A 144,179-nucleotide genomic window follows, 5' to 3' on the forward strand; every position below is an offset into this window, starting at 1 on the left:
AGTAATGAGTGTAATGAGTTATAGTGAATGCAATTTGAATGTAACATTGTTTTTTCACTAAAATCCTTATTATTGTATTATTGATTTTGTAGTATAGTGATATTTTGAGAACAGAGGAGAGTGATCGCGGGAGTTGAGAGAGCAATCATGTAGTTGGGAGTGTGTTAATAATGGTGGTGGGCATAAATAAAAAAAAATTAATCTAGATTACTCTCACTGTACTCTCACTTGGAATTAATCTAGATTAATCGAGATATAAATGGCTCACCTGAATTCTGCCAAAGGCATTCAGAATATGTGTGCTTCCCAAATAAAATAATGACTAAAAGTTTTGAGAACGGGTTTCTCAAGACAGGTGGTGCATTAGACCAGGGACTCATCTCCTGTTTCCAAAATGCATCACAAAGTGCTTGAGAAAGCTGTAAACTAATTCCTCATTGCACAAGGTGCAAACAACCTTACACTTGTTTCACACATACTCTGTCTGCAGTGCGTATGCGTTTCGTATTATTTTACGCAACCATGTTAATGGATTCCAGCGTTCACACGGTTGCGGTCCGTCAGTGCGTTCCTGGAGGGGTGCATCTGCAGCAGTGCAGCGATCGTTCATGACCGAGTAGCGGACTGCAAACGCGTCCTGTGTGAAAGCACAATGAGTATGACTCCATGCTGCTTCAGCACCACATACGTAACGCACACAGACTGCAGACGGATTATGTGTGAAACAGGCGTGAGTCTTGTCGAGGTTTCCATTGGGAAGCTTCTTAAAAAAAAAATTCCCTGAAGCAACCCCCGGCGGCTTCAGCTGCATCCATGTTAGCACGTCACGTTTGATGTGGTATTTTCACAGTAGGCATACACACAGGTGCGAAGATTCGTTCTCCTCCCCTACAGATTCGGCTAGGTATACATCCGTGCAAAAATATCAAGGTGAAAGTCATCACAGCTGCCTTGTACAGACCCAGCTCTCAACCCAACTTTGAGAAAAGATTAACAGCGATATTTTTTTATCGCCCGATAAGAGTCTCCCTTTAACGCAGTACGTTAACGCTGATAATGGCCCACCACTAGTTAATAATGTTGAAATAACAATGATACAGACTGGTCATTGAGACAAACACAACATAAATTGCGACGAGGATGAACACATAAAAGAATGATCAGGATTGCCATTCAACTGTCGCTGGAAATGACATCTGGATCTTAAAGACTGACGGAGCTTGCATGGAGGGCGAAGACACCATAGCATGGGCACCGCCGATACATGTCGCACAGGCTCAGTTATCGCGGTCTCTTCCATGGAACCTTGGAGTTTTGGATTTGTAAGCAGAATACTGTCATGATCCGGGTTCCTCCTTTCTCTGTCCCCCTCTTGTGGTCATCCTACAAACTCTTTCTCTACTCCATCACTTTAACTTCATTAGTCCCAGCTGTTCCCACTTACACTTATCTCACCCAATTCTCTCACCTGTTTCCCCTTTTCCCTGATTCTTCCTGCTATTTCTACCTCCGCTTTCTCTGCCCCTTTTGTCAGTTTATTCCTAGCTATCAATGCCGAAAACGCATCTCCTAACTGCTGAGTCAAGTCCCGTCCGGTCTTGTCTTATCTGGTCCTGTGCGGTTTGTCTGGAAGCCTTTCTCCTTCATGCTCCGTACTCTGCTCTACCAACTCAGATGCTGTGGTCCTGAACAAACGCGATATCCAGCCTATGGTACCCACTCTCTGCGGGCTTCGCCTCTCGCCGTATCCTCTATTGGGATCTTCCACTGCACCTGGCTCGGCTACCGCACATCCCGAATCTCAGTAATTAGTTTCTCTGCTACTTTATGTTAATGCTCAGGGTTTACAAGCGAATAATTTTGTTTTGACTGATACCTCTGTTTCCGGAGTGGATTTATGTTTCCTGTTGATTCTATGACTGTTTCTCATTTTCATTAAAAAGACTGTGATTGAGAATCTCGCCTTTTGGTCCTCTATCTCCCACCTAACAAATACAAAACATGGAAAGATTCTTACGGTTTCTTTGAGTTGGCCAGTGGAACTATCAATGCTGCTTATGTGGTAAGACATGCTACTTTTTTGCATTGTATTGGTGCTCCATTGCAGAGGATTTTCGTGAATCTCTCGGGTCCCAAAGATTCATATACAGAGACTGTAAATGCACTGGATGCTTACTTTACTCCACAGAAAAATGTTGTGCTGTAAAGACACAAATTCCGACTGAGATCTCAACTACAAAATGAAACGATTGACGCATTTGTGAACACATTAAGGGAACTGGCCAAATCTTGTGAGTTCGGAGCTTTAGAAGGTGGTATCACACAAGATTAACTCGTAGAGAAATGTACACATAGACGATTAAGAGATAAACTCTTGCAGGAAGAAGGGCTTACGTTGGAAAGAGCATTAATTCAATTCAATTTAAGTTTATTTGTATAGTGCTTTTTACAATACAAACTATTGCAAAGCAACTTTACAGAAAATTAAGATTCTACAATATTAAGTAGTAGCTTATAAGTGGTCATCAGTTTTTGTGCAAATGACAGGAATTTTCAGAAAAATTAATACAAGACAGTCAACCAGACGATGAACATTATTAACAGCAATTATAATGTGATTGCATAGTAAGTAGCAATATTTGTTAGTTCTGTATGTTGTTACAGGGTTAGCATCATCTGAGGTCATTTGAGGGGTCAGCACCATCTCTTCTCAGGTGTTCTGGATCCAGACTGGACCTTGTGTAAATCCTAGTTACCACGGGATGTAAATCCTGTGGCAAAACATAGAAACAAATAGAGACATCGTTAGCATAGCTGGTGTTCCAGCAAAGTAAAATTAATTCGTTTAACCCAAGCTAAAGAATAAGAATGTGCATTTGATCAGATACAACTGCAGTCACAATTTATGAGATGCATTATTCGAATGCTTGGCGAAAGAGATACGTTTTTAACCTGTTAGCCAGCACCCCGACGCGGGCGTCCTGACGCCCCTTAACTCGCACGTGTCAGTGTTTACGAAGAGATTAAATGAAACGGGACAAATTTAATCTTGACAAACTATATATCATTATAAAGATATAAGCCTCAAGCATCGACGACAGATCGCTGTTTTTCAATGGAAAACTTTTAAAGACTGTATTTGCTACATTTGTGTAAGCAGTACACATCAAAACATGTGTTACGGTTAACTGGTTACCGTGTTATCTGGTGACCAACTTCCCTGTTCAGGTCTCTGCTGCAGATGTGCTGGAATAGATGTGCTATTATTTCATAATAGGTAAACACAGGTCACAAGTTAACACGGTCACAATTCAGTTAAGCAGCTGCACAATGTGATGCAGAGAGTCCTGTGTTAAATCCAGTGATCTGGAGCTGATTCGGTTTAGATCGGTAGCTCGTTGTTTCGTTACCTTTGTCTCGCGGCGTGCGTGTTCGAAACCCGCGCCAACACAGACTTACTTTATTTTTATTTTTTGTTTATCCTACTTACTTCAGCCGCAACGGGCGATCATACCAATAACTTGTAATCTTTACAAGAATATCAGAATCATGCAATGAGCAAGTCTGCGTTTATTAGACACATAATATCACGTCGGTTTGTGCTTTCAGAATAGCCGAATCTGCTGTCGTCGTTCCAGCACATCTGCAGACCTGAACCAGGAAGTTGGTCACCAGATAACACGGTAACCAGTTAAACCTTAATACATGGACCAATGGAAACGCAGTACATACCAGATTTGTCGTAATAACGAGTCATAAACACATCCACAGCTGTAAATCCTGGTTTAGTTAGGAAGGTAAGGGTCCACTGACTGAACGACATCTCATGGAGCACGTTTGGTCCAACAAAGCAGTAACATTGTAATATGGATCATAATTCCTTTGTTTACATTTTAGTTCTTCAGCGACAGAACTTTTTGTGTCCGTTATGGAATAACTCACGCTCAGAAACTGATTAATAACTCACGCTCAGAAACTGAGAGAAAACAGCGAGATTCAGGAAGTGTCCGACTTCAAAGGTCTTTTTTGGCCCCTCCCCTTACTGGGTAACACCATGCCAAAATCGAACGTCAAACCAAACGTCTATCCGAACATCTTGAGCTTTGAGCGTCTTAAGCCCCCTTTCCACTGCACACGACATTCGGACACGATTGTCGCATTTCTCCCTCTAGCAGCAGTCGCGCAGAACTTTCAAACTGGTTGTGCAGCAACCGTTACCTCGGCCTATTCACTATGGTAAAATTAATAATTTTAATGAATATAATTAATGTTTAAATGCATCGTCACAAATCAGATGACCCCCAAAATAAAAACAGCAGGTTTTATGGGGCTAATCAACGTAAATAATGGTGCTAATTATTACATAATTATTTCTGCCATAATTATTATAAACCACCACTATTTTTACAGAAATAGTGTTTAAAGAGTAATGTTAAAGTTAACAAAATATTGGTAATTCTGACCTCACACCGATAGTTTTGATTAGAATACATCACATGCGGTCGGGCGTTCGCATACGGTTTAGTCGCAGAAGTTCAAATATTTGAACGTATCCGATGCTCAAATCGGATCCGAAATTTCCGCATACTCATGTGATCGGAACTCCACGCAGCTCCCGCACTACTTTCCATTGGAAATGAATGACTTCCGGTCTGTCGCTTGTCTATCGTCGGAGACAGTGGAAAGGAGGCTTTACTCTGCGGGTGACCCACGTGATGACCAGACGTGACGTCAGTGTCTTGATATTAGCTGTTTTTTAAGCTAATTAGAGTTAAAGATCTTTAAACCAGGCGGGTCTAGCCTCTTCCTCAGGCCAGTCAATGAAATTGTTTTCCTTCTACCTCCAGAAGCACAGTAAATTGACTGTTTAGTAAATTTAAAAAAAATTAAGCCACAACACAAAGACATTAACCCACAACACAACGAAATTCTCACAACACAACGAGATTAAGCCACAACACAACGGAAATTCTCCCGACCAGTAGGGGGCAGTTGGTCTGCAGAAACTTGCAATAGACTACGTATTTCCTGTGAAATCTCAGGGCGAATAAAAGGTTCCTGTCTTTATTCTGTGTAAGTGCATTACCAGCTGCAAACTTTTATCCATAAACAATGAATATTAAATAATATTTATACATTTTGCTATAATACAACAAATTAAGTATACCACAGCATTATAATTATTTAATGAAGAGTTCCATAAACATCTGTGAGGGTGGTTTACACAGCTATTGCTGTGACCCGTTTTGTGAGGCTCCTCAAAGGTTTTTCACACTTCTCCACTGGATGTAGAAACTTGAAATAAGTGGATTCAAATTAGTAATGTAAGATTTAAAGGCCATGTTGCAGGTTAACCACCACTTTCGATTAATGGGTACATAAATCACTCAAGATATGTATATAATTTTTAAAATGTCTCAAAAATGGTCTTAAAGACCTATTTTTTAAGTTTGTGGTATTAACGGTTTTTCTACCCAACACGGTGATGACGTTACGTAGGGGAGAAGTCGAGGAAAGGTAGCCTCAGTCTAGTATGATGCCGCGTTCCAGGCAACCCGTAACCCATGTTTTTCCAACCTTAAACCCGTGAAAGTGCACTGGAAAGGCAATCAAACCCGTGACTTCCCACCCATGAACTTGTGTCTCATACTAGATCGATGTACTCATAGGATGTACTCCGAGTTCCGAGGTCACACAGCACGCGAAACAACGATGGAAGCCCCTACGGATAATACTGCCTACGGATGCAGTGATTATGCAAGTGGTACACGTTGAAAAAACGATTTTAGTTCAATGCAACGTTGCAATAAAATAAATAATCTAGTTACAATTCCTTGCGCTCAGAAAGTTTGGCGTAACTTGCCTGGAATGGTAACGTACACAGTCGTTAGTAGTTAGTGATTACGAGCTCAAAAACCTGCCTGGAACGCAGCGAAGAGGTGGCAAGAGCCAACATGATCTAGAAAAAATCTTATCGTAATTAAACCAGAAAAATGTAAAGTAAATGAACAAAAACAATTTTTAAAGTTTGGGCTCATAAATATTAGATCACTCACACCCAAAGCAGTTATTGTAAATGAAATGATCACAGAAAATAGTTTTGATGTACTCTGCTTGACTGAAACCTGGCTAAAACCAAATGATTATTTTGGTCTAAATGAGTCTACTCCACCAAACTACTGTTATAAGCATGAGCCCCGTCAGACTGGTCGTGGAGGAGGTGTTGCAACAATATATAGTGATATTCTCAATGTTACCCAGAAAACAGGATACAGGTTTAACTCTTTTGAAATACTTTTGCTAAATGTTACACTGTCAGACATGCAAAAGAAATCTAATGTATCTCTTGCTCTGGCTACTGTGTATAGACCACCAGGGCCGTATACAGAATTCCTAAAAGAATTTGCAGATTTCCTCTCAGATCTTCTAGTTACAGTTGATAAGGCGCTAATCATGGGAGATTTTAATATTCACGTTGAAAATGCAAATGATACATTAGGACTTGCGTTTACTGACCTAATAAACTCCTTTGGAGTCAAGCAAAATGTCACCGGGCCCACTCATCGTTTTAATCATACACTAGATCTAATTATATCGCATGGAATCGATCTTACTGCTATAGATATTGTACCCCAATGTGATGATATTACAGACCATTTCCTTGTATCGTGCATGCTGCGTATAACTGATATTAACTATATGTCTCAGCGTTACCGTCTGGGCAGAACTATTGTTCCAGCCACCAAAGACAGATTCGCAAATAACCTGCCTGATCTATCTCAACTGCTATTTGTACCCAAAAATACACATGAATTAGACGAAATTACTGACAACATGGGCACTATTTTCTCTAATACATTAGAAGCTGTTGCCCCCATCAAATTGAAAAAGGTTAGAGAAAAACGTACTGTGCCATGGTATAACAGTAATACTCACTCTCTCAAGAAAGTAACTCGTAGTCTTGAACGCAAATGGAGAAAAACTAACTTGGAAGTTTTTAAAATTGCATGGAAAAACAGTATGTCCAGCTATAGACAGGCTCTAAAAACTGCTAGGGCAGAGCATATCCACAAACTCATTGAAAATAACCAAAACAATCCAAGGTTTTTATTTAGCACAGTGGCTAAATTAACAAATTACCAGACGCCACCTGATTCAAATATTCCACCAACGTTAAATAGTAATGACTTTATGAATTTCTTCACTGATAAAATAGATAACATTAGAAATACAATAGCGAATGTAGATTCTACAGCGTCTAACACTTCAGTTTCATCCATCGCACCCAAAGATAAACTGCAGTGCTTTACAAATATAGGACAGGAAGAGCTAAATAAACTTATCACTGTATCTAAACCAACAACATGTTTATTAGATCCTGTACCCACTAAATTACTAAAAGAGCTGTTACCTGTAGCCGAAGAACCGCTTCTCAATATCATTAACTCGTCGTTATCTTTAGGTCACGTCCCAAAACCATTCAAGCTGGCGGTTATCAAGCCTCTTATTAAGAAACCAAAACTAGATCCTAGTGTAATGGCAAATTATAGGCCTATTTCAAATCTTCCATTTATGTCTAAAATTTTAGAAAAAGTTGTGTCTGCTCAATTGAGCACCTTCCTGCATAAAAATGATCTGTATGAAGAATTTCAGTCAGGTTTTAGGCCCCACCATAGCACAGAAACTGCACTTGTTAAAATTACAAATGACCTGCTTCTTGCGTCAGATCAAGGCTGCATCTCATTTCTAGTCTTACTTGATCTTAGTGCTGCGTTCGACACCATAGATCATGACATACTCATAGATCGATTACAAAACTATACAGGTATTCAAGGGCAGGCTCTAAGATGGTTTAGATCCTACCTGTCCGATCGCTACCATTTTGTTTACTTAAATGGGGTGTCATCTCATTTATCATCAGTAAAATATGGAGTGCCACAAGGATCCGTCCTAGGTCCCCTTCTATTTTCAATATACATGTTGCCCCTTGGTAATATTATTAGAAAATACGGAATAAGCTTCCACTGTTATGCTGATGATACTCAGCTATATATTTCAACGAGACCAGATGAAACTTCCCAATTATCTAAGCTAACAGAGTGTGTTAAAAATGTAAAAGATTGGATGACAAATAATTTTCTCCAATTAAATTCAGATAAGACAGAGATATTAATTATTGGACCAAAAAACACCACACAGAATCTTGTAGATTACAATCTGCAACTAGACGGATGTACTGTTACTTCCTCTACAGTCAGAAATCTGGGTGTTATATTAGACAGCAATTTGTCTTTTGAAAATCATATTTCCAATGTTACAAAAACTGCATTCTTCCATCTTAGAAACATTGCCAAGCTACGAAACATGTTATCTGTTTCTGATGCAGAAAAGCTAGTTCATGCATTCATGACCTCTAGACTGGACTATTGTAATGCACTTCTAGGTGGTTGTCCTGCTTCGTCAATAAACAAGCTACAGGTAGTCCAAAATGCAGCAGCTAGAGTCCTTACCAGGTCAAGAAAATATGATCATATTACCCCAATTTTACAGTCTCTGCACTGGCTACCTATTAAGTTCCGTATCTGTTACAAATTATCATTACTTACCTATAAGGCCCTAAATGGTTTAGCTCCTGCGTACCTAACTAGCCTTCTACCACGCTACAACCCATCACGCACCCTAAGGTCACAAAACGCTGGACTTTTGGTAGTTCCTAGGATAGCAAAGTCCACTAAAGGAGGTAGAGCTTTTTCACATTTGGCTCCCAAACTCTGGAATAGCCTTCCTGATAATGTTCGGGGTTCAGACACACTCTCTCTGTTTAAATCTAGATTAAAAACGCATCTCTTTCGCCAAGCATTCGAATAATGTATCTCTTAAATTGTGAGTGTAGTTGCATCTGCATTTTTATTCTTTAGCTTGGGTTAAACTAATTTTACTTTGTTGGATCAGCAGCTATGCTAATGATGTCTCTATCTTGTTTCTATGTTTTGCCACGGGATTTACATCCCGTGGTAACTAGGATTTACACAAGCTCCAGTCTGGATCCAGAACACCTGAGAAGAGATGATGCTGACCCTCAGAGGACCCCAGATGATCCTAACCTGGAATCAACAAACAGAACTAACAATTATTGCTACATGTGTGACTGCATCATATAATTACTATTAATTAATAATATTGATAGTTCATCATCTAGCTGACTAAGTCTTGTATTATTATTATTATTTTTAATTTTCTGTAAAGTTGCTTTGTAACGATTTGTATTGTAAAAAGCGCTATACAAATAAACTTGAATTGAATTGAATTGAACATGTATGATCCGCAGCCGTGTAATTTCGATCGAGCCAGTAGTTAGAGGGCAAATGAGGAATTGCCAAGAACTGATGTCCGTCAAAGCCTATGCATGGTCCGAGGAGAATTAGTGGAGAGTTGGTGAAGTGTCCTGGTGAGTTGCTATCATTTAGCATTGCAGGAATGAGCCATAGAGGAATGAGCACTGGAGCTACTCTACGAGCAGCAGTGCACAATAACAACACACACACACACATATATATCTACACATATATATTTTATTTATTTTTTACTGTCATTGAGTAGCACCGAGTAAAAAAAAATCTACGTTTTCTTTATATCTAGTGGCAGTGATCATGACGTTAGTTCAGATAAGTACCGGTAACCTTTTTCATAATGTCGTAGTACTGGTAAACTTTGTCTTTGTCATCTAGAAATAGAAGGCATCATGTTTGCTATATGGACGTTTCTAAGCGTTTATTTCGTCCTCCGGTGAAAATGTTGTTGCAAACGTAGCCGCGTGTGTCGCTGTGTTTGGCAGGTGCTTGTGTGGCCGGTGTCGTCCCATGGAAACTGCGCTGAAAAGCTTGTGCTGTAGGGAAGTGGGTGTGTTTAGGTCGCTGTTGGTCGATATCTCTCTATCTATCTGTCTGTTTATCTATCTATATATGTAGTCTATCTATCTATATATATCTATGTATTTATCTGTTTATCTATAATCTGCGCTATCTGAATACTCTCGTCTACTACTCGTCTCTCTAGTCACTCTCAATGCTCTCAAGGCGGCTTTGGTAAATTCTCTCCCCAACGTGACGTGATGCAATGCATTGTGGGGGAAAGGAGACCGCTGTAAGATAGTACCTACTTTTTCGTATTATTTTCCGTTTTGTGATACCCAACAACATAAAATACAATGGATAACAGTTTAAATGTTTATTACCAACAAGCAAATTGCACAAATTTGTTAAAAAATTCACCTTGCAACACGGCCTTTAAGGATTTCAACATCACTTCTGATACTAGTCTGCAGGCACCTCTTCAAGAATGACAACAGCATGCGAATCTACACTAGGTAAGATCTAAACCTTTATTACTATATTAACGAGCACAATGTAGGCCTATTGTGAATTTTGTAATTTTCATTATTTATTTTTTTTCGCTGTGGTTGCCTGTTTGTTTAAAAACCTCTTCCGAGGATCAAGGCAATACGTGTTGATAGATGATTAACCCAAAAATAAAAAAATAAAGCTGTCATCATATACTCAACATTGTCGCTGTAAACCCATATGGCTTGCTTTCTTCATTGGCATACAGAAATGTTGTAAATAATACCGTCAGTCAGCCATCTAGATAGACCCCACAGAATAAATTCAGAACAGTTTAGAATGACACGAGGGAGAATAAGCTAAAACCCCAGCTAAAATATTTTTACAGACCTACCTTTTTTCCACTTGTATGTCAATACATTATACATTTTTAAGTATCCTTCAGGTTCAGTGTAGGCAAACAAACTTTTTACATTGTTTGGTGTGTATTTTCAGAAAACATGTCTCATCCAATCTAGATTTGAAAAGTAGATCCATTTAATGGCCATTTGGAGAGTTATTGAACCTGCATTCCACATGGTTCGTGTGACCAGAGCAAGGACAGCTACAGCGAGGAGAGAAGTTGGAATAACAAGCAATGCAATGGTAAATATTGATATTGTATTGTTTGTGACAGAGAAAGAAGATGTTATATTTATTTTCACTTTTTAATGCACACGTTACATGCATGTATCATAATTATTTAACATTTATGTTGACAGTGTCAATGAGTTCCCCCTCTTCATGGTCCACCTTTCAGCCGATCTTCCACAGAGAGATCTGGCCTTACACAAAAAACTTGGGATGGATTCATTTGGTTTTATTTGTACAGACTACAATATAAAATGTAAATTAAATATTATGTAAGTGCAAATATATGTAACTTTAATATGTTTTCTTGCTCACCAGTGTAGTGTAAACATGTAAATATCCACACTTAATTTTTTTTCAACTTTTATACAGTTTTAATAGTTATGTAAAATACAAATACTAATAATTATGACAGTGTAATGGTGTGTTACTATATTTTTATAACCACTACTATATTTATAACACTTCTGCCACTTGGAGGACTGATAGGTCAGGCAGATCACTGGTGACATCACTGTAAACATTCTCCTGAGATGAAAAACAAAGGTATAGTGTAAATTGACCATTAAGAAAAAAAACATTTCCACCATCATTACAAGTTGCATGCATAATGAATAGAGCCATAATCATCATGATTGTGTTTTTGTCTTTTTTATGTTAGGGCTAATCAAATAGGCATGTTATACATTATGAATAAAAGCAAGATATGAAAAGATGATCAATATCAATATTAGACACTTTCCTCCTACCTTAACCACTCAGCGAGTTTCCTCTCTTGCAAACAGGACCACCATCCCACTGACAGGACCTGGCTTGACTCTTTAGGCATACCAATGGGGCGTGTTAATATTATTAATCAAAGTTTATTAATTATGTCATACATTAAAGAATTTGATAATTCTCTTACTTCCCATTGTTGTAGGTTTGTGCCAGCTCTGCTCCCTTCAGTGCAGCTCTGTACAGGAGGAACTGCACTGATTCTCTCTTCTGAATAGTGTGCTGTCTGCTACAGTGCTGCAACAGTATGGATGGGAGTCCGTTAAAACAATCTGTGAAGATAATAACATTGGTTTACATATTTAATTGATTTCAGATACATTTTCAGATACATTTTAAATTATTACATTGTAAATTACTCTATATTTAAAATATATTATGACAAATGATTAATATTTTATATATTGTTACAAACATGCCAATAGACTGTAAAGAGAACAGTAATATTTCAAAGGATGTCCCTATCTCTCTTAACCATTTCTGATCTTGTTTGCTTTTTACTGAATAGCTTTATCATTCTTGTGTTGGGGATCCCTGGAAAACTGCTATATAAATGTGAACAATTAATTCAAGCTTCAGTTTACAGATAATACAATTTGAAAATATAACAATAACTGTCAGACTAAAGCCCCGTTCACACAATGAATGATAACTATTAAGATAACGATAGAGTCCACAGCAGCGAACGATATAATCTGTTTAGTCTAAGCGCGCACACGCTCGTCCGCTGCTTTAGATTCTCGAGCTCGTTATAGCAGGATTCTGATTGGCTGTCAATGTTTTTAATCGTTCATCAGCTGGAAAAAAAAATAGTTCTTAAAGTGATTCCAATGATATTGTTTCTCTGTCTTTATCATTCTAGCTGTGGTGTGGACTCTTTTTTTTAAATAGTGAGAACGATTTTTAAAACTAAATATATTTATCGTTTTCTTTATAGTTTGGTGTGAACTGTCCTTTAAGATTTATTACGATACATGGCAATCTAAAAATGGCAACAGTATTTAAAATACTTTATATCAAGTGAAGAAGTTCCTATCACACCAAACACCTATCAACGTGGATTACCGGGAGTCCTGCTGTTATTTCTACTATCTCTTACGAGTTATAAAAAGATGAAGTGGATGGAGTTTAAAGCTAAACTCTAACTTAGCCCTGCTATTTTTGAGCTGATCAAGTCAGTGCAGCAGCGTTATCCAGCCTTATTAGCTAGATTTGCTAGAAGACGATAGAACAATACTCACCCTAAAGTTGTTGATGTAACGTTAACTTGAAACGTTTAATGCCCTTCTCCGCGCGATGAAATTCATTTACAGTCATCAGGGGAAGTTCTTGTAAGATGAAAAATCTTCTCCTCTTGTCAATTTGAAAGCTCTACGGAAAGAGAAATGGATTCCCGCACAGCACCGGATTTAAATAAGCCCCCTGAGGAAAAACATTGTGTAAGAGCAGAGCTAAACGGTCCAAATTGAAAATATTATCAATTAATTTTTTGCTCGATTCATGAATCGATACATTAAGATTGACCAGGATATCAAAACATTTAATAAAAACACTTGTTTCATTTAAAAATCGATTACATATATTAAGTTACACATACGTCTCGATGAAATATCGGTGCTTGACTTTCAACACTGCCCCCTAGTGGTCGGGAGCACTTCCGTTGTGTTGTGGCTTAATTTCGTTTTGTTGTGAGCTTATGTTTGCTTTTTTAATGTCGTTGTGTTGTGCACTACTGTGCCACTGTAAAAAACAGTTTTGAGAATAATTGTTTTACATTTTTTTTATTGCAAGATATAATTCATAATTATGAGTGAAAAATGTCAAAATTACAAGATAAAAATTTTCAATTGCATATTAGTTCTGAGAAAAAAAAATATACGTAAAGTCAAAATTGCTAAATAATTGGATTGTGGAATATATGCAATTCTGAAAAAAAGGTGGAAGATGAAAATGTTAAATGGCAAAATATAAAACCTTCTAAGCTGTACACCTGCTATTATGAGTTATGAGTATAAAACATAAACTCACATTTCTGAGAAAGAACATCTAAATTGTAAAACTTTTTTTCTTTTTTGTGACAGAAAAAAAAACTGAATTATGAGAAACTCGTTTTCTAATTATTATTTTATTTAGTTTTTAATTTCATGGCAGAAACATCTTCCTTTGCATTCAGCCAATTTTTGGTAAATAAGTCTTGAATGTTTGGATGTGGGTCGAGCACATTGCATTGTGGGATACTGCAGAAATACTGATGTGTTTGTAAGCAGGACTGTTATTAGTCAAATTCACATTCACACTCCGAATTCAGCTTCACTTTGCATAATTGAACCTGTGATATTGCAAACAAAAATACAATGTTATCACTGTCCCAAAAATGCATGAATTAATACACAATTACAAAACATGACTGATTTCGGAAATCATATTTTGCATGAAGCCTTCAAATGCACATTAATTTAATGCCAATGGATGGGTGTTTTGTAATTCTCATCGTTGTAATTCTCAAGTTGTAATTATGCAATAATTTGTAACGAATCTTACCATGTACACTTGTTTGTGTTAATTAGATTTGGAGGGTTGTGTTTTATTGTATTTTACTCAATTTTGTTTGCAGTAAATGCTGTAAAGCGTAACATACTGCAGCTGCTTATCTCTGGGCTTTTGTCATTATTCTTCATTATTATTATATCATCTGTTTTTATTTTTTAATAGTACATTTGATATACATCAGTGTGAACGTGAACTCTGACCAGAAATAATAATACTAATACTTTTTTTCTGTTTTTTTGGGAGGAATACAAACAACAACAAAATGTTTAAATTGTAAATACTGACAGAATGCCTCTGTTTTCACACTAAAACTAAAGTGTTTGCAGGACATTTGTATTGACATTTAGTCCACGTGTGTTTGATGTAATTCACATTTGAATTCTGTATTATACTATTTTTGACATGTAGTCTGCAAATATTTTTAATTCATTTTAGGGGAGTCCCTCTAAATCTTTACTATATATATATATATATATATATGTTTTGATGAATTCTGTATGTTTTCGAATGCTTGTTCAATCTTGGGATTCACTCAGTTGAGTGTGAAGCTAAAAATAGAATAATCTCCTCTTGTCTCCTGTTTTCTGATGCTTCTTTAGTTGTGTTCATTAATACAACAACAATCCCACATAATCAACTGATTATTACTGTTTTAAAGAACCAGAAACCTGCCAGGAGCAGCTGCAGCTCAAGATCTCATTACAGAAATTGTATTACACTTAAATAATGAACAAGTTTTAAAGATCATATATATGTATAGAGAGAGAGAGAGAGAGATGAAAAAATATATTAATTAAAAAAGTGATTCAATAACAAACACAATAATGGTACTAAATATATAGACTACAATTTTAATAGTTTAAGATCAAATTAATTAAATACCACAAATAATATACTGTATTGCAGTAATCACAATTAGAATCAACAATAATAATAAAGATAATAAATAAATACATAGAGTATAGATATATTTAAAATTTAATTAAAATAAAATGAATATATATATATATATATATATATATATATATATATATATATATATATATATATATATCCTGAAATATATTTAAAGACAAATTAAAATAAAATATAGAAATATTCAGAAGAATTGTCCGTTCTAATGGTGAACATGCTTTCATGTAGTCTACCTACTTGATATACTTAAGTAAAACTGAAATCAAATTAATAAAAATTATATAGACATATATCCAAAAAAATATGACTAAAAATGACATATATAAAAAAAATTATATATATATATGAACTCTCGGTCACAAAAATGTCAAAAGTCAAACATTTTAATAAGTACGTAAAAATAAATAAATAAAATGATCCTAGAATATATTTTAAAAACTTAAATAGAATAGAAATCGTGCTGATATAATGTTGGCCTGTACCTGCTCCTTCAGTTTGTCCTGCATCAGCTTCATCAGGTAAATTAAATATGTAAAATAAATATATTTAAAAAGAAAAACTTTATTTCTGCTTATTTCATTTTGTATTTCGGTTTAGTTTAGATTGAGGTGCTGAAATAACTGAAAACTAAAACTTAAGAACTATTTAAAAAAATAAATAAAAACTACATAGATATTTAATAAAAGACATAATTAATAAAAATGACAAAAAACACAACAAAATTACTAAATCTTTAACTAAAATTAAAATGAAATATGACAATATATATATATATATATATATATATATATATATATATATATATATATATATATATATATAAAATAAACCATCTAGCTGATATAAAATGTTACTTGAAAGTGAAATGAACATTAACAAAAATAAAGAAACAATTGAAAATAAGAAACTGCCTTTTGCAGCTGAATTATTAAAATAACTAAAATAACAAACTAAAATCAAAAAACAAAATAGAAATTATTACACAAGTAATTAACTTATTTTAGCTAGACGAGGAATCAAAGGATATAATCAAGAGCTTCTTTAATGATATTTATGATCTGTACACCAAGGTAAATCATATGTTATTCTGTAGTGATATTTCAGTACTGTACGAATGCCTTGCATTTATTTGAAAACGTTGTGTTTTTACCCAGTTTGCAATGAATCCCTTCTCTGAAGCCAACGCAGCGATTCGCTCCACAGCTCTCGAGAGGAAAGAAGCATCTGCTCAGGCGATTCATTTCATACATGTACTCTTTTGTTTTTGCATTCCTGTTTTAATGCATAAATATACAGGTGTGTTGTTTGTACTGTCAGATACATATTTCACATTTCAGTTCATTCTCACCTGCTACTGTACGACAGATGTCTGTGAATAAAGATTATTCTTAAAGACGTGTTTAAAGCATCACACAGGAATGCTTTCTGCAGAAATTACACACTAAACCATTAAAATGCATCGTCTATAACCTGTGGTCAACATTAATGTTGTCCAATAATAACCTTAAATCAAATAAACTATTTTATTGTTCAATACTTCTTTCATTTTAATTGAACAATCTACAATATTTAGACTTTAGTGCTTCTTTTCAAAATAGTGCTTAAACGCTTCACCTCATCCATAATTTTAGTACAAGTACAGTGTATATATTTGGCACTCTCTACATAATCATGTTAACATATATTAGAAATTAAATTAAAGTTAATCACAATTACAGGAAAAGAAAATCAAACACACACAAAACAGTGACAAAAATCAGCATTTGTCTTGTTTTCCAGTAAAAACATCTAAACATCCTTAAAACAAGATGCAATTACAGTAAGACTCAAACAGCATGTGATAGACCCGTTTCCACATAATGCATTTATTTTTTATTTTGACTTAAAACAAAATGATTTGAGGTACGGAAAATAAATAAAAAATATGTTAGTGGAAAATAAGTGCTATTTTCTTACACAGCTGCACTTCTCAAATAAAATCCTATTGTTTTAAGGACGCTTAGATATTTTTAATAAAAAAGCATGTTTTTGCAGTGCATTGCAGTGCTCTTCACTATTTAACTGCCATGCAAGACAAAATGATATCCGTCCATGCATTAACCCGGCTCAAATCCCACAACACACACACACACACACAAGACGCCTGAATGCACAGAATTGTTCAAATTCAGGCAGTTCAGATACAAGAAAGCCACCCAGTGAAAGCAACCCAGTGTTTAGGAGTAAGTGCATGTTCAAATATAACGTTTAAAGATCATAAATTAACTAATGGAGGTGGTTCTGGTCTGTTAACAGCACCTCGTGTTGCTGCGAGGCTTTCTGTGCAGGTTAACGATGTCTGTTGGAATCAAATGCTCGTGTCGTTCCTCCAAAGCCAAAACTCTTCTGATGGCTTCCTCGAACGCAACCGTGACATTAGTCGCGTCTTTAGCGCTGGTTTCGAAGTACGGGTATCCCCCGCTTTCCCTGCACCACTCCTGCACCTCCTCACGGGTCACCTGCCTCTCTGTCACGTCCACCTTGTTTCCCAAAAGCACGAACGGGAAGCTGTCGGGCTCCTTGACGTCGGCGTAGTAGATGAACTCCTTCCTCCAGTTGTTGAGGTTGTGGAAGCTCTGGCTGTCGTCCACGCTGAAGGTGAGCAGGCAGCAGTCGGAGCCGCGGTAGAAGGGCGTCCGCAGGCTCCGGAATCGCTCCTGACCCGCCGTGTCCCAGATCTGCAGCTTGACCGAGTGGCCGTCCACCTCCAGGTCTTTATTGAGGAACTCCACGCCGATGGTGTGAAAGAGATGGGCGTCGAACTTGTTGGTGACGTAGCGGTTCATGAGCGAGCTCTTTCCCACTCCACCGTCGCCCAGGAGAATGACTTTAAGAAGAGATGATTTAGATGACATGGTGTTTGTGTTCCTCGTCCTGTGAACTGAAGTCCAGGGACATATTTCTGAAAGAAGTCACGATTCTCGGGAAAAAAAAAAAAAAAAAAACTCTGCTCACCAGAGCTGCATTTATTAATTCATTCAAAAATACAGTAGAAAATGAGAAAAAATACTACAATTTAAAATAACTATTTTCTGTGTGAATATCTGTTAAATCACAGAAATAAATTACACTTTAACAGAGATTCACACAGAAAATCATTATCTCAAATTCCAATAATATTACACAAATTTGACTGCTTTGATCAAATAAATGTGGCCTTGCTGAACAGAAGAGACTTTAATATATTATATAATTCAAATTAATATACACATGTGGCTCTTAGGATGGTACAAAAGGGCAAAACTAGCAGTGAAAGGTGGAGAAGGAATTATAAATCAGTATGTGTAACTCAGTTTATGTTTATTTAAATGAACTGATTTAGAAATTAAAATTGGACAAAGTAAAAAAAAAAAGCCATTTTTTGGAGCTTTAGTATTATGAATGTGAGTTATTGCAACATTTAAGAAAGCTATGGAGAACTTGGCTTTCCTTTACTGACAAACGTAATTCATCGTTCAAAATCTGAAACCAAAAAAAACAAAAAAAAACAAAAACTGCTAAATCTGAAATATTATCCCAACATAGTATACTAGACCAGTCAAATTAAGATTTGTGCACTATAGACTTAGTACGGTAATGTATTGTTTGAATAAATTCTTCAACTATTTACAGTTTTTCATGCTGAAGTGAGATACAGAAATACTTTACAAAGAGCACATTATTTCTGTCATTATTATTCATACACGTTTCTATATGCAATATAGTGATTATGTATTTTTTATTTTCTAAAAAACAAAAATAAAACCATTAAAAGTACATCAGTGATATTTACAAATAATTTTAAGTTTAAACATCCAATAACTGATATAATTTTAATGGTATATTTCATTGTTTAATGTAAGTCAATCATTTACTACACTAGACACAAATCAAGCTAACATTATTTGTTAATCTGTACAATGATGCTGGACATAAGACGACGTTATGCACTAAATGAAGGCATGAGCGCGGTCCATTGAGACTCACAGTAGTTTTCTCTCAGCTGCTGGCGGTCATTCGGTCGTGTGCTCCTGTCTGTCCTGCATCACATGCAACAGTGTGCATTACAATTCAGACAACATGCACCACAGCCAGAGTTTAAACAACACAGAGAATGACTTCATTACACTTACACAAGTCTGCTGGAGAAAACACTCAGTCAATTCACTGCACAGACCCGCAGAGCTGATCAGAGCTATCAATCTGGTTCAGACTTATTAGTTAGATATACCACATATTAGAAAATTCATCTCTCATCGTCTCTGAGAGCTGTTGGGGATTTATTTGTATTTTTGCATGGAATCCAATGGGGGTTAATTTGATCCGCAAAACAAAAGTCATTTTTAACACAGCAGGAGGGTTAAATGATCAGATTCAAAAATGAATTCAAATGTTCATGTTTATATAGCATCAAATAGTTCATTCTGATTGGTCAATCTGAATATTATACACGCAGAGGGTGTTCCCTCAAGGAACCATGGTTACATACATAACCTGAGACATTTCTGGACATTCACACAAAGATCAGGTGGCTACAGCATTTGAGCACTGGATTTACAAAAAAACATTTCAATTTAAGAAGCGTTTTCTCTACATTTCAACACTGCATCAACTACTGATGAACATTAATTTTTCTTTGACTTATCACTTAGAAAGTTCTTCGACCATGTATTACTGTGTCTTGGGAGGCTTTTGACTTTTAAATACATTAAAATGCACTAATTCATATTATTTATTATTTAGTTTTAATGCAGACAGTCCCAAATTTTTTTGTCCTCTGATATATATATATATATATATATATATATAAAAATATAATAATTGAATAATTAATCATCAAATTTGCATATTCACAGTTCTCTGTTAGTTAAGACTCACATGACATGCAGGTAAACAAATATAAAAAATTGTAATTGTTTTATTTTGATTGATGTTATTTTAAAGAGATTTATCTTCATTTTACATTTTTGAGATTGAATTAATTATTAGCTTTTCATTAGACCACAAACCACTTCAGTTCCTTTATGAGGAAACCTTGATGTAATATAATGTTTAATGCACTTCCTGTTGTTCATTCCAACGAATGGAATATATTTTATTACTCTTTTGTATTTTTATATCAATGTGGTACAAACAAATTTGGTCGAAAGTTATCTAAAGGTATTTGTAAGTAATCTACCCAGATCTGTGTGTGTGTGTGTGTGTTTGTATATATATATATATATATATATATATATATATATATATATATATATATATATATATATATATACACACACACACAAATATACACACACACACACACACTGTACATGACAGAAGGAAAGCAAAGTATATAAATATAACAAACAGTCATAAATTATAATTATTACAACATCATATTACTGTTACAATATTGCTATTATAAATAATATATTATAATTTGTACACATATATAATATGTAATTATTTCAAATTACCACTACCGTAATAAGTTACAAATTTTTATGATATTCGCTGCTTATTTACGGAACTGCACGCAAATTAAAGATTTTATGAGATATTTTATGACACGGAAAAAATGTAACAAACAACGAGGACGTCATTTATAATACCGAAATTAAAAGGAAACCCCACCTAAGCCATGAATGACGCTGAGTTGATTAACTTGAGACGAAACCGATACAAAGTGAATCAGTCAGAAGGAAATAAACAGATATGTGTTTGAAATGCTGAGAACTGGAGCTTTAAAACCGAAGATTTGAGCTGAAAGCAGCTCTGTCTCACCTGCAGCTGCTTCTCAACACATCGGGCTTCAGCGACCGGAAATCTCGATTCGATAAAGAGAAACAAAACAAGCAATAAAGCGAAACATGACGAGTTTCGAGGATCTTCCGATGATCTTTGATGGAGCCGCACTCCTGCAATCCTATTGGCTGATGAGTGTCATGTGACCCCGCTGGCTGATAGTCGATCACATGACGTGTTGCTACATAAACAGAAGAGTTCAGGTCCTTGAAGCTGATTCATATTCGTTCTGTTAAAGTTAAAGACACTTTGAGGTAAGATGAATCCCTGAGAATCGGGACAGAAGGCTGCTGTCATTATTTAAATTAATTATAATTCATTAAGTTATTAAATAATTCCATTAATTAAAAGCACATATCAAACTTGTTCATTTTAGCCTATGTGCCTCTATTATTAAATTTCTTAAATTAAAAATAGAGGCCTGTATATAAATCATAGTGTAATTTAGATGGAATATATATTTTAGTATTTGACATTAATGAAACCTTTTTCAGATAAATAAATGAATCCTCCTCATGAGAAACATCTGAATGCTGAGTAAATCCTTTTCTAATCAGATTGTTTCTTATTTTTATGACTGTCGTGTTGTAATGAAGTTTCCTGACAGAGACACGACTGATTTAAACAAGCAAGTCAATTACATTCATTTATTCATTTATTGAGAAACAGAAATAATAACTTCTCAGGATTCCCACTCAATGCATTTCCATGATTAAACCCTAATTATCATGACCAAACATTTAACCCTTCATTACTAAAATCATATTATCACATTTTCAATTAATCAAATTATCAAACTTTGTTCAGAATCTGAGTCAAACTTTTAAGGAGTTTTCAGTGAGTCCCAGAGACTTTGTTCTGAGAATCAGATTTTTATAAACCGTTTTAATCAAGTATTTCTATAGTATTTATATTTAATTCAGCACTGATGTGGATTAAACATTTACATCAATGAACAAATGTACATTTAACTAAAATAAACATTTATTCTTTTAGTTTAATGCTGAACAAATATTGAAATTGTGATATGAATCAAATATTGGAAACATGATGAGTGTAAAACATGAAAGCAGATCGATCCAGAACTACAGGAGTAACATTTACTGACTATTGAACGATAAGATCCTCAGAGAGACACCACTGAAGAAAGGAAAGAGTGTGTGAGTGAAGGTGGTTGTGAATGTGTGTAGATGTGTGTTAGTTACAGGATCAGAGAATGACACTGTTCCTCTCTCATAGTCCAGATCAACTCTCACACGCTCGAGATCCTGTTTAACACGAAAACCAAAACGATCAGAACATCCTCGCTGCACAAACCAGACATCAGTGTTAAAGAAAACACGTCCCTTCCTCTGGTTTGATTCTGTAGTTACTCCAAGACTCCACCATGGACTCTCTTTAACCTCCACATCCCAGCAGTGTGTTCCTGAGTTAAAACCCTCTGAACCCAGAACACAGGAATAATAGTTAAATCTCTCTGGATTATCAGGAAGAGGTTGTCTGTTCCAGCTGTTTCTCACACTGGTCAGATCATCAGACAGGACGAGAAGTGGATGTGCAGTGTTTGGATCCAGAATCACAGGAGCTGATGAGACACAATCAACAGCTGCTTTTATTCTGATGTTAATATAATGATCAAGAGTGAACCACACACAGATTATTATGAATTATGACCAGTGTTCATTTTGACACGCATTTCTGATTTAGTCTTAGTCTTTATCTTGAGTCTTAGTCACATTTTAGTCATTTGAGTCTTTCATAGTTTTAGTCGATGAAAAGTCATTGCATTTTCGGTAGCTTTAAGTCATTATATGTAGTTCATATGTAGTTTTCAAACAAAACTAGTCATTAATTCTTCTCTCTTATAATGTGTTATTACAAATGCCTGCAAAGCGAGCCAAAGTGTAATTGCTGCTGTTACAGGAAAATCAAATCCTTTTTTTAGACTATTGGCCAAACATTTAATTCAAATATTTACTTACATTTTGACCACCTTTTTTTTTTATATAGATGACACAGCCTCTCTAATTTCTTCAACAAAAAACATGTTAACATCACAACCCTTAAAAAAAAATAAACCATTGTTTTATTATAGTAAAACTACTTAATTTTCTTTTGCATGATTTCTGAATGCTTGAGAGTATAAAATAGATTAGAGTCATAATAAAGTCACAGCCATAGAGCTACACTTGTAATTTGTAAATAATACAATTGATTTGTTTAAAAAAAAAATATTATGAAAGTTCTATTTTGACCCCTATTGTAGGATTTTTTTTTCATGATATTTGAGGAAGGGGGTCACAATAATACAATCCTGCTTAGGGCACTCATTAGTCAAGCAGCGGGCCTGAATAAAACACATGCGCAGTAACGTGGTGATGTCATGTTCATGTATTTACCGTAAATACACATACACGTCATACTGACTGGCATTAATGTGCATGTCCAGGTTCATTCACTTCTGGATGTTCGTAAGGTATGGTGGATTTGAGATTTGCTGGCAGTAAAGTAATAAAAAATAAATAATAATAATAGAATTGTTTTCTTAAAAATGTGAGTTTGTGTTAATGGATTTTAATTTTAAGGATGCTTTGTTCATAATCATAGAGTGTCATTGCAAATGTGTGCGATTTCAAACATTTATGACATGTTTTATGATATAGTATTCAAAGTGACAGGGATTCTGCTGATCTTTAAAGGGTCTTTAAAAGTCCTATTTAACCAAAAGTAGCTTTTAAAGATGTCTTAAAATAGAGCAGAAAGACTTTATTAATATAAGTAATGCCATTGATGGTTGCATGCATTGCAAAAATAAATAAATAAATTAATTAAATAAATTAATAAAAAAAATTATCATATTTGTAATCTTTTTCATTAACTAGCATTATCAAATATTAGTAGATACTGTAACACATGTATTGTTCATTGTTAGTTCATGTTAATTAATACATTAACTCATTGTAAAGTGTTACATGTTATATTTAGCTTCATATGACTTCATATGACTTTTTAGAGACATTGTCAGTGAGAAGAAATTCAGAGAAGAGGCCCACTTCATGTGTCTAGATAGTTCTTAACTCCTTAACATGTAGTGAGGACTGTCTTTTTTCATCTTTCGGTCTCCTCTCAACTATCTGTTTTTTTTCTTCTCTCTGATGGACTGTATTGCCCTCAACTGTAACATTTTCAAATTGAAAAAACTTCACACTTTCTCTGACCCAGTGCTTATGGTGCAGTCAGATATTTAAAGACTGTCCACCTGGGTGTGTGAGGAATGGCAGGAGGGGAGTCCTGTATGAGCTTCATTCATTCAAAGAATTTGAGGGCTTCTGCTCGACTGATTGTTTTATCAGTGATTGAGGTGAATTTCAGAATAAGTAGATTTTTTTTTCTTGTGTCATGTCTATAATCTTAATCTATATTTGTATATACAATTATATTTTCTGTTTTGTTCTTTGAAAAAAAAAATCACTGTTATCAGTTTGGTTTTTTGGAGGCACCATGCATAAAATGGGATGCAGACACTGAAAATATACTATATGTAGTCCACTGAACTTAAAACTACTTTATCGGTTGAAATATTTCACATGCAGAATTTCCAAAGGAAAATAAAAATGTCCAAAATTATAGTAAATAATTAAATAAACAAGAACCATGGCACAGGAAAGATTAAAATAAGAAAGCCAGTGGCTCATGGGCGGATCTACAGGGGGGCAAGGGGGGGCAGGTGCCCCCCCACTCTAAAGCCTTGCCCCCCCCCAGCTGCCCCCCTAACTTTAATGATCCAAAAACTGTACTTACAAAAACAACCCACCACTATGTCCAATACATTTACCAAAAGTGAACAATTTAATTTTTAATTTTAAATGTATTATTCGCCCTTCCCCCCTGCCCCTCAAATACTTAGTTACGTCCCTGATTCAAACGTGCAGAGCGGCGTTCGCTCAGTCTGGCTCATACACACAGCGAGTCTGCTTCGGTGCGGTGGCCCTGCAACCAGAGACTGAACTGCCCCGGACAGATCCTCTGAAGGTGAAGTGAGTTTCCCCAGGTGTAGTTTAAACACACGTTTAACTTAAAGTTACATTTGTAATGAATGCATTGTATGCTAAAGACGATTCAGCATCAGCAAAAACAGCGAGTCTATTACGTTAGGCAAAATCAGCGGTCAAATCGCTCCCTCGTGATTTGTAAGAGCACTCTTCTCTTTGATTAGCCTGATTTTAGTAAAGACAAGAACAGCTTAATAAAAAATATAAAATATTGAGGGGCAGCGCTAGGGCTGGGCCATGGGCGAGGCTAGCCCCTTTTTAGGGGTGCTGAAGCACCCCTAAAAAGGAGCTCAGCACCCCTAAAACTTGGAGTGAGAAATGTTGTTATTCTAAAAGTTTTGTTCGTCTTTTACACGGTCAAATAATGTCCAAAACATACTCCGTAGTTTGTGGGTGTTAATGAGGAAAATGAAAACATCCCCGCATAGCAAATGGTGTCATCCTCTTCTCTTCTTCTACTTCTCCTCTGTACCTGCACCGCTCAGCACGACCGTCATCCAGCGCGAAACACACGCAGAGTGAGAACCCGTGATGTAGTGTTGTGATCGGTTATGATGCAACTAAGTTCCGAAACCATATCGGTGAATACTGGAGTCAGTATCCTGAACCACCATGGTGGTTCTATACATCTATAATCTATGGTACATCTATAATAAGTGTTTATTTTCGGACTATTTTAGTCCGGCGGGTCCCCGCCGCTGTGGAGTAGCACAGGACCTGGGTGACTCGTCCATAGTCATAAACGGAGAGAAGTGACGCCGGTTACAATGTTCTTCCGCAAGACGCATGCAGTTCTGTTATTAACTGCTAGAGCGTGAAACAAAAACAGAAGCGCAACAAATAAACTGCGTACCTGTGTAGTGCGTACGTGTGTCTCTGTTGTTAAAGTTTATCGTTAATTTAATACTCGGGAGTCATGTAAACATGACGTCACGTGCGTCTTTTCTCGTCAGTCGTCATGGAAACATGAAGCCCTGGCGTTTTGAGTGAAAACAAACGACGTATCACTGAAAACACTCACTGTGGCTTTTTAAAAGAATTGTTATTAATTCCTAGATTTATATCTGTTATTTTTCAGTTGTGGCTGACTATCAAACTAGACAATAAAAGAAAGTTTCATGTTTTTCTTTTGCTGTATTTATTCATTCATCACACACAGGATTTAACCTGAACCAGGCTTAACTCCTGAACTCCTAGCATTACTCTCTCTCTCTCTCTCTCTCTCTGTGTGTGTGTGTGTGTGGCAGTGAGCAATGGACATACGACAATTCTTTAAAAGAAAAAAGACCTCTGTCTTGTTTTTTTTTTTCTGCTGAAAAGAGTTAAGTTAAAGTAACAGATAATGCAAACCCGCTGCTTTTGTATCAAATTACTTATCTAGTCAATGGTCCCCTGCTTTTATTTTTTATTTATTTATTTCAAACTCACAAGCTTCTCTTGTGAAAGGAATTTGTCATTTAAAAAAGTTTCTAAGCCCAATAATAATAATAAAAAAAGACATTTAAAATGACTCTTGATATGAAGCTTGTTTTTTATTATTATTTATTGATGACATATTGGTTTATGAAAGTTCAGACAGGCGTGCATCCAGATATGTTAGAGATGGCCATTTGTAAATAATTTACAGAAGATGAATTACATTTTGTTGTCCAAGTACCTGTTACTTTGTTCAATGACAATAAAGTTGAATCTAATGTAACCAATCTGATGACTGTTGATACAAAAGGAGGCACATGGAGTTAACGGTCAGGAAAACCAGCTGAGTGAAGAAGGTTTTGTGTTTGTTACAGGGGGCTGTCTGTGTGAACTCTCACAATTAAGCTGTTGTTTTGAAAAGGTCTCAAAAAAAGAAAATTTTTTGGAGTTAGTTGAATCAATGTTAAAATTATAAAGTTATTTTTCAATAGACATATTTTTTGTTTCCGTATGAAAAGAGGGTGGGTGGAGGCATTGGGGCTCATTGGGTGCTCAGCACCCCTAAAGCTCTGACCCTAGAATCGCCCCTGGGCTGGGCTAATGGGGCTTAAGCCCCGAAAGTTTTTAGTAAAGCCCCGAATATTTTGTTAACTTGTCTTTCTCACAGAGCAAAACAATTAATCAGAAAAACAAATGTGAATAAGATTACAGCGGCCGCGATTAACTAATCATGAACAGTGCATATTACATTTTTATTTATATTTCTCCCTTTGCATTAAAGGTACTTTTGACGTGCTTTTGCAACGTTGAGCATTGTAGCCAATCACAGACATGTCTGTTGATCACATCGGCCAATCAGAGGCGTTTAAATGAGTCGCTGTGCTGAAGATGCGTTTTCCGCGAGCTCACCGAGTTCACATTCGCAAACCTGTCATTATTATTGGCAATAAACTTAAGATGCAGATAAGAGATTCACTTGATATTATTATTGATGCTGCTCTGATGCACTACATTACGCAACACTCTGTTTGTTGTTAGGAAGACTAGAAGTTCAGCGGTCTAGCTCATCAATGTCAAAATTATTAAATAAGTTAACAAATGCCTGGTAAAATGTAAGTAGATAATTTAATACTTGACTGTTTTACAATAGAAAAGTTCAACTTTTTTTATTTATTTATAAAATTTTGCCTTTTTGAATTGAAAATATGCTATAATTTCCTTGATTCATTTATGTAAATTAAAAATAAAATATTAGTTGCAAATAGTTACAATTATTTCACTAATACAACAAGCCTTTCTTTTTCTTTATTCCCTTAAATCGCTTTAATAATTAATTAATTACTTTAAATAAAAATACCCAATTTTAGTTTGGGCTGTTACGTTACAACACACAGTGCCAGTTAGGAGATCGATCATTTGATTAGCTAAGCCTAAGCAGTCCTATTAAATCCAATTCCTCTCAGATATCACAGCAATGAAACCAGGTTACAACTGGGGAAATAACAAATACAATAGAATTAAGTAGTCTAAACATAACTGGTGTGTGTGTTGTGATTTAAAAAACATTGTAGTGTGTAAGGGCATGATTAAACAATGACTACTGTAGTTTAAAAGTGTTTTTGTGTTTTTTTTTTAAAGCAATTCATATATAGGGATTCCATGTACCCCTGCCACCCTGCCAAGACCTCTTGCCACCCCTTTGCCCCCCCATGCAAAATTTTCTAGATCCGCCACTGCAGTGGCTTTTTGCAATAAGTGCAAATAGCTATAGTTTCTATATACACTGTGTTAAAATAGCAGGATTGTGTGCTATTTATATTACTTATTGCAAATAGTGGCAATTATCTGCACCTCAGTATTGTAGTACATTATGAAACAGTATGCGATAAAACTTATTGAGTGTAAATTATAATTTAAATTCAAATTATTAAATGGATGCCACCTTATTGGGATAATAAAGCCCTCCCTCACAACTTTTATTATTGCTTTTCTAATGTGATTCGAAATGTGAAAAGGGAGAAAAACGGTTTTACATCTGCACCACTAGAGTGCAGTTTTTACATCTGTTCACTTTTATTTTATATCCATGAGTGCAGTACACCTGCAAAGCGTTAGCACTCGTTGGCTTGTCATTAGCGTTTTCATTCGAACCTATCGCTGTATTCTTTTCTCCTCTCCCTCGCTCCAGTTTTTCACAAGTTCATCAAACAACCGCAGTAAGAATTTTCATCAAGCACGGTGAGTAATGGCTTCTCCTATCATTGTTTCTTGCACCTCTTGCCACATGTACAGTTTATCTATCTCTGTCGCTGATGAGGGATTCACATGTGATAAATGCAGGGAAATAGTTAGGCTGACAGAGAAGATTTCAGAATTAGAGACACGCATCCAAACTTTAATTGAGGACAGTAAGAATGTTAGGGCTCTAGATACGGCTTTGGATGCGTCTAGCTCAGGGATTCCTGTACATGGTTCGGTTCCGGAAACAGAGCCCTTGCAGCAGGGCAATTGGGTGACGGTGAGGCAGCGTAGTCGTGGGTCAAAACACCGCTCTTCTGTTCCGATCAAAACATTAAACAGGTTCTCCCCACTCAGTGATGCACCCATTGAGAGACCTGATGAAAGTTCTCTAGTTATTGGTGATTCTATTGTACGGAACGTGAATATAGAGACACCAGCCACCATAGTCAAATGTTTACAGGGAGCCAGAGCGCCTGACATCTTGGCAAATTTAAAAGTGCTGGCTAATGCTAAACGTAAATACAGTAAGATTGTTATTCATGCCGGCGCTAATGATGTTCGACTTCGCCAGTCGGAGATCACTAAAAATAACATTAAAGAGGTGTGTGAACTTGCAAGCACGATGTCAGACACTGTAATATGCTCTGGTCCCCTCCCTGCTTACCGTGGTGATGAGATGCATAGCAGATTGTCATCACTCAATGGCTGGATGTCTAAGTGGTGCCCACAGAATAACATAGGTTTCATAGACAATTGGACAAGCTTTTGGGGCAGACCTGACCTGCTTAAAAGAGATGGTCTTCATCCCTCCTGGGGTGGCGCCACTCTTCTCTCTAGAAATTTGGCAAATAGTCTTAGTGTTTATACTTGACTAACTGGGGCCCAGGTCAGGAAGCAGACAGACTGGCTAAACCGACCGTCTGCTAGCCGCCTCCCGTCACAGAGGTCAGTTAATTCTCAGCACATAGAGACTTTTTCACCTAGATATCACACTATAGAGACTGTGTCTGTTCCCCGAACTAGAAAAAACAAAAAACGTCCAAACCAAGTTAAGATTAACAATTTAATTGAGGTTCAACAAATAAAAAACAGAAGCAATATGGATAAACAAATGATGAAGCTTGGCTTATTGAATATCAGATCCCTTTCTACGAAAACACTTTTTGTAAATAATATGATCACTGATCATAATATAGATGTACTCTGTCTGACAGAAACCTGGCTAAAACCTGATGATTACATTATTTCAAATGAGTCCACCCCCCAAGATTACTGTTATAAAAATGAGCCGCGTCTAAAAGGCAAAGGGGGAGGTGTTGCTTCAATTTATAGCAACGTTTTCAGGATTTCTCAGAGAGCAGGCTTCAAGTATAACTCGTTTGAAGTAATGGTGCTTCATATAACATTATCCAGAGAAACAAATGTTAATGATAAATCCCCTGTTATGTTTGTACTGGCTACTGTATACAGGCCACCAGGGCACCATACAGACTTTATTAAAGAGTTTGGTGATTTTACAGAACCGAGTTAGTTCTGGCTGCAGATAAAGTTTTAATAGTTGGTGATTTTAATATCCATGTTGATAATGAAAACGATGCATTGGGAACAGCATTTATAGACATTCTGAACTCTATTGGTGTTAGACAACACGTTTCAGGACCTACTCATTGTCGAAATCATACTCTAGATTTAATACTGTCACATGGAATTGATGTTGATGGTGTTGAAATTATTCAGCCAAGTGATGATATCTCAGATCATGATTTAGTTCTGTGCAAACTTCATATAGCCAAAATTGTAAATCCTACTTCTTGTTACAAGTATGGAAGAACCATCACTTCTAACACAAAAGACTGCTTTTTAAGTTATCTTCCTGATGTATCCAAATTCCTTAGCATATCCAAAACCTCAGAACAACTTGATGATGTAACAGAAACTATGGACTCTCTCTTTTCTAGCACTTTAAATAAAGTTGCTCCTTTACGCTTAAGGAAGGTTAAGGAAAATAGTTTGACACCATGGTATAATGAGCATACTCGCACCCTAAAGAGAGCAGCCCGAAAAATGGAGCGCAGCTGGAGGAAAACAAAACTAGAGGTATTTCGTATTGCTTGGCGGGAAAGTAACATATCCTACAGAAAAGCATTAAAAACTGCTAGATCCGATTACTTTTCTTCTCTTTTAGAAGAAAACAAACATAACCCCAGGTATTTATTCAATACAGTGGCTAAATTAACGAAAAATAAAGCCTCAACAAGTGTTGACATTTCCCAACATCACAGCAGTAATGACTTTATGAACTACTTTACTTCTAAAATCGATACTATTAGAGATAAAATTGCAACCATTCAGCCATCAGCTACAGTATCACATCAGACAGTGCACTATAGACCCCCTGAGGAACAGTTCCACTCATTCTCTACTATAGGAGAGGAAGAATTGTATAAACTTGTTAAATCATCTAAACCAACAACATGTATGTTAGACCCTATACCATCTAAGCTCCTGAAAGAGGTGCTTCCAGAAGTCATAGATCCTCTTCTGACTATTATTAATTCCTCATTGTCATTAGGATATGTCCCCAAAACCTTCAAACTGGCTGTTATTAAGCCTCTCATCAAAAAACCACAACTTGACCCCAAAGAACTAGTTAATTAAAGACCAATCTCAAATCTCCCTTTTCTGTCCAAGATACTAGAAAAGGTGATATCCTCACAATTATATTCCTTCTTAGAGAAAAATGGTATATGTGAGGATTTCCAGTCAGGATTTAGACCGTATCATAGTACTGAGACTGCTCTTCTTAGAGTTACAAATGATCTGCTCTTATCATCTGATCGTGGGTGTATCTCTCTATTAGTTTTATTGGATCTTAGTGCTGCGTTTGACACAATTGACCACAACATTCTTTTGCATAGTCTTGAACACTTTGTTGGCATCAGTGGAAGTGCATTAGCATGGTTTAAATCGTACTTATATGACCGCCATCAGTTCGTAGCAGTGAATGAAGATGTATCCTATCGATCACAAGTGCAGTATGGAGTACCTCAAGGCTCAGTACATATCATCAGGAAACATGGTGTTAGCTTTCACTGTTATGCTGATGATACTCAGCTCTATATTTCTTCGCAGCCCGGTGAAACACACCAATTTGAAAAACTAATAGATTGCTTAGTCGATATAAAAAACTGGATGACAAGTAATTTCTTACTGCTAAATTCTGAAAAAACAGAGGTGTTAATTATAGGACCTAAAAACTCCGCTTGTAATAACCTAGAACACTGTCTAAGACTTGATGGTTGCTCTGTCAATTCTTCGTCATCAGTTAGGAACCCAGGTGTGCTATTTGATCGCAATCTTTCATTAGAAAGCCACGTTTCTAGCATTTGTAAAACTGCATTTTTCCATCTCAAAAATATATCTAAATTACGGCCTATGCTCTCAATGTCAAATGCAGAAATGTTAATCCATGCTTTTATGACCTCAAGGTTAGATTATTGTAATGCTTTATTGGGTGGTTGTTCTGCACGCTTAGTAAACAAACTACAGCTAGTCCAAAATGCAGCAGCAAGAGTTCTTACTAGAACCAGGAAGTATGACCATATTAGCCCGGTCCTGTCAACACTGCACTGGCTCCCTATCAAGCATCGTATAGATTTTAAAATATTGCTTATTACCTATAAAGCCCTGAATGGTTTAGCACCTCAGTATTTGAATGAGCTCCTTTTACATTATAATCCTCTACGTCCACTACGTTCTCAAAACTCAGGCAATTTGATAATACCTAGAATATCAAAATCAACTGCAGGCGGCAGATCCTTTTCCTATTTGGCGCCTAAACTCTGGAATAACCTACCTAACATTGTTCGGGAGGCAGACACACTCTTGCAGTTTAAATCTAGATTAAAGACCCATCTCTTTAACCTGGGATACACATAACATACTAATATGCTTTTATTAGCCAAATCCGTTAAAGGATTTTTAGGCTGCATTAATTAGGTAAACCGGAACCGGAAACACTTCCCATAACACCCTATGTACTTGCTACATCATTAGAAGAATGGCATCTACGCTAATATTAGTCTGTTTCTCTTTTGTTCCGAGGTCACCGTGGCCACCAGATCCAGTCTGTGTCCAGATCAGAGGGTCACTGCAGTCACCCGGTCCAGTACGTATCCAGACCAGATGGTGGATCAGCACCTAGAAAGGACCTCTACTGCCCTGAAAGACAGCGGAGACCAGGACAACTAGAGCCCCAGATACAGATCCCCTGTAAAGACCTTGTCTCAAAGGAGCACCAGGACAAGACCACAGGAAACAGATGATTCTTCTGCACAATCTGACTTTGCTGCAGCCTGGAATTGAACTACTGGTTTCGTCTGGTCAGAGGAGAACTGACCCCCAACTGAGCCTGGTTTCTCCCAAGGTTTTTTTTCTCCATTCTGTCACCGATGGAGTTTCGGTTCCTTGCCGCTGTCGCCTCTGGTTTGCTTAGTTGGGTTCACTTCATCTACAGCGATATCGTTGACTTGATTGCAAATAAATGCACAGACACTATTTAATTGAACAGAGATGACATAACTGAATTCAATAATGAACTGCCTTTAACTATCATTTTTTCATTATTGACACTGTTTTCCTAATGAATGTTGTTCAGTTGCTTTGACGCAATGTATTTTGTTTAAAGCGCTATATAAATAAAGGTGACTTTGACTTTGACCACGATAATGCGCATGCATGTTATAGGCATGCCATACGTCACTTTGCGCATGCACGGTGAACATATACCTGACGTAGGTACGTGTCGTCACCGCGCTACAGTCTGCAGCGAGGGGTGTCTCCCTTTACACGCCTCTCAGGAGCAACGTCACGCAACCCCATCATTTCACAAATCAAAGAGAAGTTATCAGAAAACTAATAAGAAATAAGTCACTGAAAGTAGTGCGATCACAAAAAGAACATGATAAAAGTGGCCAGTTGTTCGAATGCTTTGTTAAATATTTCAATCCAAAAGCTTCAGTGTTTTACTATAATAAGTGGTACATTAGTAGTAATTATGATGCTGCTTATGTCATGATGACTTATGACTTTGACCTTTGACCTTTTGACAGGTTGAACTTCCGGTGACCTTATGATGGATGGGTTGAACTTCCGGAATGAGTTCATGGGCTAACCTATGACCGTTTCCCACGCATCAATCATGTGGTTTTGACAGAAAGTTTTACCCTATTGACCTAGTTAGTACTAAATTATAGTTTTTGATGGCTAGTTTAAACGGTAAAGGAAACACTCCCCACGCATCGATCAAGTGGTTTTGACAGAAAGTTTTACCCTATTGACCTAGTTAGTTCTAAATCATGGTTTTAGGAAACCCTCCCGATGCATCGATCATGTGGTTTTGACAGAAGCTGTTTGAAGTTTGTGTCAGTTAGCTTGTTTGAAGTTTATCCCAGTTATACGGTTATGTGTGTGTGTGTGTGTGTGTGTGTGTGTGTGTGTGTGTGTGTGATTATATGGCTTCTCCACCCTCCCATTACATTCCTGAGCAGTGTATAAATGGGATCGGTGTGTTCTACGTTTATATATAAAACGTCCTATAATTTATATAATATTTATATAATTTATATAATATAATTAATTATCATGCTAAGGTTGAAAAACATTTCAGTTATTTCACATTCATATATAAAAACATTATATCATTTATATAATATAGTAATTATCATGCTAAATTTGAAAACATTTTAGTTATTTTACATTTATATATATATATATATATATATATATATATATATATATATATATATATATATATATATATATAAAACATTATATAATTTATATATAAAACATTATAGAATTTACTAAAACAATTAAAGGTTTAAAACACACTTTAGTTATTTCATATATGTGACATTCAGTTATCTCACATTTATATATAAAACATTCTATAATTTATATAATATAATCTATATAATATAATTATCATGCTAAAGTTGAAAAACATTTTATTTATTTCATATATGTGACATTCAGTTATTACACATTTATATATATATATATATATATATATATATATATATATATATATATATATATATATATATAACATAATTTGTATGATATAATTAATTATCATGCTAAGGTTGAAAAACATTTCAGTTATTTCACATTTATATATAAAACAGTCTATAATTTATATAATATAATAATCATCATGCTAAAGTTGAAAACATTTTAGTTATTTCACATTTATATATAAAACATTCTATAATTTATATAATATTTATATAATTTATATAATATAATTAATTATCATGCTAAAGTTGAAAAACATGCCGTTCTTTATATTCTATCTTTTATATAATATACATAATCTAAAAGCAATTTAACTAAGGTTGAAAAAACATTGTGTTCTTTTAAAAAGGTTATAAATGAAACGTTTCTAAAAAATATACCGAAACCGACTGTTTCAAATAAAACAAGATCCATTTTTTTAGGGGGCAGAAGAAGCTGTTTTCACATCAGCTTTGATCCTGACCCTCTGTGTCCCACTGTCTATGTCTGCACGCTACAGTGCACACTCGTCCGAATTTACTACAAAATCACAATATCTTCAAAGCCATTGCTAATTAAAACTAACGTATCTCACGCAGGAGTACCGTGTTTTGACAGTTTTCTGACGGTTCACCTATGAATTACGGTTGGTGCGCGGCTAGCATCTCTTGTACCCCTCTCTCTCTCCCTCTCATACATTCATTCGTCTCCAAGTCTTATTTTCTTCTTTTAATGAATATAAACACATTATACATTCGCAAACAATATAAAACAAAACATTTACATTCGTTTTAGTCATCACTAAAAATATACATTTTACCAGGATCGGGGAAAAAATATATAATTGAACACAATGAAGAATATGGTCTATTGAGGAACCCGGATGTGTCGTTGACACAATTCAGTTAAATTCATTTCACATTAATCGTTGCAAAACATTTTCTATATTATATTTAAAACCTTTTATATCCATCTTTATATCATATCTTTTTCAAAAAGCTGTTTAATTATTTATTTTAACCGTACACCTACAGTACCACCACACACTAAAATGCTGCATGCACGTGCATTTTTTTTAATTAAATTTCGTTTTTAAGCGATCTGAATTATGACTACCCTATACATTTAATCATAAACCACACGTACCCTGTTATATCACTATAATATCCATTCCACTATATATATGTATTCTGATAAACCAAATAAACAAGCGGACATACGCATGAACATATCAAGTTAAAAAGAGACTTATCTCTATTTTAAAAAATATGAAAAAATAAATAAATACAATTATATATAACAACGTGTTACTAAACCAGAACACACGTTTTAAACAAGTATTCATCATGTTTATAAAACACATCGCAGTAACAGACATGTTACTAAACCAAACCAAATCATTTATCATACATTTTTAATCATGTATTCAACATATACTTATAACACCAATGTCTGGGGGAGGCCAAAATACCTCCAGTCACCCCAAAACCCACTCAGACTCCAGGGGTTAAAGAATATGGAAATAAATAATTATATAATGACATCATCATCCTAAAGCAATTCATTAAACAAAAAAAAGTATAACTTAAAAAAAAGATCACTTATTTTAAATGTGATAGCATAGTATATAAAATAAACATTTCTGATGATACATATAAAAAAAATATCCCTTACATTTTTTTAGACCGGGGAGAGATGTCCAAACATGAATGAAATATCCCAAAATAAAATAATACGACTTAAAAAAATAAAAGTAAAATGTTTAAATCATAAACAGAATCTCACAGGTCCAAGTTGGGGTATTCTCCTGTATGTGAGACCTGAGGGGGGTGCTTCACACACCCCGCGCGCGGCGAGGGTGGAGTTCCAGACCGCATGATCTAAGCCAGAGGGGTACATTATTTCAAAGTTAACATTAATGTAATGTTTGAATAATCAGTACCCTCACTACATCTGATGTAATTCATTACATCTGTTTAAATGTTTCTTAATTCAACAAAATGATGATATATATTACCTAAAATATTTAGATTTTTATATAATATTATATAATAATTATTTATATCATATCATATATATATAATTATATTATATTAGATGCGTTATGCATTAATCACTTTAGATTCTTTAAAGTTCTTATTTTTTGCATGATCTTCAAAGTTTTTAATACCATCTTTCTGTCTCCCTCTCCCTCTCTCACACGGACACACTGACACACACACACACACACACACACACACACACACACACACACACACACACACACACACACAGACAATGAAACATGATGCCAAAGTCTTTCTGTATGTTTTAAAAATGAAGCTAAAAATATTGATTTTGCTTTAAATGTATGCTAAATTTGTTTGTCGCAGCATAGACTGTGAAGTTTAGATGAAGTTGATTGATCTTTTAGAAGAATTCTTTCAGAGAAAGACCCTCGATCGTATTCACCCATTAAAGATGGTTCAGGAGAGATGGGTTTCTGGACCCACGCATCCTAGAGATGTAATTTATGTGCGTTGCTACGGTCGTAAACCTTTCACATATCTACGGTACTTTCAGACACAGAGCAGGAAAGACATTTGCAGGGCCTCTGTTTAACCGTTCCAAAATACCTCCATTTAAAAGCAAAATTAAAATATAAAAGTGACCGCCTGTACAGCTGTAGTTCTATTTTATATTAAAAGTATCCTTACTATCCATATTATATTCTTTATTTAAAACGATATATTTAACCGACAGTATCCCCCCAACGTGTTTTCCATCAGTTGTTTGGCCTTCGGGCTTTTTACGTAGTGCTTTTCAGTTACTGTAAGATCGCTTTACACTAGTGTAATGAAAGTTAACTTTTCTTAAAGTTTATAGTTGTATTTTACTGTATCCGCATCCTTCTATCCTGTAGATTGTATGCGTACTGTAAAATAACAAATATACATTTTGCTTAAAGTCAGTAAAATAATTACACCTACAATTTGAAACGTGTTTAAACACATTGTGTGTCACTAAAGCAAGGCACGCCGTCTATCGTCTTATTTTTTTAAATAACCTGATGACCAGCATTGTTTCTTCATATAATTTATGCCCCCGAGTGCTTTTCTCACACGAGTAGAAAACTCTTTCTCTTTGGATGTGTTTGGCAGAAACATAATTTCTACATCAGAAAATTTTTTAAATGTACGACTGAACTTTTCTCATTCGACAGAAATACTATTTTCAAATTATTTACCCGGCCTATGACACTAGGTGTAAATGTTCTTACCTAGAACAGAAAACATACGCTTTGATTATTTTGTAGGCATCGTGTAATGTTAAATGGTTTACTAAAAAAATTAAAGCACCGGCAGCTGTGATTTTCAAAATGAAAGACATGTACGAGCTAAGGATGTGTCAACTATTATCGTCATTTCCTTTTGACCCGGATAATACGGTAATTAATTTTCTATGCGAGTGACACAATATACAGTTCTCATACTATTGGTGTAAATAGCCGTGCTAAAACATTTATGACTATTTTTGCAAGCCAGCAGATCATGTCAAGGGTGTTTCACATCTAAGAATCACAATGTTTTGTAAATGACATTTTTCTTACACCTCGAGATTTAACCGTATCAAGATTTTGGGCGACCGTTCGCAATTTCATCATTTCGTCATCGTGATAGGAATAAATGAAAATTAAGAAATTAAGTTACAGTTTTTCTCTTCAAGATATTTCTTTTAGCGCAACTTCGTGTCTGTCCAAAAAGTGTGATCGCATGAAGCATCGACGCAAAAATGAAGTCTAGCTGTTTTACACTTAAAACTATTACAACATCAAACGTTACACTCGTTTAAGTTTCCACACTCTTGTTGAGACTAGATTACTACTTGTTTTTTTATCCATAACCTTTCGTGTATTCGAGCGGCCAAATCACTAAGAAAGACAGTATAGCAAGAAAACTAACGTTTACAACGCATATAGAATTTATTTATTTTTTTTTGATTTGTAAATGATATTTTTATTACTCCGTTAGATTTAGTCATCGTGTTCGGATAGCCGATGACACAATTCACATTCTGTTTTAAGACTCCTGTAAGTTCATGCTAACTCTCGCGTGGGAAAGAGAGCGGGGTGAGCGCATTCTATTCATTTAAGAACAATTATTAAACATTTGCCCAAACTTTTTTATTATTTTGACAAAACACAACACGACGACATTAAAGATTGTTATCAGTTCCTACGGCCATCTTCTTTGATTCAAATAAAGCAACATCTCTGGTGTACGTGTGTATGTGCTAAACATCTTTGCTTTTCCACTTCTGACAGATTTGTTAGATGGGCTACCGTTGTAATACAAACACATTTGAGAACTACGATGTTCTCACTTTTGTAACGGTTATAGAAAAATGCCATACACACTTTTGCATTTCATAATTCAGTGATTTTAGCTGTAATGAGCACATGAGACAAAAATTGTCAATGTGTGACTCGTAAACATGAATAATTTTATTTATTTATTTATTTTTACCAGAGATAGTCGACCGATCTGTTGACACGTTGTTTTGCAGTTTTCTGATGAAGAGTTTTCTCTGACCGCGGTCAAACATACACTGCCTGTTCATAGGAATTTTACAGCATAAAAATATCACCCCTACATCTAGAGCTCTTGTTCATATAGCCGATGACGACGTTCACATTTTACTCGTCGTACTCGTTTCAACATTTCCGCTTGACATTAAAGAGTAGGCCTATGCCCCTTCGGTCGTAAGCATTATCATCTACCGCGTGCTGAGATTTTTCTGCTTTGTCCACTTTTGACGGATTTGCTAGAGGGACTATGTCACCTCGTTGTAACGTGATTACGTTTAAGATCCATAAGATTGCACTACATTCACCTGAAAAGGTTATAGACTTACTCTTTTATACAGGAAACGCGTATCAGAATAACAAATACCTAATAGTGAAATCCAGTATTCTAAACTATTGTGAAAGTTTTAATGCAACTCTGTAAATAGCTTTTTTTTTCTACTACTGTATACATTATTGTTTGGTTGTCTTTGTACGGTATTTCAATCAATAAACCACTGTTGATAAGTCGTTCATTTAAGTGAGAGACGGGATGATTTTGACTGTTTCAGTCATTCATCGTGTTTAAGGTCTGATCCAGAAACTGCGCTACGACTGGAACTGCGCTCTGTCACGTCTAAATAACCCGTTGTTCTTTAAGAAAACACGAGGCGAGCAGTTTCTGACATCTATTAATTCACTTCATTTTTTCACAACCGCAAATGTTTTGTTTAGCATACATATTAGTTTTAGTCAGTTACATAGGCGTCACGCATGAAGTTTATAGTTATTTTAAATAATTATGATAGAGTTACAGGTTTAAGTTAGTGTGGCGCCTGTAAGCGGTGAAAACTTCAAGCATCGTCGACGACGGTGTTACTCAAACAGCCCATAGCGTTATCTTTTAACAAACTATTGTATTGCGCGTTACTAAGACAAAATCTGTAACAGCGTTCATTAATATGTTGAAATGAAAATAAACATACAAAACTTTATAATGACCGCGAGTTTAGTATAGCCTAACACCGCATAGACAAATGTTTGTTCTAACTCTTTCGCCCTAAAATTGCGAGATTTCTTGACTTTGCCGTGTTTAACGGACTCTAGATCTCATCGCGCCGTAGCGAACTGTAAACCACACACTTTCTCATCGCATTACGCTAAGAAAACATCACATGGTTAAAGCCTTTACACCATAAACTGTCTAAAGTTGTTAATGTACAAGCACAGTAAACTATTTCTACAAAAAATATCATCGCACTACAGTTTTTTTTTTTTTTTTTTGCGTATGATACATCGTTCAACAATACTTTTGCACACTCATTCGACTGTATTTATTACCACCGTTCTCACGTTCCTGCTGTTCATAATGTATATATAATCCTTCATTGCATTCATATTTATATTCTGGATATACTCCGATCGATATTGTACGTATATAGCAACTACACTGTACTTTCTGTATGTCATAGCTTTACTTACTCTGCACTTTTATGAATATAAAACACTATATTCTCGCGCTTCTGGTTCGATGCTAACTGCATTTCATTAGCTCTGTACTTGTACTCTGCATAATGACAATAAAGTCGAATCTAATCTAAACAAGTACAATCGTACGCTTCCAGGACTTTGCTCATTCTTTCTGTTTAAATTTGTTTAAACGGACTTTCACATTCTTATTTTCACCAACTAAGTGTAATTTCCTAGGCCTTGCGGATTGTTTTTCTAGTTTTGCCGTCAACCCCTTTGTTCATACGCCGCGATATCTCTGTGAATCTGCTTGATTTCATAAAATATTTTATCTCTTACGTTATATCATTATACTATCCTAGTTTATATCAGATACAAGTTTGTTTCTTCATATTTCTCTTACATCTACTCCCGTCCATTCTACCCCGTTAGAGTATCCACGACTGTGTACTCATTTGTAAGTCTCTTCGGACGTATGCTAAATCATAAAAATCCAAAAAATGAACTCGGTGAAAGAATATCCAGTGAAGGGATTCAAACTTTTATTTCAACAATACAGTGTTGAATTTACATGCATACAATGAAGTAATGAAGAAAGTGATCAAATTGTTATTACAAATAATAGTGATGACATCACAAGTTATCTAGCCAGAAAAGAAAATCTCGGCAGGCCCTCAAGTTTTGTTCTATTATGAAATTGACGACGGTTTCAATAATTTCATGTATCGCGAACCCATAATGTTTAGCGACTAACATCACACACAAATCCGTTATGCACGTACACAGTCAGAGAGTCTCGTTAATGTACATCTCGTCGCTACATTCGGCCGTCACATACAGAATCTTTCTGGTCGTTACACAAATCGGCGCCTTGCTGGTCGTATACAAGCTCGACAAATCGGGCCATGGATTATTTTTCAGGCTTCTTACAACGTCCATTTCTTTCTTGAGATTTGTTACGCGCTTGGAATCCGTCGTACAATCATGATTCGGATCAGACGCATCGTCTATGATTTTACGCATCAGATCGATCATTTGCTCTCTGTAACATTGTTTAAACATAGAGTCTATGTTGGCTTTTACAGGACACATCTTTCCTTCGGCACAGCCGCACTCCACTTGCTCATCCGCACCAGCGCTGGTAGTGGCAGACATCCTTTTCAGAATTTATTCCAAGACGTAAACCGAGTGTTTTTAAAATCCACGACTATCCAGGCCTTGTGCAATTTTTTGATCGTTTTGATCGCTGAAGCCGATTCTGTCAGTCCACGTAGATAATGTTTTGATTGACAAGATGTTGCAGTTTGATTGACAAGATGTTCGCGGATCATAAAAAATCCTGTGATAACTGCAGAGTTTATGAGGTCAGCCGCTCACAAGGAATAAAGACTAGCCGTAGTCACGAGGAAGTAGTGGCGGATCTTCTGTACATTCGAACAAAAAATAAAAATGAGCGGTCTTGTTTCTACGTATCAAATGTTGCTTGGTTGGTTGTTGAAATGGGGGTGTTGCACACAAAAGCGGAGTAGGGTGAAGGGGGCTTGGTTAGGGTTTGACTCGCGAGAAATATGAAGAAACAAACTTGTATCTGATATAAACTAGGATAGTATAATGATATAACGTAAGAGATAAAATATTTTATGAAATCAAGCAGATTCACAGAGATATCGCGGCGTATGAACAAAGGGGTTGACGGCAAAACTAGAAAAACAATCCGCGAGGCCTAGGAAATTACACTTAGTTGGTGAAAATAAGAATGTGAAAGTCCGTTTAAACAAATTTAAACAGAAAGAATGAGCAAAGTCCTGGAAGCGTACGATTGTACTTGTTTAGATTAGATTCGACTTTATTGTCATTATGCAGATTACAAGTACAGAGCTAATGAAATGCAGTTAGCATCGAACCAGAAGCGCGAGAATATAGTGTTTTATATTCATAAAAGTGCAGAGTAAGTAAAGCTATGACATACAGAAAGTACAGTGTAGTTGCTATATACGTACAATATCGATCGGAGTATATCCAGAATATAAATATGAATGCAATGAAGGATTATATATACATTATGAACAGCAGGAACGTGAGAACGGTGGTAATAAATACAGTCGAATGAGTGTGCAAAAGTATTGTTGAACGATGTATCATACGCAAAAAAAAAAAAAAAAAACTGTAGTGCGATGATATTTTTTGTAGAAATAGTTTACTGTGCTTGTACATTAACAACTTTAGACAGTTTATGGTGTAAAGGCTTTAACCATGTGATGTTTTCTTAGCGTAATGCGATGAGAAAGTGTGTGGTTTACAGTTCGCTACGGCGCGATGAGATCTAGAGTCCGTTAAACACGGCAAAGTCAAGAAATCTCGCAATTTTAGGGCGAAAGAGTTAGAACAAACATTTGTCTATGCGGTGTTAGGCTATACTAAACTCGCGGTCATTATAAAGTTTTGTATGTTTATTTTCATTTCAACATATTAATGAACGCTGTTACAGATTTTGTCTTAGTAACGCGCAATACAATAGTTTGTTAAAAGATAACGCTATGGGCTGTTTGAGTAACACCGTCGTCGACGATGCTTGAAGTTTTCACCGCTTACAGGCGCCACACTAACTTAAACCTGTAACTCTATCATAATTATTTAAAATAACTATAAACTTCATGCGTGACGCCTATGTAACTGACTAAAACTAATATGTATGCTAAACAAAACATTTGCGGTTGTGAAAAAATTAAGTGAATTAATAGATGTCAGAAACTGCTCGCCTCGTGTTTTCTTAAAGAACAACGGGTTATTTAGACGTGACAGAGCGCAGTTCCAGTCGTAGCGCAGTTTCCGGATCAGACCTTAAACACGATGAATGACTGAAACAGTCAAAATCATCCCGTCTCTCACTTAAATGAACGACTTATCAACAGTGGTTTATTGATTGAAATACCGTACAAAGACAACCAAACAATAATGTATACAGTAGTAGAAAAAAAAAGCTATTTACAGAGTTGCATTAAAACTTTCACAATAGTTTAGAATACTGGATTTCACTATTAGGTATTTGTTATTCTGATACGCGTTTCCTGTATAAAAGAGTAAGTCTATAACCTTTTCAGGTGAATGTAGTGCAATCTTATGGATCTTAAACGTAATCACGTTACAACGAGGTGACATAGTCCCTCTAGCAAATCCGTCAAAAGTGGACAAAGCAGAAAAATCTCAGCACGCGGTAGATGATAATGCTTACGACCGAAGGGGCATAGGCCTACTCTTTAATGTCAAGCGGAAATGTTGAAACGAGTACGACGAGTAAAATGTGAACGTCGTCATCGGCTATATGAACAAGAGCTCTAGATGTAGGGGTGATATTTTTATGCTGTAAAATTCCTATGAACAGGCAGTGTATGTTTGACCGCGGTCAGAGAAAACTCTTCATCAGAAAACTGCAAAACAACGTGTCAACAGATCGGTCGACTATCTCTGGTAAAAATAAATAAATAAATAAAATTATTCATGTTTACGAGTCACACATTGACAATTTTTGTCTCATGTGCTCATTACAGCTAAAATCACTGAATTATGAAATGCAAAAGTGTGTATGGCATTTTTCTATAACCGTTACAAAAGTGAGAACATCGTAGTTCTCAAATGTGTTTGTATTACAACGGTAGCCCATCTAACAAATCTGTCAGAAGTGGAAAAGCAAAGATGTTTAGCACATACACACGTACACCAGAGATGTTGCTTTATTTGAATCAAAGAAGATGGCCGTAGGAACTGATAACAATCTTTAATGTCGTCGTGTTGTGTTTTGTCAAAATAATAAAAAAGTTTGGGCAAATGTTTAATAATTGTTCTTAAATGAATAGAATGCGCTCACCCCGCTCTCTTTCCCACGCGAGAGTTAGCATGAACTTACAGGAGTCTTAAAACAGAATGTGAATTGTGTCATCGGCTATCCGAACACGATGACTAAATCTAACGGAGTAATAAAAATATCATTTACAAATCAAAAAAAAATAAATAAATTCTATATGCGTTGTAAACGTTAGTTTTCTTGCTATACTGTCTTTCTTAGTGATTTGGCCGCTCGAATACACGAAAGGTTATGGATAAAAAAACAAGTAGTAATCTAGTCTCAACAAGAGTGTGGAAACTTAAACGAGTGTAACGTTTGATGTTGTAATAGTTTTAAGTGTAAAACAGCTAGACTTCATTTTTGCGTCGATGCTTCATGCGATCACACTTTTTGGACAGACACGAAGTTGCGCTAAAAGAAATATCTTGAAGAGAAAAACTGTAACTTAATTTCTTAATTTTCATTTATTCCTATCACGATGACGAAATGATGAAATTGCGAACGGTCGCCCAAAATCTTGATACGGTTAAATCTCGAGGTGTAAGAAAAATGTCATTTACAAAACATTGTGATTCTTAGATGTGAAACACCCTTGACATGATCTGCTGGCCTGCAAAAATAGTCATAAATGTTTTAGCACGGCTATTTACACCAATAGTATGAGAACTGTATATTGTGTCACTCGCATAGAAAATTAATTACCGTATTATCCGGGTCAAAAGGAAATGACGATAATAGTTGACACATCCTTAGCTCGTACATGTCTTTCATTTTGAAAATCACAGCTGCCGGTGCTTTAATTTTTTTAGTAAACCATTTAACATTACACGATGCCTACAAAATAATCAAAGCGTATGTTTTCTGTTCTAGGTAAGAACATTTACACCTAGTGTCATAGGCCGGGTAAATAATTTGAAAATAGTATTTCTGTCGAATGAGAAAAGTTCAGTCGTACATTTAAAAAATTTTCTGATGTAGAAATTATGTTTCTGCCAAACACATCCAAAGAGAAAGAGTTTTCTACTCGTGTGAGAAAAGCACTCGGGGGCATAAATTATATGAAGAAACAATGCTGGTCATCAGGTTATTTAAAAAAATAAGACGATAGACGGCGTGCCTTGCTTTAGTGACACACAATGTGTTTAAACACGTTTCAAATTGTAGGTGTAATTATTTTACTGACTTTAAGCAAAATGTATATTTGTTATTTTACAGTACGCATACAATCTACAGGATAGAAGGATGCGGATACAGTAAAATACAACTATAAACTTTAAGAAAAGTTAACTTTCATTACACTAGTGTAAAGCGATCTTACAGTAACTGAAAAGCACTACGTAAAAAGCCCGAAGGCCAAACAACTGATGGAAAACACGTTGGGGGGATACTGTCGGTTAAATATATCGTTTTAAATAAAGAATATAATATGGATAGTAAGGATACTTTTAATATAAAATAGAACTACAGCTGTACAGGCGGTCATTTTTATATTTTAATTTTGCTTTTAAATGGAGGTATTTTGGAACGGTTAAACAGAGGCCCTGCAAATGTCTTTCCTGCTCTGTGTCTGAAAGTACCGTAGATATGTGAAAGGTTTACGACCGTAGCAACGCACATAAATTACATCTCTAGGATGCGTGGGTCCAGAAACCCATCTCTCCTGAACCATCTTTAATGGGTGAATACGATCGAGGGTCTTTCTCTGAAAGAATTCTTCTAAAAGATCAATCAACTTCATCTAAACTTCACAGTCTATGCTGCGACAAACAAATTTAGCATACATTTAAAGCAAAATCAATATTTTTAGCTTCATTTTTAAAACATACAGAAAGACTTTGGCATCATGTTTCATTGTCTGTGTGTGTGTGTGTGTGTGTGTGTGTGTGTGTGTGTGTGTGTGTGTGTGTGTGTGTGTGTGTGTGTGTGTGTGTGTGTGTGTGTCAGTGTGTCCGTGTGAGAGAGGGAGAGGGAGACAGAAAGATGGTATTAAAAACTTTGAAGATCATGCAAAAAATAAGAACTTTAAAGAATCTAAAGTGATTAATGCATAACGCATCTAATATAATATAATTATATATATATGATATGATATAAATAATTATTATATAATATTATATAAAAATCTAAATATTTTAGGTAATATATATCATCATTTTGTTGAATTAAGAAACATTTAAACAGATGTAATGAATTACATCAGATGTAGTGAGGGTACTGATTATTCAAACATTACATTAATGTTAACTTTGAAATAATGTACCCCTCTGGCTTAGATCATGCGGTCTGGAACTCCACCCTCGCCGCGCGCGGGGTGTGTGAAGCACCCCCCTCAGGTCTCACATACAGGAGAATACCCCAACTTGGACCTGTGAGATTCTGTTTATGATTTAAACATTTTACTTTTATTTTTTTAAGTCGTATTATTTTATTTTGGGATATTTCATTCATGTTTGGACATCTCTCCCCGGTCTAAAAAAATGTAAGGGATATTTTTTTTATATGTATCATCAGAAATGTTTATTTTATATACTATGCTATCACATTTAAAATAAGTGATCTTTTTTTTAAGTTATACTTTTTTTTGTTTAATGAATTGCTTTAGGATGATGATGTCATTATATAATTATTTATTTCCATATTCTTTAACCCCTGGAGTCTGAGTGGGTTTTGGGGTGACTGGAGGTATTTTGGCCTCCCCCAGACATTGGTGTTATAAGTATATGTTGAATACATGATTAAAAATGTATGATAAATGATTTGGTTTGGTTTAGTAACATGTCTGTTACTGCGATGTGTTTTATAAACATGATGAATACTTGTTTAAAACGTGTGTTCTGGTTTAGTAACACGTTGTTATATATAATTGTATTTATTTATTTTTTCATATTTTTTAAAATAGAGATAAGTCTCTTTTTAACTTGATATGTTCATGCGTATGTCCGCTTGTTTATTTGGTTTATCAGAATACATATATATAGTGGAATGGATATTATAGTGATATAACAGGGTACGTGTGGTTTATGATTAAATGTATAGGGTAGTCATAATTCAGATCGCTTAAAAACGAAATTTAATTAAAAAAAATGCACGTGCATGCAGCATTTTAGTGTGTGGTGGTACTGTAGGTGTACGGTTAAAATAAATAATTAAACAGCTTTTTGAAAAAGATATGATATAAAGATGGATATAAAAGGTTTTAAATATAATATAGAAAATGTTTTGCAACGATTAATGTGAAATGAATTTAACTGAATTGTGTCAACGACACATCCGGGTTCCTCAATAGACCATATTCTTCATTGTGTTCAATTATATATTTTTTCCCCGATCCTGGTAAAATGTATATTTTTAGTGATGACTAAAACGAATGTAAATGTTTTGTTTTATATTGTTTGCGAATGTATAATGTGTTTATATTCATTAAAAGAAGAAAATAAGACTTGGAGACGAATGAATGTATGAGAGGGAGAGAGAGAGGGGTACAAGAGATGCTAGCCGCGCACCAACCGTAATTCATAGGTGAACCGTCAGAAAACTGTCAAAACACGGTACTCCTGCGTGAGATACGTTAGTTTTAATTAGCAATGGCTTTGAAGATATTGTGATTTTGTAGTAAATTCGGACGAGTGTGCACTGTAGCGTGCAGACATAGACAGTGGGACACAGAGGGTCAGGATCAAAGCTGATGTGAAAACAGCTTCTTCTGCCCCCTAAAAAAATGGATCTTGTTTTATTTGAAACAGTCGGTTTCGGTATATTTTTTAGAAACGTTTCATTTATAACCTTTTTAAAAGAACACAATGTTTTTCAACCTTAGTTAAATTGCTTTTAGATTATGTATATTATATAAAAGATAGAATATAAAGAACGGCATGTTTTTCAACTTTAGCATGATAATTAATTATATTATATAAATTATATAAATATTATATAAATTATAGAATGTTTTATATATAAATGTGAAATAACTAAAATGTTTTCAACTTTAGCATGATGATTATTATATTATATAAATTATAGACTGTTTTATATATAAATGTGAAATAACTGAAATGTTTTTCAACCTTAGCATGATAATTAATTATATCATACAAATTATGTTATATATATATATATATATATATATATATATATATATATATATATATATATATATATATATATATATATATATATAAATGTGTAATAACTGAATGTCACATATATGAAATAAATAAAATGTTTTTCAACTTTAGCATGATAATTATTATATTATATAGATTATATTATATAAATTATAGAATGTTTTATATATAAATGTGAGATAACTGAATGTCACATATATGAAATAACTAAAGTGTGTTTTAAACCTTTAATTGTTTTAGTAAATTCTATAATGTTTTATATATAAATTATATAATGTTTTATATATATATATATATATATATATATATAAATGTAAAATAACTAAAATGTTTTCAAATTTAGCATGATAATTACTATATTATATAAATGATATAATGTTTTTATATATGAATGTGAAATAACTGAAATGTTTTTCAACCTTAGCATGATAATTAATTATATTATATAAATTATATAAATATTATATAAATTATAGGACGTTTTATATATAAACGTAGAACACACCGATCCCATTTATACACTGCTCAGGAATGTAATGGGAGGGTGGAGAAGCCATATAATCACACACACACACACACACACACACATAACCGTATAACTGGGATAAAGTTCAAACAAGCTAACTGACACAAACTTCAAACAGCTTCTGTCAAAACCACATGATCGATGCATCGGGAGGGTTTCCTAAAACCATGATTTAGAACTAACTAGGTCAATAGGGTAAAACTTTCTGTCAAAACCACTTGATCGATGCGTGGGGAGTGTTTCCTTTACCGTTTAAACTAGCCGTCAAAAACTATAATTTAGTACTAACTAGGTCAATAGGGTAAAACTTTCTGTCAAAACCACATGATCGATGCGTGGGGAGTGTTTCCTTTACCGTTTAAACTAGCCGTCAAAAACTATAATTTAGTACTAACTAGGTCAATAGGGTAAAACTTTCTGTCAAAACCACATGATAGATGCGTGGGAAACGGTCATAGGTTAGCCCATGAACTCATTCCGGAAGTTCAACCCATCCATCATAAGGTCACCGGAAGTTCAACCTGTCAAAAGGTCAAAGGTCAAAGTCATAAATCATCATGACATAAGCAGCATCATAATTACTACTACTTACATTGATCATAATGAATTAATTTATCAGGATTGAAAATTGGACACAGAGATATAGAGGTATGAACATAGCCTGCTTATTCAGTCTAGTCTGTTTCTGTTTATTTGAAGTCACAATAGCCTATATACATCACATTTAAAAATAATTAGAATTTCTATATTTTTATAAAAGCTCCCGAAAATAAACATAGTTATATTTTTATGGCATAGGCAATGCGGAGCTAAACTCTCGTGACGAGACTTATGACAGATAAAATGTTACAAAATAAAATACATGATTGTGAAGGAGAATAAGAAGCTGACGTCTGATTTTTTTTTGAGTATTCACATTTACCATGTTTACTGTGGTAACATTAACACCTAGCGTGCTTAGTCTTTTGCACCGGATATAAATATTTCTGTATGGTCATTATAATCCACATCGGACCAAGTTATTTCAAACAGTTTTTTGAGCTCAACTTATTTTAAAAAGTTTTTAATGCTGGTTTTTATAGCTTTTAGCTTTATGAAATGATCCGCAACGACGATGATCTCCAGACGCACAGAAACTTGTTGATGAATATAGACGAGCCGCGCCTGATCATATATTAGTTTTAGCTAATCTCATCTTCATTGACAAAATGAACACTGATTATGACACTAGTGCAATTGATCAAACACATCAGACATGCTCCTCTGATCACTGTCATTGTTTGTTACAGTAAATATTTTAGATTTGCCGATCAATCAAACTGAACTGAGATCTGCTGTATCACTGTAACTAAATATCATGTGGACCAAAGTTGTTCTTCTCTTGTTTTCGGCTCATTTTGGTGTAGCAGCTCATCTAGTTATTCACATAATGCTGAAATCTGTCAATATTCCCTCATGTGTCATTCCCAGTGTGTGTGTAACAGCACAGATCTTCTCCAGACTCACTGTTTTGGACGATGTCCTGCATCTTCTTCCAGACTCTGAAGGGCAGGTTGCCCAAGTAACGCGGCACATGAATCAAAGCTCCAGAAGGCGTCTGTGGATCCGGCTGTGATGAGATCTGGACTCTGGAAAAACATTCAGGATCAGAACTGCAGTGGCTTTGGATCAGAAGCAGAGAGAGCAGAGACACCAGCAGATCACTCACCTTTCCATCGTGACTGGAAACTCCTGCAGAACAAACACACCATTGATCATCAAGAACTCAATCAATCATCAATCAATCAATCAATGGATGATCTGAAATCAGACCTTCAGAAAGCAGACGTCACTGGCTTTCATCATCTCCTCCGAGTCTTTGATTGTGTGTGAAAGAGCTGAGATGTGTGTGTTCATCTCCTCCAGCTTCTCCTTCATCATCTGCTCCTCTTCCTCTCTCAGTGCAGTGCAGAGGTGGGTAGTAACGAGTTACATTTACTTCGTTACATTTACTTGAGTAATTTTTTGGGGTAACTAATACTTTTCGGAGTATATTTAAAGATGGGTACTTTATACTCTTACTTGAGTAAAGTTTTGGGGAAAAATCTGTACTTTTACTTCGTTACTGTGGGCGACGCTCCTCTCGTTACTTTATCTTAATGCAATAAATGTTATAAATGCTTCAGTTTATTCCAAACGCGCCGTCTACTTTTCTCTGGGCAATGAGCGATGCCCATTAGTGAATGATTCATTCTTTTGAGTCAATTCTGTTCAAAGGCTTGATCAAACCAATTGGCAAAAGAGTGAATTGGTTCATGAATCAGTTTGAATGAGTCGTTCAGTTCCCTGCCGCACGCGCTGAGCGTCTGAAGCGCTTCACTCAGAGTTGTAACGTTTAAGAACAGAAAAAGCGTTGAAAACGTGACTGGAACTGCACTGAATTGAAATCTGCAAAGGTTATTATTTGCTAGCGATGGAGATCCTTATTAGATGAACACCGCGTGTGCCGTCTACTGTTTAACAGGTAATAACTTGGGCTACATTCGATTACAGTACACGATACCACTGTGACATTAGTTTGTTGTACGTGTGTGGCTTATAACAGAGGGGAGTCAAGTTAAATGCAGCTTCCAAAAGACAAAAAACAGCCGATTAAGATTTTATTAATTTTAATACAATCACACTGGTGCAAGTACGTTCAGCGAGTCATATTATCAGCTGCTAAATTCAGATCTGTGATTGCTTGCTGGCGCTTAGCCAAAGATAGATGCGTTTATACAGCGCTGCGCATTATAACAAATCACACATGATTCTTTTGAGCTTATTAAAGCATTGGCCAATCAGATGAGTCATCGCTAAAATGCCGGTGCTTCCTTCACTCGCTCACTGACTGAATACCTCTTTCTGGCGAATTCTCTCGCAGGAACAACAAAGTGCAGATGTGTGTACGAATCTTTAATTAAGATATTGATTTCACAGTGTTAACAGTTTCAGTGATTTTAATGGGAGTTTCTGAGAGTGATTGAAATCTAGACTGTCAGTGAAAATTATCTTTAATAATGTAAATGTTATTTGCTCTCTTTCTGAACAATGAAAGATTAGTAGCAATATTTATATCACATTAACTTTCAATGTTAAATTCACATTTAATATAAAGTCAGTCGTATTAAAAATATGTTATGGCATGACACCTATATCTGTTACTTAAGTAAACAGACAGGGTTTTATAATAAATTACATAAATTGGAGTAAAGGCTGATGAAATATATACATTTATACAAGCACACATACATTACCTACATTTTATCTATATATCTAAATAAAAATAGGCTCAGTATATATGACCCAAAGTAACTAGTAACTAACTACTTGAGTAGATTTTTTATCCGATACTCTTTTACTCTTACTCAAGTAACTATTCAAGACTAGAACTTTTACTTGAGTAAATATTTCTAGAAGTACTTTTACTTTTACTTGAGTATAGTTTTTGGGTACTCTACCCACCTCTGCTCGATTTTAGCCGGGTTGTGGGAATCTGAAGGAGGAGCTTATCTTTGGATCTAAGGCCTCTAGTGGGAAGGTAGGGATGAAGTAGATCGGACAAATAAGAAGGTGCTAAATCATTTAATGATTTTAAAACCAGTAGTAAAATTTTGAAATCAATTCTAAAATTAATCGGAAGCCAGTGAAGGGATCTTAGGAGGGGGGTGGCATGATCAAATTTCCTCTTTCCCTTCAGAAATCTCGCCGCTGCGTTTTGAACGACCTGTAGGCGTGACGTTTGGGACTTAGATATACCAAAGTATAGGAAATTGCTATAGTCCAGGCGAGAGGTAATAAGAGCATGGATAGCAGTCTCCATGGAGCGCTTAGGGAGAAAAGATTTGATTTTTGTTAAAGAGCGAAGAGAGAAGAAGCTGGACCCAATGACTGTGCTTATCTGCTTGTCAAATTTGAGGCACCTATCTACCATCACACCTTGATTCCTTACTTGGGGAGGGATGAACTGATTTAGAGATTCAAGGTCAGGGTGATTACTTAGCCTGGATTCTGAGGAGTTAAAAACAATGACTTCTGTTTTGTCTGAGTTCAGAAAAAGAAAATTATTGGCAAGCCAATCTTTTTCACATCCTCAAGACATGCTGTTAAGTTGCCTAGAGAACTGTTATTTTTCCTAGACACAGGCATATGTTTTGTGTTAACAATTTAATACTTTATATGTTCTATGTTTAACATTTTAAATTGTTAACACAAAACATGTTACAAAGCGAGCAATATAAGTGCAAGTTAAAGGAGTACGCTGACTTTTTGGGGCTTTAGCTTATTCACCGTATCCACTACAGTTAGGGTGAGGCTCCTTTGTCTGTTCCGTGTTGGCGCGCTGCATTTCACATGCGCCAATTTCATGGTCGTTACAGTGCTCATGCTCCAACCTCCAACCCAACTTGTATGCTTGTTAACTTGAATTTACAAATTGAATTTACAATCAATTCTAGGTTGGTCCAACGATTGTTGAACCAACGTCTTTTCACTAGTTATGCCAACATTTTTGCATTTAATTGTCCAGTTAACTAAAATATAATCATTAGTCTAACTTTTTGTGAGTTGGATTTTTTACAGTGTAGAAAGCTGTGAATACTTATGAATACTGTGAATTCAGATACACTAATGTAGCGTATTGTTTTTGTTTGTTCGTCTGTCTAATACACAGTAGTGAAGTGAACACATTCAGACATGGAGACTGGCACCATTCAAATATATAACACCCACTTTTCATTCCCCAATCAGTTCCTTTCCACTACAATAAGAAAAATAAAATACTGCATGATTTAATTCCCTATTTAACTGATTTCTTGTTTGACTCTTATTATTAGATGTCCGATCAGCATCTCTGTTCTTTTGTCTGAAGGACTGAAGTGTATAAACTGATGCGGTCTCCTGTAAACTCCCATCCCTTCATGCCAAAAGCAGACGGGGAGTGAGACAGTACAGCTGAAGAAGAGTTTGTCACATCTCCATCTTTTGACAGATTTTACACTTTCAGAATAATGTCTTGAGTAAGATCTTGAGAAATCAGTTCAACTAAATGGTACAGTTTCTCTACATGTCAATGATGATTCTGAAAGAAAACACACCTGGAACGTGATGTTGCCTTAAAAACACACAATCTCCACACGCATCTAGATGAAAGATAAGTGTAATAACGTTCTTATTTTAGCAGAAAATTTGCTTAGTAAAGTAGGTTCAACAGCATTAAATTAAAGTTCACACATTTTATCATTAATTGAACTGTGCACATTCGTTTTAGACACCCTTTGTTACGCTATTACACCTGTAAGGTTGAAAATGATCAACAACTGTATTTTCTAGCGTCTGCTGATGTCAGTGATGCGACTCACTTCAGGAGAGGCCAAAATGAAAATTCTAAATCAGTGCTTTAGACATGAACCTTCAAATTTACAAGTAATGCTTTGCATTAAGCTGCAGTAAAAAGAAATGTTTACACGGATAGAGTTTCAATCGACTTACCCACACGAGTGCTTGAGTGTCAGGACAGGAGCACTTCAGGAGCCAATCAGATTTCAGCTAGGGTCAGTTTCCCTCTGGCTCCGCCCCTAGATCCACCAGTGCCCTCACACAAATCTGTTTGGTGTTTCTCTGTCATTTTTAATGTTTTATTAAGTGCACAGTGCTCCAGCTTTAACCTTGTCAACATAATTGTCCCTCTTTTGTTTCTACTACCAACCCTAGTTACGCTGATACTCTTTTAAATATGATATAGATGTCTCTCTTTCACCTCTCTTTCTCACCTTTCTTCACCTTTTTACCCCCAGACTAGTATATCTTGTTGACACTTTGAGACTCTTCCTCTGATTTCTGATGGAGCCACACTCCTGCAATCCTATTGGCTGGTGAGTGTCATGTGACCCTGTAATATTCCCCAGTGACTCTGGATCTGTTCAATCCTGATATTCACTCAGTTCTGGATTGTGAAGCTGAAAAACTGCCCAAAACTGATGATTTGATGTCAGAGAAGTTGAACGTGTGTTCAGTCCTTGAATCCAGTGACTGTATTTTATACAAAAATTAAACAAAATAAAAGCCTTCATGTGTCTCAATGAGTCATCTTTTTAATAAATCAGCAGCCTTAGTTATTTTGTGTCATTATTTTCAGTATTTGTGTAAATTATGATGTTCTCAGTCATTGAAAAAACACAAAAGCAGAACATTACCATATCAAATGTAATCAAGGCAAAGTTAATTAAAAAAAAAAATCTCATTTCTATTTCTTTATATTAAAGAATATTCTGTATATAAAAATACCCACAACCAGACTAAAGTTACTTTCCTTATTGATTAAATGATTACATATTATTTGCACAATAGCAATAAATTATGAATCAATTATTGATTCTTCCTAATTCCTCTTTTTCATCTTTTAAATATTCCCTTCAAAAATATCCTACTGCTTATATACACTCAGAAAGTCCAGTTTTCTGGACATTCACACAAAGATCAGGTGGCTACAGCATTTGAGCACTGGATTTACAAAAACCTTTTCAATTTAAAAGCGTTTTCTCTACATTTCAACACTGCATCAACTACTGATGAACATTCATTTTTATTTGAATTATCACTCAGAAAGTTATTTAAACCATGTATTGCTATGTCTTGGAAGGCTTTTGTGTTTTAAACACATTAAAATGCACATTATTTACTTGTAATGCAGACATTCCCAATCTTTTTTTGTCCTCTGAACCTCTTTCACCCAATATTCTGACATCAAGTACCCCTGAGATTTAAAAATAAATATTTCAATAATTAAGCATCACATTTGCATATTCACAGTTCTCTGTTGGTTAATAGTTATGACATGCAGGTAAACAAATAAAACATAACTTTTTTTTAGTAATTGTCTTATTTTGAATGATGTTATTTTAAAGATATTTACTTTAATTGTACATTTTTAGGATTTAATTAATTATTAGCTTTTCATTAGACTCACAAACCCCTTCAGTTCCTTTACGAGGAAACCTTGATGTAATATAATGTTCAATGCACTTTCTGTTGTTCATTCCAACAAATGGAATATATTTTCTTACTCTTTGTATTTTTATATCAATATGGTACAAGATCATTCTATTTAAATCAATGTGATAAACAAATGTGGTCGAAAGATATCTAAAGGTAATCTAACAGTAGTTTAATGATATTGTAATGTAATTGATTACGTTACTTACTACATTTTTTGTCATGTAATTTGGAATCAGTAACAGATAAAAATTTGTAAGTAATCTATCCAGCTCTATATATATACAGTCATGGCCAAAAATATCAGCACCCTTGGTAAATATGATCAAAGGAAGCTGTGAAAATGAATCTGCATTGTAAATCCTTTGGATCTTTTATTAAAATTTTTTTTTAAAAAATCACAAAAATCGAAACTTCCATTGGATATTAAAGGCGCAATATGTAATTTTTCTGCTTTAAAAATAGCAGATATCACTATATCTATGTTATATATATTTTTTAGTTGTGTACTTACATTATCCCGAAAGTTTCCACGAACTTTAAAATCCAGAGGAAATTATAGTTTAATTAGAAGACACGGCACGTTTCTTTATTTCCGTTTTGTCGCCCATCTATGGCGTCATATAAACGTTGACCCCTCTAGTTTATCTAACTTCCTGCGGAACTGCCAAATACAAAGGTGAACAGAAGCAAAGACGAGACGAAGAAGAAAAAGTAGTAGCTAGCCTTGATCGAGACTATTATATTTATATTTATATTGTTTATATTCGTATTTATACCTCAATCAATAACTTAGTTATGGATCATGATTATGCTTTGCCTGCACGTTCTGTGAAGCGCAGTCAAACGTACGGGTGAAATAAATGACCTGAGAAGGTTTTGGGACAAGAGAACAAACAAGACACGGGTAAATATTGGAGTTGCATTTCCAAGATAGAGAGAGCTTCGTGACAAGCTGAAACTACAGAGAGATGCTTGCATTCTAATAAACAGGTATGCATCCATTCAGCTAACTGTATCTATCCGTATATTTTGTGAAACGATGATGTCTTGTGTGAAACGCAGACGGACTAGCTCTCATGTAGAGTATAATGTAAATCTACATGTGTTCTATATCTAGCTGGATAAAGTAGCTTCAAATGCAGTTCACTATCTTGTTCGATATCATAGTATAAACGTAATTATAATTATTAATGAAATGCAACCTTTTTTTTAACATATATTACTACTAGCTAGATGGAATATTGATTTGATAGGGGTCTGATAATTCATATATCTCTCCGTTCGAAAAGACATGATTGTCAAAATACTAGGCTGCTGCTGCTGTAGGTGAAGGGAGACCGCTAACAGACCAGGCTCTTGTCTTCATGACAACAATATCTATACTTCATGTTGAACATAAATATAAAGCCTACTGATAAAGAACACCGTCAACAGTATTGACGGCAAAATAGACTATGTTTGACAGGTGCAATATTTGAAAATCGATAATTATTTATTTATTTTTTAAATTACATTTATATCTGAATTTATGTCAACCTATAGACTTTCAAACATCAAAATGTCATGAATTAATATGTATTTGTGTACAAAATTACATATAAACATATTTTCCTATTATATTTTGCCTGGAAACGCTTCCAACACGCACGCGTGTCGCGTGAAAAATAGGCGTCGGTTCTATTTCTAGCAAGCACGCGTTTTCCGCGCGCCTTGAGCCGCGCCTGAGACGCGCGGCTCACACAGGCAGTCTGCAAGCTCTAACCTATTAACATGGGAGTTTAATTAAAAACTGACACTCAATTACTTTATTTCCAGTTCAGCACTACAGCACTTTAAACTTTACTTGTACATAATGTAGTCATCAAATCTCTTTGGCAAACCTCTTGCCCTAGCTGGGCGCTCACAAACTGACACTGGCGGCTGTGATGATGCCTTGGAGAACCCAATATTTGTAGGGGACTCTAGTGTCTCCTTCTGCTCTGTAGGTGTGCAGTCTGGGTCAGCAATGTCCGGTGTCACTTGAACTGCTGATTTGTCAGGATCCACAGACAAGTGAATTCTGTTGCGATGGTAAGTGGCTCAATTTTCTGTCATGACTGTGTATGATCGAGGGGTGGTATGAGGTTGTACCACAACTGCTTGGTTCCATACACGGCCTTGTCTAATACGGCAGCTTTCACCTGGTTGGAGGGAAGGCAGTTCTCTTTTTCCCCGGTTGTAGTAGCGTGCCATCTGTTGTTGTCGAGCCACCAACTCATCTCTACCCTGCACTGTAGGTTGAGGCATAAGTTTATTTGAGGTTACAGGCAAGATAGACTTGAGACGGCGACCCATAAGCAATTGTGCTGGAGTGACTTGGAGTCCGCTGATAGGGCTGTCTCGGAAATCAAGCAGACACTTGTAAATGTCCTTGCCATCCTCTGCTGCTTTTCTCATCAGTTGTTTTATTGTTTGCACAAACCTCTCACTTTGTCCATTGGACTGTGGATATGTGGGACTAGACGTCACCAGGTTAAAGTTCCAATCTGCGGCAAACTGACGAAAAACATGATTGGCATACGGCATATTGTCACTCACCAGCGTGTCCGGCACTCCGTGCCTGGCAAGAAGGGACTTTAGCTTGTTGATGATTTCTTGTGCTGTCTTGGTTTTCAGACTCACCACTTCAGGGTACTTAGAGAAGTAATCAACGACGAGTAGGTGATGTGTTCCATTAAAAGTGAATATGTCAGAGCCCAGCTTAGCCCCTGGATGGTCTGGCACTTCATGTGGCAACATTGGCTCCTGGGTGTTGTTTCTTTGAAATTTTGCACATACACTGCAACGAGCAATTGCATCTTGAATGTCCCTAGACATCCCTGGCCAATACATGATAGCTCTGGCTCTGTTTTTGCACTTCTCAATGCCTATATGAGTGTCATGTAAGGCAGAAATGATCTCCTGTCGCAAAGATTCTGGAATTACTAATCTGTCTCCTACAAAAACAAGTCCATGCTCGCTATATACTTCATCTCTCAGTTTGCCAAAACGGTTGTGCTAGGGGAGTTACGCTTGCCTTGTGAGACGGCCAACCTTTCTGACTCACTGATCTTACTGCCTGGAGAGTCGGATTCCTGGCTGATGCTTGCTGTATCTTCTCAATTTCTTTGGCTACTCATTGGAAGTACTTCCGTGACGCTGTGTCAGATGGAACATTGCAGGTTTGATACTTAAAGTATCAAAGTATCCGCAATGTACATATGTTTTCCAGGGTGGTACTTCACATGTATGTTGAATTTTAACAGACATAACAGCATTTGCTGGAGCTTTGGTGAAGCCTTGTGCAGTGGCTTTTTGGTGATAATTTCGAGCGGGCAGTGGTTGGACTGTGCTGTCACAGGTCTGCCACACACATACTGGATGAACTTTTCAGTTGCGAAACAGATCGCCAGCAACTCCTTTTCAATTTGAGAGTAATTTTGTTCTGCTGTGGTCAGAGAACGAGATGCATATGCAATGGGATGATTATCCTGCAGCAAACAGGCTCCTAAACCGGTCGATGACGCGTCACATTGTATCACAGTGTCTTTGGTTATATCAAAAAACTTAAGCAATGGCTTGCTGCTGATAAGTGTCTTCAACGTCTTAAGAGCTGCGGCATGCTGCGGTTCCCACGTCCATGCTGTGTCTTTTTTGAGTAGGCTCCGTAATGGCGTTGTCGTTGTGGACAGATTAGGTATGAACTGTGACCAGTCATTGATCATGCCCATGATCCTTAGCAGATCCTCTCTTGACATTGGGTCTGGCATGTCAGTTATGGCTGTCACTTTTGACTTGTCAGGCTTCAGACCTTCCTTGCTGATCACTTGACCCATGTACACGAGTTCAGACCTCTTGAATTTGATCTTTTCTTTGTTGAACTTACAGCCCATGTATTTAGCTCGCTGCATCACCTCATGTAATGTCTTGTCATGTTGATTCTCATCTAATGAGGCTACAATCAAATCAACTGCTATAGTATGCACATCTGGGATGTCCCCAAAAACCATCTGGTTTCTCCGCTGAAAAACTTTGCTTGCACTTGATATTCCAAATGGCATCCACTGAAAGGAATATCTCCCAAAGGGAGTATTGAATGTGCAAAGGTCAGCACTGGCTTCAGTGAGTGGAACTTGCCAGTACGAACTTGTCTGATCAAGCACAGTAAACACTGTTTTCCCTGATATCTGCCTGATCACATCAGAGCTGGTTGGGATCATGAAGTGGTCTCTTCTAATGGCCCGATTCAGATCTTTAGGGTCAAGGCATAAATTAAGTGAGCCGTCTTTCTTTTCCACTACAACAAGACTATTGACCCAGTCTGTGGGTTTCAACATTTTACGGATAATGCCAGCTGCTTCCATATCATCAAGCTTTTCTTTAAGATGAGTATGAAGACTCAAAGGCACTCTGCGCGGCGGGTGAATTACTGGCGTCACGTTGGGCTTCAATTTAATGTCATATGGTTCTTTGAATTTTCCTAGAGCACTAAACACATCAGGGTACTGAGCAATCAGATCTTCTTGAGTTAATGATTTTTCAGTGTTGTCCATTCTTTGAATGAGTTGTAGACCAGAGCATGCTTGACGACGTAAGATGGTTGGTCTGTCTTCAGTAGTGAGGAAAAAGTCATATAACTCTCTCATAACTGCATATAAAATATTGATACGAGCCATGACTGTTTCCTACACATACAGGTTCTTTTTCAGCAACAGGAAACCGGGATGTTTGGTCACCCTAGTGTATGTGTGTGTGTGTTCCTGTATATGGTTTATAAATATCTGACATGTATTACAATGTAAACATGGCTTATGAGGACTATTCCTGTGCCCTCGTAAACCAAATGGCTTTAAAAAATACTAAACGTTGTTTACTTGAAATTTTAAACCTTGATTGAGGTAGTGTCCCCGTCAACTACATATGCGTGTGTGTGTGTGAGAGCGAATTAAAAAGCCTGGTACACGTCGCTAGAAACATCATACAGCGCTCGCTGTTCCTGTCAGAGTTCAGCTAGTTTATTCTCCTGGTCAATAGTCCACATTCGCCGTGGCGCTGCCGTCTTTGTTTTCTGTGGTTTTTCTAGTTCGTAATTGGTCAACTTCAGATAGATCAACAAATCAGCTCGTTCAACCGCACACTCCACGAATTCAAACCGATAGCTCACAAACTTTTTAGACCTGTTTAAAAATGATGGGGAGGTCGGGAAGTGCTCGTAAGGCCAGGCATACACTGTGGGGTGTTTTTTTTTATTTTCCCCATCCGAATTTGAGCCGAATTCTAACTCGAACGACTCTGTTTCCGGTTGGGCCGATTTTCGTGCTTTGTTTGTCATGCAGTGTACATGGGGAAACGAGAGGCGATTAACCTCTCCCGACCAGCAATCTGTTGGTCGGATGGATTTCTGACATGTCAGAAATTTTGGTCGCCTCTCGTGAGATATCGCACTATTGAAGCAGATACGTCCAGATACGCAGACTCCTTTTTTTGGACATTTCAGCACACAGAATTGCGCATATCACCAAAGCAGTGCGTTTATCCTGGGAAAGCATGTTTATTCTGAAACCGTACAGTGAACGCATAATCGTGAGCTTTGGCTTTACATCGCATGCAATCTACTCGTACAGTGTTTGTTGGTACCTTACTGAAATTGCACAGAAATCGCACCGTGTATGCCTGGGTTAAGCCACTCTGCTCGGCTCGTAATTCCTCGCAAATGGTACGAGCCGCGAGCATACATTATTTCCACCGGATTGAAAAAAATTGCATGCAAACTCGTACTACAGCGAAAATCGCACTGTGTACGCCCGACTTAATAATTTATTCATTACATTTATATAGCGCTTTTTCTAGGCACTCAAATAGCTTTACATAGTCAGGGGGTATCTCCTCATGGACCACCAGTGTGCAGCATGCACCTGGATGATGCGACTGCCGCCATATTGCTCCAGAACGCCCACCACACACCAGCTTATTGGTGGAGAGGAGACAAAGTGATGAAGCCAATCGCTGGATATGGGGATTGTTAGGAGGCCATGATGGTCAGAGGCCAATGGGCGAATTTAGCCAGGATGCCGAGGTCACACCTCTACTCTTTTCTTAAGTGTTCTCTGAGTCCGACATAATTTAAAATAATGAATTTTAAAAAAACTCTGAGTTGATGAACTTGAGATGAAACCAATACAAAGTGAATCAGTCAGAAGGAAATTGTCACAGTGTAAGATTAGGTTAAGGCACTGTGACTAGCCTCATAGCCGGCATATAAATGTATACGCGAGTCTGTGTAATGTTGTAGTATATTGTGCATCTGTGTTTTGAGTATGTTTGCTATTGTGATCACTGTTGCTTTTCAACCATACGGATCCAAGCACCATTTCATATCATCTCCCATAAAACATTGAAATAACTACAGACACAAGTTATTTATCCACGATCATTTATTGGGCAATAAACACACAAAGATTGCAAACACTCACCATTTTCCATTTTCCAGAACCAAACCTGTGCAACATACAACCTGGGACTTTTATACACTTTCCATGCTGAGCAGCCATTTTGTTGTGACATCATATGGGTCACCAGTTCATGCCTGTTTAAAAATGTATTGTTTCTGGTGTTTAAAGTCTTAATGGGTGTTGGATATGTGTGTCTAACTGTTTGTTTGTATTTATTTTCATTACTGTGTATATTTTGTTGACCAGTGATTTTTGTATGTTTCTATACTCAGAGACCCCCCCCCCCCCTACCAATTTCAGAATGGTTCCATCCTGGGGTGGAGCTAAGAGTATAAAATGGCTCCCACACATTCAGTCTGGGTGGGTTGTTTTAGGGGTTCGTGTTGGTAGTTGGTATACAGAGTAAATAGTGTTTTCTGGCTTATGGGGTGCCGATCGATCGATCGATCGATCGATCAATTTAGCTGAACTAGCTTGCAACTACTTTGTATATATTTTGTACAGTTTTATTTGATTGTTTTGTTACTTTTCCACCATGTGTTGGGGTATGTTACTACGTGTGTGTGCCAATAAATCACCCTTCACATGACTCCAAGTAGCTTCTGTGTCACTTTTGCCTCCTATCGCTATGGTCAAATCCTAACAGTTGGTGTCAGAAGTGGGATTTAGTAAGTGACACAGAAGTTCCCACTATGCCGCCGAAGAGGAGAAGTCAGCTAGCAGCTGTCACTGATGTGGAGGAAGAGCAAGGTGACACATGTGGAGATCCAGTACAGCCTGTGGACACCCTTAACCCCACGGGCGATTCAGCCATTGCGGCCCTGGCAGGAATGCTTCATTCAGTCCTGCAATATCAGAAGGACAGGGATGAGAGGCAAGAGAGAGAGTCGGCTAGACGGGAACAGCAGTATAAGGTCCTCACTCATCAAGTCACTCAGATGCAGATGGATCTGGAGCATGCCCGACAAGGAGCTCTCTCTTCTGAACGGTCAGTGGCTCGAGTTTTTGATCACATGCCTCAATTTCCTAAGTTGCAAAACACTGATGATATTGAACATTTTCTTACTACTATTATTCACTACAGAAGTGTACAAGTGTCCAAAGGAAGACTGGGCTATTCATCTGGTTCCCCTGCTCACTGGCAAAGCAAGAAGTGCATTTGTTGCCATGTCACTTGCCTATACGTCTGACTATGAGAAAGTCAAAGAAGACATTCGCAAGAAATATGGAATCCACGCAGAAACCTACAGACTGAGATTTCGAACACTGAACACACCTGCTTATGAGTCACCGATGGAGTTGTATGTCCGCCTGAAGGATCTGTTCTCTAAGTGGGTGAAGTTTAATGAAAGCAGCAAGAGGGACCTGATGGAGACCATGGTGTTGGAGCAGTATATGCACGTGCTGTATCCAGAGGTGAGAACTTGGCTGAAAGAGAGAGATCCTGTTACAGCAGAAGAGGCAGCTATACTGGTTGAAGCCTATGTTGCATCTCGTAAGGGATTCTTTTGAGACCTTCAGATATGCTGGCAGCCTTCAAGCAGCAAGAGGTTAAGTCTGAGGGGTCCGGGGGAGGTTCGTACTTTCATAGCCAAGCCCAGATTTTACATCCCACCCACCCTAAGCCCACACCACCTAAAGCTAAAGCACCAATAGACACCCGTTCAACCCAGCCCAACACTGATGTTATCTGTTATAACTGTGGTAAAGCAGGTCACACTAGCCTACGCTGCACACTTAGAAAGCCCAAATCAGCAAGGTTGTGTTGTGCACCAAGACCCACCCTTACAACTGACGATTGTTCCACCAGAGAGCCCACCATTACAGTTTTATTAAATGGAAAACCACTAACAACCCTGGTAGGCACAGGTTGTACAAGGACCTTAGTACAGGCTCATTATATAGCCAAAGATTTGTGGTCTGAGGACAGTTTCAGTATGTTGTTACTATGGGGACAAGGCAGATTTACCCACTGCTGAAGCTTATATAGAGGTGAACAAGCAGCCATACTTGATGAACTAGGTATTGCAGCTAATTTGCCCTATTTTGCTAGGTACAGATATGCCAGTTCTAGCAGATTTGGTGCAGGAGACAGCGTGGTGTGGAGTAGTCACTAGAGCTCAGGCACAAAATGTAACCCAGTCATCCAAAGAGTCTTTACAGAGCACCCTTAAAGAAATGCCTTTTTCACTGAGGAAAGTGTAGGTGTAAGTGTAGAAATGCATTTTTCACTGAGGAAAGTGTAGGTGAGACCGGGGTCTCGAAGGAATACAGACTGCAGAAAAGAAGCAATTGGATTGCAGGACTGATCGACAGTTAGTATACAGAGTTAATAGTCTTTTCTGGCTAATGGGGTTCAGATCGATCGATTTAGCTGAACTAGCTTGCAAATGCTTTGTATATATTTTGTACAGTTTTACTACGTGTGTGCCAATAAAGCACCCTTCACCTGACTCCAAGCAGCTTCTGTGTCACTTTTGCCTCCTATCCCCCCGGTCAAATCCTAACAGAAATAAACAGATCTGTGTTTGTAATGCTGTGAACTGGAGCTTTATAACCGAGGATCTGAGTTGAAAGCAACTTTGTCTCACTTGCAGCTGCTTCTCAACACATCGGGCTTCAGCGACCCGAAATCTCGATTCGATAAAAATAAACAAAACAAGCAATAAAGCGAAACATGACGAGTTTCAAGGCTCTTCTGATGATCTTTGATGAAGCCGCTCTCCTGCAATCCTAATGGCTGATGAATGTCATGTGACCCCGCTGGCTGAACGTGTTACTACATAAACCGAAGAGTTTAGGTCCTTGAAGCTGATTCATATTCGTTCTGTTGAAGTTAAAGACACTTTGAGGTAAGATGAATCCCTGAGAATCGGGACAGAAAGCTGCTGTCATTATTTAAATTAATTATAATTCATTAAGTTATTAATTCTTTCAACAAATTAACAGCACATTTCAAACTTGTTAATTTTTACCTATATAACTTTTCTTTCTATTATTAAATCTCTTAATTTAAAAATAGAGGCCTGTATATAAATCATAGTGTAATTTAGATGTTATTTCCATAGAATATTTATTTTAGTATTTGACATTAATTAAACCTTTTTCAGATAAATAAAAAAATCCTCCACCCAAGAAACATCTGAATAATGAGTAAATCCTTTTTAATCAGATTGTTTCTTATTTTTATGACTGTCGTGTTGTAATAAAATTTTCACTGCTGACAGAGACACAGCTGATTTAAACAAGCAAGTCAATTACATTCATTTATTGAGAAACATAAATAATCACTTCTCAGGGTTCCCACTCAATGCATTTCCATGATTAAACCCTACTTATCATTGTCACAGTCTTCAGCTGGTATGCCCGGGAGGACCACCAGATTACACTGTCTTTTTGTGGGTGTTGTGTTTTATTTGGTGCCATGTGCTCTATCCTGTCTGTTTTCTGTCCCCACCCATCTAGTTACATCATTATTGTTTTAGTTGCCACACCTGTGTCTCCCTCGTTAGGTTCCCTATTTATTCTCCTGGTGTCTGTAATCCTGTGCTGATCTGTTGTTTTCCATCATGGTGTTATGTCTGTTTGTGGTACAGTTTCTAGCCTGCCTGTTTGTCCCCCCCTGGGGTGGTTTTTGTTAGATTTGTTTCATTTTTGTATTAAAAGGACCATTGTGCCTGCATTTGAGTCTTCGCCTCTTTTGCACCGTGACAGAACAGATCAGCCAACTTGAAGACTCAGCGGCAATGGGAATTTTTTTTATAACTGGCTGCCAGACAACAGAGGATTCAGACCCTGGCCAATGGGCCACATTCCTGCCCACAAGACAATCGCCCCTTTGAGCTGTATACGGAAGATCTCTTTTATACAGGCCAGGGGCTAGGGCTTGAGGAAAGCACCCTCATCCACCTGTTTATGGCAGGCCTGGATGAGCCTGTCAACAGGGAGGAGCTGGATATGTGGTCCTACTGGGAGATGGTCGACCCTATCATCTATTTGAAGGAGGTGGAACTGCTGGATGGTGCCCCCCTCCCAGTCTGGGCTGCAGGTCCAGAACCTCCTCCGGACGTGCTGGCTAGTTCCAGGTTCTTGGGGTCATTCTCTGGGCACCTCAGGCTTAGAAGCAGTGTGAAGGATCCTCCGCTGATGTCTGTGGATCATTCCATTCGGCGGGTTCCGCTCTCAGTTCCCCCGAGGCGTCGGCAGGATCTGCTCTCAGTTCCCCCGAGGTGGAGGCAGGTTCCGCTCTCAGTTCCCCTGAGGCGGCGGTGGCATCTGCTCACAGTTCTTCCGAGTCAGCGCCATCCGCTCTCGGTTCCTCTGGGGCGATCCTTTCTACCTCTTTCTCCAGGCCCTCTACCACTACACGGGCCTGGCCCTCCATCCCTCCCCCTGATCCACCTCCGTTCCGCCTCCCTCCGTGATCTATTATTTTGGAGTGTCTGGAATCCACTCCTTAAGGTAGGGGTTCTGTCACAGTCTTAAGCTGGTGTGCCCGGGAGGGCCATGGATGGTGCCCAGAGTCAGATTTTTATAAACCGTTTTAATAAAGTATTCTATAGTAAGTATTTATATTACATGAATGAACAAATGATCATTTAACTGAAATAAACAATTATTCTTTGAGTCTCATACTGAACAAATATTGAAATTGTGATATTGATTAAATATTACTACAGGAGTAACATTTATTGACCATTGAATGATAAGATCCTCAGAGAGAAACCACACCAGAAGAAAGGAAAGAGTGTGTGAGTGAAGGTGGTTGTGAATGTGTGTAGATGTGTGTTAGTTACAAGATCAGAGAATGACACTGTTCCTCTCTCATAGTCCAGATCAACTCTCACACGCTCAAGATCCTGTTTAACACGAAAACCAAGCCTGTCAGAACATCTGTTCGTCACACTCCATACATCAGTGTTAAAGAAAACACCTCCCTTCCTCTGGTTTGATTCTGTAGTTACTCCAAGTATCCAGACTGGACTCTCTTTAACCTCCACATCCCAGCAGTGTGTTCCTGAGTTAAAACCCTCTGAACCCAGAACACAGGGATAATAGTTAAATCTCTCTGGATTATCAGGAAGAGGTTGATTGTTCATGCTGAGTCTCACACTGGTCAGATCATCAGACAGGATGAGACGTGGATGTGCAGTGTTTGGATCCAGAATCACAGGAGCTGATGAGACACAATCAACAGCTGCTTTTATTCTGATGTTCATATAATGATCAAGAGTGAATTACACACAGATTATTATGAATTATGACCAGTGTTCATTTTGATAGGCATTTCTGATTTAGTCACATTTTATTCATTTGAGTTTTTCATAATTTTAGTCGATGAAAAACTCATTGCATTTTTGTCAACTTTTAGTCATTACTTAAGTCAAACTGCAGTTACCAATATTTATTTTGGTAGCTATTTTATATGTCGTTTTCAAATAAAAAATAGTTATTAATTCTTCTCTGTTAAGACCAAATCAATTAAGCTAATGAGAAATTTGAATCAAGGATTGTATTTGAAAAAACTTAAATAAATGATGACAATTTTCATTTTTGTATGAACTATTCCTTTAACAGTAGTGAAAAAGGAGAAACTAATACAAATTATAGTTGTTCATATATAATCTAGATAAAAAAAATATATAATTTATACATTTTGAAAAAGAAGCTTAAATGGTTAGTTCACCCAATAATCAAAACTATGTAATTAATAACTCACCCTCATGTCGTTCCAAACCCATGAGACCTCCGTTTATCTTCGGAACACAGATATTTTAGATTTAGTCCGAGTGCTCTCAGTCCCTCCATTGAAACTGTTTGTACAGTCTACTGTCCATGTCCAGAAAGGTAAGAAAAACATCATCAAAGTAGTCCATGTGACATCAGAGGGTCAGTTAGAATTTTATGAAGCATCGAAAATACATTTTGGTCCAAAAATAGCAAAACCAATGACTTTATTCAGCATTTTCTTCTCTTCCGTGTCTGTTGTGAGAGACTTCAAAACACAGCAGTTTGTGATATCCGGTTTGCGAACGAATCATTCGATGTAACCGGATCTTTTTGAACCAGTTCACCAAATTGAACTGAATCATTTTAAACGGTTCGCATCTCCAATAAGCATTAATCCACAAATTACTTAAGATGTTAACTTTTTTAATGTGGCTGACACTCCCTCTGAGTTAAAAAAAACCAATATCCCAGAGATATTCATTTACTCAAACAGTACACTGACTGAACTGCTTTGAAGAGAGAACTGAAGATGAACACCGAGCCGAGCCAGATAATGACCAAAACATTGACTCGTTCATGAGTCAAGAACCAATTGCATCGGTTTTCGGATCACCAGTAGTTCTTTCGGACAGTTTGATTCAACAAACCGGTTGAAGAAAAAGGTTCACTGGTTCTTTTGCGCTCGACGTAATGGCGTCATTGGCGATGATTGCCCTTGATTCAAGCCTTCGGTTTACCTGCGCTCATAAGATTAGCACAGAATCAGTTCAGAATCAATCACCAAAAGAATCAGTTCGGTTCAGACACTCTGTGTGTCAGTCTGCTTCACGTTGAATCACACATGCGCAGTATCATCAGCTCCTCGGTTCTCGAATCGAACGAGTCTGACAGAAACAGATCTTGACTCGAGAACGAGTCAGTCTGTTGTTCATTATCTGGCTCGGCTCGGTGTTCATCTTCAGTTCTCTCTTCACAGCAGTTCAGTAAGTGTACTGTTTGAGTAAATGAATTACTCTGGGATATTGGTTTGTTTTAACTCAGAGGGAGTGTCAGCCACTTTAAAAAAGTAAGTCAATTGTGGAATAATGTGTATTGGAGACGCAAACTGTTTAAAACGATTCAGTTCGATTTGGTGAACTGGTTCAAGAAGATCCGGTTACATTGAATGATTCGTTCGCGAACTGGATATCACAAACTACTTTGTTTTGAACTCTCTCACAACAGACACGGAAGAGAAGACAATGCTGAATAAAGTCCTAGTTTTTGCTATTTTTGGACCAAAATGTATTTTCGATGCTTAAAAAAATTCTATCTGACCCTCTGATGTAACATGGAATACTTTGATGATGTTTTTCTTACCTTTTTGGACATGGACAGTATACCATTCACACAGCTTCAATGGAGGGACTGAGAGCTCTTGGACTAAATCTAAAATATCTTAAACTGTGTTCCGAAGATGAACGGAGGTCTCATTGGTTTGGAACGACATGAGGGTGAGTTATTAATTACATAATTTTGATTAGTGGGTGAACTAACCCTTTAATAGGGTAATAAGACAAATATGAAAGAGATACAAATTAAACAAATTTTTCAGATACAGTAGCTTTACTTTTGTACATTTATACATTTATTTAACATCTTTTGTTGGTTAACATCAATGACACGGATAGGTACTTCATTAGGAATACTGTCACTTTAACCACTTCAGCTGTTATTGTGATTTTTTTGAGAATTAGGAATATGCAATATTGGACCCACCGGTGGGTCCCCAGAGTTAGATTTATACTTCTGCATGGAACCTATGCCAGAGCCTGACGTGCACTTTTCCAAAAGTCTAACAGCGCGTCAATTCAAAGCGGACCACAAGCGCTGTGATTGGTCTGCTAGAACCTCTCCTTTCATATGTACTTGAGTTTCTTCTTATATAAAATAAAACAAAGCAAATAATAAGTGTATTTATTACACTACATAGCATTATACATCACTAGCTGTCCTCGACAAACATTGTTGATCTGCCGTTGTACAAGTCCTTGTGGAGATGGAAAGGATGCCATCTTCTCCTGTTCCTGTTACAGACACGCCAGGTTCCACCTCCATTCAATCACAGCGCACGCCCTCACCTGAGTACTGAGCACTTCCACCTGATCCTCATCGACATCCAATCACCTCTGCACTGCAAATACCACACACACACGCACTCAGTCAGCGTCTCGGTCTCGTTCGCAACAAAACTGTCTTTCTGTTATCCTCAGCCTCCTGTGGTATTCCGTAACAGAAGACCGGACCAACACCGATCGGCACAAGCATGAGCCTCACGGACCCCTTCCAAGACCTGGTCGACGCATTACGTCAGACACTCACCACTCTACCCGCATCCCCGACACAAGCGAGCACTTCCTCCAACAACGCCAGCACTTCCTCATCTGCCGTGCACGCCAGTCCCATGGTGCCCTACACTAGTTCGGCGGAGGATTGCAGAGGTTTTCTACTTCAATGCTCGCTGGTCCTGGAGATGCAACCACACTTATACCCAACCGAGAGATCCAAGGTAGCATTCGTAATATCCCAACTGCAAGGTAAAGCACTTCATTGGGCCGATTCAATTTGGACTCAGAATAACCCAGTTATCCAGTCTTATTCCAGCTTCATCGACCATTTCCGAGAAGTTTTTGGCAGACCAGTGGCTCTAACGGCCACCAGTGGATGGAACGAACAGGCCTTGCTGACTACCTACCATCAGGGATTGGAACCTCGAGTGCGGTTGCATCTCACTGGATACGAGGATACCATTGGGCTTGAACTATTCATTCAACTCTCCATCCGCTTCACCACCCGTATGCAGTCGTGCCTAGAAGAGCTCCAGGGCCAGGCATATTCCAACTCACCACTCTGCCGACCAGAGGCCGTCAGCTCCCCAGAACCAGCCAACGAACCTATGCTAGTCGACTCCAATCGACTCACTGTGGCTGAAAGACAAAGACGGCTGGACCAGAATCTATGCCTCTACTGTGCATCCCCGGGGCATATCATCTCTGTATTCCCCGTCTGTCCTCCTCGTCCCATGGTGACTGCCATTCTCCCTTCGAAGTATCAAATGAAACCACTCACCAATATTGTGACACTTACTGCTGCTGACATCTCTCTTCCAGTCTCCGCCCTCCTCGATTCTGGGTCCGCCGGCAACTTCATCTCAGGCGCCCTCTGCCGTCAGCTCAAACTCTCTTGCAGTTTGTACTACCTCTATTGAGAGCCTGGTGGAAAACCAATCCATCTCCATCCCGACATGCTACGCCCCCTTCAGTGACGTATTCTGCCCCAAACGGGCTTCCAAGTTGCCTCCACACTGGCCGTGGGACGGTGCCATCGATCTGCTTCCGGGTGAACCAGTGCCTAAAGGAAGGATCTAGCCCCTTTCCCTTCTGGAGGAGAAGGCCATGGAGGAGTACATCAAGGAGGCGCAGGGTTACATTCATCTATCTACTTCCCCTGTTGCTTCGAGTTTCTTCTTCATAGAAAAGAAGGACGGAGGCTTACGACCGTGTATCGATTATCGAGCTCTTAATAACATAACTGTCAAGTTCCGCTATCCGCTTCCCCTCATCCCAGCTGCCCTGGAACATCTCCATGGTGCCACTTCTTCACCAAGTTGGACCTCCGCAGCGCCTACAACCTCATCCGGATACGTGAGGGGGACGAGTGGAAAACTGCCTTCATCACCCCTACTGGCCACTATGAGTACTGCGTGATGCCGTATGGACATGTTAATGGCCCCTCCATCTTCCAGGATTTCATCCATGAGGTGCTCCGGGAGTTCCTCCATAAGTTCGTCCTCGTCTACATTGATGATATCCTCATTTACTCCCGGAGCCTAGCGGAACATTATTGCCACATTGCGGGGGTCCTGCAACGCCTGAGGGCCTTTCAGCTCTACCTCAAGGCAGAGAAATGCTCCTTCCATCAGCCCTCAGTGCAGTTCCTTGGTTATAACATCAACAGCAGTGGCATCCGGATGGACGAGGGGAAGGTAAATGCTGTGAGGAATTGGCCCATTCCTACCACCATCAAAGAACTCCAACGATTCCTTGGCTTTGCCAATTTCTACAGACGTTTCATCCAAAATTACAGTGCCATCACCAACCCTCTGACTAGCCTCCTCCGAAATAAACCAAAATCACTCTCTTAGACTCCAGCCGCCACAGAGGCCTTCAACTCCCTCAAGAAGGCATTTACGACTGCTCCACTCCTGGTCCATCCTGACCCCAATCGACCCTTCGTCCTAGAAGTCGATGCTTTTAATACCAGAGTGGGAGCGGTCTTATCTCAGCAGCAGGGGAATCCCAGTCGCCTCCACCCATGCGCCTTTTTCTCCCAGAAGCTCAACCCGGCGGAAGTAAATTATGACATCGGCAACCGTGAGCTGTTGGCCATCAAGCTGGCCCTGGAAGAATGGAGGCATTGGCTGGAGGGAGCCAAACACCCCTTTCTGGTTCTCACTGACCACAAGAACCTTGAGTATCTCCGGGTCGCCAAGAGGTTAAATCCGAGACAGGCCCGCTGGGCGCTATTCTTCACCCACTTCCACTTTACCATCTCGTATCGCCCAGGGGCTAAGAACGTGAAGGCTGACGCCCTGTCCCGGTGTCAAGCCCCCGAAGAAAACCTAGAGGAACCAGAGACCATACTCCCAGAAAGAGTCATCATCAGCCCCATTACCTGGTCTGCTGAGACCCTTCCTCCATCCGATCCTGCTACCAACACCCCGCCGGGTTGCCCACCGAGACACCAGTACATGCCAAGGACACAGCGCACTCCACTTATTCACTCCGCTCACACCTCTCTTGGCACTGGTCACCCGGGGGTCAATGAAACCCTGTCATTGCTAAGGGAACACTTTTGGTGGCCCAACATGGCCTCTGATGTCAGAAGGTACGTGAACAGATGTACAGACTGTGCCATCTCTAAAAGCCCACACCATCTACCATCAGGCAAGCTCCATCCTCTGCCCGTCCCTAATCGCCCGTGGTCACACCTAGGGGTGGATTTTATTACTGATCTTCCTCCTTCTGATAATAATACCTGCATTCTTGTCATAGTGGACAGATTTTCTAAGTCATGTCGTCTTCTCCCCCTGAAATGGGCCGAGTTACTATTTAACCATGTCTTCAGGTACTTTGGCATCCCAGAAGACATTGTCTCAGACAGAGGTCCTCAGTTCATCTTCCGGGTATGGAAAGAATTCCATTCGCTCCTAGGTGTGGCCATCAGTCTGTCCTCCAGATACCATCCACAATCTAACGGGCAGACGGAGAGGAAGGTTCAGGAGATTGGACGCTTCCTCTGTACCTTCTGCCGTGGCCACCAGAACTCCTGGAACCAGTTCCTAGGGTGAGCCAAGTACGCACAGAACCCCCTTCGACAACCTACCACTGGACTCACTCCATTCCAGTGCGTGTTCGGCTACCAACCTCCACTCTTCCCCTGGTCAGGAGAACCCTGGTTTCCGGGAGAGAGAGAGGGTCTGGGACGCGGCCCACCATCAACTCCAGCGGGCCCTATGTAGGCGCAGGATGACAGCGACCTTCGCCGATCCGAGGCCCCGGCATGCCAACCCAGTCAGAAGGCCTGGCTATCCACCCGGGACATCCGCTTGCACCTGCCCTGCCGCAAGCTAAGTCCCAGATTCATTGGCCCATTCACCATCCCTGAGCAGATCAATCCGGTCATTTTCAAACTCCAATTACCTCCTTAGTACCGGATTCACCCAACTTTCCATGTGTCCCTCCTTAAACCTCACCATCCCTCTGTTTCTCCTTCCACAGAACCTGGCAAAGCCGACGCCCCCCCTCCACTCCTCCTTGAAGACGATGCTGCCTATGAAGTACGAGACATCCTGGACTCCCGGCGGCGTGGTGGACAACTTGAATACCTAGTGGACTGGGAAGGATATGGTCCAGAGGAACGTTCATGGGTCCCACGCAACGACATCCTGGATCTGAACTTACTAAACACCTTCCACTCCAGTCATCCTATCAGGCCAGCTCCCAGAGGTAGAGGACGTCCACCACGTCGTCGGGGTCCTCGGCCCTCAGGAGCAGGCCGTGGGGAGGGGGGTACTGTTACAGACACGCCAGGTTCCACCTCCATTCAATCACAGCGCACGCCCTCACCTGAGTACTGAGCACTCCCAACTGACCCTCATCGTCATCCAATGACCTCTGCACTACAAATACCACACACACGCACTCAGTCAGTGTCCGGTTTCTTTCCCAACAAGGTCTTACCTTTATGCTAACTCTAAGGACTAACTCTATCTCTACTTACCTCTCTCCAGCGATCTCAAGAAGTTCCCAGTCATCTCCGTGCGTGTGTGTGGTTAACCTCCCTCCTTTGACGTCTCTAACCCTCTACTACGGATCCATTCATCACAGCCTTCCTCCACATCACTTTACCCAGCACTACCCGCTCCTCTGTTTGTGCCTGAATAAAACTGTTTTTCTTTTATCCTCAGCCTCCTGTGGTATTCTGTAAAAGTTCAGTTGTTGTCTCCTTTTGTAAATAAAGTTTTAAATAATGATTTAATGATTTGATATTTATTTGCCGCCATCACGGCTATAATATTTCGCTGACGAGTCACTTCTTCTTCTGACTTATATCATGAATACATGTGCGGGATTTAAATATTTACTGCTTACGAGCCGTGCCTGATCACATATTAGTTTAAGCTTGTCAACATCTTGTCTTCGTTGAAGAAATTAACACTGATTATGACACTCGTTTTATTGATCAAACACATAAGACATTCTCCTCTGATCACTGTCATTGATACAGTAAATATTTTAGATTTGCCAATCGTGGAAAACTAAACTGAGATCTGTAAATCTCATGTGGACCAAAGTTGTTATTCTCTTGTTTTGGGCTCATTTTGGTGTAACAGCTCATTTGGTCATCTGCTCATCACATAATGCTGAAATCTGTAAATATTCCCTCATGCGTAATTTCCAGTGTGTGTGTAACAGCACAGATCTTCTCCAGACTCACTGTTTTGGACGATGTCCTGCATCTTCTTCCAGACTCTGAAGGGCAGGTTGCCTAAGTAACGCGGCACATGAATCAAAGCTCCAGAAGGCTTCTGTGGATCCGGCAGTGATGAGATCTGGACTCTGGAAGAACATTCAGGATCAGAACTGCAGTGGCTTTGGATCAGAAGCCGAGAGAGCAGAGAAATCAGCAGATCACTCACCTTTCCATCGTGACTGGAAACTCCTGCAGAACAAACACACCATTGATCATCAAGAACTCAATTAATCATCAATCAATCAATCAATGGATGATCTGAAATCAGACCTTCAGAAAGCAGACGTCACTGGCTTTCATTATCTCCTCTGTGTCTTTGATTGTGTGTAAAAGAGCTGAGATGTGTCTGTTCATCTCATTCAGCTTCCCCTTCATCATCTGCTTCTTCTGCTCCTCTTCCTCTCTCAGTGCAGTGATTGTAGCTTCTTCTTCATCTCTGAGAAACTGATGAAGCTTCTCAAACTGCTGTTTAATCTGACGCTCTGTGTCTTCAGCTTGAGACTAATATCAAATCACATTCTCTTCAACCAACTCGATCAACACACATCAACATATCACATCATTCAGATCCCAGAGAAACTCAGACACTGACATATAACAGTTTCAGAAGCAGATTGCTGCTCGTCATTTACATAAATAATCAACTGGAATCATTATATTAAATATAACTAGATTAAAAAGTTTGTCAAAACAAACTTTAAGTTGGCTTGAGAAAGCCTGACCAGAAAGTTTGAAAAGTTTAAGAAGTTTAAAAAAACCAAGTGATTAGCATATTACTAGCATTACAAACAAGTGATAAATATGTCAATAGTATGATAAGCAAGTTACTAGCATGTTGCTAGCATGTTTCTAGCATGATTAGCATGTTCCTAGCATGATTAACAAGTGACTAGCATGTCGCTAGCATGATTAACAAGTGACTAGCATGTTCCCAGCATGATTAGCAAGTGACTAGCATGTCACTAGCATTATTAGCTAGTGACTAGCATATTACTAGCATGATTGGCAAGCAACTAGCATGTAGCTAGCATGTTTCTAGCATGATTAGTATGTCACTGGCATGCTCCTAGCAAGATTAGCAAAGTGACTAGCATGTTGCTAGCATTATTAGCAAGTAACTAGCATGTTTCTAACATGATTAGCATGTCACTAACATGTTTCTAGCAATATTAGCATGTTGCTAGCATGTCGTTAACATGATTAGAAAGTTAGATGTTGCTAAGATGTTGCTATAATTTTTCTAGCACGATTGGCATGTTATTAGCACGATTAGCAAGTGACTAGCATGTGACTAGCATCACATCATTAGCATGTTGCTAGGATAGATTTGATTTGATGAGCTTTGATGGGCTCATCTGAACATTCCATGAATTAAAGTCTATGGGATTTTTATGATATTTAATATTTATTTTTCCAACAAATCCAATCAGTTAGAAAAGATATAGCAACTAACTTCAGATCAGTTTGAAGATCTGGGCTGAGTTTGGAGTCTATAGAGTTAAAGCTCTAAGAGGAGTTGTAGTTGATAATTTTAGTCTCAGAAGAAGAATTACTAGAAGCTAAAGTTTGAGGTTCGAAATTAGATGTTGGCTTGGCCTACACTAACAACACTAGTTCTGCAGGAGACTTTGATGGCTAAACACTCACAGTTGCTGTCTGATCTCAAGACTTCTGTCCGTCAGATCTTTGACCGGCTGCCCTCTACCTCAGTTACTGCTTCTACTGCTGCCTCTGTATCCCTTCCAGATTCTAAAGTGCTCTCTCTTCTAAGTGAACCTCGCCTACCTCCACCACAACATTTCTCAGGTGATCCCAGTGCATGTGATGGGTTCCTGACTCAATGCTCTCTCACGTTTGAACTATAACCATCATCCTTCCCCTCAGATTGGGCCAAGATCGCATATGTTATCACCCTCCTTTCTGACAAAGCTCTTTCTTGGGCAACCGCGGTCTGGAAAGCACAGGCCTCCTTCTGTACAAGTTATTCTGCATTCGAAAAGGAGCTCAATTGAGTCTTCGTTCACCCCTTCAGTGGCCGACAAGCCTCAAAGAGACTTCTCACCCTCCGTCAAGGTAATGGCAATGCAGCTGAATATGCCATTCAGTTTCGGACTGTTGCAGCAGGGAGTGGTTGGAACAATGAGGCCCTCATGGTGTGTTTCCTAAATGGTCTGTCAAAGGCAATCAAGGATGATCTGGCTACCAGAGAACCTGCTGTTGATCTGGAAACTCTTATGGATCAAGCAATCCGGCTGGATAATCGCCCGCCCATCTGTTTCCTCATTGTCTGCCAGTCCAGCTCTTGCTCAAAAAGCCACCAGTGCCCCAAGATTCTTCGGAACCCATGCAATTGGGTAGGGCTAGGCTTTCCCCCTCAGAACGAGACCGCTGTATGAGAGAGCACTGTTGTCTATATTGTGGATTGTATGGTCATTTTCGCTCCACCTGCCCCGAGCTTTCGGGAAACGCCCAGTCCCGTACAGGCAAGGAAGAACTGTGATGGGAGTTACACGCACCACTTCACCTTCCAACTCTGGGCTGTTCCTTCCTATCACACTCACTTGGAGAGAAAAAACTTGAGGCATTGATTGATTCTGGCTCTGCCGGGAATTTCATGGATGTTTCTCTTGCCAAGACTCTCCAGATGCCTACTTATTCTCTTCCTGCACCCCTAACTGTGACAGCCTTGGATGGAAGACCATTGACTCCCGGGAATGTAACCCACCTCACCTCTCTCCTTGGTATCACCACTTACCAGCACCAGGAGAGAATGTGCTTTCACCTTATACAGTCTCCAGAGTTTCCTGTTTTCCTGGGTCACCCATGGCTTCTCCAGCATAATCCACACTTTGATTCGTCCACTGGCACTGTTCTCAGTTGGGGTCCAACCTGTCAGACTAAATGCTTGGCACAGAACCCCCCTGATCCTGATCTCGAGTCCCAAGAAACCCAAGATTTTTCTCAAGTCCCTGCTCAGTACCACCACCTCAAAGCAGTGTTCAGTAAAAGGAAGGCCACCTTCTTACCACCTCATCGGCCTTATGACTGCGCCATTGAGTTACTCCCAGGTACCTGTCCCCCCAGAGGTCGTATATTATCTTTGTCTCCCCTTGAACGAACTGCTATGGACAAATACATTAATGAAGCTCTTGTGGCAGGCATCATCGAACCATCCACTTCCTCTGCTTCAGCTGGATTGTTTTTTGTTGGGAAGAAGGATGGTGGACTTCGACCATGTATTGATTACAGGGACCTTAATAAGATAACTATTTGAAACCGCTATCCCTTGCCACTAATGACAACTGCATTTGAAATTCTGCAAGAAGCCTCCATCTTCACTAAGCTTGACTTGCGCAATACCTACCATCTTGTGCGCATTAGGCAAGGAGATGAGTGGAAAACTGCCTTCAACACGCCCACTGGGCTCTATGAATATTTAGTTATGCCCTTTGGCCTCACTAATGCTCCTGCAGTATTTCAAGCTCTCATCAATGATGTTCTCAGAGACATGCTAAACCAATTTGTGTTTGTCTACTTAGACGATATCCTCATCTTCTCGAGTTCCCTCCAAGAGCATGTAAAACACGTCAGTAAGGTTCTGAGATGTCTTCTTGATAACCATCCTTATGTTAAACCTGAGAAATGTGAGTTTCATGTGACCAAGGTTCAGTTCCTGGGGTTCATCATCAAGCCTGGCCAAATACAAATGGATCCTCAAAAGGTTCCAGCTGTTGTGGAGTGGCCTTCCCCCTCATCGGTAAAAGAGGTACAGCATTCCTTGGCTTTGCCAATTTTTATCACAAATTCATCCGGAACTTCAGTACTGTGGCGGCTCCTTTATCTGCCCTCACCAAGGGGATCACAACCAGCTTTTATTGGGAACCTGAAGCAGAGTTGGCTTTCAACAAACTATAGAACTATTTCACCTCTGCACCTATTCTCATTCTCCCTAACCCAGATAGACCATTCATCGTGGAGGTCGATGCTTCAGATGTAGGGGTTGGAGCTGTGTTATCCCAGAGAGGAGAGGACAACAAGCTGCATCCATGTGCATTCCTTTCCCACCGCCTTACACCAACTGAGAGGAACTATCATGTAGGGGATCGAGAGTTACTGGCAGTCAAGTTAGCGCTTGAGTGGAGACATTGGCTTGAGGGGGCCAAACACCCATTCCAAGTACTCACAGATCACAAAAATTTGGAATATATTCAACAGGCAAAGCGACTCAACCCTCGCCAGGCACGTTCGTCCTTATTTTTCAATAGATTCCAGTTCATCTTATACTACCTCCCCGGCTCTAAGAACCTAAAGCCTGATGCCTTGTCCCGAGCATATGTTAAAACTCCACAGGAAGATTGTGTTGCATCAATTATCCCCAGTTCCAAGATATTAGCTCCTATCAGGTGGAATCTGGAAGATACAGTAAAACAAGCCCAAGCCAGAGAACCAGACCCATGAGGGGGGCCAACAAACTGTCTGTTTGTCCCAAAAGCTGTCCGCTCTCAGATCCTCCTGTGGGGACACTCCTCTCGTCTCACATGTCATCCTGCTACACACTCTTGAGTTCCTCCAAAGACGATTTTGGTGGCCTACTATTAAGGAGGATGTGACAAAAATTGTGAACGCATGTCCCACATGCAACCAAAGTAAAATCTCTCACCGCTCTCCTCAAGGGCTATTGCACCCTCTCTCCATACCTCATAGACCTTGGTCCCATCTTTCCATGGATTTTATCACTGGTCTTCCGCTATCACGAGGCAACACCACTATCATGGTCATAGTAGATAGATTTTCCAAGGCCGCCAGATTTATTCCTCTGCCCAAACTACCCACCGCTAAAGAAACTGCTGAATTGGTTATAAACCATGTGTTTAGAGTCTTTGGAATTCTACAAGACATCGTCTCTGATCAAGGACGACACGATGGCACCACAGGATAGCAAATACTTTAAGATCTGTTCAAAATGTTTAATTTATGTGCATAGATATAAAATGCATATGCATGCATTCTATTTTCATAAACTTTAATAAAGCCCAATATTGTCTGAACCGGGGATCAAACTTGGGTCTCTGATGCCAGAGTCTTAATATCTACCGCTGAGCCACAGAAGGCAGATGAACCCAATAGTCAGACGCCTTCTTAACTTAACTCAGAGGAGTTTGACAAAAACAACAAAAGGGAACCAAATGTCCTTTGCTGAGGAAGTTTAACCTGCCACAGGATCTGCTGAAACAGTTCTACTCCGCCATCATCGAATCCATCCTCTGCATTTCAGTAACTGTCTGGTTCAGCTCAGCTTCTAAATCTGACCTCAGAAGACTACAGAGGGTAGTCCGGACTGCTGAGCGCATCATCGGTTCAACTCTCCCATCTATTCAAGAACTGTACTTATCCAGAGTGAGCAAAAGGGCTGTTAAAATCACTCTGGACCCCTCACATCCAGCACACTCCCTCTTTGAACTGTTGCCATCTGGTCGACGCTACAGAGCACTGAGCACCAGAACGGGAACAGTTTCTTCCCTCAGGCAATCCATCTTATGAACAGCTGATACACACTGAACACACTGAACATACTACACTTTATATTTATATACACATACACTTAATTTATCTAACACACATATTTAGTATACACTTAAATTTTGCACATAATATACATGTACATACATAACTGCATTTTTGTAATATACCTGCCTACAATTGTCAATTTGTATATTGTCATTCCTTATCTACTTATTTGTATTTTTTTTTTTTATATATTCTTTTATTATGTGTTTTATGTTCTGTCGCTGTCATTCTGTTGTACTGCGGAGCTTCTGTCATGAAAACAAATTCCTCGTATGTGTAAACATACCTGGCAATAAAGCTCATTCTGATTTTTCCCTTTAAGTGTTCAGAAGTCTCGCGCTGTCAGAAAAACGCTTCCAACACGTGTGCGTGTCGCGTGAAAAATAGCTGTCGGTTCTATTTCTAGCATGCACACGTTTTCATGAGACACGCGTCTCACGCAGGCAGTCTGCAAGCTCTAACCTATTAACATGGGAGCCGAATTAAAAACTGACACGCCACGCAGCTGAGACGCTTACGCCACGCATCCAGTGTGTCGCCGGCCTCAGTTAAAATGAGTGAGGAATGTGGGGAGCGACAGAGCGCGTGTTCCAATGAACAACAACTCCCATGAGCCTACGCTCTTTCCCGACGTCATCAAAGTACGTCTCATGTTATTGTTTTGATTGAGTGACCCCTGGTGGCCAAAAATTCCATACTGCACGTTTAAATGTGATTAATGTGAATACAGTGAGAGCAATGCTGGATTTGACTGAGATGCTAATTTGATGTCACGCAACACTCACTGCCATATTGTTTATGACCGCAGATAATAAACTACATTGTGACAGCCAGTGCCCCTGTGTCTACTTGAGAACAACCCAGAACACAACGCAGACAGACAAGACGGGTTACATTGGTGCCGTGACCTTCTGGATTCTTCGAGTATCGACGCCACTTTGATCGCCGTGGGGACTGCATTGTTTCACCCAAGCGTTGCACAATGGACTCAGTAAATACACCAGTGGGTATGGGTGTTTCTGATTGGGATGTGTATGCTACTGTGGGGTTTGGGAGGGGGAAGTTATTCAAGGATGAGGTTCAGTCGCCTGATGTGGGAGGGTTGAGAACGCCCAGGGCGTGTTCCAGTCGTGTCCAGTTTTTCCCCCAGTCTTTCCCCAAGTGAGCAGCGTACTCCATCAGCCTCTAGTGATGATGTAAGAGCCCTTATTACAGAGTTAGCAAGCCAAATTGGCCAGTCTATTGCAGACCAGCAGCTACGTAATAGGGATGTAACAGCACACGACACCTCTGTAAAAAAGGGGGGTTCACAGCCTGAACAGCAACTGACGGAGTTTAATTTGTCCGGTGTTAGGCTAGTAATGCAATCTGATGCTAAGGAGCCTCCTATTTATAGGGGTGATAGCAGTGATAAGTGTTCTGTCCGGGAGTGGGTGGAAATGGTAGGGGCATATTTTCGTAAGAGTAATGTTCCAGTACAACAGCAGCTACAGGAGATACTAGCTAAGCTAAGGGGGAAGGCTAGAGATGTAGTACGGGTTACCCTACGACATAACTCCACTAATGCGACTCCCGACTTTGTCTTTGACATACTGAAACAACATTTTAGTGAGTTGACCTACTCATCCATACCAATGGCTGACTTTTACAACACCAGGCCACTGCGAGACGAAGGGGTGATGGACTACTGGATCAGGTTGAATAATACCATTGATATCGCTGACGAGTGCCTAAAGAGACAGAGACGAAGCGTTGAAGATCCGGGACGGGAGGTATGCATGATGTTCATCAAGTTTTGCCCAGACCCCATACTCTCTAACAGACTCAGCTTCAAGGCGGTCGAGGAATGGACCACGAGCGAGGTCCAGGAACGCATTGACGCCTACCAGAGGGAACTCAGGATGCGCACGCTGACCAGTTCTCAAACTCCACAGAGACACATAGTCACTCACACCCAGTCAGCCATGTCACGAGAGCCAGAGCTGTCTCAACCAGCACCAGCAGAGCCCCAGTTTCAGCTGCCTTTTTCCCAGGGGCTCGTTCCGCCTCAAGCCACTATGTTTGCTAACGCATCAGTTCAGAGTCCAGTTTCCAGTTCACAGTTCCTGTTCTGCTTGTGCCGGGCCAGCGTGATGAGCTCATCATCGGTTCGAATGTCCTCAAGCACCTCGCACGTACCATGAAGAGGGATGAAAACTACTGGAGACTCATATCAGCTGGAGGCAAGAAAGTACCGTCAGACTGTGACCAGTTCCTTGATATGCTGTCCTGCACCACAAGATGGAAGAGTGAGGATGTCCCAGAAAAGATCGGCCCTTTGAAGCTGCCTCATGCTGTCACATTGGAACCGCAGCACGAACACCTGGTGTGGGGTAGGCTGTCCAGCAAGGTGCCGATGTCTCCAGGCAGCACAGTCATTGTGGAGCCATGTGGTTCCAGGTCAAGTCCACGGGATGTCCTTGTGGGTCGTGTCATTACTGCGATGTGGGCTGACAGGTGGGTGCCCTTGAAGATGACGAACCTTTCGCCAAAGCCAATCACATTGAGACGTAATGCCATCATCGCTGATGTGTTCCCGTGTCTTGCTGTGGAGGACTTCAACGTTCAGCAAGGTCTGTGTGAGATGGAGGGCTTGGAGCCAGAGGGTGTTATAGTTTCAGCTGCTTGGGGCTGTGTTGTCACAATTGCCAGTAGGGGAGGACAAGGCTCGCCCCATTGCTTTTGCCAGTAAGACCCTCAGCAAGTCACAGCAAAGATATCCTGTTTATCGTCTTGAGTTTATGGCACTGAAATGGAGCGTCTCTGGGAAGTTCAGTCACTGGCTGAAGGGACATGACTTTACCGTGTGGACAGACAACAACCCGCTGACCCACATCATGACCAAGCCCAAGCTCGATGCATACAAACAGAGATGGGTAGCCAAACTGTCTTCATACAACTTTGACCTGAAATACATCCCAGGCCCAAAAAGTGTTGTAGCAGACGCACTCAGTCGAGATCCCTTTACCACTTCAGTTAAGAGGCGTCTGATCCAAGAGCCATATGGTAGCCTAGTGCAGGAGGCTGAAGGTGCGGAGGCTGAGGAGGTGCAACAGACATTCAGACTGGGCGTCCAACACCACCAAGCGGTTCAACAGCACGAGCCACCACATGACACTGCAGGCTCCTACAGTGCAGCTGAAGTCAAAGCTGCTCTAGCCTCTCACAGTTCCTGGAGGAGTGGTGTGGAGAACAGGGCTCTTTGTCTTGGCCAATATGTCCAACAGCTGCAACCTGCAGGCCAGTGTACCCTGCCCTCACTCACTCTGCGCGAATTGGAAGATAAGCAGCTTCAGGATCCCACTATATCTTCGGTTCTCCCGTTTGTTGTCCGCAGACGTCGGCCATCCAGACGAGAAAGGCACAGTATGGGCCCCAGTTCGTTGGCATTACTGAAACACTGGGGGAGGCTAGTCATTCGGAATGGTGTCTTGTAGTATAAAAAAAGTAAAAAAAAAAAAAGTATTAAAACTTCCGCTGCCATGGAACTGATCTGCATTGATTTTTGGTCAGCAGAGGATAAGAACAAGAACTCTGTTGATGTGCTGGTGGCAACTGACCACTTTACGAAAATGGCTTTTGCCTTTCCTTGCAGGAACCAGACTGCCAAGCAAGTTGCCAGAAAGTTATGGGATTGTGTCTTTTGTGTCTACGGGTTCCCTGAGCGCATCCACTCTGATCAGGGCCCTAGTTTTGAGAGTGAGCTGGTGTCTGAGTTGCTGCAGCTGTCGGGGGTGGCAAAGTCTCATACAACGGCATATCACCCAATGGGCAACGGGGGCACAGAGCGCTTTAACCACACACTGGGCAACATGATACGGAGTCGTCCTCTGAGAGCCAAGCAAGAATGGCCACAGCAGATCCAGACGCTGACATTTGCATACAATGTGACTGCTCACGAAACAACCGGCTATGCACCCTTCCACTTAATGTTTGGCTGCGTTCCGAGGCTCCCAGTTGATGTTGTCTTTCAGTCTGTTCTGCATGACCTCACTGTGACAGACTTTAGCAGCTACTCGAGGACCCTGCTATCTTACCTGTCTGAGGCAGCCAACATCGCCCAGCAGCATGCCACTAAAGAGCAGGCACAGCAGGCTCGTCAGTACAATAAAAAGGTCAGAGGGGTTTCCTTACATGTTGGAGCCCGAGTGCTACTCGCAAACAAGGGAGAGAAAGGAAAAAAGAAGTTGGCCGATAAGTGGGAACCTGCAGTGTATACGGTAGTGGAGCGGAACCCCAAGACTCACATCTACAAGATCAGTGATGCCTCTGGCCAGAGCAAGGTTGTGCACAGGAACCTTTTGCTTGACGTGAGCTTCCTTCCTATCCAAGACACCCTGGAGAATCAGTCTTTTGTCAGCTCATCAGAAGTTGAAATGTCTGCGGAGATGTGGATAGCCTGAGCAATCTGGAGAGAAAGTCATCCTTGGCACGGACGTCCTCATGGGTTCTGTCAGACCCAGATCGAGCTGCTGAGGCTTCAGCAGACGAAGAAGTTTCTATTTCTGAACTTGAGGATGAGTCTCACACTCATGAAGACATGGCCAGTTCACCTAAAGCGACTCTGTCTGACCCAGACCTTGTTCAGTCAAATGCACCTACTGACGTTGATACGACTCCGACTGACTCAACCCCCACTCAAGCCTGCTCACCTGCTGACTCTACTGTGACTCAGACTGCTGTAGTTGATAACAGAATTCAAGGCAGGGTCGTAACTAGAACTGGGAGGGTGGTTAGGTCTGTCAATAGGCTTATTGAGAGTATGGTTCAGAGACCTGTTAAATGGGGCCTCTCTTTGCCTCAGAAAGTTTGATTTAGAGTGCACACCGTTAAGTTTTTCTCTTTTCAAATGGGGTTTTTGTTTTTTTTCCCTTCCTTGAATGTGAAACCGTACTGTGGGGTTTTTCAAGCCAGGGGACCAGATGTTTAGGGGTGTAGGCTGCACCTTTATGATCCTGAGAGGATGAGGGCCTGATCAACCTTCTTTTTTTCTCTTGATCTGTTTTACGGATAGTTTTTACTGAACTTTGGGATTAGATTTCATTGTTATTTGGTCCGGGTACGAGTGTGTTTACATTAATGCATTTTTGGTGCTATTATAGAATTCAGGGGTGTCGTTATTTTGGTGGAATTCAGGGGGGGTGAATGTAGCAGGTTTATTTGTATACTTATGAATTCCACCAAAAATATTTCTTTTTGTATTACTGGGAGTTTCGTTTTGGGTTCATTCTGCCTGCTCGTCGGGTTAGTGCAGTGTGTGCGTGTGACGTCATCAGACCGGGGACTTGCGCCGCGCAAGGTTGACCTCAGTCAGAGCAATGCTGGATTTGACTGAGGTGAGTTCACGTCAGGTCTCTCCGATAATAAAACGGATATATAAGTTGCTATTATCACTTATTTGTTGACTTATCACTGTGTAAGAGTGTCTATGATGATGAGTGAATCTTGCAGTAGTCTTAATGAACTACGAGCCGCGATATTGTGTCTTTTATATGTTAAATGCAGTTTGGTAGCTGCTTCAGCACGTGGTGAGCTAGCTGTTCGGCAGGCCATTAACATTGTATTGACGTGATGCTATTTTTTTTTAGATGCTAATTTGATGTCACGCAACACACATTGCCATATTGTTTATGACCGCAGGTATGTTTTTTTTGTGTGTTTGTGCATATTTGTTCTAGATGAATGAATATATGTGTAGTTTATCTAATGGAATTAATGAATGACTAAGGGGAATTTACAATGTGTTTTTCTATTGGGAATATCTGTGATATTTTTCTTTGTATTTGTTTTTGATTACAAATGTATGTAGTTTTTCTTTATGAAAAGAGGTTACATGTGATTAATGTGAATACAGTCAGAGCAATGCTGGATTTGACTGAGATGCTAATTTGATGTCACGCAACACTCATTGCCATATTGTTTATGACCGCAGATAATAAACTACATTGTGACAGCCAGTCTACTTGAGAACAACCCAGAACACAACGCAGACAGACAAGACGGGTTACACAAGACCATCGTGACAGTATCCAAAACCACTTTAAAACCATGTTAATAGCCTGTTTCTAGCATGATTAGTAAGTTACTAGCATGTTGATAACATTTCTATGCTAATCCAGCTAAAACCAGGTAAAACAACAGCTAAAAAATGGCTAAAAACCAGCGTGACAGTGGCCAAAAGTTCTTAAAAACCCACCAGCTTGGGAGACCAGCCAAAGCAACCGATCAGCTTAGGCAGGTTTTAGCTGTATTTTCAGTAGGGCTACTATGGCTGCCCACTGCTCCGGGTGTGTGTTCACGGTTTGTGTGTGTTCTCTGCTGTGTGTGTGCACTTTGGATGGGTTAAATGCAGAGCACAAATTCTGAGTATGGGTCACCATACTTGGCTGAATCACGTCACTAAAATACATCATAAGTCTTATTGTATAACGTTTGCATCCCCTCAAAGAAAGTCTATGGGATTTTAGGTGATTTTGGTAGTGTGGTTTACGAAAACCATAATCCGAATCAGTTAAAAGATATAGCAACCTGAGTCAGACCAGTCTGAAGGTCTGACCTGAGTTTGGTGGTTCTAGCTTGAAAGCTCTAGGAGGAGATACATTTTAAAATTTTGTCTCAGAAGAACTTTAAATAGGATTTCAGTAAGTTGGCTTTCTCAAGCCAGCTTAGCTATTCATAATTGTGTTTAGTGATGCTACAGCTGTCCTGAAAATGAATGATTCTGTTGCCTCACCTTGATGCGTTGAACTGTTTTCTCAAACTCTCCTTTCATTTTTGCATTGTGTTGAAGTTTCTCCTGTAAGGACTTCAGTTCTGTATTGAGCTCATCCTAGAATTGAACAAAATAAAAATATATTAAATTATATATATATATATATATATATATATTAGGGGTGTAACGGTTCACAAAATTCCCGGTTCGGTTTGATACAATACACTGGTGTCATGGTTCGGTTCGGTACGGTTCGGTACGTTTTAGATACAGCAAAAAGAAAAAATTTGCAGATAAATTTCCTTGATTTTTATAAAAAAAAATTATTTATTAAAACTAACAAAGTATGTTTTTTTTTTTTACATTGAACAATGATGGAGCTATTCTTTACCCATCTTCTATGGTGTTTTCTTAGCAGCATACTGTATAAAACAAAAACAGCTCCTTATAAAAAAAAATGAAAATGTTATATTAGTTATGAACAAATACAAAGATGTAACTTTTTATATGGAACTCTATAACTCTTTATATTGAGTGTGTTTTTACTCAATTGGTTCTCTATAGGGCTTATGTTTTTTGGAACAAAGCAGGAATTACGGTCTGTCTGAAATGGGCTCGTGAAGTAATATTGTAACGGGGCTCAATTACATTAAGCATGTTCTTAAAACCTATGTTTTCCACTACAGCACAGTTACTCATTGCGTGGCTCGTCAAGCTATAACTGGCGGCTCGCATAGTAGCTTACAGTATCACACTGCCACTTGCCTTCAGAGCATGTGAGGCGGGAGCGAGCGGGGAGCGCGAGCGGGTGGATCTTGGACAGAGCGCAGATTGGCAATTTCAAAAGAACGGTGGACGGAGCGTCGCATTTCCCGATCCAATTTCGCTCTGCTCACACCACGAGTCTGAAGCATGCTCATTCAAGCCTGACCCTGAATCCATTAGTCTTGCACAGTCATCAACAGTAGACTATTTTCAAGCAAAACTCGGCTCAATAATGGGGTTCAAAAAGTAAAATGAGAATTCATACAGGTGTAGCCTATCAATATAAGTCGCACTAAGACTGCTTTAAAACTTTCACTGAGACCTCAAACAGAAAGCACAAAGCCTGTCTTTAAATTTGATTTCATTTTGTATTAATTGTATCTTAATTTTAATCAAGGTTTCATCAACCAATTGTCTGGATTTAATAAGAAGTAAATAGAAAATAGATAACCACGACACGAAGGAGCCGGTGTGAACCTGGAGTTTGTCTCATGAATGAACCGAAACTCAGCGTATAGCCTACTTGCCTCACAGACCCAACAAATAGGCTATATATAAAGCTTGAAATGTCTACTTTAAAAAAAAAAAAAAACTATTCAAAACGAAAGAAAACAGACTGCTCTCCCTCCCGTATGAAATGTGCATTTCTCTCAGGCGCGTTCACTATACTGCGAAGATCACGAGTCTGCATCTTTCTAGCCGACAGACATAAAAAAAAATTAAATGTCTTCTGCTATATTTTACATATTCATAATCATGAATTTTGCCGGTTCGTTGTGACAGCTTTTAGGTGCCCTTAAATGTTACATGAATGCATCAGCACTGAAAACATAGAGATTTTTTTTTTCTTTTGGGGGCATTTTGTTTGACATGCATGCCAGCTTTCGCTCATCCCACTATTAAAGTAAATCTGTTCTTAAACGAAAATTTATTGGCCGTGTTATTTCTTTTTTGTGGGATGTCCAATTTATATGTAGAAATGCACATTTGCAAAGGTGACTTAGTATGTTGTCGTAAAGGTGGCTCGCCTTTTGATTTTGCTCTGCCAATGTGGCTCTTGTGAAAAAAAATAGTGAAAATCACTGCACTACAGAGTAAGGTGCTCGCTCGCTCAGTAGGCCTACGCGCTGAAGGCTCGTTGCAAAATGGCTTATGCGTTTAACAGACCAGAAATAGAAGATCCTCCAATAACCAACAGGTCTGGTGTTTGGGTGCACTTTGGATTCCCTGTTAAACGCATTGGCCATTTTGCAACGTGCCTTCAGCCTGTATTACTGAGTGAGCGAGCGCTTGACTGAGTAGCCTAACATAAACATGTAAGTTGGTGTTTTTTTCTTCTTCGGGGGTGTCAGGGGCGTTGTCTGTTACGTCGTTTGGGTTATTGGGCTACCTTGTTGAACGCATATCATTATATTTCACTTTTTTTTTTATTTTCCAAATTAATTAGTCCAACGAACCGTTCGGTCCATAATGCGTACCGCGTACCGAACCGAAAGCCTCGTACCGAACGGTTCAATACGAATACGCGTATCGTTACACCCCTAATATATATATATATATATACATACAGGTGCTGGTCATATAATTAGAATATCATCAAAAAGTTGATTTATTTCACTATTTCCATTCAAAAAGTCAAACTTGTAGATTATATTCACTCATTACACACTGACTGATATATTTCAAATGTTTAATTCTTTTAATTTTGATTATAACTGACAACTAAGGAAAAATTTCTCAGAAAATTTGAATATAACCTAAGACCAATACAAAGAAAGGATTTTTAGAAATCTTGGCCAACTGAAAAAAGTATGAAAATGAAAAGGATGAGCATGTACAGCACTCAATACTTAGTTGGGGCTCCTTTTGTCTGAATTACTGTAGCAATGCGGTGTGGCATGGAGTCGATCAGTCTGTCGCACTGCTCAGGTGTTATGAAAGCCCAGGTTGCTCTGATCGTGGCCTTCAGCTCTTCTGCATTCTTAGGTCTGGCATATCGCATCTTCCTCTTCCCAATACCCCATAGACTTTCTATGGGGTTAAGGTCAGGCAAGTTTGCTGGCCAATTAAGAACAAGGATACCATGGTCTTTAAACCAGGTACTGGAAGCTTTGGCACTGTAGGTGCCAAGTCCTGTTGGAAAATTAAATCTGCATCTCCATAAAGTTGGTCAGCAGCAGGAAGCATAAAGTGCTCTAAAACTTCCTGGTATACGGCTGTGTTGACCTTGGACCTCCGAAAACAAAGTGGACCAACACCAGCAGATGGCATGGCACCCCAAACCATCACTGACGGTGGAAACTACACTGGACCTCAAGCAACGTGGATTGTGTGCCTCTCCTCTATTCCTCCAGACTCTGGGGCCCTGATATCCAAAGGAAATGCTAAATGTACTTTCACCAGAGAACATAACTTTGGACCACTCAGCATCAGTCCAGTCCTTTTTGAAGCGAGACGCTTCTGACACTGTCTGTTGTTCAAGAGTGGCTTGACACAAGGAATGCGACAGCTGAAACCCATGTCTTGCATATGTCTGTGCATAGTGGTTCTGAAAGCACTGACTCCAGCTGCAGTCCACTCTTTGTGAATCTCCCCCACATTTTTGAATGGGTTTTGTTTCACAATCCTCTCCAGGGTGCGGTTATCCCTATTGCTTGCACACTTTTTTTTTTCTACCAAATCTTTTCCTTCCCTTCGCCTCTCTATTAATGTGCTTGGACACAGCTCTGTGAACATCCAGCCTCTTTTGCAATGACCTTTTGTGTCTTGCCCTCCTTGTGAAAGGGGTCAATGGTCGTCTTTTGGACAACTGTCAAGTCATCAGTCTTCTCCATGATTGTGTAGCCTACAGGACTAGACTGAGAGACCATTTAAAGGCCTTTGCAGGTGTTTTGAGTTAATTAGCTGATTAGAGTGTGGCACCAGGTGTCTTCAATATTGAACCTTTTCACAATATTAAAATTTTCTGAGATACTAAATTTGGGATTTTCCTTAGTTGTCAGTTATAAACATCAAAATGAAAAGAAATAAACATTTGAAATATATCAGTCTGTGTGTAATGAATGAATAAAATATACAAGTTTCACTTTTTTAATGGAATTAGTGAAATAAATCAACTTTTTGATTTTATTCAAATTATATGACCAGCACACACACACATATATATTACATTACAGTGAAGAGAATACAGTGATCATACAGTGCTGTGTTTTGTGTAAATCTCACACTAAATTGATTCTGTAAACATAAAACAAACACAACCTGAGTAAACACAAAATACACTTTAACAGAACAAAGTTTATGTCATATGGAGTTGAATAAAACAGCAGAGAGAAATACTGAGTGCATGAATGTGATGATATCTGTGTTTGACTAATTATTGTTCTTTATAAATTAAACAAGAGACATTTGTCCTACCTTATATGAAGGAACAACTTCACTGATGGGTCTGAATGTGTGACTGACGTGTTTCTCTGAATCTCTGCACACTACACACACCGGCTGTTTGTCCTCCAGACAGAAGAGTTTGAGTTTCTCACTGTGTAAACTGCAGATCTCCTCAGATCCTGATGAACGACTCTCATTTCTCTCCTCCATGAACGACTCACACAAGTTTTGTAATGACCGATTTAATGGAGGACTAGATTTTGAGGATCTTCTCCTGCAGACAGGACACTCCTGAGTTTTCTTGGTTCTCCAGAACTGTTGAAGACACTCTTTACAGACACTGTGACTACATGATAACATAACAGGCGTCTTGAAGAAACCACAGCACACGGTACAATTATATTCATATTCAGCTGATGAAGCCATTTTCACTGTTTGAGCTCCAGCAACCTAAACTTTACTTTCACTTTCTGAACGACGGTTTCAAAAACGAATAACCTCGAGAATCACAAAGATCTGCTGTCTGTTCAGAAACAAACTTCTTCAAAGTCTTTCTCTTCGTCGTCCTCTACTGCGGCCACTCTATCTGCGCTTCAAGTTCATTGCACGTCTACTCGGCGGTGCGTGGTAGATCAACGTGCGAGCGCGTTAAAGGCCCTACCGTCTCCTTTAGCAAATCCTCCTTCGGCTGTCATATTTATTCATATTCATATTCTCGGCCTTCTATTTAAGTTTTCACCATTTATTTTACTATAATTGTGTTTTTATTTGTATTTTAGGGTTCAAAGCTGTATACTTTTTCTTTTTTTAATGTGGAATGCTGCTAAATTAATGCATAATTTGGATTAATTTGTACAACAATTTTCTATTCTATATCAATTAGATCCATGATTTTTTTTTTTTTTAAGTGACTGAATTCATTTTCCAACTTTCATTGTATAATGATGAAGCTATCATTTGTCATAATTTGGCATGCAATTATTAAAGAATGATACAGTAAAATGTGAAAATCAGTCTGGTGGAGTTTTGCAGAAAACAATTAGATTTCTTTTTTTCTTTTCTTTTTTTCGTTCCTGATTTCCTGATCCAATAGCAGATACCGATTGAATGATAACATGCACTTATAACATTTAAAACGTGGATGAATTCCGTCATTCTAAACCAAAAAAAAAAAAAAAATGATCCAATTGATGTAGAATACTGTTAAATGTACGTAGAATAGAAAACTGTTGTACAAAACATGATCCAAATTATGCATTAATTTAGCACCATTCCACATGAAAAAAGGGAAGAAGTATACAGTTTTGAACCCAAAAATATAAAGTAAAAAACAATTATTGTAAAATAAACGGTGAAACTTAAATAGAAGGACGTGAACATTAATATGAATACATATAAGCAAATTATGTTTTTTTTTTCTTTTTGAGTGGCTCTAATTTGATTTGCCAACCGCTGATGAAACATAACTATAGTAAAACAAACTGTTAAAAACATAACTAGAAGGCTGTGAATATAAATATGAATAAATATGACAACCGAAAGGAGGATTTACTTGAAGACTGTAGCGCTCACACGTTAATGTACCACGCACGGCCGAGTAGACGCGCAATAGATTTGAAGCGCAGATGGCGTGACCGCGTTTCGTCCTCTGATGGCTGATTCTTCTTTGCTTTTGTCAAAGATAAGAAAATCAGTGACAGAAAGAAGAAATAACAAGTCCGTCTCTTCCTGGTAAGTGTTGTAAGAGCGTGGAGTTTCTGATCACTCACTGAAAAATGTTGAGTTAAAAATAACCCAGCAAGTAAACCAAATATGGTTAAGCATAGCACCTTCCCAACTGTGTGTTATTTTTAACCCAATGATTGGGTTAAAAGCTATCTGGGTCAAAAATAACCCAACAGCTGCATTAACGGTTTACTTTTATTCATGAGATTATTTTAATGAATAAAATACACTGTTTTCAGATTAAGTAGAAAAACAATTAATCTGTTTAGAAAAAAACGGTTTTAAGTTCTAAATGACAAATATACTCAATATTGGAGAGCTTAGTATTTAATATAAATATGCAAAATTATGTGCATGAATTCAGAATACACCAGTGAACATGTAGAACACATGGCAAATAAATGTTGAATTACAGATATTCAAAATACACATTACTGTACATTTAAAACAAATTTAATTATACAATATACATAAATTAAACTACATGTTAAATTCAAAACACAAATATGCACAAAGAGCACAAATATTCATAAACTGCACATCTGGAATAAAAGATTCAAAACAAATGTGAACATACTTTATACCAAGAAAAGGTGCACTTACAGTATGCTTTACCCATTCAAAACCTACACAGGTGCATATATAATACACATTTAAAACACAGATGTGCACATACAGTACAGAAATATACAACCTAAACATTTGTGCTCATACGGTACACAAATTTAAATCACAAATGTGCACATTTAGTATACCAATTCAAAACTACACGAATGTGTACACCTTTTTAATACTTCAAGAAATAAACATATCCTTAATAAAAAACACTACAGTGTACACCATATGCATTGTGTTGTAAATGCCTTAAAAGGATACTTCACCCAAAAATGAAAGTTCTGTCATTAATTACTCCACCTCCATGTCGTTCCAAACCCATTAAGGCGGGCGTACACGGTGCGATTTTTGCTGTCGTACGAGTTCGCATGTGATTTTTTTCAATCGTGTGGAAATCGTGTATGCTCGTATGGTCACGGCCCGTATCATTTGCGATGAATTACGAGCCGAGCAGAGTGGCTTACGAGCACTTCCCGACCTCCCGATCATTTTTAAACATGTCTAAAAAGTTTGTGAGCTATCGGTTTGAATTCGTGACATGTGTGCGGTTGAACGAGCCGATTTGTTGATTTATCTGTACCATGCTTTTTAGTTCTCTCTCTCGCACGCGCGCTCTCTCTCACACACGCATTATGTAGTTTATAGGGACTCTCCATAGACGTAACAGTATTCTATACTGTATATCCCCATACACTACCTCTATCCATTACGGAAAATGCATGTTTAAAATTTCTATTAAACACCGTATAGTATTTTTTTAAAGCCATTTGGTTTACGAGGGCACAGGAATTGTCCTCACAAACCATGTTTACATTGTAATACCTATTTCAGATATTTATAAACCTACAAGAACACACACACAGGGTGACCAAACGTCCCGGTTTCCTATTGCTGAAAAATAACATGTACGTGTAGGAAACAGTCACGGCTTGTATCAATATTGTATATGCAGTTATGGGAGAGGGAGAGCAGTTATATTAGGCGCGTTCGACTTGAAGCAACGCTGCACAGAATGACATCACCTGTATGGCATCAAAGTACCGCGAGAGCAATTCGAATGCATTGGATATGTGTGCTCTCTTACCGCTCTCGCTGTACTTTAATGTCATACCTTCTGTGCGTGCAGCGGTGCTTCAAGTCGAACGCGTCTATCTACTTCGTGCGATTGCTTCTGGAATTCGCAGGTTGTAAAATCGTGTCGTATATCATCTCGTCCGTACGATTTTCAGATAAACTCATTCGTGCCGTGTGCGTGGACATACGATCTTCCGACCATCCGAATTCGCACCATGTACGCCCGCCTTTAGACCTCCTTTCAGCTTCAGAACACAAATTAAGATATTTTTGATGGAATCTGACCCTCCCATTAAGAAGTCGTGGCCTAATGGTTAGAGAGTCAGACTCACAATCAAAGGGTTGTGAGTTCGAGTCTTGGGCCGGCAGGAATTGTAGGTGGGGGGAGTGCATGTACAGTGCTCTCAATACCACGACTTAGGTGCCCTTGAGCAAGGCATCGAACCCCCAACTGCTCCCTGGGCGCCGCAGCATAAATGGCTGCCCACTGCTCCGGGTGTGTGTGTTCACTGCTCTGTGTGTGTGCACTTCGGATGGGTTAAATGCAGAGCACAAATTCTGAGTATGGGTCACCATACTTGGATGAATGTCACGTCACTTTCACTTTCCATAGACAGCAAGGGTCCTTACGCGATCATCGTTCTGAAACCTAGCAAGAAGATCAGTAAAATAATCCATGTGTCATCAGGGGTTCAACCGAATTATTACGAAGCTATTAAAATACTTTTTTGTGCAAAAAAAAACAACAACAAAAACCTTTATTCATCAAGTCTTCTCCTTTGCGTCACCTTGGCGACATTTGGGAGAGTACCCACTAAATGCAAACCAAGCGTATGATATTCTGTGTCAGCTGTGCCACGCGAAAACGTTTTAAGTATTTTACCAGTCTCCTTGCTACGTTTCTGGATGTTGATCATGGTAGTACCCTTACTGTCTATGGAGGGTCAGAGAGCTGTCAGAATGCATAAAAATTTCATACCGTTTAATGTGCTTTGGCTACAGGATCTACGGATGATCAGCAACACTGAATACAAAGTTTTTTTTAGGAGCAGCAATGTGTAGAAGGAACTATTATAGACTGCATTATGCAAGAATTCCCAAATGGGAGCAGAGGGCGTTGAGTAGTTTATGTCATAGATGTAGAACATTTTGAAGCATTCATTCACTGCTTGAAGTAAGGTCTCCTTTTCAGCTGGCTCTGAATGAAAACTTGAAAAGAATTTTCTTTGTCTACAAGCACATGTGGATCCTGGCTTGTCTCGTTGTTGTGGTAATGCACTATATTAGTACCAATGAAAATAGCATAGCAATATGACAGGGGACAGAAGAAGTTGTTGAATAAAGTGGTTGTTTTTGTGCACAAAATATATTCTCGTCGCTTCATAACATTAAGTTTGAACCACTGTAGTCATGTTGACTATTTTATGGGTTTGGGATGACATGAGGTTGAGTAAGTTACTTAATGACAGAAATTTCATTTTTGGGTTAAAAGACCTTTTAATGCTTTGATCCTTTGAGCGAGTTAGAGGCAACTGTGGTGAAGAACTCATTTTTGGTGGAAGAAGGAGAAAAATGTATTTGCAGAAACCAGGCTACACCAGATGAGGCAGTTCATTAACATTAACAAACTAAAGTCTTAAAATAAAATAAAAAATTGTATACATCACAAAATTTAATAATTACTTTAAATTGCAGAGGTTCTGCTGTTATCTTTTCTTTACAAATGAATCAATTTATCTAAAACATAAGTATAAACGTGTTTAGTATAACACATTTAATATAAATGCAAAATTGCTATAGCTTCATAAGAAAAAATTACTAACATTAATTACAGGCTATTCCATTATTCCTTTTTGTTGTTGTTGGTTTAGTTGTAGGTTTTTTTGTTTTTGTTTTTTGAACTTTACCTTAACACTTTCAAATAATTCTGATACACTAACTTCTAAGCAACTGGCAACTGGCAAGCTAAGCAAAATGTGAGCTCAGCTCGCTCGAGCAGCTTCATTCACTGGTCCGATCCGATAAATGGTCCGTGCGGCTTAATGATTTCGGTGACCTTTCACATTTCAAAAGACATTTTTATTAATGTTAAGTAATACTTCTCTAACCAGTTTTTCAAGTATTTCAGCTAATTTTTGTAATTAATGTTAGCGATCAAATGGGAATAGCATTACAATCAATCGGATTCTCTGTGCAAACAATAATCTGACTAAAGGGAAACAACTTCATTTTTAAATAGTTTTAGGATTTAATTCACGTTTCAGTTACAGTTATATTACAGTTATATACATCATAAAATTATATTAACAGTTATTTACCTTTCATAATCATGCAGGCTGCTGCTGACTTTGCTGACTGGACCGTTAAAATTTGAACAGAGTGAAGCGGGAACCATATTTAACCCAACAGTTGAGTTATAACAAAGTCCTTTTAGGCAAGTCGTGTCACTCGTCCGCCATCTTGGCAACGCCTCCGGGCAGCTATTTCAGACTAACAAGACCAGGTTCCTATCTAAATTAAAGGGCATAGAGTCAGAACTGCACTTTCACTGGTCACCGGGACATAAAAACTGCATGTATAGAAACAGCAGTAAAATATGATAAAAATCGCTGAAAATTTTTGATGACTCAAAATAAGGTTTAAACGCCTTTTTCCCCACAGGTTATACTCTTACTACACATGCGCAAGGTTCCTCAGCTGTGTGCATGCGTCAGTGGAACCAGACGATAGGCTTAAATGTTTCCCGGCTTGACTGTTAAAAGCAGATGATTGGCTTTCCAGCGGGAGGGGCGGGACATGTGCATACAACCACCATCTTTGACATTACGGGTTTTCCTTATATAGTTGTATTGAGGATTGAGGAAGTGGCATATGGAAGCAGATTAGTCTCAAATATAATTCACGCAAAAAACACGATTCACACATGCGTAGACAATTTCACATGCATGAAACCTAATTCACGTACACACAAAAAAATTCACGTGCGTGAAAAAAAAATATATTCACAAAAAGCAATTCACAAGCGCAAAATAAAATTATATATTTATAAAATACATTTCACAAATGCAAAAAACTATTTGTAGATATACAACTGTGCACAAAAACCTTTGAATGTTTAAAATGTACGAGTGTCTGAATGTACGAATCGTCATTTACTACGAATCCACTCGGATTTGTGTGTGTGTGTTTTTGAGACTTTCCTGGCAGAGCTCTCTTCCCACGTGGGTCTGTCATACTCTTTAGCCAATCAGATGCGAGCTTACCATTCAACCAATCATATCATAAGCCACTGAGTGCATTCAAGGAGCACGATTCTGCGCACCTTTAGCGCAATATGGATTAATTAGAACGGAAATTAAGCCTTTACATCAGTAATCCAGCATGGCGAATGAAGATTGAAGAATGAAGATGCTGTCTTCAACGCACTGTTCTTCTTTTATGTACTGCAGGCTAATATGCGTGCCAACTCGTTTCATTCATTCCATAATATATATTATAAATATGCTTAACTGGCTGAAATCAGAGAAACTGTCAAGTCGGACATCTTAAAGTTGTTAGTCAGGAGGAGAGGGGCCAAGAGAGAGTGAGGATTTGGAGGCAACAGAGACGAAGAGAATAGAGAAAGAAAATGAGCAAATAAAAAATCTTGAGGAAATCTCTCTCTCGCTGCAGGCTGAGTGACTTTTGCGCTGCACTCGAAAAGTTCCAGATGCATCCTCTTTCATTTTATTTTATGTTTGAGCCTATGCTCTTTGCAACTTAATTATGTTGTGGATCGTGTGTAGGTTATTTATTGTCGCACTTGAAAAGTTTCAGATTGATCCTCGTTTTTATTTATTTTATATATTTCGGAGCTTATTCTCTTTAATGGTGTGGATCGTTTGTAACTTCATTGCAATTTAATTCAATGTACTGTCGTTCTAATTTCCATAACTGTTATGTTATGCAGCGGTTCCCAAACTTTTTTTCCTGTGCTCCCCCTTCTATGTCCCAACCGGGTTGGTAAAAAAAAACGCAACAAAGCTGTCTTTTATCGCCATATAAAGAGTCATGAACAGAGAACATCAACAAAGTTTCAATATAATGCAACAAAGCACAAGCTTCCACTTTTAAGAGGACGAGTGACAGACACAGGCTAAGTAACAGAAAGCACAGTTATTTTCAGCCGCGTAAAATAAACAATATGCTAGTCCTATTAAATGACCATGGAGCTAGCAGCAGCATCATCTCAACCCGCCGCCCGTCACGAATTCAAATGCGTCCCACCATGCTGAACACAATTAATTTTTTTTTTTCAGTTTTACAATTATTATTATTTTTTACATTAATTTAAACATTTACTTAAGAAATGTAAGCTATAGCCTAATGTTTTTTTATGTTAAATTATTTTGTGTTTCATATATTATTTTCAGACATGATCAGACCTACTCACATAACATTACTCATTTAACGAACACATACAAGCGCCCACTTTGGCAGAATTCAATCAACAGCCATTAGTTCGGTAAAATTGAGCATCATAATGGACAAATTTGTTTTTAAGGGAGAAAAAAAAGAAATGTGAAAAATGCCAGCGAATGAACACGTAGAAAAAATAATAGTCGCAGTATCAGTAGTGAAGGAGAGTGCTGGATTTTCAGTTTGCCCCGCATTTTACTTGAAGTTCAGGCAAATGGGAACACCATATATTACATAGCAATCATCCTTAATTGAAGAAATGTGGCAAAACAACTCTGGAGAGAACCTTATATTATTAAATTCGAATGTGCTTTCCATATTTGGATCAACATACACTGTTAAAAAAAATCCGTAAATTTAGGGGTCACTTTACCGTGGATTTGCTACGGATTCGCTCCGTTTTGTGAAATACGGAAAGTTTGCTGTTGCGCAAGGCAGTATGGGTAGAATTTTCTCCCCCAGCCAGAATTTTCCGACGCCATTACATTCAGTGCGGTCAGTGCCAGCCTGAAGTTCTGCGAGACACATGGAAAGTTGGAAACAGGTTGGTTGTGTGTAATGAGAATAGGAATGGAGTGCCACCTCTCAAACAAAATATATTGAGTTAAACATGTTAAACACATGATAAGCACGTTTTCTGTTCATTTACGTCTGCATGGCGGGCGTTCTGTTCTGGTACCCCTCGCCAGACAGTCGCCTTTCCCCCATGAAATGTAGGACAAATTATTAGTTGGTTAATTTTATCTCGAAGGTTTCTAGGTTTTTAGCAGCATTCCAACCGGAGCTATACAGGGTAGTGTGGCTCGCAGCTGAGCACGGGACCTTTGCTGCTAGCTGCGTTAGCATTAGCATGTCGGCTGCGCTTCCTAAGTACTGGGTACGTCAAAAGCCCATTTTTTGTTCCCCCTCGTACATTAAATTGGTCTCGATAGGCAGTTGATAGTCGTGTGTGTTTCATGTCGACATCTGAATGTGTGCGTTTCGCGTAATTTTGAAGCGTGAGTGGACGTTTGCTGCTAGCTGCGCTAGCATTAGCCCGCCGCCTGCGCTTCGTAAGTACGTCAAAAGCCAATTTTTTGGATACACTCATGCCAATTTTTTGGATACTGAGTGTATCCACTCATTGGATACACTCATGGCTAAACTGGAGGAATTAGGAGTTCTCTCTGTAGATGACCTGAGCCTTGTGGACCCGGAGGACATTAAAGACACTCTGCCATTCATTTAGTGCAAAAGATTCGTCAGAGCTGTCAAAGCATTGGAAGCAGGTGAGTTTTTTCCCCTCTGTTTTAATGCAAGTTTTCTGAGACTACAAAGGCTGATTAAAAAATGCAAAAAAAAAGGTTGCCATCAGCTGTACATGGCAATAACTACTCTATAATTGGTTTTCGTAATTAGGTCCATTTGTATTCCTGGTGGACCCAAACTGGACATTGAGGACCAATGTATTAATTGATTCGTAACAATTGTGATGTGTTTAATTTATGGAGATGTGTGTCATGTCATCCATAGATTCACAAGCTCCACCCCAGTTCACCAGGCCTGGCCCCTCATCAACACCTGAGCCACAGAGGTTTCAGCTGCCCTCAACACCACCTGAGACAACCGACTCCCCATCCCAAGACACATATTCTGTACCATGGCACAAATTTCCCTCAAAAGTCATGGATGAGTTGCGTGAAAAGAAGTACATAATGGGGAAAGACAGACGAGAGATGGTTCGGATCGTCGCTGAAGATTACCTCCACAAACACCCAGGAAGACCTGGTAGACAAAAGCTGAGGGAACTCGCCAGTATGATTGTAGGACAATATCCTGCCTCCTTCAAGCTGACTGAGCCGTTTGGAAACAAACCTTTTGCAAAAGATGGTTCTGAAACTGTCTTTCGTCAGCTGGAACACCGAATTGAAAATATGAAGAGGCACAAAGCTCACTGAAGAGGCGAGCAGGGGGTGAAAATTCAACAAAGAAAAGGCCCAGAAATTAAGATCTGTATGGATGTGTGGCGTGGGATCCAATCATTGAGGGGACTGTGTGTAGAGAAGACCTGCTGTCTAAACGAGATGACTTGAAACGTGCCTTTCAAACCAGGGATCTTCAGGTGGGTCTGCAATCATCCATTATTTTCTTGTGTTGTAAGGACACGTGAAATTGTAGGACACATTGTGAAATTGTAGATCGTCTGACATCACTACGCCCATAGTCTATTGAAATTGATACCCTGTTTTATTATTTTAATTGGTTAGTTTGACTAACTGTTCAACTGTTTGACTAACTGCCTCATATCTTTAGGAGTCATCTGTTCGAAAATTGATGACTGAAACATATCCCATTCAGCGTGAAATCCTCAACGATGCTGATACCGCTATTGGCGTTGTAAAGGACAAGTGGCCGTTCCTGTTTGAAGTTCCTCACCTGTTTGATCATGCATCTAAACTCCTTGGCTTCTCTGTACAAAACAAGCTGGCACAGGTGTGTTGTTACTGTTATTATTATGATTGTGCTGTGCTGCTCCATATGGAGAGAATTTTGTCTTTATTAATCAATCAAAAAAAGAATTGCAACCAAAAAGAGAGTTGAGACCAAAAAAGATAAACTGGCAACCAATCAAATAGAATAAATTGGATGAACAATCAAATAGAATAGATTTGAGACCAAAAATCAGGAAGTGGCAACCAAAAAAGCAGAACATTTGAGATCAAAACAGAACAGGTTGCAAATGAAAATGAAATGATTAGAATTTTTTTTTTTTTCAAAATTCTCTCCATAGCTGCATTTTTTGGAGGCCAAACGAAAATGAGTGTTAGTCTTAGGTACCTGTACAAAATTAACACCTTGAACCTTGAACAGGAACTTTCCAAAAAAGAAAAGGGGATCAATGACTTCCTTGACTCCAAAGGGATGAAGACGGGCGAAGGTCCAATACAGCTCATCTGTGGCATTGCAAAATACTTCAAGGAAGACTCTTATAAACTCTTCGACAAAAAAGAGGTAGATGTTGTAAATTTTAAACTGTGTGCATGATAATTATTTCCATCCAGTGGTGAACCAAGTAACCAATCACAGTATGAAGTATAGATTCCCCTAATTGAGCTGCTGATATTCTCTATAAACTCTCTCTCTATAAACTATTTACATTAATGTCTGTGCTTAATGGCTACCTCTGTCTGATGAAGACACTAGCAGATAGTCAATTTGCCAGCAGGTTTGTGTGCACTGGAAACATTAATTCATGTGTCATGTCTGTCACCAAAACAGATCTCTGCAGATCCTGAAGTCGAACTCCCAGTGACCCCATGCATCCTAGTCAGAGGTTTGTAGTTAAATATTTTTTGTATCTCAGCGAGCTGTTTTATAAGCTGTTGTTTTGTCTTATTAAAGAAATGTTTTGCTTGCCTTAAAATATAGGATTATTTTTTTTTGTACATGATGCTCAGAATTGTTATTTTTTTTTCTTTATCTTTTTTTTATCTGTGTTTAAGGTGACAAGCAATTCAAGATTGCTCTTGATGGGTTACTTGTCAATGACCACATCACCTCTCCCATTGTGGCCTTGAGCTACGTCTTCTCCATGTTTTATGTCTGCAACATCCAATACCCACCGGAGATGGCTTTTACTCTCGAATTCATGCAAAGGTAAGCACTCATTGTTTGGAAATACTTTGTAAATGTGACTTTGCCATGCCTTTCTGCACCCGACCTGCTTTTTGTCAATCTACACCAAACCCCTTTGTCTGAGATGTACAAGCTCAAAATGTGTCGTCACATGCTGTGAGCTTTTAGATCAGCTGTTATTGGCTTATGATCCCCCTGAATATGGATTTGTTCGCAGATTTCGTAGCTCCCTGTTGAAGATTATTGTTGGAATAAATGTGTCATATTTTTTAAAATGGCAGGTAACATGCTTTTTGCTTTACATAGTGTCCCAAGTCAATCAAAAACAAAACAAACATAACATGATTCTAGTTGGGAAATGGAGCAAAAACATATTTTTCTTAGAATGGTTACTTGAAACAAAATTCGTTTGAACTATCTCTTTAAAACCATTAGCACCTGAGACCAGATTATGTCAGTGGTGGTCAAACCTTTTCATGTCAAAGACACACAAACTGAAATGTATTTGGCTGCAGACTCCAACCTCAAAATATGTTGTTCCAGGGACCCCCTCCAGAAGCAAAGACTAAACATATTAATTTAAAAAATAATACATGCTGGATTCATGCCCAAATGTTAATACTTTGATGTGTAACATGCACTGTATGTCACAGTTGCTCCACTCCATGTTTGAGGAACCCCCAGGACAGTCCATGTTTAAATGTGCTGTTTCACCTTTTGATAGTACGATGTCAACTGTGTTTTCTATCCCCTTCTGTGTTCTGTGCATTTATAATATCCCTGCACACATGTTGAGGATGCATGCTGTCATGTGTTGGTGATAAGCAGACTTCTCGCACTTGCAAACAATTCTGTATATGCGCAGTCTTAATGCATGTGTCTTGATAAGCTTAGCCACTGGCACCAGCACCACAACAACATTGGGTACTAGACATATGGTCAACTAGAATGATAGAGAGGTTCATACATAGGGGCATATTGAAGAAAACAAATGTATGATTTTATTGAACTGCTCCACTCCTGTCAAGCCACACTACATGTGCAAACTTTGTCTGCATCTCACTATTATTATTTTTTTTTTCTCAGAGTTTTCTTTGGGATCAATCCTGATCGAGGCTCCAAGGCAGAGAAGAAGGGGAAGAAACGGCACTTCATTCCTCCACAGGTGTGCAAGCTAGTTTCTCAGCTGAAGGAATTTGAATGCAAGCAGAAGGAATCTGAGTGGGCCATTTGAGCTGTTCTCAAAGCTCAGAAAATACCTTTTTGGACTGAATGTACACACACACACAGGCAAATCCAAAAACATGGGGCTTGGGAGTAGAAATACAGATTTTTACAGTATTATGTGAGTTCAGATGTTTTAACTAGATGCCCACAACACACATGCTGCAGTTTCAAATACCCCATGTTAAGGGGGAGGGAAGGTGGGTGATATTTGTCATTCCAGGTAGAGCTTTGCCTGTCAATGTGGAGTTGGAGGTGTAAGTTTTAAGTTTTATTTTTTGCAGAAATCTCTTTATGGCATGTTGCACAGAATCATCCTTCTAAGGTCATGGTTGTTATTGCTGCACTGATGTTTTATAGAAAATTTGTATAATGTAATACTTCTAATGTTCTATTTGTTTTTTGTAGAAAGGTCAGACACTGGTTGCAGAGCTCTGCCTGTCGGTGTGATATGTGGAGTTGGAGGTGTAGGTTTCTGCATCCTCCTGGAGGGGGCTCCTCATTTTGCACTGACAGGTGAGACGGCAACAGCAATGCTGGCAGTTTTATTGTCTTATTTTGTCAATGTCTTTAACAAATCCATTTGTTATTAATGCCTGTCAGCCTGTGGTTGCTAACAAGTTGCTAGATTTGGCAGCTCCCTGTTAAAGGACATGGCTGTAGTTCTTTGAGAGAACAGCTGGTTTATGTATGTAAAATTGCTCTGAATGTGAAGGTGATGTTCTGAATGTTTTAATGGTTGTAATGTAAATATTGCAATTCATTCACCACAAAAAGTGCAATCACTTTAAAGCACTCGCAGCTGTTAAAGGAAATAAATAATTTTTGTGATTCTACATTTGTGCTTTATTGATGATAAACGGTATAGAGAACTGTACGGAATTAAACATTTTAGGATGACTGAAGTGTCCGCAAATGGTACGGATTGAGTACTTTAATAATACGGAATATTCCATTTTAAGTTTGATGGAAGTGTCCGTAAATGGTAAAGAAAAAGTCAGGTAAATCTACGGAAATATCCGTTTTAAGGTTTACGGAAGTGCCCGTACAATAACGCAAAAATTTACGGAAAATACGGAATTTTCCATTTTAGGTTTGACGGAAGTGTCCGTCAATGGTAAAGAAAAACTCGGGTAAATCTACGGAAATATCCGTTTTAAGGTTTACGGAAGTGCCCGTACAATAATGGAAAAAGTGCTGGTAATTAATTACCAGCACTTTTTCCGTTTTTTAACTGAACTTTTTTTAACAGTGTAGGCTACATTTGTGAACACACATTTTCTGCAATGTCGCGTCAAGTCATGCTCCCGTGCGCATCTTACAGACTGCATCTTAAGCCATATGTTAAAATTTCCGCATCCGCGGGGAGTCCGTTATGGACCGCTTGGTAGGCGTGACGTAATCATCGTCATGGGAGAGTGTGTGCGGAGGCTCTGAGAGGACAAACGCGTACCTCCCATTTTTTTTATGACCGCACGGACAGGTGCGCGTGGTCAGTAGGCTTCAAAAGCACAATTGCACATGTAGAGGCAGTGTGAAGAAGCCCATTGCTACTCGAACCTGTGCAATCCGCTTGCACTTGGACTTGGACCATAGTGCGGCCCAGTGGAAAAAAAGGTTGAGAACCACTATAACATATATAGTTACAAATTAAACAACGTTTCTAAATATGTGATGTTGTTTATCTTGATCGAACTACATTGCTTCAACGTAGTGGTTAACAATGACTAGGCTACATGTTTTAAAATGTATTACTGTAAGAAAGTACACACTGACCTAACAGACATCAATTTATAAAACAAGATTATTTAGAATTATAATTTCACAACTCTCAAAATGTTACTTTTGTCTTTACAGGTTTTTCTTTTTACTATCCTGATTGCAGTTTAATTTATAATTACTGGAACTGTCCTGTTACAACTGTATTTGTTTCTAACTAGTTTTCTAACTAGAAAAACTGTCTTGATTGAATGTGTAAACGATAAAATGTGTAAACTCAGACTTTTATGAAATAAACTAAACTCTTACACGTGCTTCCCGTTCTTCATTCGCCATGCTGGATTACTGATGTAAAGGCTTAATTTCTGTTCTAATTAATCCATATTGCGCTAAAGGTGCGCAGAATCATGCTCCTTGAATGCACTCAGTGGCTTATGATATGATTGGTTGAATGGTAAGCTCGCATCTGATTGGCTAAAGAGTACGACAGACCCACGTGGGAAGAGAGCTCTGCCAGGAAAGTCTCAAAAACACACACACACAAATCCGAGTGGATTCGTAGTAAATGACGATTCGTACATTCAGACACTCGTACATTTTAAACATTCAAAGGTTTTTGTGCACAGTTGTATATCTACAAATAGTTTTTTGCATTTGTGAAATGTATTTTATAAATATATAATTTTATTTTGCGCTTGTGAATTGCTTTTTGTGAATATATATTTTTTTCACGCACGTGAATTTTTTTTGTGTGTACGTGAATTAGGTTTCATGCATGTGAAATTGTCTACGCATGTGTGAATCGTGTTTTTTGCGTGAATTAAATTTGAGACTAATCTGCTTCTATAGTGGCATGTCTCTTATAAATTGTCTCTGGTTAAAACTAAAATTAACCCAAAGATGAAAAAAATGACCCTACAAATTTTAAGATACCCAAACACAGTGACCCAATATGTGTAACCCAACGGTTGGGTAAAAAAAAAAAAAAACGTTTTTAACTGTGCAGTTTTGTGTTTAACCCTTTAACATTAACCCCTAAAAGAAGCAAATTATTTATTTATTTATTTATTTATTACATTTTGAATGTAATTTAATGTGAATTAACATCTGTACAGTAGAACACAGAAGATGAAAGTTCAACACTCTTCAGCAATAAAAGAAATGTTTATCTTGTGTAATTTTTGCTTATTAGTATGGTTGAATTGGTCATTGAAGGTCAGCAGCAAATTGGTCGACCCCTCTGCTGTCAATGATCATCAGCGATGCCAGATTGATTCACTTTCAACATCACGCTCTGGACAAACTGTGAAATCAGTTGAAAGATTAAAGACTCTAGTTTCAATAAAACCTTGTTGATAAAACATTGTTGCACTAACAGTAATTTAGTAATTTATGTCAAGAGTGCAAAATATTAAATCAGCATTGTAAAATTTTAAATAGAAATTCACCACGCATTAATATTCAGTCAGCAGCAGTTTATTTGTGTTAACATAGATTCACTGAACAGCATCAATAACATGTTCGTGCTGTGACTCAGAGAAACTCGGATTCATCCTTCTTGTCAGTCTTTAGTGTCTCATAACAAGACAACGTCGCACCGTGTCACATGTTTCCTTCACTCTTCCACGTTGATATCTGACCACAATAACGTTCTGTGTGTTTATGTTTTGATAGTTTGTTTTTACAATTGAAATAAGCAGAATTTCTTTTTTTTTCTTTTTTTTTTTAAAGAAAAACGATACAAGAAAACAGGGTTTTCTTATGGAGCCCGAGTATTCACCTGTAGGAGGAAAAAAAAACAAAAAACAATCCATGTTGACTGTTTTGCAATCAGTCCCCACGATTTATAAACCGACTCACAAATGATTTAACTGTTCCCTCGGTTTAACAAATCGTCCCCACGGAGTTTCACTTTTATGCTCCACTGGCAGACGAGCCACAAACACTTTTTGATATATATGTATATGTTCTACATTTCATACATTTATGACACATATTCCACAAAATACATTAAATGAATAAATAAAAACAGAAAAAAAACATTCCTAACACAGAAAGCCACTTCTTTTTCCAAATTGAGTGGACGACTAGGGGCGCCTGGATTTCTTCCGAGAGTACACACAGAGATTTTTTTTATTTTTTTTACGGGGACCAAATGATAAGTGAGAGCAGAACAAATGTGTGACACATTTTAAACTCAACAAAATGGTAAAATACATAGCTATATAAAGAAAGCATGCAAACAGATGAAAACGGAGAACAAAACAGAGTTGGTTCATTCAGCATTGTTTTTTTTCCCCCTTTTCCCCAAAAAAGCTAATACTACTGTTTCAGCTATATTAAAATAGTTCAGTTTTGTATCTAATGGAAAAGTGTTTATTTCGTTTAGTTTTTTTCATTAATGTAATTTAGAAAAATCTTTGGAGCTTTTTCGCTTCTTAAATGTACGTTTTTTTTCTTTCTTTCTTTTTTTTTTAAATAAGGACCAAGTGGCTAGCTGGCCTATAGTGAATTGATCATATAGCTATATTTGATTAATTGAGCCTTCTAAATTCATCATGACTTTTAACCCATTAAACCCACCGGCAACTATAGTTGCCGCAATTTATAGTTGTAATTTTCCTTTTAGAATTATTTTTTTAGTTGTTATCCGTGTTTTATTTCTCAATGACATGCAAGCAAACGACCAAATAAAGGATTTCAAGAAAAAAAAAAAAAGGTATTCACGTCCTTCCTGTTACATGAGGCCAAGTTCCTACCCCTACTTCCAGGAAGCATGACGAAGGCAAACCCTCCCAAAGAAATGTAATTTTCATATTACTAATATATATCTACAGAAACATGAAGGTATCTGGAATCATCCAAACAAAAAACAAAAAAATCTTTTTTGTATACTTAGTCAAATGTTCAAGCTGCAACTTTAGTTGCCAGTGGGCAAATAACTTGTAAGTACATATCATGTGGAAATGGTGTTTACTGTGTTAACAGGTTAATAAATCAAGGTTATTGTTGTTCTTTAGTGCTTTTTCCTTTAATATCCCACCTAAAAATATATATATTAACCCTTTAACTGACATCTCTCCTGTACAGTAGACCTTCTTTTGATAGGGAATAAATCTATCAAAAGGAGGAGATGAGAGCAATCTTTCTACAGCTCTACTGCCCCTCTTCTGTGTCTGCTTCTGCCATGGGGTGGGGGGGGGGGGGGGGGTGGTTACAGTTTTCAAGTGACAGCAGCAGTATACTAACTTGAGTCAGTCACACAAAAAGGAAGAATGGAAAGATAAAGAGCTAAAACATGGGATTAATTGCTGTAGATTAACTTTTTCTCCCTTTTATGACATTGTCTTGTAAGGGGCAAAAAATTGAGGCCCCTTAATCCAGTTTGGATGCATTTCATTCTAATTGGTCAAGGACCCTAATACATTTTGACTAATATCTTATGATATCATTCTAATGTTGAAATTCAAAAAAGTAATGAGTTTATATTAACATTTTAATATGAAATCACCTATTACAGTCAGCCATTGAATCTATGGGCCTAAAAAAATGCGTAATGTTTTTTCAGGTATACCTTTTTTATTATATAGATGTAATGTTTTCTTCATTCTATTTATTTTTATTGATTTATTTTCATTTAACACATTTCTAAGAATGAGAATACCTGCATGTTCCATGATAAGTAAATAAACAAACAATCATGGGTGTAGCCTACAAATGAGACTTATTTAAATAATCATATATTTTAAAAAGAATATCATTAATTTCATGAATAAAGGACTTTTGTCAGGGTTAATCTATTTGACCTAATCAATATGTGCCTATTCATTAAAAATGATATTTCACATTATGTACATCACAAAGTATAGTTTGCAAATATGTTTATGTAAATGTAAACACAAAAGATATTTTGCAGAATGTTGGTAACCAAACACTTAAATGCATAATTTTCATTCAGGTATACCCTTTTTATTGTATAGATGTAATATTTTTTTTAATTCCATTTATTTTTACTTATTTATTAAACACAATACCCTGTTGGGTCAACTTAATGGCTGCACTTTGTTCTGCACTATGTTCCACCACTTTAAAGCAGTAGTCTGAAAAAGTTTGGATATTTTTTTTTGTATATTTCATCTTGAAGTTTTTCAAGAGCAATCGGTGATGCGATCACACATTTCTCAAGATCCTCTTCAGCTGTCACAAGCCGAGGGTGAATCTAAAGGCTTGCATGCCTAAACTGAATACTATAGGCTATCACACACCACACTCAAGGCCATCACTTCAAAATGTCTTTCCAATTCAGCAAGAAATGACTCAGTCCACCAAGTTTTTATTAGCAGGTTTATAAACAAACAATGAATATTTGTTAACTTGCTAAAGTGGGAAAATCATGAAAATAGTCCTACATCAACATTTTTTAATATATATTTTTTAAATGTTTTTAATATTTTTATTTTTGTTTTTATGTTTGAGCTTATATATCTCTATTATCATAAGAGTCTTGAGTAATTCTGATTCTTGAACATTAAACTTTGAAGTGTCGGCTTTGTGAACATATGTTGATTATGTATCTAAAGACTCATGAGCAGAAAGCTCTTTATTTTGGGTCTTTTTTGTCATTTCTGTCACCATGCCGAAAATGGTGGTATACTGGTAAGGGGTTAATAAAATGGGATTAAATACATGAAGGATATTTGTATTATTTAACATAGTATATTATTGCAGCTTTGCTTCATATTCTGCTTTTAACCATTTTTTTGTTTTTGTTTGTTTGTTTGTTTGTGAGCGAGATGAATCAATGCATGTTCACATTTATTCTTGAACTGAAGTAACATCTTACTCCTGATTTCTCTCAACTTGGGGACAGGAGAGCTTTCAATCAATAAATGGGGAAAAACATAACTGGTGTTACTTATTTGAAAAAGTAAAGTAACTCGGATATTTTCTTGTAAATTAAAATATTTATATAAATATTAAATATAAATTATTACTTGAAAAAAGTAATCTGATTACATAACTCGTGTTACTTGTAGTGCGTTACCCCCAACACTGCCTGCAACATTGTTAGTAGGTCTTAGAAAACCTTCATAATTATCAGGGTCCACATGAAATTAAATTGGTTAAAAAGGATTTAGATATAAATAATACAGAGGCAAGGCAAGTTTATTTATATAGCACATTTCGTACACAATGGTAATTCAAAGTGTTTAACATAAAAGAAAGTAAAATAGTCATGAAGAAAAATAATACAAAAATAAACAAGCAATTTTAAAACTTTGGAAATTATTTAAAAACGGGACTTATTTAAAATGAATTTAAAACGGTTAAAAATAGAAAATGATTTTACATAAAATACAGTGAATACGTAAAATACAGTGCAATTGGTTCGGACACTGCACAGTGCTCATTCAATAAATGCACAGCTAAACAGATGAGTTTTGAGTCTAGATTTAAATGTGACTAGTGTTTTAGCACATCTGATCTCTTCTGGAAGCTGATTCCAACTGCGGGCGGCATAGTAACCAAAGGAGGACTCCCCTTGTTTTGTGTGAACCCTTGGTGTTTCTAACTGACTCGATAATAAATGATCTGAGTGGTATTTTAGGCTTATATAGTGAACATATCTGCAATATATTTCGGTCCTAGGTCATTGAGTGATTTATAGACGAGTAAAAGTAATTTAAAATCAATCCTAAATGTAACTGGAAGCCAGTGTAAGGACCTGAGGACTGGTGTGATATGCTCAGATTTTCTGGTTCTAGTCAGAATCCTGGCAGCAGCATTCTGGATGAGCTGCAGCTGTCTAATGGTCTTTTTGGGAAGAGCCCATTACAATAGTCCACCCTGCTGGTGATAAAGGCATGAACAAGTTTCTCCAAGTCTTGGCTGGAAACAAAATATCTAATTCTTGCAATGTATTTTAGATAATAGTATGCCAATTTAGTTACTGCTTTGACATGACTACTGAAACTAAGGTCTGTCTCCAGAATCACACCAAGATTCCTGACTTGATTTTTAGTTGTTTGACCCCTAGAGTCAAGGTATGCATTCACCTTGAAAACTTCATCTTTGTTTCCAAATGCAATGACTTCAGTTTTTTCCTTGTTTATCTGAAGAAAGTTCTGGCACATCCAGCTATTAATTTCACCGATACATTGGCAGAAGGAGTCAATGGGGCTGTAGTCATTTGGAGATAAGGCTAGGTAAATATGGGTATCATCATCATTATTTGAACAAGAGCGGTGCAAGAATTGACCCTTGTGGGACTCTACATGTCATGGACGTCCACTTAGACTTATGCTCTCCTAGACTCAAATATAGTGTATTTTGGTATATTGTAGACAATATATTGTCCATTTTTAGTTAATTAATATAATATTTCATAAATTCAGCTAATTTCAGTTAATTCAGCAATTAAAAACATTTTAAGCAATATAATATTTTTTTCACAACAGGAATATTGCAAGCTTTTTGAAATATATTGGTTCATTTATCCTCCATGAAATATATTTTAGAAATTGTCCTCCAGAAATCCAGAATGTTTCTACTTGTTGATTTGGCTGACATCTGAGTCAGTGTACTTCATTATAAGAACTTAGTTTGTTACCAATAAAAAAAGTATATGTCCTATAATATGGATTCAGTCCAGTCATGCTGCTTCTGTCATGTTGACATCTCATGTGATCTGCATTGTAACTTGTTTTGCTTCCACTTCATTTATGAATCATCTCCCAGGGCATCATGGGATGGTAAATTGTCCTTTGTATGAGTACTTCAAAATATTGCAGATAGTAGTTTGTCATCCAGGTACTTTTGGGCTACTGTAGAAAACTGTGAATACTTATAAATACTGTGAATTCAGACATACTAATGCAGCGTATTGTTTTTGTTTGTCTAATACACAGTAGTGAAGTGGATACATTCAGACATTGAGACTGGCACTATTCAAATATATAACACCCACTTTTCATTACCCAATTAGTTCCTTTCCACTACAATAAAAAAATAAAATACTACATGATTTAATTCTCTATTTAACTGATTTCTTGTTTGAATCCTTATTATTTGATGTCCGATCAGCATCTCTGTTCTTTTGTCTGAATGACTGAAATGTACAAACGGATGCGGTCTCCTTTAAACTCCGATTCCTTCATGCCAAAAGCAGACTGGGAGTGGGGCAGTACAGCTGGAGAAGGGTTTGTCACAAATCCTTCTTTTTGACAGATTTTACACTTTACCCTATCAAATATTGCATAGATTTTAAAATTTTGCTTATTACTTATAAAGCCCTGAATGGTTTAGCACCTCAGTATTTGAATGAGCTCCTGTTACATTATAATCCTCTACGTCCGCTACGTTCTCAAAACTCAGGCAATTTGATAATACCTACAATATCAAAATCAACTGTGGGCGGCAGATCCTTTTCCTATTTGGCGCCCAAACTCTGGAATAACCTACCTAACATTGTTCGGGAGGCAGACACACTCTTGCAGTTTAAATCTAGATTAAAGACCCATCTCTTTAACCTGGTTTACACATAACATACTAATATGCTTTTAATATCCATATCTGTTAAAGGATTTTTAGGCTGCATTAATTAGGTAAACCGGAACTGGGAACACTTCCCATAACACCCAATGTGCTTGCTACATCATTAGAAGAATGGCATCTACGCTAATATTTGTCTGTTTCTCTCTTATTCCGAGGTCACCGTAGCCACCAGATCCAGTCTGTATCCAGATCAGAGGGTCACTGCAGTCACCCGGAGAACAGGACAACTAGAGCCCCAGATACAGATCCCCTGTAAAGACCTTGTCTCAGACGACCACCAGGATAAGACCACAGGAAACCACAAATTCTTTTGCACAATTTGACTTTGCTGCAGCCTGGAACTGAACTGCTGGTTTCATCTGGTCAGAGGAGAACTGCCCCCCCACCCAACTGAGCAAGGTTTCTCCCAAGGTTTTTTTCTCCATTCTGTCACCGATGGAGTTTTGGTTCCTTGCTCCTGTCCAGTTGTTCAATTCATCTACAGCGATATCGTTGACTTGATTGCAAATAAATCCACAGACACTATTTAAACTGAACAGAGATGACATCACTGAATTCAATGATGAACTCCCTTTAACTGACATTTTGCATTATTGACACACGGTTTTCCTAATGAATGTTGTTCAGTTGCTGTATTTTGTTTAAAACGCCATATAAATTAAGGTGACTTGACTTGAGGTCATTCCACCAGGAGGGAACATTTAATTTAAAGGTCCGTAAAAGTGACTTTGTGCTTCTTTGGGATGGCACAATCAAGCGATGTTCACTTGCAGAATGCAAGCTTCTAGAGGGCACATAAGTCTGAAGTCTGTGGGTGCAGAGCCAGTGGTAGTTTTGTAGGCAAACATCAATGCCTTGATTTTTATGCGAGCAGCTATTTGTAGCCAGTGCAAATTAATAAACAGAGGTGTGACGTGTATTCTTTTTGGCTCATTAAAAATTAATCTTGCTGCCGCGTTCTGGATTAATTGTAAAGGTTTGATAGAACTGGCTGGAAACATTGCAACAGTCAAGCCCGGACAGAACAAGAGCTTGAACAAGGAGTTGTGCAGCATGTTCCGAAAGAAAGGGCTTGATCTTCTTGATGTTGAATAAAGCAAATCTGCAGGATCGGACCGTTTTAGTAATGTGGTCTGAGAAAGTCAGCTGATCATCAATCATAACTCCAAGGCTTCTGGGTATTTTTGAAATATTTATGGTTGATGTGCCTAACTTGATGGTGAAATTGTGATGAAATGATGGGTTTGCTGGAATCACAAGCAGTTCTGTCTTGGCAAGGTTGAGTTGAAGGTGATGGTCCATCATCCAGGAAGAAATGTCTGTGAGACAAGCAGAGATGCGAGTAGCTACCGTAGGATCATCAGGATGGAATGAGAGGTAGAGTTGAGTGTCATCAGCATAGCAGTGGTATGAAAAGCCATGTTTCTGAATGACAGAACCTAATGATGCCATGTAGACCAAGAACTGAGCCCTAAGGCACCCCAGTAGTTAGATGTTGTGACTTTGACACCTCACCTCTCCAAGATACTGTACTTTGAAGGATCTATCTGATAGGTAAGACTCAAACCACTGAAGTGTTAGGGAAGTAACATGTAACATTTTAATTACATTTTGCTAAAATTAACGAAAATTACTCGAAAAAAGATTTGTTCATTTTGCTAAATGAGGCTCAGAGGTCAGACTCGGTAAAATGATCCGAACTTCCCATCACAAACTTTGAGACTTTTCCTCTGATTTCTGATGGAGCCCCATTCCTGCAATCCTATTGGCTGGTGAGTGTCATGTGACCCCGTAATATTCCCCAGTGAGAGACTCACAGTAGTTTTCTCTCAGCTGCTGGCGGTCATTCGGTCGTGTGCTCCTGTCTGTCCTGCATCACATGCAAACAGTGTGCATTACAATTCAGACAACATGCACCACAGCCAGAGTTTAAACAACACAGAGAATGACTTCATTACACTTACACAAGTCTGCTGGAGAAAACACTCAGTCAATTCACTGCACAGACCTGCAAAGCTGGCAATAATAACTTTTATATGGATTTATTTTTATTTTTGCATGGAATTTAATGGGGCTTAATTTGATCCACAAAACAAAAGACATTTTAACACAGCTGGAGGGTTAAATGATCAGATTCAAAAATTAATTCAAATGTTCCAGTTTATAAAGCATCAAATACTTCTTTCTGATTGGTCAATCAGAACATTATATTTATGTGTACATTATCTATCTATCTATCTATCTATCTATCTATCTATCTATCTATCTATCTATCTATCTATCTATCTATCTATCTATTAAAATAACCCTAACCAGACCAAAGTTACTTTTTTATTGATTAAATAATTGCATATTATTATTCACACAATGGCAATAAATTACAAATAAATTATTGATTCTTCCTAATTCCTCTTTTTCATCTTTTACAGTTTTTCTCGATTGGTTTGGCTAATTTCTTGAAACCGAGATGACATTCTCAAAATAACATGGACAAATCTCCAAACCACCTTGCAATTGTTCACAACAGAATGTCATTTTTCATTGGTTTTATCAAATTGCAAATGCTTTAGTACATGTCTCAAGTGACTCTGTGCTTTTTTCAAATGATTATGTACAAGTGGCTACAGTTAGCACAATGAGCCCACATTTAGCACATTTTCCAAATAAATAGATCTTGCTGATCTAAACTGATTAGTTGATTTTTCAGTGAAATGGTTACTCTCTCCAAAACATATCAGCATGGTTTCATTGTGTAAGTCATCATATGCACAATTGTCTGTTCAACTGTCAAAATTAGTCAAAGATATAATACCATGAAAGAATTTCTTGGAACATTTGATAAATTTATGACAGTACTTGACAATCAATCAGGTGAAATTAGAACTAACGAAGGAGCAGTTTCCCACATCTCAGATGACCAATCAAACAGTTTGTTTAGTTACCTGACAGGTGTTGTCTATGATTATGACTGCTGCCAAAAGTATATAGACAGAGCTTGGCCCGGGGCCAGTTTCATTTGCAGTGTGAACATGGAAGCACCTCGCCAAGTACAACAGCAACTTCCTGCTCGAGGAAGAGGAGGAAGAAGAGGAAGAGGAGGAGTGAGAATGCGTGGAGGAATAGGGGGAAGAGGCCGAGGAGCACGGAGGCACCATGATGTCCCAGATGAAATCCGGGCCACCCTTATTGACCACGTTATAAACCATCGCCTCACAATGGCAGAGGCAGGTCGCCGAGTGCAGCCTAATGTGCCTCGGTCTACAGTCTCCTCCATCATCCAAACCTTTCGCAGGGAAAACAGGTACAGAACTATTCTATTGAACTATTCAGTGTTGGTGTGTGTGTAGGCCTAGAGTACTGTAATATCTTCATGTGATGTTATATGATACTATAAAAATGACAAAGAAAAAAAAATGGAGCAAATACTGTGAATAGTATTCCAGTCACTGTGCAGTGCATCACGCTTTTAGTACCATAAAACAGCAGTACAATTACATTGGTAACTCCTTTTGTAACAAATTTACAGTGTTGACCTTTGACTTGTATGTCTAGGATTGGACGACAGCCTCAAGTGGGTGGCAGAAGAAAACTTCTAAATGAACAACAAGAACGAGAAATATGCAACATGGTCATTGCAAATAATGCCATCACACTGAGACAGATTCGTAATGCAATCTTTCTAGACAATGTAATGTTCCAAAATATAAACTCTATCAGCATCTCCACAATAGACCGGGTATTGAAGAAACATCAGATGACCATGAAACCGATTTACAGGGTACCATTTGAGAGAAACTCTGACAGAGTGAAAGAGCTGCGGTACCAGTATGTGCATGTAAGTCAACTACTGGTTGTCTATCATTGTAACACTATTACAGTAAGACATGGTTACCACTTTTTTTTTGTTTTGCTTTATCCTTTTTACCTTCAGAATCCAGCTTTGACTAGAGCATTTTGCCTAGAAATTGTGTTCAGTTTTTCACTCCCTCTTTTTACAGTACTTTAGATCCTCCCTGCAGTATCTGTCTCTACTTGACTGATTAGATTTATTTTTATTCTATTGTAGAGAATAATGGCATTAGAAGGCAACGAAACCTCTCACATCCTAGTGTTCGTTGATGAAGCTGGCTTCAACCTGGCCAAAGGTCGAAGGCGTGGCCGTAACATCATTGGCCACCGAGCCACTGTGGATGTCCCAGGCCAGCGAGGAGCAAATATAACAATGTGTGCCGCTATATCAGAAGGGGTGTGGCCACACACATTCCCAGTTTAGGGCCCTACAATACACAAAAGCTCAATTTTTTGGACCACCTTTATACTGATCTGATCCCAGGAAATGAGAGAGGTGAAGAAGGACCTCAGCTACCACATTATGTCATTGTGTGGGATAATGTGAACTTCCACCGTGGCCCACGCATCAGAACCTGGTTCACCACCCATCCCCGGATGCTAATGGAGTTTCTTCCACCTTACTCTCCTTCCCTAAATCCAATTGAGGAGTTTTTTTTCAGCTTGGAGGTGGAGGGTGTATGAGCATCAGGCCCAAGACCAGAGGGCCCTTCTGCATGCAATGGATGCTGCATGTGAGGACATCACAGGGGATCAATGTTGGGGATGGTTGAGACATTCACGCCGTTTCTTCCCTCGCTGCATCGCAAGAGAAAATATCCGTTGCGATGTGGATGAGAATTTATGGCCTAACAGAGAGCAGCGCGTCGATGGCCAGGAGGATGAGGATTGTGGCCAGGAAAGAGAGGGTGACAATGGCGACCACTGAAAATATTACTGTACTATAGTTCTGAAACTTTATTTACAGTATGGTAGGCTAGAGTTTTTTTGTTTGTGTTTATAACTGTTCACATTTACAGAATCCTGTATATGTTTTCTTTTCACAGTATGTTCTCTAATGTTAACATTTCGTTGTACGAATAAAAATGTTTACAGTTTCCTTGAGTATGAGTGGTTTATTGGAGGCTGATTTTACTGTAAAATCTTTGTTTTATTCATAGTGGTATTCTATTGCTAGACCTGTGCCTCAGTGACAAAACGTCTAAGCATTTTGACTTGCAGTGCTTAAACAATGCCAAAGGTATAATGCATTTTGGGGGCATTGACTAATTATATGAGAAGTATATTTAGTTTTGACACATGGATAAACTGTTTTGGGAGAGCTTTTGCAGGGGATCCATGGTGTTGTGCTAAACCATCCAGGTTATTTTGACAAAAGCACTAAATGAATGCACATGTGCCAAGGCAATTGAGAAGGATCTGTGCTATTTTGACTGTACTGACCTTTTATATGGGAAAGGAATCTGCTTTTGAAGCATGGAAGAAGAGCTTGAGGAAAGATATTTGATTTTGCTAGTGAGCTATAATGTTGAGCAGAACTGTAAGACTGTTTGGCCAAATGACCTTATGGTTTTGAGAATGTCATCTCGGTTTCAAGAAATGAGCCAAACCGATCGAGAAAAACCTTAATATTTACTTTGCAGTCTATGGGAGAGTCTCAAGCCTCCATGTTTTCATCTGAAATATCTTAAATTGTATTTCAAAGACGATCTGAGCTTTTACAGGTTTTGGACGACATGGGGGTAGGTGATTAATGAAAAAAAAATATTTTTGGGGTGGAGTATACTTTTAATTTCAACAAATGGAATATATTTTCTTACTCTTTGTATTTTTATATCAGTTTGGTACAAGATTATCCTATTTAAATCAATATGATAAACAAATTTGGTCGAAAGTTTTCTAAAGGTAATCTAACATTAATCTAATTATGTTGTAATGTAATTGATTACGTTACTAACTACAATTTTTGTAGTGTAATCTGGAATCAGTAACAGATTACAATTAGTAAGTAACCTACCCGGCTCTGTGTGTGTGTGTGTGTGTGTGTGAGTGTGTGTGTGTGTGTGTGTATGTATGTATATATATTTATAGCATAAGGCAAAGTTACAACAAAAATACAACAAAGTCATGTATTAAAATTAGAATATTATAATATCATATTACTGTTACTGTATTGCTACTATTAATGATATATTATAATTTGTAGACACTACGGTAATGTCTACAAAATTTGTAATAATTACATATTTTATATATAATTACAATTTTGAGATGAAATATGACGTTTTTATGGTATTCGCTGTTTATTTCCTTACGGAACTGCATGAAAATGAAAGAGATTTTACGACACGGAAAAACGTGTAACTATGAAGGTGTCATGATCCGGTCACTGTACATCCATTTATTCACCACACAGACTTTCACACGACACAGTGCACCCTGGACTTCATTTTCCATAAACCCCTAGCTAGGAAATCATTATTGAACCACACCTGTTTCCTATCAGTGACTCTATAAAGGTTGCACTCATGGAATTGAACTGCTGGTTTCGTCTGGTCAGAGGAGAACTGGCCCCCCAACTGAGCCTGGTTTCTCCCAAGGTTTTTTTCTCCATTCTGTCACCAATGGAGTTTTGGTTCCTTGCCGCTGTCACCTCTGGCTTGCTTAGTTGAGGTGACGTCATTTACAGCGATATCGTTGACTTGATTGCAAATGAATGTACAGACACTATTTAAACGGAACAGAGATCAATGAATTCAATGATGGACTGCCTTTAACTGTCATGTTGCATTGTTGACACACTGTTTTCCTAATGAATGTTGTTCAGTTGCTTTGAAGCAGTGTATTTTGTTTAAAGCACTATATAAATAAAGGTGACTTGACTTGACTCATCCACATTCACATTGCAAAGTCTTGTTCAGTTCTATCTGGCATTTCCAAGCGGTTTCCTAGTGTTTGTTCCTTTCGTGTTTGACTTGATTCCGACTGTGATTCTCTGCTGCCTGCCCCGACCTCTGCTTGTTACTGTTGCTGATTTTGGATATTCCCTGACATACCTGATTCTGTTTTCTCATTTCTGCCTGTTTTGACCTTTCTCTTTAATAAACCACTGCATATGGATCCGACCGTCTCTGACTCCTTGTTACAGAAGGTATATTAATGCCAAATAGATTTGCATAGGGTAGGAGTTGTGGAAGTGTACATAAAACTGTAAGTGTAAATTAAATTTGCATGCACAAGATAAGCTTTGTGAAGATGTAAATTCGCGTTACGCGTTTCAAGCGTAAGAAAAAAATGATTTTCAGCATTTTACTGTTACTCATAAGTGTAATGCAAGAATTGTGATATTGCAGCTTCATGCTAAAGCAAAATAAATATGATCTGCATTCTTCTGACTTCCATTTTTCTGCGCTTAGACTTTTGGCACAGTGTTTTCACTAAAATACGGTCAAAAGTACTGCAAGCCTGTGAACAGTGATTTTCAAGTCAAAAAACAACAGTTTAAAGAACTGCAAAACAGATCAATTGCATAGAACCAGTCTGAATGTGTGAAAAAACTTACTGATGCAAATGTCTAAATGACGTGTTGTGTACGTGGGACAAAAACTTCCCGAAATAAACCGGTATGTACAGCTCCATCTTTCTTTTCCCAGCGCTTACAATTTTGGCACGATTCTCTCACTGACTGAGTTTTGCAAGCATGAGGGAGAGAGCAGGTCCACCACCTTCTTGTAGCCAATCACATGAGGCTCTCGCTGACTCTCCATTTACTCTTATCTGATTGGTAAAATAAACATATCATATCCCAAAACATTAATCTTAATTTAGTTCAGGTTCGTTCTCACTGCCAGAATGGTACTTTTAATGTACACAAAGGCTACATTAAAGGGATAGTTCACCCAAAAAGGAAAATTATATCATTAATGACTCACCCTCATGTCGTTCCAAACCCGTAAGACCTCCATTCATCTTTGGAACACAGTTTAAGATATTTTAGAATTAGTCCGAGAGCTTTCTGTTCCTCCATTGAAAGTGTGTGTACGGTATACCGTCCATGTCCAGAAAGGTAATAACAAACATCCTCAAAGTAGTCCATGTGACATCAGAGGGTCAGTTAGAATTTTTTGAAGCATAGAAAATACATTTTTTTCCAAAAATAGCAAAAACTACGACTTTATTCAGCATTGTCTTCTCTTCCAGGTCTGTTGTGAGCGCGTTCACTGCAGTGTAGTGATGTCCGGTTTCTTTCTTCGAACTGAATCGTTTATAATAATAAGCATTAATCCACAAATGACTTAAGCCGGTGGTTTTCAACCTGCGGGCCGCGGTGGTATTGCAGGTGGGCCGCCAATTATTTTTAAAATAAATAATAATATTGTTAATATATGTAAAAATGTCTAAGTCATAACATAACATCATTTCATATATATAATTAAATAACAAAAAATAAATACTAAACTGTTACTATACTTTCACTATTTGAGCTCGCTGATTGGTTTAAGAATAAACCACCAATTTATCTTAGATATTTTTGCTGCATATGCTACAGAACAACAAATTCAAACATGCATAAATGGCTTTCTGCATGTTCCCTCCTGACTGCTTCCTCCGCTAACTGTCTACCCGCTGCCGAGCTCTGCCTGGATCTGGTTTTCCCGTTTTGCTTAGAGGTGCCAGCCCGAGTTATTTTCTGTTCATTGCCAGTTCATTCTAGGGCTGTGTGATTAATCAAAATCGTCATAAAATAACTATTTGAGCGTGCGCGATTTCTGAATCGCTTTATAGCACGATTTTGTCTGGTTTTGTGACAGAGCACAGGAAATCTGTGTGCAAACATAGACATTCGCGCTCGTGCATTATTTTAATGTGCTTTCGCGTTACAATAACTCGATGCTGCTTTGACTTATGTCTGTTCTACAGACGTTAAACTTTTTGATAAAGTTCTAATTGGTTTTCTTTTGGAAATATGTTTCAAATTAATCCTGAATGCATTTAGCATATATGTGTGTACCAAAACAGTTAACAATCTAGCTTCTGAGTACTAAATTATTAACGTAATAATAGTGGGGTCAGTTAATTTTTTGCAATGGCCCGCGCAAACATATGTGTTTAGTTGTGTGGGCCGCGAGTTGAAAAGGTTGGGAACCACTGATTTAAAAAGCTGTTAACTTTTTTAATGTGGCTGAGTTAAAACATTCATTTTCACAATTCATGTACTCAAACAGTACACTGACTGAACTGCTGTGAAGAGAGAACTGAAGATGAACACAGAGCCGAGCCAGATAATGAACAAAAGATCGACTCGTTCTCGAGTCAAGAACCTTTTCTGTCGGACGTGTCCAATTCGAGAACCGAGGAGCTGATGATACTGCGCATGTGTGATTCAGTTTCAAGCAAGGGAATCATCGGCAATTACGTCATTACGTCGAGCGTAAAAGAACCGGTGAACCGTTTTCTTCAACCGGTTTATTGAATCGAACTGTCCGAAAGAACTGGTTCACTGAAAAGAACCATACTTCCCATCACTACTGGTGATCCGAAAATCGATGCAACTGGTTCTTGACTCGAGAACGAGTCAATCGTTATTTCGTTATCTGGCTCGACTCTGTGTTCATCTTCAGTTCTCTCTTCACAGCAGTTCAGTCAGTGTACTGTTTGAGTAAATGAATTACTCCGGGATATTGGCTTGTTTGAACTTAGAGGGAGTGTCAGCCACATTAAAAAAGTTAACAGCTTAAGTCATTTGTGGATTAATGCTTATTGGAGACGTGAACCGTTTCAAACGATTCAGTTCAATTTGATGTCACATGGACTACTTTGAAGATGTTTTTTATTACCTTTCAGGACATGGACAGTAGACCATACACACACTTTCAATGGAGGGACAGAAAGCTCTCGGACTAAAATATTCTAAACTGTGTTCCGAAAATGAACAGAGGTCTTATGCTGTGTTCACACCAAACGCGAATAGAGCGTCTGGCGCGAATGATTTCAATGTTAAGTCAATGCAAATGCGCGTTTCCAGGAATAAAAAGGACAGGAATAAAAAGGACCTATATATATATATATATATATATATATATATATAAAACATACTAATAGATTAATCGAATAAAGGCCAAAGATAAGAAACGTTTCGTTTTACCCCAAACAAATTATATTTTTTATCTTGAACCACTAAAGAGACATCAGAGCCAACGGCAAATGTCAGAAGGTCTAGCCGAGGTGAGGCTGCTCTAGGCGGATACATGAGCTCTGAGCTCCCGCTGATCGCATGGAGCTCATCTCCGAAATCGGCGAAACACATTTTTTTAAATAGACACTGTCTTTATAAATAAACCGCATATTTGAGTTTAAAACAACTACATTCTCGCCTGAAATACTTTTAAAACTACATTTCATGACACGATAACAGTAATATTTTGAAAATTATCCGAATAAAATGGCGGTTGAAAATGCTGAGTGAACTCAGCGGGCAGAAGCCCCCCCAATGACGCGAATTCGCGTCTGTTTTGAAGTTAATTTCACGCACGAATGAAGCGAATGATCTCAAAATGTTCAAGCGGCAAACTAGACGCGGTAGATGCGAATTTGACACTCTATTCCCGTTTGGTGTGAACACAGCATTACAGGTATTGAACGACATGAGGGTGAGTCTTTAATGACATAATTTTCCTTTTTGGCTGAACTAACCATTTACAAATAAATATATAACAAGTTAATTAAAATATGATACTTCTTTATCTTTTTGATGAATAAAAGATTAATAAAAGATTGATGAATTCCTGAGAATCAGGACAGAAGGCTGCTGTATTAAATAATTCCACGAATTAAAAGCACAGTTCATTTTAACCTATATGCCTTTTATTTCTATAATTAAATCTCTTTAATTAAAAATAGAGGCTTGCATATAAATCAGTAGTATCCACTACATTATTAATGTGCATTTCCATAGAATATGTATTTTAGTATTTGACATTAATTAAACCTTTTCCAGATAAATAAATAAATCATCCACCTGAAAAACATCTGAATGCTTCATTTTTAATCAGATTGTTTCTTATTTTTATGACTGTCGTGTTGTAATGAAGTTTCCACTGCTGACAGAGACATGACTGATTTAAACAAGCAAGTCAATTACATTCATTTATGACTTTATTGAGAAACATAAATAATCACTTCTCAGGGTTCCCCCTCAATGCATTTCCATGATTAAACCCTACTTATCATGACCAAACATTTAACCTTTCATTACTAAAATCATATAATCACATTTTCAATTATTCAAATAATTAAACTTTGTTCACAATCTGAGTCAAAGTCCCAGAGACTTTATTCTGAGAATCAGATTTTTAAAAATTATTTTAATCATGTTTCTATAGTAAGTATTTACATTTCATTTAACTGAAATAAACAATTATTCTTTTAGTCTCATGCTGAATAAATATTGAAATTGTGATATGGATTGAATATTGGAAAGATGATGAAAAGATGAAAGTAGATTGATCCAGAGCTACAGGAGTAACATTTACTGACTATTGAATGGTAAGATCCTCAGAGAGTCAGTGCTGAAGAAGAAAGGGAAAAGTGTGTCAGTGAAGTTGGCTGTGAATGTGTGTAGATGTGTGTTAGTTACAGGATCAGAGAATGACACTGTTCCTCTGTCATAGTCCAGATACACTGTCACATGCCCAAGATCCCGATTAACAGGAAAACCAAACTGATTAGACCATCCGCACTGCACACTCCATACATCAGTGTTAAAGAAAACACGTCCCTTCCTCTGGTTTGATTCTGTAGTTACTCCAAGTCTCCAGCCTGAACTCTCCTTAAACTCCACATCCCAGCAGTGTGTTCCTGAGTTAAAACCTTCTGAACCCAGAACACAGGAATAACTGTCAAATCTCTCTGGATTATCAGGAAGAGGTTGTTTGTTCCCGCTCCATCTCACACTGGTCAGATCATCAGACAGAACGAGATCTGGACGTGCAGTGTTTGGATCCAGAATCACAGGAGCTGATGAGACACAATCAACAGCTGCTTTATTCTGATGTTAATATAATGATCAAGAATGAACCACACACAGATTATTATGAATTATGACCAGTGTTCATTTTGACAGGCATTTCTGATTTAGTCTTAGTCTTTATCTTGAGTCTTAGTCACATTTTAGTCATTTGAGTTCAATTCAATTCAATTCAATTCAAGTTTATTTGTATAGCGCTTTTTACAATACAAATCGTTACAAAGCAACTTTACAGAAAATTATGTTTCTACAATATTTAGTAGTAGTTAGTAGTTTGTGCACGTTTGACAGGATTTTAGAAAAATAAAAATAATAATAATAATACAAAACGTAGTCAGCTATATGATGAACTATCAATATTATTAATTAATAGTAATTATACGATTCAGTCACACATGTAGCAATAATTGTTAGTTCTGTTTGTTGATTCAAGGTTAGGATCATCTGGGGTCCTCTGAGGGTCAGCATCATCTCTTCTCAGGTGTTCTGGATCCAGACTGGAGCTTGTATAAATCCTAGTTACCACGGGATGTAAATCCCGTGGCAAAACATAGAAACAAAATAGAGACATCATTAGCATAGCTGCTGATCCAACAAAGTAAAATTAGTTTAACCCAAGCTAAAGAATAAAAATGCAGATGCAACTACACTCACAATTTAAGAGATACATTATTCGAATGCTTGGCGAAAGAGATGCGTTTTTAATCTAGATTTAAACAGAGAGAGTGTGTCTGAACCCCGAACATTATCAGGAAGGCTATTCCAGAGTTTGGGAGCCAAATGTGAAAAAGCTCTACCTCCTTTAGTGGACTTTGCTATCCTAGGAACTACCAAAAGTCCAGCGTTTTGTGACCTTAGGGTGCATGATGGGTTGTAGCGTGGTAGAAGGCTAGTTAGGTACGCAGGAGCTAAACCATTTAGGGCCTTATAGGTAAGTAATGATAATTTGTAACTGATACGGAACTTAATAGGTAGCCAGTGCAGAGACTGTAAAATTGGGGTAATATGATCATATTTTCTTGACCTGGTAAGGACTCTAGCTGCTGCATTTTGGACTACCTGTAGATTGTTTATTGACGAAGCAGGACAACCACCTAGAAGTGCATTACAATAGTCCAGTCTAGAGGTCATGAATGCATGAACTAGCTTTTCTGCATCAGAAACAGATAACATGTTTCGTAGCTTGGCAATGTTTCTAAGATGGAAGAAAGCCGTTTTTGTAACATTGGAAATATGATTTTCAAAAGACAAATTGCTGTCTAATATAACACCCAGATTTCTGACTGTAGAGGAAGTAACAGTACATCCGTCTAGTTGCAGATTGTAATCTACAAGATTCTGTGTGGTGTTTTTTGGTCCAATAATTAATATCTCTGTCTTATCCGAATTTAATTGGAGAAAATTATTTGTCATCCAATCTTTTACATTTTTAACACACTCTGTTAGCTTAGATAATTGGGAAGTTTCATCTGGTCTCGTTGAGATATATAGCTGAGTATCATAAGCATAACAGTGGAAGCTAATTCCGTATTTTCTAATAATATTACCATGGGGCAACATGTATATTGAAAATAGAAGGGGACCTAGGACGGATCCTTGTGGCACTCCATATTTTACTGATGATAAATGAGATGACACCCCATTTAAGTAAACAAAATGGTAGCGATCGGACAGGTAGGATCTAAACCATCTTAGAGCCTGCCCTTGAATACCTGTATAGTTTTGTAATCGATCTATGAGTATGTCATGATCTATGGTGTCGAACGCAGCACTAAGATCAAGTAAGACTAGAAATGAGATGCAGCCTTGATCTGACGCAAGAAGCAGGTCATTTGTAATTTTAACAAGTGCAGTTTCTGTGCTATGGTGGGGCCTGAAACCTGACTGAAGTTCTTCATACAGATCATTTTTATGCAGGAAGGTGCTCAATTGAGCAGACACAACTTTTTCTAATATTTTAGACATAAATGGAAGATTTGAAATAGGCCTATAATTTGCCAGTACACTAGGATCTAGTTTTGGTTTCTTAATAAGAGGCTTGATAACCGCCAGCTTGAATGGTTTTGGGACGTGACCTAAAGATAACGACGAGTTAATGATATTGAGAAGCGGTTCTTCGGCTACAGGTAACAGCTCTTTTAGTAATTTAGTGGGTACAGGATCTAATAAACATGTTGTTGGATTAGATACAGTGATAAGTTTATTTAGCTCTTCCTGTCCTATATTTGTAAAGCACTGCAGTTTATCTTTGGGTGCGATGGATGAAACTGAAGTGTTAGACGCTGTAGAATCTACATTCGCTATTGTATTTCTAATATTATCTATTTTATCAGTGAAGAAATTCATAAAGTCATTACTATTTAACGTTGGTGGAATATTTGAATCAGGTGGCGTCTGGTAATTTGTTAATTTAGCCACTGTGCTAAATAAAAACCTTGGATTGTTTTGGTTATTTTCAATGAGTTTGTGGATATGCTCTGCCCTAGCAGTTTTTAGAGCCTGTCTATAGCTGGACATACTGTTTTTCCATGCAATTTTAAAAACTTCCAAGTTAGTTTTTCTCCATTTGCGTTCAAGACTATGAGTTACTTTCTTGAGAGAGTGAGTATTACTGTTATACCATGGCACAGTACGTTTTTCTCTAACATTTTTCAATTTGATGGGGGCAACAGCTTCTAATGTATTAGAGAAAATAGTGCCCATGTTGTCAGTAATTTCGTCTAATTCATGTGTATTTTTGGGTACAAATAGCAGTTGAGATAGATCAGGCAGGTTTGAGTCTTTTAAAGATTAAGTCGAAGAAAAAACATTGCATTTTTGTCAACTTTTAGTCATTTAGTCAAACTGCAGTTAACGATATTTATTTTGGTAGCTATTTTATATGTCGTTTTCAAACAAAAAATTGTCATTAATTCTTCTCTGTTTAGACCAAATCAATTAAGCTTATGAGAAATTTGAATCAAGGATTGTATTTGAAAAAAACTTGAATAAATGATGACAATTTTCATTCATTCCTTTAACAGTAGTGAAAAGGGAGAAACTAATAAAGAATTATAGTTGTTCATATATAATATAAATTATACAAATATATAATTTATACATTTAGAAAAAGAAGCATAATAGGGTAATAAGACAAATATGTAAGAGATACAAATTAAACAATTTTTTCAGATACAGTAGCTTAACATTTGTACATTTATTTAACATCTTTGTCAATTCTACGCGGACTACAAGCGCTGTTATTGGTCTGCTAGAACCTCTCCTTTCATATGTACTTGAGTTTGTGTGTGTTTTTGTGCACTTTAATATATTTTAATGTTACACCTTCTTATATGAAATAAAACAAAGCAAATAATAAGTGTATTTATAATACTACATAGCATTATACATCACTAGTTGTCTGTGACAAACAGTGTTGATCAGCCGTGGTACAAGTCCTTGTGGAGATGGAAAGAATGCCATCTTCTCCTGTTCCGTTGTTGTCTCCTTTTGTAGTTTTAAATAATGATTTAATGATTAATAATTTTGATATTTGATATTTATTTGCCACCGTCACCTTCACTGACGAGTCACTTCTTCTTTGGCTTTTGTTTAGGTACTTTGGTTTACACCAGCAACGTGCCCGTGGACACTGTAGACTAGCAGTTTGCATGTGTACTGCACATCGACGCGGACATATAAAGTGTGAATGAAAACTGACGCTTAGCCTACAGAGTAAAAGGCTACTGTCACGGTTGGTGAGCCGTTGTTTCGTCCTGGTCTTGTGTGTTTGTGTGTGTGTGGGTTTCTCGTTACACTGTTTGTTTTATGTGCGCGTTACCGCTGATCATGGGCAGCTGCATGTCATTTTCCCAGCCTATTTAATGCCCTGTCTTTTGTCTCATGTTTGTCAGATCGTTGTTGGAGTTTCCATTGTGTTGTTTCCTGTTCATGTTCTCCTCATGTGTACCTTCAGCTGAATTGAGTTCATCGTGTCAAACTGTACCTGTTCCAGTCTCATTGTGGATTCTACACCTAATTCATCACTCATCACTCCCGGGAATTCTTTACTCTGTCATCACTTATCTCTCCTGGATTGCCCATTGAAATTCCTGCATCACCACTCTCTTGCTGGCTGCAATGGGAAGACCTTTCCGCTGTTCTCTCAATAAAGAGATCTTTTACTTGCAACTTGCATCCACGTATTTTTACGTTACAGAACGATCTGACCATCATTATGGATGCAGCAAGTTCCGCTTCACTGACTGAGTTCATCAACCACAGTATTGCTTGTATGGATCATCAAAAGGAGAGTATCACCACCACGGGGTGCGCTGTGCAAGCACTCGTGACGCAGGTGTCCGAGCTCTCCCAACAATTCCAACACATAAGAAATCCCACTGCACCGCCCAATTCACCGGAGCCGAATAACCAACCTGAGCCATGCCTACCCATTTGTACTTACCCTCCTCACGGGTCTGGCGGCACTTTGGCTGTTATTAAGCCTCTCATCAAAAAACCACAACTTGACCCCAAAGAACTAGTTAATTATAGACCAATCTCGAATCTCCCTTTTCTGTCCAAGATACTAGAAAAGGTGGTATCCACACAATTATATTCCTTCTTAGAGAAAAATGGTACATGTGAGGATTTCCAGTCAGGATTTAGACCATATCATAGTACTGAGACTGCTCTCCTTAGAGTTACAAATGATCTGCTCTTATCATCTGATCGTGGGTGTATCTCTCTATTAGTTTTATTGGATCTTAGTGCTGCGTTTGACACATTCTTTTGCATAGACTTGAACACTTTGTTGGCATCAGTGGAAGTGCATTAGCATGGTTTAAATCGTACTTATATGACCGCCATCAGTTCGTAGCAGTGAATGAAGATGTATCCTATCGATCACAAGTGCAGTATGGAGTACCTCAAGGCTCAGTACTAGGGCCGCTACTCTTCACGCTTTATATGTTACCCTTGGGAGATATCATCAGGAAACATGGTGTTAGCTTTCACTGTTATGCTGATGATACTCAGCTCTATATTTCTTTGCAGCCCGGTGAAACACACCAATTTGAAAAACTAATGGATTGCATAGTCGATATAAAAAACTGGATGACGAGTAATTTCTTACTGCTAAATTCTGAAAAAACAGAGGTGTTAATTATAGGACCTAAAAACTCTGCTTGTAATAACCTAGAACACTGTCTAAGACTTGATGGTTGCTCTGTCAATTCTTCGTCATCAGTTAGGAACCCAGGTGTGCTATTTGATCGCAATCTTTCCTTAGAAAGCCACGTTTCTAGCATTTGTAAAACTGCATTTTTCCATCTCAAAAATATATCTAAATTACGGCCTATGCTCTCAATGTCAAATGCAGAAATGTTAATCCTTGCATTTATGACCTCAAGGTTAGATTATTGTAATGCTTTATTGGGTGGTTGTTCTGCACGCTTAGTAAACAAACTACAGCTAGTCCAAAATGCAGCAGCAAGAGTTCTTACTAGAACCAGGAAGTATGACCATATTAGCCCGGTCCTGTCAACACTGCACTGGCTCCCTATCAAGCATCGCATAGATTTTAAAATATTGCTTATTACTTATAAAGCCCTGAATGGTTTAGCACCTCAGTATTTGAATGAGCTCCTTTTACATTATAATCCTCTACGTCCGCTACGTTCTCAAAACTCAGGCAATTTGATAATACCTAGAATATCAAAATCAACTGCAGGCGGCAGATCCTTTTCCTATTTGGCGCCCAAACTCTGGAATAACCTACCTAACATTGTTTGGGAGGCAGACACACTCTTGCAGTTTAAATCTAGATTAAAGACCCATCTCTTTTACCTGGCATACACATAACATACTAATATGCTTTTATTATCCAAATCCGTTAAAGGATTTTTAGGCTGCATTAATTAGGTAAACCGGAACCGGAAACACTTCCCATAACACCCTATGTACTTGCTACATCATTAGAAGAATGGCATCTACGCTAATATTTGTCTGTTTCTCTCTTGTTCCGAGGTCACCGTGGCCACCAGATCCAGTCTGTATCCAGATCAGAGGGTCACTGCAGTCACCCGGATCCAGTACGTATCCAGACCAGATGCTGGATCAGCACCTAGAAAGGACCTTTACATCCCTGAAAGACAGCGGAGACCAGGACAACTAGATCCCCAGATACAGATCCCCTGTAAAGACCTTGTCTCAGAGGAGCACCAGGACAAGACCACAGGAAACAGATGATTCTTCTGCACAATCTGACTTTGCTGCAGCCTGGAATTGAACTACTGGTTTCGTCTGGTCAGAGGAGAACTGGCCCCCCAACTGAGCCTGTGTTCTCCCAAGGTTTTTTTCTCCATTCTGTCACCGATGGAGTTTCGGTTCCTTGCCGCTGTCGCCTCTGGCTTGCTTAGTTGGGGACACTTCATCTACAGCGATATCGTTGACTTGATTGCAAATAAATGCACAGACACTTTTTAACTGAACAGAGATGACATAACTGAATCCAATGATGAACTGCCTTTAACTATCATTTTTGCATTATTGACACTGTTTTCCTAATGAATGTCGTTCAGTTGCTTTGACGCAATGTATTTTGTTTAAAGCGCTATATAAATAAAGGTGACTTTGACTTTGACTTTGACTATGAGGCACTATGTGTGGGAAAACAAGGATCCATGCTGCGCTTCGTTCTAGGCACTCGCCGCCGAGATGAAGAGGGTCTTTGACCATGTGGTGGCAGGCAAGGATGCTGCCAGACTCCTCATGGATCTAAGACAAGGTGATTGTACGGTAGCTGACTACTCTATCAAGTTCAGAACATTGGCGGCAGAGTGCAGATGAAAGAAGGAGGCGCAGTGGGATATGTTCCTGCATGGGCTGGCCGACTGTATCCAACTGGTACCGTTGCCAATCCCAAGCCCGTGCAGGAAGGGAGAGCTCGGCTTTCCCAGGAAGAGAGAGAGAGAGGCGGAGATCCCGATGACTATGTCTATACTGCGGAGGAAAGGGCCATTTCCTACATTCGTGTTTAGTAAAAGAGCAAGCCCGATAGTAATGAAGAGGCTACTATCGGGTGGGATCACCATCGAGAAGTCCTCACCATCCACTCTCCTTCCCCACACACACCTGCCAAGCCTTACTTCGACTCCAGAGCTGAAGGTAATTTCATGGATCACACCACTTACAAGACAGATCTCTGTTAATGCGCTCAATGGACAGGAACTGCCCAGTATCTCCCTTACTACCGGTTCCATAACCCATACCACGTCAGGCAACCACAATGAAACCATCACGTTCAAGGCATTCAAGGCTGCATCTCATTTCTAGTCTTACTTGATCTAAGTGCTGCGTTCGACACCATAGATCATGACATACCAATAGATCGATTACAAAACTATACAGGTATTCAAGGGCAGGCTCTAAGATGGTTTAGATCCTACCTGTCCGATCGCTACCATTTTGTTTACTTAAATGGGGTGTCATCTCATTTATCATCAGTAAAATATGGAGTGCCACAAGGATCCGTCCTAGGTCCCCTTCTATTTTCAATATACATGTTGCCCCTTGGTAATATTATTAGAAAATACGGAATTAGCTTCCACTGTTATGCTGATGATACTCAGCTATATATCTCAACGAGACCAGATGAAACTTCCCAATTATCTAAGCTAACAGAGTGTGTTAAAAATGTAAAAGATTGGATGACAAATAATTTTCTCCAATTAAATTCGGATAAGACAGAGATATTAATTATTGGACCAAAAAACACTACACAGAATCTTGTAGATTACAATCTGCAACTAGACGGATGTACTGTTACTTCCTCTACAGTCAGAAATCTGGGTGTTATATTAGACAGCAATTTGTCTTTTGAAAATCATATTTCCAATGTTACAAAAACTGCATTCTTCCATCTTAGAAACATTGCCAAGCTACGAAACATGTTATCTGTTTCTGATGCAGAAAAGCTAGTTCATGCATTCATGACCTCTAGACTGGACTATTGTAATGCACTTCTAGGTGGTTGTCCTGCTGCTTCAATAAACAAGCTACAGGTAGTCCAAAATGCAGCAGCTAGAGTCCTTACGAGGTCAAGAAAATATGATCATATTACCCCAATTTTACAGTCTCTGCACTGGCTACCTATTAAGTTCCGAATCAGTTACAAATTATCATTACTTACCTATAAGGCCCTAAATGGTCTAGCTCCTGCGTACCTAACTAGCCTTCTACCACGTTACAACCCATCACGCACCCTAAGGTCACAAAACGCTGGACTTTTGGTAGTTCCAAGGATAGCAAAGTCCACTAAAGGAGGTAGAGCTTTCTCACATTTGGCTCCCAAACTCTGGAATAGCCTTCCTGATAATGTTCGGGGTTCAGACACACTCTCTCTGTTTAAATCTAGATTAAAAACACATCTCTTTCGCCAAGCATATGAAAAATGTATCTTTTAAATTGTGAGTGTAGTTGCATCTGATCAAATGTGCATTTTTATTCTTTAGCTTGTGTTAAACTAATTTTACTTTGTTGGAACATCAGCTATGCTAATGATGTCTCTATTTTGTTTCTATGTTTTGCCACGGGATTTACATCCTGTGGTAACTAGGATTTACACAAGCTCCAGTCTGGATCCAGAACACCTGAGAAGAGATGATGCTGACCCTCAGAGGACCCCAGATGATCCTAACCTTGAATCAACAACAGAACTAAATAATTATTGCTACATGTGTGACTGCATCATATGATAACTATTAATTAATAATATTGATAGTTCATCGTCTAGCTGACTACGTCTTGTATTATTATTTTTTATTTTTTCTAAAATCCTGTCAAATGTGCACAAACTACTAGCTACTACTAAATATTGTAGAAACATAATTATCTGTAAAGTTGCTTTGTAACGATTTGTATTGTAAAAAGCGCTATACAAATAAACTTGAATTGAATTGAAAAAAAAATCACGTGTTTCCCTCATGGACTCCCATAGTTCTCGGTCACCCCTGGCTTACTCAGCACAATCCCAGGGTGGATTGATGCCAGCACTCAATCTCTGAATGGAGCACTCAGTGTTATGAGTCTTGTCTTGTGTCTGCTTGTCCGTCTGTGTCTGTTTCTTTGTTTCAGGAGAAGGCAGTGGATTTATCAAATGTGCCCGAGGAGTACCTGGATCAGAAGGAATTGTTCAGTAAGTCCTGTGCTGCTTCTCTCCTTCCGCATCATCCCTATGACTGTGCTGTAGATTTACTGTGAGGTAAGTCTCAACCTAAAGGCAAACTTTACTCTCTTTCTGTTCCTGAGAGGGAGACCATGGAGAAATATATTTGTGATTCTCCTCTTCTCCAGCGGGGGCGGGGTTATTTTTGTGGGGAAGAAGGATGGTTCCTTGCGACCTTGTGTTAATTACAGAGGGCTGAGCAACATCTCGGAAAAAATACCTATCCTTTGCCGTTGATGTCTACAGGTTTCAAGAGGTTGCAAGGAGCATCAGTTTTCACAAAATTGGATTTACGTAATGCCTATCATTTGGTTCGCATTTCGAAGGTGGATGAATGGAAAACCGCATTTGGTTATGCTGTTCAGGCTTTCCAACTCCCGAGCGGTTTTCCAGGCACTTGTGAATGACGTGTTGACATGGTAGATCAATTCATATATGTCTATCTGGATGGCATACTGATTTTTTCATCTTCTCTCCAGGAACACGTTCAGCATGTCAAACGAGTGCTTCAGAGGCTGCTAGAGAATAGGCTTTTTGTCAAGGCGAATAAAAGCGATTTTCATGCACAGTCTGTTTCTTTTCTAGGACAAATTGTCTCATCTGAGGGAGTATGTATGGACCCTGATAAGGTTAAGGCTGTGGTAGATTGGCCAAGTCTCTTCTTCAGGTGGGGGCGCGCACCAAGGCTCAGACCGATCGCCACCGGTCGAAGCCTCCCGTATACATCGTGGGTCAAAAAGTGTGGCTTTCTACCAAGAACATTCCGCTCTGCTCCGTATCTAACAAGTTAGCTCCCAAATTTATTGGCATTTCCCTGTCACCAAGATTATTAGTCCAGTGGCAGTCTGACTCAAACTTCCTCCTGCGTACAGGAGAATACACCCCGCCTTCCATGTATCAAAGATCAAACCCGTTTTTCATTCACACATTAATCCGTCGGCCCCGGTTCCCCCAATGCCACGACTCGTAGATGGGGAACCTACATATTTGGTGATCCGTATTCTGGACTCGAGATGGAGGGAATGCGGATTCCAGTACTTGGTGGACTGGGAAGGTTACGGTTCAGAGGAGAGAAGTTGGGTTCCTACTAGGGACATCCTGGATCACTCCCTTATCGATGATTACAATAGACAGGTAGGATTATCTGGGAATTTCAGGAGGCGTTCCTAGGGGGGAGAGTACTGTCACGGTTGGTGGATTGCCCACCGAAGTCCCTGCGTCACCATTCTCCTGCTGGCTGCAACGGGAAGACCTTTTTGCTGTTTTCTCAATAGAGATCTTTTACTTGCAAGTCAAGTCAATTTATTTATAGAGCACAACATTAAAGGGTTAGTTCACCAAATAATCAAAATTATTTAATTAATAACCCACCCTCATGTCGTTCCAAATCAGTGAGACTTCAGTTTATCGTTGGAACACAGTTTAAGATATTTTAGATTTAGTCCGAGAGCTCTCTGTCCCTCCATTGAAACTGTGTGTACGGTCTACTGTCCATGTCCAGAAAGGTAAGAAAACCATCATCAAAGTAGTCCATGTGACATCAGAGGGTCAGTTAGAATTTTTTGAAGCATCAAAAATACATTTTGGTCCAAAAATAGCAAAAACTACGACTTTATTCATCATTGTCTTCTCTTCCGTGTCTGTTGTGAGAGAGTTCAAAACAAAGCAGTTTGTGATATCCGGTTCTCGAACGAATCATTCGATGTAACCGGATCTTTTTGAACCAGTTCACCAAATCAAACGGAATAATTTTAAACGGTTCGCGTCTCCAATACGCATTGATCCATAAATTACTTAAGCTGTTAACTTTTTTTAATGTGGCTGACACTCCCTCTGAGTTCAAACAAACCAATATCCCGGAGTAATTCATTTACTCAAACAATACACTGACTGAACTGCTGTGAAAAGAGAACTGAAGATGAACACAGAGCCGACCCAGATAACGAACAAAAGACTGTCTCGTTCATGAGTCAAGAACCGGTTGCATCGGTTTTTGGATCACCAGTAGTTACATTTACATTTAATCATTTAGCAGACACTTTTATCCAAAGTGACTTACAAATGAGAACAATAGAAGCAGTCAGGTCAACAAGAGAACAACAACAGTATACAAGTGTCATGACAAGTCTCAGTTAGTCTAGTACAGAACGCATAGCCAGGTTTTATTTTTTTTTAATAAATTAAAAGACAAGAAAAGAAGGAAAAGTGCTAGTATTAGTTGGTTAAGTGCTGGCTAAAAAGATGAGTATTTAGATGTTTCTTGAAAATGAGTAAAGACTCAGCTGTACGAATTGAGATCGGGAGGTCATTCCACCAGCTGGGCACAATCCAGGAAAAGGTCCGTGAGAGTGATTTTGAACTTCTTTGGGATGGCACCACAATGCATCATTCACTTGCACAGTGCAAACTTCTGGAGGGCACATAAGATTTAACCAGTGAGTTTAGGTATGTTGGTGCCGTGCCAGTGGTTGTCTTGAAGGCAAGCATCAGTACCTTGAATTTGATGCGAGCGGCTACTGGTAGCCAGTGTAACCTGATGAGGAGAGGAGTAACGTGAGCTTTTTTTGGCTCATTGAAGACAACCCTCGCTGCTGCATTCTGCATCAATTGCAGAGGCTTGACAGTACATGCAGGAAGGCCCGCCAGGAGAGCATTACAATAGTCCAGTCTGTAGAGAACAATAGCTTGGACAAGAAGTTGGGTGGCTTGCTCTGACAGGAAGGGTCTTATCTTCCTAATGTTGTATAAGGCAAATCTGCAGGACAGGGTCGTTGTAGCAATGTGGTCTGTGAAGCTTAACTGATGATCCATCACAAATCCTATGTTTCTGGCTGTCCTCGAAGGAGTAATGGTTAACGAACCCAGCTGTATAGAGAAGTTGTGATGAAGCTATGGGTTAGTTATGAGTTCTGTCTGTGTAAGGTTAAGCTAAAGGTGATGGTCATACATCCAGCTAGAAATGTCACTCAGACAGGCTGAAATGCGAGCAGCTACTGTTGGGTCATCTGGTTGGAATGAGAAGTAGAGTTGGGTGTCATCAGCGTAGCAGTGATAAGAAAAGCCATGCTTCTGAACGACAGATCCTAATGACGTCATGTAGATGGAGAAGAGAAGTGGTCCAAGTACTGAGCCTTGAGGAACCCCGGTAGCAAGGTGTTGTGACTTAGAAACATCACCCCTCCATGACACACTGAAGGATCTGTCAAAGAGGTATGACTTAACCCACAGGAGTGCGGTTCCAGAGATGCCCATCTTTCTGAGGGTGGACAGGAGAATCTGGTGATTAATGGTGTCAAAAGCAGCAGACAGGTCCAGTAAGATGAGTACTGAGGATTTTGAAGTTGCTCTTGCTAGTCGCAGGGCTTCAGTAATACCATGCACACAGTTTCAATGGAGGGACTGTGCGGTCTCGGACTAAATCTAAAAAATCTTAAACTGTTTTCCGAAGATAAACAGAGGTCTCCGTATCCAAGGTACTTTACAATAAAATGTTACCTAATAAGCAACAGAGATCAAAAATGAAAGGGAAAAGAGATAAAATATAAAATAAAATATAAATATGTATATAAAAAACACATCAAATGTGTTTATGTTATGTACATAGCATCACTCAAAAGCAAGGGTGTAAAAATAAGTCTTTAAGTTTGATTTAAAAACACAGAGTGATGGAGAGGCCCTGATAGTAAAGGGTAAACTGTTCCAGAGTTTAGGGGCAGCAAGAGCAAAAGCTCTGTCACCTTTGGATTTACAACGAGAATGAGGGACAGATAAAATAACTTGTATCCACGTATATTTTACTTAACAGTTATGGCATAGGTTTGATGCATGATTATAAATAAGTCAGAGCTCAACAGTACCATTGCAGTACACGCATGCCTTCCATCTTAAAGCTGAGCAGTCTCAAATCTGCCCCTATGGCTCTCAATTAGAGCACGCTGCAGTTCCACCTTTCAACCACAGATTTATGTTGCAAAACTGTGGGGCGCTGTTGAGCTCAAGAGAACTCAGGCACCGTCTGCCCGATTATATAATGAATACATGTGCGGGATTTAAATATATACTGCTTACTTTATGATTTAAAAATCTGAAAAATATTTGTTGCAGAATGCTGAACACTTTTACAAGTTATTATTGTTTCAGTTTATCTTGTGGATGAATATAGACGAGCCACGCCTTAACATATATTAGTTTTAGCTTGTCAACATCTTGTCTTTGTTGAAGAAATTAACACTGATTATGACACTCATGTTATTGATCAAACACATAAGAAATTATCCTCTGATCACTGTCATTGTTTGTTACAGTAAATATTTTAGATTTGCCAATCAATCAAACTGAAATTAGATTTGCTGTATCACTGTAACTGTAAATATCATGTGGACCAAAGTTGCTCTTCTCTTGTTTTGGGCTCATTTTGGAGTAGCAGCTCATCTGGTTATTCACACATAATGCTGAAATGTGTCAATATTCCCTCATGTGTCATTTCCAGTGTGTGTGTAACATCACAGATCTTCTCCACACTAACTGTTTTGAACGATGTCCTGCATCTTCTTCCAGACTCTGAAGGGCAGGTTGCCCAAGTAACGCGGCACATGAATCAAAGCTCCAAAAGGCATCTGTGGATCCGGCTGTGATGAGATCTGGACTCTGGAAGAACATTCAGCATCAGATCTGCAGTGGCTTTGGATCAGAAGCAGAGAGAGCAGAGACACCAGCAGATCACTCACCTTTCCATCGTGACTGGAAACTCCTGCAGAACAAACACACCATTGATCATTAAGAACTCAATCAATCATCAATCAATCAATCAATCAATGGATGATCTGAAATTAGACCTCCAGAAAGCAGGCGTCACTGGCTTTCATCATCTCCTCCGTGTCTTTGATTTTGTGTGAAAGAGCTGAGATGTGTCTGTTCATCTCCTCCAGCTTTTCCTTCATCATCTGCTTCTTCTGCTCCTCTTCCTCTCTCAGTGCAGTGATTGTAGCTTCTTCTTCATTTCTGAGAAACTGATGAAGCTTCTCAAACTGCTGTTTAATCTGACGCTCTGTGTGCTCAGCTTGAGACTGAAATCAAATCACATTCACTTCAATCAACTCCATCAATACATTAACACATCACATCATTCAGATCCAAGAGAAACTCAGACAAGGACATATAACAGATTCAGAAGCAGATTGCTGCTCATCATTTACAAAAATAATCAACTGGAATCAATATATCTGGAATCAAATATAACTAGATTAAAAAGTTTGTCAAGTCAAACATTAAGTTGGCTTGAGAAAGCCTGACCAGAATGTTTGAAAAGTGTAATAAGTTTAAGAAGTTAAAGAAGTTTAAAAAAGCAAGTGATTAGCATATTAATAGCATTACAAAAAAGTGATAAATATGTCAATAGCATGATTAGCATAGTTACTAGCATGTTGCTTGCATGTTTCTAGCATAATTAGCATGTCACTTGCATGTTCCTAGCATGAATAGCAAGTGACTAGCATGTCGTTAGCATGACTACCAAGTTACTAGCATGTGGCTAGCATGTTTCTAGCATGATTAGCATGTTGCTAACATGTTTCTAGCATGATTAGCGTGTTGTTATGATGTTTCTAGCATGATTAACATGTCACTAACATGTCCCTAACATGATCAGTAAGTGACTATCATGTTGCTAGCATGATTAGCAAGTGACTAGCATGTCACTAGCATTATTAGCAAATTACTTGCATGTCGCTAACATGTTTCTAGCATGATTAGCATGTTACTAGCATGTCGCTAGCATGATTAACAAGTGACTAGCATGTCATTAGCATGATTAACAAGTGACTAGCATGTTCCTAGCATGATTAGCAAGTGACTAGCATGTTCCTAGCATTATAAGCCAGTGACTAGCATGTTACTATCATGATTAAGAAAGTGACTAGCATATTACTAACATGATTAGCAAGGGACTAGCATGTTTCTAGAATGTTTCTAGCATAATTAGCATGTCACTAGCATGTTCCTAGAAATGCAGATTAAGTCAAGGTAAGCATTAGGCGTCCAAGCACAATGATTTGTGTAGATGATGCAGTTACACAAATTTAAGTTAAAGTTAAATTAAGTTAAATTATGAGTCCTTATATGAAAATAGATAACTAATATAGTGTCCCCTCTTCACTTTTTCAGTAATGTGTGATAACTTCAGAAATATGTTGGCAATACTATTAAAATACTATAAAAAGCAGTGGTACTATCATGTTGTTAGCAGGATTAGCAAGTAACTAGAATGTTCCTAGCATGATTTGCAAAGTGACTAGCATGTCGCTAGCAATACTAACAAGTTACTAGATGTTTCTAGCATGATTAGCATGTCGCTAGCATGTTTCTAGCAAGATAAGCATGTTGTTAGCATGTCGTAAACATGATTAGCAAGTTACTAACATGTTGTTATCATGTTTCTAGAATGATTGGCATGTTACTAGCATGTTAAGAAAGTGACTAGTATGTGACTAGCATGTTTGTAACATCATTAGCATGTTGCTAGGATAAAATAGATAACTGATATAGTGTCACGGTTGGTAAAACTGTCTTATCTGCTAATCTCTATGTGGGTGGAGTTTTGTGTGTCTCTCGTCAGCACTGATCATTTCATGTGGGCACAGCCACAGCTGCCACTCATTTCCTGCTCCCTACTTATTGACCTGTCTTTCGTCTTTGTGTTTGTCAGATTGTTGTTTGAAGCTCCCTGTTGTATGCCTGGTTTTCTCGTTCCTGTTTCTTCCCTGTTTCATCTCCTCACTGGATCTACACATGACTGGAACCCCATCCACTCCACTCAACATCGTATCGCTCATCTCAGTTTCTGCGTCACGCTCTCCTGCTGCCTCACCTCATCGCCACTTCCTGGACACCTGTGACATCACCTCTCTACATTCCATTTGTCCCTGTTGTTTTCCACTGTTCACTTGTGTGCCTCTCAATAAATCTACTATCATTACTTGCAATTGCTTCCTCACCCTCATTGCCGTTACAGAACGATCTGACCAAATGTGGAAGCAGTCGCACTCTCTGAATTCATCCACCACAGCGTCACCCAATATGGATCAACAGCAGGAGAGCATCGGTAACACCAGTTCAAGTTCTGGTGGCGCAGGTGTCCGAGCTCATCCAGCAAATCCAACAGCTAACCTCTCTCGCTGCGCCGCCTGCACCATCTGTTCCCCAAGCTGTCCCTGAACCCAGCTATTGGCCGGAGCCCCGCCTACCAGTTCCTGAGAGTTACTCCGGTGAGCCGAATTTCTGTAGAGCATTCCTTACCAGATGTTCCATGCATTTCTCATTGCAGCCTTGCACTTTCGAGATGGACGAGTCTAAGGTGGTCTTTGTTCTAACCTGGGGAGGAAGGTGGGAACTCTGCCGGGAAGACCTCATCATCCACTCTCCTTCCGGTGAGACTGAGATGGGCCAACAACACGCACCCTTCTGGACTCTGGAGCGGAGGGTAACTTCATGGACACCACTCTCGCACAACAGTTGAAACTTCCTATTACTTCTCTCTTGCACCAGATCTCTGTCAGGGCACTTAATGGCCAGGAACTTCCCAACATCATCTTCACCACTGGACCCATAACTCTCCTCACCTCTGGAAACCACACTGAGACCATTCCCTTCCTCCTCATGGACTCCCCCATGGCAACCATTGTCCTAGGTCACCCTTGGCTTGTCAAGCACAATCCACGAGAGGATTGGGGTTCCAACTCCATCACCTCGTAAAGCGAACGTTGTCATGAGTCCTGTCTGGTGTCTGCTTGTTCTTCTGTGACTGGTTCTGTTTTTCAGGAGAAGGCAGCGATTTTGTCAAACTTGCCCGCAGAGTATCTGGGCCTGAAGTGTATTTTACCTGAGAAATTAGTTATCTCATCACTCATATGGGAGGTTGAGTTGAAGGTCAAGACACCTTAGAAGGGGTAACGCCTCGGCCTGGGTGCCCACCGATTTGGTTGTTCATTCCGGAGGGGTTGCTGTTGGCTGTTGGGACTTTCTTACTGGAAGACCTCAGGCAGTACTGGTCGGCAGTAACACATCCAGCACCATCACACTGAACACTGGGCCCCCCCCAAGGATGTGTGCTGAGCCCCCTCCTCTTCACTCTGCTGACCCACGACTGCACACCATCACACAACTCCAACCTCTTTATTAAGTTTGCGGATGACACGACTGTGGTGGGTCTCATTAGCAACAGAGATGAGACAAACTACAGGAGCGAGGTGAGTCACCTGGCCAGAAGGTGCAGTGACAACAATCTCTCTTTTTGAACGTGTAGAAGACGAAGGAGATAAATGTTGACTTTAGGAAAGTGCACACTCAGCATGTTCCTCTGACCATCGACAGTGTGACTGTGGAGAGAGTGAGCAGCACCAAGTTCCTGGGTGTGCACATCAGAGAGGACCTCTCCTGGACCGACAACACTGTAGCACTGGCCAAGAAATCACAGCAGCATCTCTACTTCCTCCGCAAACTGAGGAGAGCCCCAACCCCCATCATGTACACCTTCTACAGAGGCATCAACAAGAGCATCCTGACGAGCTGCATCACTGTGTGGTATGGTGCCTGCAACACATCCTGCCGGAAGAGAGCAGCTGAGTAGATCATTGGTGTCTCTCTCCCCTCCCTCCAGGACATTTATGGAACCTGTCTCACCCACAAAGCCCTCTGCATTGCAGGCGATCCCACCCACCCGTCACTCAGCTTCTCCATCAGGCTGTCAGGAAGCTGAACTCGCTCCCGAACTTGCCCCCCGTCCAGTAGCCAAACAGTAGCCAAATGACAGTAGCCAAAACCACTTAAAAACCACCAGCTTGGGCGACCAGCCAAAGCAACCGATCAGCTTAGGCTGCATCCCCTCAAAGAAAGTCTATGGGATTTTAGGTGGTTTTGGTAGTCTGGTTTACGAAAACCGTAAGCCAGATCAGTTAAAAAAGATATAGCAACCCGAGTCAGACCAGTCTGAAGGTCTGACCCGAGTTTGGTGGTTGTAGCTTGAAAGCTCTAGTAGGAGATATATTTTAAAATGTAGTCTCAGAAGAAGAA

The 144,179-nt window shown here is 38.6% G+C and overlaps 3 protein-coding genes across 19 annotated transcripts in view; all 3 read right to left on the reverse strand.

Moving 5' to 3' along the window:
• Positions 1 to 16,733: 16,733 nt before the first annotated feature.
• LOC132153233 (ras-related protein Rab-9A-like) lies at positions 16,734 to 21,220 on the reverse strand. 14 transcript variants are annotated; one of them, XM_059562601.1, is made up of 6 exons: positions 20,997 to 21,215; positions 20,847 to 20,876; positions 19,364 to 19,415; positions 19,218 to 19,270; positions 18,679 to 18,713; positions 16,734 to 18,123 (listed from the first exon to the last, which is right to left on the reverse strand). In XM_059562601.1, the coding sequence occupies exon 6, from the start codon at positions 18,104 to 18,106 to the stop codon at positions 17,501 to 17,503; it is 606 nt and encodes a 201-aa protein (XP_059418584.1). In that variant the 5' UTR covers positions 18,107 to 18,123; positions 18,679 to 18,713; positions 19,218 to 19,270; positions 19,364 to 19,415; positions 20,847 to 20,876; positions 20,997 to 21,215; the 3' UTR covers positions 16,734 to 17,500. The 14 variants fall into 14 exon arrangements, with proteins under 14 accessions (XP_059418584.1, XP_059418588.1, XP_059418582.1 ...); XM_059562605.1 differs by lacking the exon at positions 20,847 to 20,876 and having other exon boundaries at positions 19,218 to 19,265; XM_059562599.1 differs by lacking the exon at positions 20,847 to 20,876.
• Positions 21,221 to 22,061: 841 nt separating this feature from the next.
• LOC132153232 (E3 ubiquitin-protein ligase TRIM39-like) lies at positions 22,062 to 92,935 on the reverse strand. 4 transcript variants are annotated; one of them, XM_059562597.1, is made up of 7 exons: positions 92,548 to 92,932; positions 92,080 to 92,389; positions 87,919 to 88,014; positions 75,849 to 76,079; positions 75,745 to 75,767; positions 75,543 to 75,664; positions 67,434 to 67,950 (listed from the first exon to the last, which is right to left on the reverse strand). In XM_059562597.1, the coding sequence occupies exons 2-7, from the start codon at positions 92,257 to 92,259 to the stop codon at positions 67,463 to 67,465; spliced, it is 1,140 nt and encodes a 379-aa protein (XP_059418580.1). In that variant the 5' UTR covers positions 92,260 to 92,389; positions 92,548 to 92,932; the 3' UTR covers positions 67,434 to 67,462. The 4 variants fall into 4 exon arrangements, with proteins under 4 accessions (XP_059418577.1, XP_059418580.1, XP_059418579.1 ...); XM_059562596.1 differs by having other exon boundaries at positions 92,080 to 92,395; XM_059562594.1 differs by lacking the exons at positions 67,434 to 67,950; positions 75,543 to 75,664; positions 75,745 to 75,767 and adding exons at positions 22,062 to 22,602; positions 50,797 to 50,918; positions 50,999 to 51,021 and having other exon boundaries at positions 92,080 to 92,930.
• Positions 92,936 to 125,327: 32,392 nt separating this feature from the next.
• LOC132153236 (zinc-binding protein A33-like) overlaps positions 125,328 to 144,179 on the reverse strand; it is a 20,353-nt gene continuing 1,501 nt past the window's right edge. The window contains exons 3-6 of the mRNA XM_059562614.1: positions 139,949 to 140,179; positions 139,841 to 139,863; positions 139,639 to 139,760; positions 125,328 to 125,898 (exon numbers count right to left, since the gene is read on the reverse strand). Coding sequence (XP_059418597.1) covers positions 125,411 to 125,898; positions 139,639 to 139,760; positions 139,841 to 139,863; positions 139,949 to 140,179 — 864 coding nt within the window. The 3' untranslated portion in view covers positions 125,328 to 125,410. The remainder of the gene's footprint in view (positions 125,899 to 139,638; positions 139,761 to 139,840; positions 139,864 to 139,948; positions 140,180 to 144,179) is intronic.

This window comes from Carassius carassius, chromosome 11, assembly GCF_963082965.1.
Source record: "Carassius carassius chromosome 11, fCarCar2.1, whole genome shotgun sequence".
NCBI lineage: Eukaryota > Metazoa > Chordata > Actinopteri > Cypriniformes > Cyprinidae > Carassius > Carassius carassius.

Excerpts from the sequence above, each read along its gene's own strand:
- LOC132153233 (XM_059562607.1), bottom strand. The coding sequence starts at position 18,106 with ATGTCATCTAAATCATCTCTTCTTAAAGTCATTCTCCTGGGCGACGGT.
- LOC132153232 (XM_059562593.1), bottom strand. The coding sequence starts at position 92,475 with ATGGCTTCATCAGCTGAATATGAATATAATTGTACCGTGTGCTGTGGT. Across the intron at positions 88,015-92,079 it reads AAGTTGTTCCTTCATATAAG|GATGAGCTCAATACAGAACT; the intron begins GTAGGACAAATG and ends GTTCAATTCTAG. Across the intron at positions 75,665-75,744 it reads TTTCCAGTCACGATGGAAAG|AGTCCAGATCTCATCACTGC; the intron begins GTGAGTGATCTG and ends ATGTTCTTCCAG.